We start from the raw sequence: 144,179 nt of genomic DNA on the forward strand, positions 1-144,179 counted from the left end.
AGAAATCCTTACTATGTGGCTGTAATAAAATCTTAAGCATAAAATAAAATCCCTCCATTATTCTCTTAGTGAAACTATAATACAGGAAAGAATTAATTCAAGTTCCAAGTGTTTTACTGCTTCCAATCCCAATTTAAAAAGGCACTTATTGATGTTTTTGCTGGTGCTTGAGAGGATAAGAATACCCATCAGCCAGATTTGTCCGGAGCATGAGAAATGAAGCACAAAGGCATCTATGACTATGGTTGGCACCCAGGAAGTCCTCAATAAATGAATGCTTGCTTTCATTCAAAATCAGGAAAATGGTTACAATTTCTTTATGCACTTGACTAACAATTCCAATGGCAACTCACAGGATAGAGAAATGGAAATTAAGCCATATGATGAAATCTCAGTAAAAAAATTGGCAATAATGCAAAGTCCAATCAAAGGAAACTAATAGAAACAGAATGATGTGAAAATTCACAAAAAGGATGATAGTGAATACAAAATTTACAATTTTAGGTAAGTCAGACTTTGGGAAACTAAATGTAAAAACCAAATTAGATAAGAAATGTCTATGTTCAAGTTGAAATCAGAGCTCAGCAGATGGGAAAGAAACATATGTAAATATTCAGGTAAAGCTTATAGTGAAACTGAGAAAACAGTTTTTGAATATTGTTTATATGTTGCTTTTTATAATAATTTCTGAGTAGAAACAATGTTCCTGCATTTCTGTTATTTATACTAGCTCAGCATATGTTACTAAGTCCATAGAAAGTAGTCACATCTTTTCTGTTCTGGGGCTCTACGGAAATTTTTCATTTTGGCTTCTTTATAATAAAATAAAAAGTAAATATCTATACCAAAATACTATTTTACCTTTGATTATTGAATCTGCTTTCCATTGCGATACAGCCATAAATTGTTCTGTAATTAAGAAATCGGCTCTTTCAGAAGGCTCTTTGAATACTGGGCTGGTTTGGATGTTTTATGTCCCCCCAAACGCCATGTTCTTTAGTGAAATCTTGTGGGGGCATATGTACTAGTGTTGATTAGGTTGGAAACTTTGGATGAGGTTGTCTCCATGGAGATGTGACTCACCCAAGTATGGGTAACGCCTTTGATTAGATTATTTCCATGGAGGTGTGGCCCAACCCATCCAGCCTGGGTCTTGATTTAATCACTGGAGTCCTTTAAAACGCTGGCATAGACCCAGACGCTGGCTGGCTTAGCTCAGAGATGCTTGGAGTATGGATCCCTAACATTGGTTGTGCTTAGAGACATTTTTGAAATTAATTCTTTCCTGTATTATAGTTTCACTAAGAGAGTAATGAAGGGATTTTATTTTATACTTAAGATTTTATTACAGCCACATAGTAAGGATTTCTATGTTGACGAAGACATGGACAAATTATCCCCAATTTACAGTTGAAGACCTGCAGCCCAGAATGATTGAGTGACTTGCTGAAGGTCACACACTACAAAAGGGCAGAGCAGGATTTAAGTCCAGGCAATCTGGCTCTGGATTCCTACCCACTCTACTATATTGCCTCTCATAAATTTAAAAATATTTTGTTGGTTATGATAAAAACATATTATGTTGAAACAGAAGTTATTTTCAATGTAGTTGAAAACCAGCTGCTAAATGTTAACATTTTCCAGCTGCCTAAATGTTTCTTTAAATTTATATCGAGCTATGATTTCTGAATCAAGTAATATGCTAAGGCAAATTTTTGTTTTAGCTCTTGTATAAGATATAAGATACCCACAATTCATGTACTTGACTAAGTAGCTGTGTTAATTTGATATCTTTTCAGCAAATGAACTCCTTAGTGGGACTGTAAACCTTTTTATATCTAAAATATTAATAATCGCAATTTAGTGTTTCTTGTAGATCTGGTTCTGTGCTGCAGTAGATTAAAGATGGTCACAAATTCTCTGCTATTTCTACTACTGAGTGGAGTCTGTTTCTCTTCCTATTGAATCTGGATTGGCTTAGTGATTGGTTTGACCAATACAGTGTGGCAGAAGTGACATTCTGGGACTTCTGAGAGTAGGTCCTAAGCAGCCTTGCAACTTCTGTTCCAGTGTCTCAGAGCCCTGTCTTGGATCCTAGCTTTCACGCTGTCAGGAAGCACAAGAAGCCTCATGGAAAGGCCCATATAGACAGGATCCGAGGCTCTTAGCTTGTGGCCCTGACTGAGCTCCCAGCCAGTGTTGACCTGCCAGCTATGCAGGTATGCTTTGGGGAGTATATCTTCCAGCCCAGCTGATGCCGAGAGGAGTTGGGATGAGCCAGTTCCACTGAGCTGTGCCTGAATGATTGATCTGTGAGCAAACTGAATGACTGCAGTTGTTTAAAGCACAGGGTTTGGGGGTGGTTTGTTATGCAGCAATAGATAATCAGGACACGTGCTAAGCCCTTTACATATATTATCTTAATTTATTCCTCACAATAATCTTATGAGATAGCTATTATTATCCTTATTTTAAGATGGGGAAACTGAAGCTTAGCAAGTTTATGGTGAAGTTTGCATAATCCAGGTCTTCAACATCAATTTGAAGTTGGATATTTCTCCTAATTGATAGTGTTACTTCACTTCATCATCTACCTCATTCACAGGACAACTGTTGAGTCAGACAACATTAAGGTTAAACCTGCCCTTACTGGCTGTATGCCCTTGAGTAAATAGTTCAATAATACTCTGAAGATTCCAAAGATAAATATAAAGGACCTGGCAGATGGCAGGAACTCAACAATTGGTAAATATTCTTGTTATTTGCTTTGAGCATTCTTTCCTGTACTGAAAAAGCAGCTAGTGGTTAAGGGCTTTTGGACATGGTCTTTGATGTCATAAACATGGGATATACAGTCACATTTAGGGGAAAGTATGTGTCACAAAATATCAGGAATGACTTTTTAAGAAAAAATCCTGTAACATCACATAATGGTACACCATGTACTTGTGTGCATATATAACATATAGGGGTATATAATAAATAAAAACAGGTTTCTTTGAAGTAGGGTAAATTCTTGATTAATAAGCTGTCATTTACTTCTTCATTTTTAAAGATCCCTTCTGGCTCTAAAATCCTGTGCATTTTATTTACCTCTTTATACCACCTTGACTGCTGAGTGCCTTAGAATAAAATGCAATCAGCTCTCTTCTGATTCATATCAATATCATCCACATGTATTTTAGAATTTGTATGCTATCCCTGATCAAAAGTTCAGATGTTTCTGAGAAAATAACTCTCTCTCTCTCTGCTGCCTGCTTCTATCAATTTTTAAACAGAGATCGACCTGAGTAAAACAGGTCCCATCCATCAAGTTGCTGACTTTTCCTTTGGAGTTCAGGGGAATGGTGTAAGGGAATGAACAAGCAGCCTGAATGGGTAAACCACCGTGAACAGCTCTGGGACATAGCAGGAACTCAACAGGTATCTAGTGAATTGAAAATATTCCTTCTACCTTTATCTCTTAATGTCTTACTCATTTATTTTCAGCCTAATAGTGGATGATGGTGATAGTGGTAGTAGTAACTAAAACCTCAACAGCTTTTAGAAAGACCCACCTTTGTTCTGTGCTTATGTTGCTCAGTCCTAGTATATGACATGAGCTAAGACAAGGGCTGCTGGACCTAAAGAAACTTTCTGATACAGCTCTTTTTGTTTTTGTTCTCTCCCACACTAATATTGGAGGTCTGAATGATAGACTGTTAAGACAAGACAAAGTATTGTACAGAAGATCTAAATAACATGAGAGAAATCTAACATCTATTAAAAATGCATCCTGAAAAAGTCTACATGTTTCTTAAGTGCTCCTAGAACATTTAAAAATTGAGAAAAGGTCAAAATGGCAGGCTGCCCTGCTGTTACAGCCTCAGGCCAGTGGCTGGATGGTATTCGAAAATGATATTACAATGCTGCAGGGTTCAGTAAACTGGGGTTAATGAGAGACGATACAATAGCTGAGAATGAAGCTGTAGAAGAGGCTGTAAGAAGGCTTCCTGAGAACCTTTATAATGACAGGGTGTTTTGCATTAAGAGAGCATTAGCCCTGAGCATGAGACAGCAGATCTTGCCTAAAGAGCAGTGGACAAAATATGAGGATGATAAATTCTATCTTGAACCATGTATGAAAGAAGTTATTCAGGAAAGAAAAGAGAGAAGAACGGGCAAAGAAATAGTTATGTAATTGAAATGTGGGTGCAACTTCCCCAAAGTATTTTTATGGAGTTGTTAAAATCTAAAGTGTACAATTTAAGAACTATATTTTACTTTAAACAAATACCAATTGTAATCATTGTTGGAGTTTTTGAACTTAAACTTGATAAAAATCTTAACTACTGATTTCACTTATCTGTTATAACTCTTTCCAAACTTCTAAGCTAATGTTTAGTTAGTGTTCAGTTGCTTCCTGGGGCTGAGACAGAACAATTTAATCAGTTCTCACTGGTTGGATGACCTCAGTTTACTAAAGGATATAATGTTATACTAAGTAGAATAGTCACCTTTATATTGCCTTTGTAGGTTAGCAAGATGCTTGGAAGCCAGCCCCATAACGGCCTAACTTGCAGGTATGAAATGGAGTCAGAAGCAAGTGCCAGGACTTGATTTCAACTGAAATAAACAGAGCAACCCGGCAGACTAGCTTTTTTACTTCATGAGTCTTCAGTAGAATGAAAAGAGAAAGGATTCACTTCCTAGTTTGCTAAGATTGGGAACCAACCCCAGTTCAACCCTCTTCAACCACAGGCCTTCCAAATATTTGATTTTGCATCCTACTGAAAAATAAATCATGTACACAGCCCCTATGTGAAGTTGGATAAATCATATGTATGTACTCCTGTGCTAATATGTATATTAGAAAACAAAAAGTACACATTAGAAAAATAAATAAAAATATAAAGACAACTTATACTTTCTCTCCATATTTGAGTGACTTGTCTACTCTCAAAACTATTGTTGTTTTAAAAAAAAAAAAAAAAAACCTGTTGTTATAAAGTATATTGTAAGGACTGACTATGAGTAATAGTTAAAAGTTTTAAAGTTTTAAGTTGATTACCTTGAATATAAACTAGAACTATTCGATAATATCCTTCCCACTCCTAAATTCTGAAGTGCTTTCTTTGGTGAGAATGAAAAGGATGGACGCACAGCAAGCAGGGAAGGAGTTCTGTGGAACCCACAGTGGTCCACAACAAGTCTTGAGATATTACCTTAAGGAACAAAACAGACAAAAACAAGTTTTAGATTATATTTTAAATTCTTAAAGAATCAAAAGTGTGTATGTATATTTAGTGGGGGTGTACATGTGTATGTGTAAAACACCCTCCAAAGATGTGATAACATTCCACATTCATTATCTTTGAGTTACAACATAATCATGAAGGGGGACTTTTAAAATTTTTGCTGAAGTATTAGAAAACCTCATTAAATTCCTTAAGGGCCTCTCTTCTAGTTGATACTCAGATTATTTTCTGAAACACCTCTCCTGAAATCGTTCTTGAAGATTCTGTTACTTGTCAGATCCAAATCTGTCAGATCCTCATTTGACAACGGTTTTGCTCTTGGTAAAAGCAGTTCTACTTTAGCACATAATATAAATAAGATTTGCCATTTCACTTTGCAATCAACTTGCATTATATTTTTGGAACCATATCTGAAATCAGAGAATCTGATAAGGATGTTTATAGATGCTAGTGTTAAGGGATGTTTTAATGAGGGACTATTTGCTTGAGGGTCAGTTGATTAGTAAAATTTTTCTGTCGTGAGTTGTCTGTACTGAATCTCATTGCAGGTCCTAAGATGATAAATTCTTGAACAACCAAGGCCCCCCAATGTTTTAATGCTGGCTAGTCATGCTCCAATTCCATTTCCTGCTCACCCACTTCAAATGAATTTGAATCTCATAACTGTTGATGGGTGTTATGTTCCAAATGTAATTTTGGTAATATGTATTAAGAACCTCAAAATTGTTCTAAATAATTCCAATACCAGCCACCATTTGAGTGATCATTTTGATTCTGTATTTGGCACTTTATGATTTAATCTCACAACAATGCAGTGACATAGGTACCATTACCTCTCCTTCACCAATGACAAAAATAAAAGTTTACAGAATTCAAGCAAAAAAAAAATTGAGGACAGTAACTCTCCAAAGTAGATTTCTTACACTTAACACCTCTGACCTTGATTCATTAAAACAAAAACTAATGAGAATTAGAAAACTACCACCCACACCAAATTTCCCATATCTAAAAAGTTAAAATGCAAAGAAAAGAAAAAAGGAAACAAAATCTTCTTTTATAAATTGCTCACTTGGGTCAAAGAGGAAATCAAAACTGAAATGGCAGCACATCTAGAAAATAGTTGTAACGACAGCTGAAGCAGTGCTCAGAATTAAGTCTGTACCTTAAATCTGATATCAATAATTAACAATAAAAATAAATGAATCAAGTGCTCCACTCAGAGTTAAAGAACAACCTAAACTTAAGGAAAGCCAAAAAGAGGGAATTCATTAAAGTGGTTACTAATCAACTAGAAAGCAGAAAAATTATAGAATAGACACTCAAAGTGTAGTACTTGGGAGGAAACACACACAATTAAAAAAAAATGGCTCAACTGTTATTTATCTTGAGAAAATAAGGAAGCAAGTGTAATACATAAATAACATAAGTCATAGCAAGAGGGAACGTGCCATATATATATAGAAGCAGAAGAGATAACTCCTCAATTCCAAGTGAACAGAAAACTTGGAGAAAATGTATGATTTTTGGTCTTAGGTAAGACACAAATCTACATGGCCCAGTTACCACAGAAGACATGAACAGAGTTGCCAAAGAGCTACCTGCATCCATCAGGCCCAAATAATTTCAATGAAATTTTAAGGAACAGATTAATTCCAATGCTATTTAAACCGTTCCTGAGCAGAGAAAAAGGAGGGAAGTTTCCAGATTCTTTTTTAGGTCACCAGCTTAAAACTGGTAACAAAACTCCTCAAAGATAGCACAAAAAAATAAAACTACAGCCTTTTCTCACTGATGAACAGAAATGCAAATATCCTGAATAAAATATGAAACACAATCTAACAACAAATTAAAAGAATAATACACCATGACCAAGTAGAGTTTATTTCAGGAATGCAAAGATGGTTCAAAATTACAAAATATATTAATATAATTCATATTAAAATATATAAGGAGAAAAACCATATGATCATCTCCATAGATGTTGGAAAGGCATGTAATAAAATTCAACATGCATTTTTGATGAAAAATGTTTAGAAAAATAGGGATCAATGGATATTTCCTTAACATGAATGAATGTATCTATCTGAACCCCGTTCAATATCACCGTTATTTAACATTATTCTAGAACTAGACAATGCAATTAAATAACATAAAAAGATGAATGCAAATTGGAACAAGTTATATTATCATTGTCTACAGTAAACATGATTGTGTGGTTAGAAAATCCAAAGCCAGTAACTGAAATACTATTTCACATGATAAGAACATGGATTCAGGTGGTTCAGTACAAAGTTAACATAAATAAATTAACAGCCTTAATATATACTAAAATCAGGTTAAATTATAAAATACAAGGACTTCATTAATAATGGTCATGAAAAAGATGAAATTCCTAAGAAAAAACTTTTACAAAATATATATCTCCCTGAAGTAAAATTTAAAACACTTCTGAAGGAAACAACAACAAAAGGTGAACAAATGAAGGGCATTATGATTTAGATAAAAAGCTTTGATGGGATAAGTTTCCTAATTATCTATTTTTAGCTGTCAAAAAAAATGGGTATTGTGAAACTCAACAAGTTGATTATAACGTTCAAATGGGAAAATAAGCAAGAATATTTGAAACAGTTTAAAGCTACATTTATTAAAATAGTGTAGAACTAATTTTAAAAAAAAGGCAGATCAGTTGACGAGAACAGAACTAGAAACATACTAAATAATAGAGGAATTTACTATCTGATAGAAGTGCCGTTTCAAATTAGCAGGGAAAGGATGGGTTATTTAATAAATAGCTTTGGGATAACTAGGTGGCCACCTGGGAAAAAGGAAGGTAGAGCCCTAAAATCAGGATAACCAATTATTTAAATGTGAAACTCAAATAACAGAAATACCCTTTACTTTTAATATTTAAAGTCTAATTAGATGCCACTTTTCTCTTTAAAAAAAGTGCAGAAAAGTATGTGTAGTATGCTACAATTTTCACTGCCATATACGGCATTTATAGATATGAATACATTAATGTATGTATATGGTATCTCTGCAGGGATATGCAAGAATCTGGTATTGGTTTTTGTCTCCTTGAAGGGAAATTAGAAAGATGACAGGCAGGGCTAGGAGACAGACTCTTACTTTTAACCAGGAGGATATGAGACGTAATTAAAAAAAAATAACTTAAAGCACACGCAAAAAAAAACAAAACAAACAACTCTATACAGGATAGTACATTATTAGTAGGCTCTAAAAGATTAATTTGGTAGCCTGAATTCTGCCAGTAGAATATTCTACAGGGGTCTGAAATGTATCTTAAACAATAAAAAAGAAAACTAATTGAGCTACTGAATCTTAAAAGATACATCAATTAAGAGACTTTTCTCAAAGGCAAAATAATACTCAGGTCCTCAGAGATTCTTAGGTTTGAGTACTGGTATAAGCTACTGCTTTACATAAGATAATTAAGGAAAAATATCCTTCCCCCCCTTTAATTTTTCTTCTAGATATATGACATTTTATGGATTGAATTTGTATATGCACCAAAATTCAACAAAAACAAAGAGCAACTTGGATTTAAAAAGTACCTCAAGGCAATACAAAAAAAGTCATTTTAATTTTTGATACATACTAAACATTTTAGTCAGTTCTTCCTGACAGCATAACAAATACACAAGACCTCAAACATGCTTTAAAATAACATTCAGCAAAGTATTTAAAATTTAATAAATAGCAATAATCACACAAGTACACTCTTCATAATCATTAAGCTACTAAAACAGACAGCTAAAGAATAAATAGGAATTGACAATTAAAAAATATGCAATTCACTCTACTTAAAAAAGGGGGGGGGGTTGATCTGAATGATTTCTTAATTTGCTCTTCTCCAACAGGTAGTATGATCCCCCCAATGAATAAAATACATTGAAAAAAAATCACTTCTTAAAATAATGCAGTCTTTAAATACAACAAATAAATATGAAACCAGCAAAGCAATTTCAAGTTGTAATACAAATGCACCCCCTTGCCAAAAGAAAAAAAAAAAAGCTATGGAAAAATATAGTCATTGTGGTAGCAAATAATAGTATTTAAAGTGATAGTGCTTATGCACTAAACTCATCTGAAACCTTGACGAGACTGTAGTGCAAATCCCTAGGGTCCAATATAAGCATTACCCTATATCAGGGGAAGACGTTACCAGGTGGAACTTATCTTGTACAGTTTTTGTACATGTTTTATAAAGTTCAAGATTTAATGCATAGAATATTTTCATCCACTTAATCCCACTTAATAGACAGGAAAAAAAGAAATGACAGGATTTTACCATTTGGTTTGTACTACATTAGAGTATTAAAGTCAATATTAGAAAATCTATAAAAGTTTCATTTTTGCCATTAATTTATCTAACTCTATCTAAACTTCACATCACTGCATGTTAAACATAAGAGAAAAACATTTAGAGAAATTATTTTTCTCCCTTTGACATGATCATATTATGAGGAAATCCAGTATTATTTAGACAAATTTTATACAAATAAAAACACAGGCAAATATAAGGATTTTTTTATATATTAACAACCTTAACATCTAGTATATTAAGTTACAAGATGTGTTGGCAAAAGCATAAAGAGATCAATTAAAGTAAGATATTATTTGTACAAATAAACCTAAAACATGGGATAAACTGACAGTTAAATGAGTTTCAGCAGCCATATTTCTACTGTGAACTACAGTACCAGGATAAAAACAATTACAAACAAATGGAAGAACATTACTGAACAAACAATATGATTACATAATGCATTTGTAGCTGCTAAAATAGTAAACTCTGCAAGTTCAGAGTTACAAGAAATATTTAATTTAATCATGCAGGCTGCCACAGAATAAGAAATCACCCTGCATCGTTTTTTTTTTTTTAAACTAAAACTAGTTTTAATTGTAAAGTTACAAAACAATGAATAGATATTGCTCCAACTTGTATACAATCTCTCTTATTTGAGTCGTACCTAACAAAGTAACAAAGCCTCATCATCACTTGTTTCATTTTTCAGTGTTGCGTCTAAGCAAGTGTCCGGTATCTGGGCAGTGTGGACAATACCACAGCGCTCACAGGGGCCATCTCGATTACAGGACCTTACTCCAGGGTTTGTTGTACTATACGGTTGTCTAAACCCTTGTCCTTGATCTGAGGCAAGATCAAGAAGAGGTCTGGAACAGTCACTCCCATCAAAGTCTGAAGTTGCATCAGAAACTGGAATTAGCATTTCAACATCATCGTCTTCTTCTCTTCCATTTACCCCATTATCAAGTTGTCTCAAAGGACTTTGATTCTGATTTACAGAGCTTGATCGCCCTAAAGTAAATCGTACCCAGCGTAGCCCCTGAGTCATACGACTTAGTGCACTTGTGAGCTGGTGCCGCGCTGGACTCACAGCTGGAGGTTCTGCACTTGTCACCTCCCTCCCATTATCTGTACTTCCACCTCGGGTATTCTGAGTTGAGGAACTTCCACATGCTCCTACTGTTGCTTCTACTGCTGTTGTGGGAGGGACTTTTTGGGGCAAAGGAGCTGCAACTCCACCAGAGGCTCCTGCTGGATCTCTTCTCTCATTTTCTGTGTCTGTGTCGTCAGACTCCATGGAAAACACAGTTCTGTGAGCATTTCTTTCAGGTTCTCTGCTGGTATTCTGATTAGGGACAACCTCATCTCCATCTGCTGAGACCAAAGCCAATGAGCCTGAATGACGTGATCTTGCAAAATTAAAAATACGATTCCAAATGTTGCTGGATCTGCCTGCCATAGGAAGCCTGATTGAAGTAAATCCAAGCTGAGATCGTACAGCTAGCCTCAGATTTTCCAAAACTGAAGCCTACGAAATAAGAAAAGATCATAAGATGGCTAAAGGTATTAAGATGGAAAACATCCTTCTATTAAGAACGTGTTGTGACAAAAGTTTTATTACTCATTGTTAGGGTCAAGGGAGGACAAATTAAATTCCCTCATCTATAAAGGTTCATCCCACTATAGAAACTAATTTATAACCTGAATCACTGTGTTTAACATTTTCTTGACACTTCATTTTATATATGTAACTTTAAAATAAAATTTAATGTCAATTATAACAGCTATGTTGTTTTATAACCACACTTAGAACCCTTTTTCTCTAGTAAGCCAAGTCTAAAGAATATCAAAGCTGGAAAATAAAATGATTGATACTTCTACAGCTACAAAAGTAAAAGGATCTCCAGCATAATTCTCTAAACGAAGTGAAAACCAAGTCCTTTATTCTATGTTTTTTTTTAAACACAGAATAAATTAGACTTGATTTATAAGGTTGAAACTATTTCTGAAACTATTCCTAAAACATATGAAAATTATTTCATAGATTTGTTCTCAAGGATTTGTTGAATGCATGTATACTGAGGATTTATTTATATTGTCACAAATAAAGGAATTAATATATTTGTAAATTGGCACAGGAAAAAAGCAACACAGAAAAGCAAAAATATTAAAGAAATGAATTTGTTTTTAGCACTACACAGTGGTATTGGAGACATATGGATTCCTTCTCAATCTTAAAGATTATGTTTTATTTTCTAGAGTTAGTGTTAAGCATAAATTATCTTTGAAAATTGGTGATCTTTAATTAGTATATTCGGGGATAACTACCTTACCCAACTGAAAGAAAAGCTTATTCTCTATTCCTGATGAAATGAATTTTGGGGTTACAATTATCATAACCTACAGCACTTATATAAAACAATCTTCAAGCGCCATCTTGTGGTTATTTAACTAGTGTTAACAGTGTTTGAACAGTATTCGATTCAAACAGTATTTTGTTTTTATCAATCTGACATTCAGCATTTAAAATACAGTCTTTCCAGGAAACAATACTGAATTGATATTATCCATTCCAAAAGACGATCCAGTCTCCCCCTATCAATACTAATGCCTTTCCCTTACAGAAAAAAAAGAAGGGAAGGGAATAAGGAAGATGTGATAGCATGTTCTTCATGCCTCTTCATGATGCCTATAGCATTTATTTGTGATTCCCGTGTAGGCCTTTTGAACATAATCCCCAGAATATAATTCATGGGAAGCTAAGAAACTACATCAGGAATATTTCATAATCTAGCCTTAATAAAGCACAAATTGTCAATAAGAAATTTAGGTATCAGCACACATGGATTTGCTATACAAATGAGTAAGATTATTCACCAATTAAGTAGTACTTAATAATACATATATATTTGTAAGTGGTTCAAATCCCTAGTGAACTTTTCCATAGGTTTCGCCCTCAACATTCAGCATTCAAGTTCTAAGGCTGTGTGCGAGAGCACTATGTTGTTCTATCCAGCAATGAACTAAAGGACCTTCAGATATCCTTGGATGTTATGAAGCCATCACTATCACCAATGCCTTCAGCACACCTGAATGCTGACTTTAACATGATACTCTCATAGCAAGATGAAGTTCTCTATTTAGTTCAAAGTCTGCCTAATTAAAAGATTGCCAATTTAACATTAGAATCTATAAGATCTCATGAATGTTTTAGAAATACTTTTATAAGCTTCTTCAGTGTATGAAGCAAAAAGCATTCCTATTTTGAGTAAGATGGTATATCAGAATATTATATTTTTACATTGATGTAGAAATTTGATACTAAAAACTTCAAACTTGAAAGTTTAATCCATTATCTGAATAAAATCTAATTTACTATTATAAACTTATTTTACTTTAAAACTTTGTTGAAAGAATTCTCTTACAAGAGTAAATAACCCTAGAGAATGGGGTTGCCTCACGGCTTAGGGGTTAGTGGATGGTAGACAGAGTGGACAGATGGAATGGAGTGCAATTAACCATGGTCTGAATTCCTACCTAAAAAGAAATCCCCATGGCAGGGCCAACAATATAAAGAAATTACAATTTAGGTTTTTCCCATTTTGTACACAAAAACCCAACCAGTGGAACTTTTTAATTATTTACTTAGCAAATTACAGCCAGAGAAATATTTTAAAAGCACAAATTCTCACCAAAGAATTTCTAAGAAACTCAAATAAGATGGCAAACTGTAATCAGAAATTTCATTTACCAAAAAGAAAATGATCTTCAATTTTGAACAGAATTAAAATCACTAGCAAAATAATGTTTATCAATTTTTCTTAACTCTAATATGAGAAATAATATCTATAAATGTTTCTGGGTGAATTTACATTTTAACTAGAAATTCTTATGCCTCTAATGAACCGGGGCACATTACAGGCACTGAAAAAGATTTTTTTTAAAAAACAATTGCTAAGAAACTTTAAAAATTCAGAAACATTAATATTCAATCTTAAACCTTCTTCCAAATGTTCAGTTCAAGTTGAAAGTAATGTACCAAACTTTACTTATGAATTTTATCCTGAACAGTAAAGTGCTTAAGAATCAACGCAGAAATAGTAAAGAACGAAAGATGCATTTCTGTATTTTGCAGTATTTTAAAAAATACAGTGAAAAAGTATAATTTCAGGTCTTCTGCAGATTTAATACTTAATTGATTATAGAAATTCTGTCATAAGGGTCCTTGCTTTACCAATATATAGGTAAAAATTTCATTTTAACAGGTAATGACAGACATCATAAATTGCCATATACCTGATTAGGTGAACAGACAGGAAAATCTTCAACTGGTGGAATTAAACCCTGAGCAATCAATTGTCCATAAGAGGGAGGAGCTTCTCTTCTTAACAATTCTGCTTCCACTCTTGACAACTGAGTTTCAAATGACCTTTGAGTAGAAAAGGATTTGATGAAAAGTTTAAAAAGGCAACATTTTAAAAATTAATAATTAAAATGATCTGCATCTTAGTATATTCGGTCATTTTAAAAGCTTATTCAAACAACATGTACTCAATATCTGTATTATCCCTACACTGGGAATACAAAGATGAAGCAATCTGTCCTCATGGGGCCTGGATCACTAAGTTTCAATAAATTGGAAATCCCTGTAAAAAATAAAGGGAGAAATAAAGATATTAGATCTTTAAACCCCTAAGGTCAAAGGGGCACCAGATTTCAGGTGACAGTATTTAAAAGCTCTTAGAAGACACTTTATCCATCCAACCCAACACACTCAATTTTCAGATAAGGAACAGCTGGTTCTGGAGCCCAAGACCTTTGACTCTTCATTGTGCTCTTATGTGCAATGTGGTAAAAGGTTTTCTTGGTCATTTATATTTGCCCAAAGAAGAGATGCAGCACTGATTATTCTAATACTGTCACATTTGTGTGCATCTATATTTTAAATGCCTGGTAAGTAAAGTTCTTTGTTAAATTTATTACTTGTAGCTCTTCTGGGGCTGAAGGTCATTGTCTCTCTAGTAGCCTCCAAGGGCTTCTTCTCCCAGGTCCAATCCACCCTGCACCACAATGAGGGTCAGCCCTGACAGCAGAACGCCATTTCTCAAAACACCCTTTAATAGTTAACCACTTCTTATCGAACGGAGAACTCTAAGCATGGCTCTCATGGTTCCATAACATGACAACAGCCTTGTGTTCCATCTTATCACCTATTAGCTCTCCATGTATATCTTAGGCTCAGACAAACTGAACTATGTATGCTGACTCACCGAGTAATGTTGGGCATTCCTATTTCTATATAGTTGCCCCGGCTATTTTTTCCAACCACAATACCTTTTTCTTACTTACATTCCATAAATTTTCAAGGTACATTTCAAATGGCACCTTTTCAATTAAGCCTTTCCATATCCCTCTCTTTTGTCGTTTACAGAACTTTGTTTTATAGCTCTTACAGTACTTCTATTTTTGTCTGTTATTTTTACCTCATCCCACCCACCAACTCCTTCTCCTAATGGTAAAATCCTTGTGAGATTATACCATATTAATCTTGCACTGTGTTTTGAACATAGTACATTTTCAAATATCTGTGATTATTGAATTAATATTTATAAAAACACAGGTTAAAAACTACAATTGAGAGCTGAAGCTGGCAAAATTCCTTTAAAACAGATTACCTGAAAACAGGAAGTGGTAAATACAGATTGGTTTTTCTCACCTCATAACTCTGTATTTAGTTGTAATGTGTCCTTTGGAGAGTTGGGCTTTTTGCACTAATTTTGTAAATCATAAACAATATTTATCCATTTCTAAACTAATATAGAACATACATAGATTGCTAATCACACTAAAGTACTTGCAAATATTGTGGCCATGTTTGTCCTGTACAGAACATAACCATTGTAGTTCTGTGCTGATACTGACCTTCGTTCAAACATCCGCAGAGAATAAAGTTTACAAGTGCATCCCAACGCAATGACAAGCAGCAGGCCACAGATAAGGCTCCCTATGACAGCTGCAGTTATGACTCTGGTAGGCACAATTACGGGGCAATTCTCCTCATCGCTGCCATCGCCACAGTCATCTTGAGAATCACACACCCAGCTTTCAAATACACAACGATTATTTTTACAATGGAAGTTTCCTGGCTGGCAGAAAAAGCAGTTTTTTTCATCTGAGCCATTTGGGCAATGATTCTGGTAGTTGCAGCGATCAGAACGAGGATAACAAACACCATTTCGAGAACAAGGAAATTCTTCCTTTTGGCACATGGTGCAATTGATTTCATCCCTTCCATTTGGGCAATGCCAATAGCCGTCGCAACGCTGTTGCTCAGTGTAACAACCCCAGTTACCTCCACAGGGTATTTCCCATGGCAAACAGAAGCCATCTACCTGGTAGGTAGCATTAAATCCCCTTGCAGCATTCACTTTATCAGCACAAAAATGTACCCTTATCTGTCCAGAAGAAGAAACAACTGTAAGAGGTGCATGAGAATCAAAAGCAGTTAACACACGTAAAAGCTTGTGTGGATTCTCCTCTAATCCATCATATATTTTGACATAATCACCATAACCAGTACCATCAAGTTTAAAGTCAGTGAAGCGTAAAATAACTTTACGATGATCACCAGTGTCTATTAACCAGGTGCAATTGCTTCCAGGAGGATAAAAGTCTGGGTAATTGGGAGAATTAAAAGTACCATAAAAATATTTTAACCACTGCCCACAAGTTGGCACATCACAGTCTATTTCATCTCCTAGGTCGAGGCAGTCAATGTTTCCATCACATTTTAAAGATTCAGGGAGGCAAGTGTAAACTTTGGAAAACCGAGATAGACACTGGAACTGGTTGTAAGCACAGGGTTGAAAAGAAGCAGCTGTCACAGGATTTGCTTCTTTGGCACAGATCTCTTCATCGGAGCTATCTCCACATTCGTCCATGTTATTACATTTCCAGGCTTCTGGTATACACTTTCCATTACCACAACGAAACTGATCACAAGCACAGTTTGGTTCTTCAGACTTCCCTGGGGAGGAGGCACATAGGGAGGAGGGAGGAAGAAGGAAGGAGAAAAAACATATTCTTTAAAAGATACATAAATACAAGTGATAATTTCATAAAACCAATTTAATCCCAAGTGATAGGGGTTTAAAAATTGTTTTAAAAACAGATTAAGTTCTGATGTCAAATTAGTACTGCTACACCAATTACTCAACAATTCAATTAATTAAACAATTACTCAACAATTCAATTAATTAAACACTTATTTGTTCCATGGAGATCTTTGTATTTTGATCTAAACAGAAAAATGACCAATTCTGTTTTAGCGGAGAGCTATTTTACTATAGGACATGTAATAAAATGATCTAAGATTCATGAGCCAATGGCATATATTGCCTAAGATTTAAAATAACTTATTGTATAAACATCATTAAAACAATTTTGGAAATTTTTAAATGAGGAAAAATCCATTCACAATAATCACTTTATGAAACCATTTTTCCATATTTTCTCCAGTCTTTTTCTATCTCTCTATACATACACGCAGTATTTTCCTGTGTACATTACAGTATATTTTGCAAGCCCATTATTTAAACTCAAACTTTTGCTAAGGTTATCTTAAGATGAACTTTATACTGTTTTATAATGCATCATATAATTATAACACAATATTTGCAGTTTATAGTTTCTACTGTTTTAACATAACTGCAAAATATCACATGAATCTGAGCTAAAAGTACAAGTTTTTTCTTCAAAATAAAAGGGAGAAGAGGAGAGAAAAAAATTGATGTTCTTATAGAATTCTAATTCTCTTGGTATACCATCCTAAAAACATAACAATAATACGGTAGAGATAGAAAACAATGGGTCTGTTTGATTTGACAATATTGGGCTAATACTTCTCCACAATCGATTTATAGGTAAGAACGTGACAGAAAATGTGCTTCAGAAGCTAAATAAATATTACAAAGACTATGTTCTTAAGAAAAAAAGATTAAAAAGCAGCTAATGTTTGCTGAAGGAGAACACCAGATATAAAATAATTTTCAGTAAAAAACATATATAACTCTAGTGCTCTGAATTAGTCACACTTGTATGATCTGGTCACTCATTTTGAATAGTTTAAGAATAGTCAAAGAAGATTTTTATTCTTCTAAGATAATAAGCTATGAAGATGAAATTGGACATGGCTTTTCTTTCAAGGTTTAAAAACAACGATCATTCACACAAAAATATATTCTGAAATCACTTTCAGGATATGGGCAAGCACTTGAGAGAGAAATGATTATTTTAAAAATAAACATATTTAAGATGTTTAAAAAGACAACTGACCTCCATTTATAAAATTAATTATTTAATTAGGATTATACAAAACACCCCTTGAGACCCATATTTAAGGTTTTATCGTCAATCTCAGGTCCCTCAAGGACCTAATTATTTAGAAGACTAACCCAAAGTGATTGAGCAGTAATACTACAGACTTCTGCTCAATATCTTTTCTTCTTATTTAAAAACACACCTGAAAAATATGCCAGCCTGAAACCCTTTCTGGAGATGCTGCCATCCGAATGGAACCTGATCCAGACGTGGTCTTGTGAGGAGATGTATGGTGGTGGAATTGTGGAGCCACAAGCTCTGTAACTTTCAATATTCTTGTATGTTTCTATAGTCAGCCAGTCCAAACTGCATCTTCTGGACCCCTGAATATCAAAATCCTGAAAACTACCAACAAAAAGTCAGAAAGCTACTAAAAAAGGTCATTTTGGGAAAAAAATTCCATAATATAATGTAACTGAAGACAGTATTACAAGTTTCCATACATTCGTTGTTTCTTCTGGGTTTTCCATGCATACAACCATATCATTAGCAAATAATAATACTGCTTCTTTGTTTCTAATATATATATATATAATCTTTCCCAGACTCTGGAACAATACTTCTTTTTCATAATAATACCAGACTCCAAAATAATGCTAAAAAAAAAAAAAAAAAAATGGTGATGGTAGGCATCTTTTTTGTTCTTTTTTGGTGTGTGTTTAGGAAAGACTACAATTAATTCAGAATATCCTAAATTGTTCTATGTTTGAACCAGAAACACCATCTGTAGACTAGATTAGTTCATCTACCTGCTTAATGTAAAGTTTATAAGCTTATATTTTCAGGAGAGCAAATAACACAAATCTGAGCACAGTTAAACTGTAAGAAAAAAGCTGGTAATTTGATTGTTTCTGGTTTTTCACCATTATGAACAATGCTTTGAAGTATCCTTATATGTGTATCTCCATAATAACCACAGTGTAAGTATTACATATCAAAAGCTGTTGGAACACACAGAAAGAGTATTTAGAGAAAAATATATGGCTTTAAATGCATTGATTTAAAAATGATTTCCTCTTTAATGCAGGAGTTATTTAGGAATACGTTTCCAAGCATACGAGGTTTGTTATTTTTTCCCCAGCTTTTTATTTTTGGTTTTTAGTTTAATGGTATTGTGGTCAGAGAACACAGTCTGAATGATGTAGGGTCCTTGAAATGCATGTCAGAATTCCTTTGTGATTTAACGTATAATCAAATTTTTATAAATGTTCCAAAAGTCTTTGGAAAGCGTGTACTCTGTTGAAAACACACATACATAAACAGTACTTCTGCTGGATCAAGCTTGTTAATTTTGTCAAATTCTTCCATATCTTTACTTATTTTTTGTCTCTTTAACCTATTAAATTCTGATTAAAGATGTGTCTAAAATTTCTCACTATGAATGTGGATTAGTCTAACTTGCTTGGTAATTCCCCACTTTTTGCTTTGCATATATTTTAGAATATGTTATTAGGTACACAAAGTTTACCACTATTATTTCTTCCTGGTGGATTATTCCATTTGTTACTTATATTCTATGCCTTAAATTCAATTATTTCTGATGTTAATTTTGGTTTACCAGCTTTCTCTTGATCAATACTTTCAAAGCTTATCTTTTCCTTATTCCCCTTTTTAGACTTTCTGCATTAGTTTTTTTTTTCATTTTTATTCAGATTGTTCAGATACCAAACAATTATCCAAAGTCTGCATTAGTTTTAAGTGTTTTTATTAGCCCTGTAGAGTGGGATCATATAAAACAATCAACAAATAAACCAAATCAGTTAATGTTTTAAAGGATAGATGAATTAATCCATGTGTTTTTTATTTAATAAACTTTCTTTTATTTGGGGTAGAGGGGAATACAATTCTCATTTTTCCTCCTTTCCTGTCTTCTTTTATATTAATAGAGTTAATTTTTTTTCCTTTACTAGATGCTCAAGGTTGTTATTTCTATTTCTTCAGTAGTTATTTTTAGAGGTTTAAATCCGAAAACTGTAACACTTTTTTTAAGAAAACAAAGTCCAAGTAAGGGTTATCATGTTTCTATTCTCTCAAAAAAAAAAAAAAAAACAAAAAAACAAAAAAACAAAAAACATTACAACTTTACTTTCACTAACCTCTCATTGAAATTTTGCATTTCCTTTGATTATGAATAAAAACAAACCATATGAGTATTTAAAGTACCTGTCATTCTGTCACTAATAGAAATCACAGATATTTCCATATTATACTTCAATTGTTACAGATACCTGTAAATACCATTTACACGCATACTTACTTTGAAATTACAGTAGTTATTAGATCCATCACTTGATCTTGTTAATGTGTTAATACATAAGCATATATTACTATATTACAAATATTTAAAAATACCTGATAGCTATATTTCAATGTAATTGGTTCCTTTTGTATTGCTATGTGTTTTAATTCATGAATTTAAAAACATTTTTCGGGGGAAAGGGTTCATAGATTTCACCAGATTACTACCAGTGTTCATGGTATAAAAAAAGGTTAAGAAAGAACCTTTAACACAATAAAATTCAGATTGTGTGGAGTAAATTTGTGTTCCAAATAGCTTTTGTTGGCTATTTTTCTCAGCGTTATTTTTTCATGCATTCTGGGTGGGTTGCAGGATTATTATGGGGATTATTTTTCCCTCTCTCCCTGTATGTTCCCTGTCATGCCTCTGTGGTAGTTGCCTCCACCTAGAAGCAGTCTTTAAACAGTGGTCCAGAGGACTGCAGATCCCGTTAAGAGTCAGCAGGTGGCATAAATTCATATTTGTTAGGGCGCGTCTGCCCATCTCCCTAAGGCCTGTGGTTAGCAGCCTCTTCTTGAGCAGAACAGCCTGATCCCAGTCCTTGGCTTCAAGCAGGGAGCTCTGCTCCAATCCTCTATCTCCTATGGATAAGGTGGCCTTTTGTTGATTTTGGTGGAGTAAAGTAAAATGCTTTTTTTTTTTAACCATCTTTAACTAGTTTTATATGGAGAGCTCTTATTATTGTTTGTTGAGAGTTCATAAATTAAGTTTTGCTCTTTCATACAGATTTTTAAAAACCATATTTCTAATCCCATTTTCCTAAGGAATATTATTTTAAATTCAGGAATGAATGTTGATTTCCTTTTTACCAAAATGCTTTAAAGCATCTACCTAGTCTAGATAACCATGTTCTTCTTCTTTTGACTCGTTAATATGGTAAATTATTTTAAAATTTCCTAATACTTACTCATTTTTGTATGTCTAAATGAATCACTTGATTATAGTATATGATTCTTTTGAATAATTTATTGATTTTAGATCAATATTTGCATATGAATTGTATCTGTCTTTGTGTATGTGTGTGTGTGTTTTTCAAATTCTGATATTATCTTGGTAATGACTTCATTAAAGAACTAGGACAATTACTAAAATCACCTTCTCATCTTTATTAGGCTATGTAAGTCCAAATTCATGAACTCTTTCCAGAATTTAGGAAATCTCTGTAGATACAGGGCTCAGCTATAATTTTGTTCTGCCTTTCTGTACTGCTCTTGGTTTTCAGTGTGAAATTCCAAGGATCCAAGGCATGATCAGAACCAGATGGCAGTACTCCATGTAACAACCTCCTCTGTGCTGACAAGAATTTCCAAGCTTTACATAACTGAGTTGACAAGCTGCAAGTTTAATTTTGGGTTTGGATTTTTTTAGGTTAAAAGATAAAAATCTCCATAAATTCTAGTTTTATGTTAAAAATCTTATTCTTGGAATCTTATAGTAAAAATAATGTTATTTTGTAAGCGCATTTATACTTCGTCATATCACAAGTAACAGAAAACAGGCATATTATTCAGATTTCAACACTGATAGTCTTTCAGAAGGATAACCTTAATGGTGCATCTTACCAATCAACCAGGCAAGAGAATCACACTCTCACAGTGGAGTGGAGTAGCTTCTATATAAGATCAACCCTAGGATTCCAGAAGATGTGGCCTGAGGCAGAGGGCACTAAAAGTATAACAAGCCATATGGCCCCTCTTTATGCCACAGAAAAAAGGGGATAGAGTACAGTTATGTTTCTCAAGAGAGACTGCTTCTCTATTTAGTTAATGAATATAAAAAAGGAAGATGGGAAAAGGTGCAAAGGTAGGCTAAATTAATAAGATTCATTTTTAAAAATGTAAAATGAAGGCATTTGAGTCTGATCTGCAAAATCCCTTCTAAATCTAAAATTCCATGATTCTTACCCATAAAAATGTCACACATGAAAGGATACCAAAGGTGCCTTTATAGTATAGCAGAATGCTTTCTCTGCAATGGGAATGACATTCTTTTTGTGTTATAGTTACAACTGCAGTTCTTTGTTTAGGTACACTATTTGTGTGTGAGCATGCCTTTAGGCAAATGAATATTCTTTTCTAAGGCCTTGATATGATTTCTTTAAGCAAACTATGTAGTTCTGCTGATTTCTTCTTATTCTTAATACCCACTTCTCACACTGTTTTTCTATGCAACCAATTCACTGTTTTTAAAATTAATCTTACTCTTGCTTATTTATATTATATTTATTAAAATCTTAAACTTATGGTCATTTCTCCTAGGAATGCCTTTCACTTTGTCTTCTTAACAAATGTTCTTGTTTGAAAGTTATTTTAAAAAGATTCTTCTAGATTTAGGATCTAACAATTATTAATTCAAGTTTTACACATATAGACATAGACATATGTATATACATATACAAACACATGCATGCACACACACACACACATATATAACTCCAGTAATTTTTAACTCATTTAGGTAGATGGCTCTACTAGCGAGGCCAAGAAAATGGGCTACATCCCCAAGTAGATTAGTGAGTTCTGTTTGTTTGTCTCATGGTCAAAGAGTTACCTAAGGAGCTATTTTGCAAATGTGTACCTTTTGTTGAAAGGTGGTCTAGAGAAAGTGGATAGCTTAATGCAAATCCACTACCACCATTAGGGCAAAACACATGCCCTACTAATAGCAGATGAAAGATGGGCCACTATTCTTACCCTTAAGATGTACTGAGAGTTATCACTTACTGTATTTTCTGAGAAGTTTCTTTTTGTATTTCTGCATGTTGAGTAACAACACATTGAATTTATATTTTAAAATAAAATATTATATAATAACACAGAAAGGTAACAGAATTTACCTTATGGTAATGATTTCCCCTGGGTTTGCCTTTATGAACCAGCTACAGTTGATTTTGGTAGGATATTCAGAAGGCCAGCCTGGGCTCGTGATTATCCCACTTGGTGCTCGAATTTGTTCAGGAGTCTCTCCACAAGCTGGAAGATAGCCAAAGCAATCTTAGTTAATACCTTAAAACACTGCATTAAGTAAATCAGTGTTTTGTTTTTTCAAAAAACAAATAAATACCACAATAAAATATGGTATTATCAACCTTAAAAAGCTTCTATTATTCTAATGAGATATTTTATTTTCCTCCCTTTTAGACAAAGTCTCTTATCCTAATTAAGTACACATTTTGGGCAGGCATGGAAGATTTCAATTTGGATATCTTAATAACAATTTAAAGAGTCAGGATTGCTAGCTTTAGCCATGGAAACTGATCGATCGACTGACCTGTCTAACCACCTATCTATCTATCTTCAAATATCACGTTTTAAATTAATTTTCTGTATTATATTATGAACTACCTAAAGTTCAATATTTACTGAATTAGTGTGTTTAAACCCTTCTGAACACTATGCTGCTCTGAGAACACTCAAAATGGAAGAATATCACATGAATAGTCTTCTGAATAAAATAATTAAGGGAAGGCACATATAAAACATCATAGTAAAATGTTGCACCTCAGAAACCCGTAGGTGGTGCTCTTATACTAAAAACTAAAGTTATATTCTGATAAGGATGCTCAAAAATATATGCTGTGAATATTTTATATTCACACAACTGCCCACAGATAAGACATACCACACACAAATAAGAATGATTAAGATTCAGTGTTTTATATTTCTAATTCAGTAAGTAATCTGGTAATATTATTTTAAAATATGAATTGGCTATGAATACATAGATTTAATTTTGTATATATGCAACATGACCAAATTTGGCATTTTATTCCAGATCCAGCCAATGGCTTTTTGTTTTTGTTTTATTAGAGCAATTACATGTTTACAGAAAAATCACGCAGAAAGTACAGTTCCCATATCCCACCCTCTTACACACAGGTTTCCCAATTTTTAACGTTTCGTATTAGTGTGGTACTTCTGTTACAACTGATGAAACAATATTATCATAATTATGCTATTGACTTTAGAGTTCACTCTTTGTGCTGTACAGTTCTATGGGTTATTGTGTGTGAGTGTGTGTTTGTGGTAACTTATACACAACCTAAAATTTCCCTTTTTATCCCTTTTCAAATAAATAGTTCAGTGGTGTTAATTACATTCACAAAGTTGTGCCTCTATCACCATCATTCACTGCCAAAACTTTACCATCACCCCATACCATTTAAACATTAACTTTCCATTCCCCAACCCTGACCTGTCTCTGGTTACCAGTATTTTAGTTTCTTACTTTATGAATTTGTATATTCTGCTTATTTCATATGAGTGAGATCATACAGTATTTGTCCTTTTGTGTCTGGCTTATTTCACTCAGCATGATGTCTTCTAGGTTGTCGCACACTTATGTCACTCAACAGGTCTATCCGTGTTGCTGTATGCATCGGGACTTCATTCCTTTATATGGCTGAGCAATATTCCATCGTATGTATATACATTTTATTTACCCATTCATTGGTTGATGGATACTTGTTTTGCTTCCATCTTTTGACAACTGTGAATAAGACCTCCATGAATATAGGTGTAGAAATATCTGTTCAAGTCCCAGCTTTCAATTCTTTTGGGTATTTACCTAAGAGTGGGACTGCAGTAGAATATAGTAATTCTATTTGACTTTCTGAGGAACCACCGAACTGTTTTCCACAGCAGCAGCTCCATTTTACATTCCCATAAACAATGAAAGAGTTACCTATTTCTCCTCATCCTCTCTAGATCTTGGTATTTTGGTTTTTTAATAGAAGCCATTCCAGTGGGTGTGAGATGGTATCTCATTGAGTTGATTTGCATTTCCCTTATGGCTAATGATGTCAAGCACCTTTTCATGTGCTTTTTGGCCATTTCTATATATTCTTTGGAGAAATGTCTATTCAAGTCTTTTGATCTTTTTTAATTGGGTTGTTTGTCTTTTTAAAAATTGGGTATTTTATTTTAGATTGGGTTGTTGAGTTGTAGCAGTTCTTTATATATTCTCAATAGTAAACCCTTTTCAGATATGTTTTCTAAATACTATCTTCTGTTTTGTAACTTGTCTTTTTACTTTCTTGATGAGGTCTCTTGATGCACAAACATTTTTATTAAGTCCCATTTATCAATTTTTTTTTCTTTTGTTGCTCATGCATTTTGTTTAAAGTCTAAGAAATCACTGCCTAACACAATGTCCTGAAGATACTTCCTTATGTTTTCTTCTAGGAGTTTTAAGGTTTTAGTTCTTATATTTAGATCTTTGATCAATTTTGAGTTTATTGTTGTATATGGTGTGAGGTAGGGGTCCACCTTCATTCTTTTGCATATGGACATCTAGTTTTCCCAGCACCATTTTTTGAAGAGAATATTCTTTCCTCACTGAGTGGATTTGGCACCCTTGTCAAAGATCATTCAGCCAAAGGTCAGCCAATGGCTTTTTATCAACATATATTTGTGCATACAATACACTGGGCATATAGACAAATATACCTTAGCAAAACCAAACCTTATTTCCGTCTATATGTGAGAAAGAATAAATTCAAATGCTAAAAGAATATGATTAGCATTACAAACCATTAAAAAAAATTCCTTCCCTTTTGGGTTATGAGCTTGCCTACACATACTGGTAGATTTGGAATGAAAAACCTAGATGATGTCTGCTGTGTCTGCCACTTACTGGCTTGGCCATAGTGCAAACAACCAAACCTTTTTGGGACTTGGTTTCTTCATTTGTTAAAAAAAAAGGGGGGGGGTTGCTATGTGAGTATCTCCAAGGTCTGTTTCAGCCCTAAATCATTTACCTCTGCCTCTCATCATCATGTTTAATTTCCAACTATATTTCTGATAAATGATCAAAATGCATTAATCAATTTTTACTTACTTTTCTCACATTGCATTTTCTCTTTGATCCACGGAAATCAAACTTTCAATTTTACCCCAACTCCACAGAAACCACGTTAGCAGGCAAAGACCATCACTGATCTCACTGCCAAATCCAACAGACTTCTCAGTTGCCATGGTACTTGATCTATCTAGAGCCCTTGCCATTGCCTTTCTTTCCTTGATATTGTACTACCTTGACTTTGCTGACACAACCCCTTTTGGTTCTCCTCCTAACTCTGACTTTTCTATGTTAGTTCTCTATTAGCCCCTGATATAGTGGTGGTCATGGTTCAACCCCAAGCCTTTTGAACTTCTCACTCTCACTATCTATGGAAGATGCCATCCACTTTTACATGAGTTTTTAACCCAGAAATTTTGCATTGTCCAATGCACAATGGACATTCCAACCTCAAATTCAATATGATTAGAACTAAACTATTAAGTTTGTTCCTCCAATCCTCTTTATATTCTGAATCTTCACTGTCTTAGATATTTGGTTGAAGGAATAGTCATGTGACCAAATTTAGGTACAAAGGGAATTTAAGAATACCACAGGCAATCTCAAGGACTTTAAAGGACAGAAAAATAAAAAAGTAAAGCCAGTCCTCATAGGAATCAGAACTAGAAATCTGCAAGTCAGAAATTGGGGCTGCCCTCACCACCTCTAGGAGAATCAGGGTCTGTTTTTTATCCTATACATCTGTCACAATGTTCTAATTGGCTTCCTCTGAGTCATCTTTTTCATTATTTTGTGTATTATAATGACTTCCCAATCCCAACTCATCATACTACTTTATCTCAAGCACTACCACCCACTGTAATTTTTTTCCTTAGTATATTTTTACTACTGTTATTCATTACATATTATACCTTTTGACACAAAAGATTTGAAGCAGCTTATTATTATTTGATAATACTTAAGCCTCCTTTTCCTCCCTTGTAAAATGGGGATTAAACCACTACAGAGCTCACAGGGTGTTGGAAAGATTAAATAACATTATTTTGGTAAAGGATTTAGCATACTGTTTGGATTATAGTAAGCTGTCAATAAATTACATCACATTATATGCCAGGATTGGTTGGTAGTTATTGCCTAGAATGCTGAACTGAGATGGCCATGGAGACTGTGTTGAGAAGTGGGGAAGAAGACAATGATCACTGAATATGTGCTGCTCACCATTAGGCTCTGGAAAGAATGAGACATTATGCCATGTTTAACTGGTTATCTGCCGTGGGTAGAAGCTGGGGTAAAAATGGGGTTGGAACACACAATTACAAAACTTTGCTTTAGGAAACAAATCTTCCTGTTTTAAACCAAAACTGGTTTGTATGGTTCTGCTGGTTAGAACCTCACCATTCTATATTTTGATTATACCTGCAATTTAGGACACATCAAACCTAATCTTCCTTTACCTACATTCATTCTACCTGTACCTTCTCTATTATTTATATATAATTATTTTAGGTACCGTCTGTTTTGTTAATTCATCAATGAGAAGTAGCTTATATGTAATCGGCAATAAGAGAAATCTTGTCAGTATAATGTAATTGTGTAAGATTTTATTCCCAGCAGGTTAATCATACGAATCAACCAGAGGTATGAGTTTTCATGGTTTAATAAATAATATAAAAATCCTACAGAAGCACCTTCCTTTATTGAAAGAAGCTGCTGCTTGACTGGCTTAAGGAATACTTGGCTTTCCTCTGTGTTAAGATATCTTGGGAAACTGTATGCACAGATGAAGATATGAAGACATTTCTCTGCTACGAAAAAGGAAAAAACAAAAAAAGAAAACCCCACTTTGATGGACAAAGGATAACTGTGAATTATAGTTTTATGATTAAATTGGTATCTGTGAGAAGCAAATATCTTTAATGAGGAAACATGAACTCCAGAGTATAGAGCTGTGAAGGATGGACTGATTCTAGGACAAATATCAGTGGGTATTTGTCTGTGCTGAGATTCAGACTGATATTTTGTTAGGGCTACACTTACAAAGTTATATAAGTCTTAAGTGATCTGTGCTAAACCTCCTTTTCTCAGAAACCCTAATATTTTGGTGTGTGATTTTGCAGAAAGTAAGGTTTTCCAGAAACACCTATGTAGTGTTACGGAACATATGACCGTCTGCTCATTTTGCTTCTTTAACTATCTTTAAACTACCAGTATCAATTTTTTTTGTTCTTGAAAGAGTGTTTTTCCTTACTAGTACTATTTATATTGTAATACAAACATCTTCAAAAATATATCTATTTAATTTACTTTGGTCAACATCTTTAGATAAATAATCATCCAAGTATTTTGTATGATGATGCATATCTCTACATTTTTATATATTTCCTATGACTCTAGAAATAGAAACCTCCAAATCAAACCTCCTAATGTTCATTCAAGGACAGCAGATTTCAACTTGGCCACTATCTCCTTCAGAGGAGTATATAGTGAGTAGTTACCTGATTAGCCTATTTAATTCATAGTGAATCTACAGTGTAGGACATCTGGAATGAAAAATAACAGACAAGAGTATTATTACAACGGTAGGTAGTTAATCTACACTAAAAGGCTAAACTAAATATACACAGATTTTAATTTATCATGTATGCTATCAATTAAGAAAGGGAGGTTTAACTGAAGAATGAGCAGGCAGAGATTCTCCGATGGAGTTCTTAAAATTTTTAGATTCATTTCCTGGATTCAAATACAAAGATCTCATTGTGTAGTTTAGAAAACAGAGGGCAAAACTGATTTAGAAATACGCAAGATTTCTTCACGTTTATCCTGATACCATTTCAATAATCCCACAGAAAAGCACCAAATTGTGGTTTAAAAACTACATGAGGAGGCGGGGCAAGATGGCGGACTCGTGAGCTGTATGTTTCAGTTACTCCTCCAGGAAAGTAGGTAGAAAGCCAGGAACTGCGTGGACTGGAAACCACAGAGCAATCTGACTTTGGGCATACTTCATACAACACTCATGAAAACGTGCAACTGCTGAGATCAGCGAAATCTGTAAGTTTTTGCAGCCAGGGGACCCACGCCCCTCCCTGCCAGGCTCAGTACCGTGGGAGGAGGGGCTGTCAGCTCCAGGAAGGAGAAGGGAGAACTGCAGTGGCAGCCCTTATCGGAAACTCATTCTACTGATCCAAACTCCAACCATAGATAGACTGAGACCAGACATCAGAGAATCTGAGAGCAGCCAGCCCAGCAGAGAGGAGACAGGCATAGAAAAAAAACAACACGAAAAACTCCAAAATAAAAGCGGAGGATTTTTGGAGTTCTGGTGAACATAGAAAGGGGAAGGGCAGAGCTCAGGCCCTGAGGCTCACATGCAAATCCCAAAGAAAAGCTGATCTCTCTGCCCTGTGGACCTTTCCTTAATGGCCCTAATTGCTTTGTCTCTTAGCATTTCAATAACCCATTAGATCTCTGAGGAGGGCCCTTTGTTTTTTTAATCCTTTTTTCTTTTTCTAAAACAATTACTCTAAGAAGCCCAATACAGAAAGCTTCAAAGACTTGCAATTTGGGCAGGTCAAGACAAGAGCAGAACTAAGAGAGCTCTGAGACAAAAGGCAATAATCCAGTGGCTGAGAAAATTCACTAAACACCACAACTTCCCAAGAAAAGGGGGGTGTCCGCTCACAGCCATCATCCTGGTGGACAGGAAACACCCCTGCCCATCGCCAGCCCCATAGCCCAGAGCTGCCCCAGACAACCCAGTGTGACAGAAGCGCTTCAAATAACAGGCACACACCACAAAACTGGGCGTGGACATTAGCCTTCCCTGCAACCTCAGCTGATTGTCCCAGAATTGGGAAGGTGGAGCAGTGTGAATTAACAAAGCCCCATTCAGCCATCATTTCAGCAGACTGGGAGCCTCCCTACACAGCCCAGCAACCCAGAACTGCCCTGGGGGGACGGCACTCACCTGTGACATAGCACAGTCATCCCTCAACAGAGGACCCGAGGTGCACAGCCTGGAAGAGGGGCCCACTTTCAAGTCTCAGGAGCCATACGCCAATACCAAGGACTTGTGGGTCAGTGGCAGAGACAAACTGTGGCAGGACTGAACTGGAGGATTAGACTATTGCAGCAGCTTTAAAACTCTAGGATCACCAGGGAGATTTGATTGTTAGAGCCACCCCCCCTTCCCTGACTGCCCAGAAACACGCCCCATATAAAGGGCAGGCAACACCAACTACACACGCAAGCTTGGTACACCAATTGGACCCCACAAGACACACTCCCCCACTCACCAAAAAGGCTAAGCAGGGGAGAACTGGCTTGTGGAGAACAGGTGGCTCGTGGACGCCACCTGCTGGTTAGTTAGAGAAAGTGTACTCCACGAAGCTGTAGATCTGATAAATTAGATATAAGGACTTCAATTGGTCTACAAATCCTAAAAGAACCCTATCAAGTTCAGCAAATGCCACGAGGCCAAAAACAACAGAAAATTATAAAGCATATGGAAAAACCAGACGATATGGATAACCCAAGCCCAAGCACCCAAATCAAAAGATCAGAAGAGACACAGCACCTAGAGCAGCTACTCAATGAACTAAAGATGAACAATGAGACCATAGTATGGGATACAAAGGAGATCAAGAAGACCCTAAAAGAGCATAAAGAAGACATTGCAAGACTAAATAAAAAATGGATGATCTTATGGAAATTAAAGAAACTGTTGACCAAATTAAAAAGATTCTGGACACTCATAGTACAAGACTAGAGGAAGTTGAACAACGAATCAGTGACCTCGAAGATGACAGAATGGAAAATGAAAGCATAAAAGAAAGAATGGGGAAAAAAATTGAAAAAATCAAAATGGATCTCAGGGATATGATAGATAATATGAAACGTCCAAATATAAGACTCATTGGGGTTCCAGAAGGGGAAGAAAAGGGTAAAGGTCTAGGAAGAGTATTCAAAGAAATTGTTGGGGAAAACTTCCCAAATCTTCTAAACAACATAAATACACAAATCATAAATGCTCAGCGAACTCCAAATAGAATAAATCCAAATAAACCCACTCCGAGACATATTCTGATCACACTGTCAAACACAGAAGAGAAGGAGCAAGTTCTGAAAGCAGCAAGAGAAAAGCAATTCACCACATACAAAGGAAACAGCATAAGACTAAGTAGTGACTACTCAGCAGCCACCATGGAAGCGAGAAGGCAGTGGCACGATATATTTAAAATTCTGAGTGAGAAAAATTTCCAGCCAAGAATACTTTATCCAGCAAAGCTCTCCTTCAAATTTGAGGGAGAGCTTAAATTTTTCACAGACAAACAAATGCTGAGAGAATTTGCTAACAAGAGACCTGCCCTACTGGAGATACTAAAGGGAGCCCTACAGACAGAGAAACAAAGAAAGGACAGAGAGACTTGGAGAAAGGTTCAGTACTAAAGAGATTCGGTATGGGTACAATAAAGGATATTAATAGACAGAGGGGAAAAATATGACAAACATAAACCAAAGGATAAGATGGCTGATTCAAGAAATGCCTTCACGGTTATAACGTTGAATGTAAATGGATTAAACTCCCCAATTAAAAGATATAGATTCGCAGAATGGATCAAAAAAAATGAACCATCAATATGTTGCATACAAAAGACTCACACACAGGGACACAAAGAAACAGAAAGTGAAAGGATGGAAAAAAATATTTCATGCAAGCTACAGCCAAAAGAAAGCAGGTGTAGCAATATTAATCTCAGATAAAATAGACTTTAAATGCAGGGATGTTTTGAGAGACAAAGAAGGCCACTACATACTAATAAAAGGGGCAATTCAACAAGAAGAAATAACAATCGTAAATGTCTATGCACCCAATCAAGGTGCCACAAAATACATGAGAGAAACACTGGCAAAACTAAAGGAAGCAATTGATGTTTCCACAATAATTGTGGGAGACTTCAACACATCACTCTCTCCTATAGATAGATCAACCAGACAGAAGACCAACAAGGAAACTGAAAACCTAAACAATCTGAAAATGAATTAGATTTAACAGACATATACAGGACATTACATCCCAAATCACCAGGATACACATACTTTTCTAGTGCTCACGGAACTTTCTCCAGAATAGATCATATGCTGGGACATAAAACAAGCCTCAATAAATTTAAAAAGATTGAAATTATTCAAAGCACATTCTCTGACCACAATGGAATACAATTAGAAGTCAATAACCATCAGAGACTTAGAAAATTCACAAATACCTGGAGGTTAAACAACACACTCCTAAACAATCAGTGGGTTAAAGAAGAAATAGCAAGAGAAATTGCTAAATATATAGAGACGAATGAAAATGAGAACACAACATACCAAAACCTATGGGATGCAGCAAAAGCAGTGCTAAGGGGGAAATTTATAGCACTAAACGCATATATTAAAAAGGAAGAAAGAGCCAAAATCAAAGAACTAATGGATCAACTGAAGAAGATAGAAAATGAACAGCAAACCAATCCTAAACCAAGTACAAGAAAAGAAATAACAAGGATTAAAGCAGAAATAAATGACATAGAGAACAAAAAAACAATAGAGAGGATAAATATCACCAAAAGTTGGTTCTTTGAGAAGATCAACAAGATTGACAAGCCCCTAGATAGACTGACAAAAACAAAAAGAGAGAAGATCCATATAAACAAAATAATGAATGAAAAAGGTGACATAACTGCAGATCCTGAAGAAATTAAAAAAATTATAAGAGGATACTATGAACAACTGTATGGCAACAAACTGGATAATGTAGAGGAAATGGACAATTTCCTGGAAACATATGAACAACCTAGACTGACCAGAGAAGAAACAGAAGACCTCAACCAACCCATCAGAAGCAAAGAGATCCAATCAGTCATCAAAAATCTTCCCACAAATAAATGCCCAGGGCCAGATGGCTTCACAGGGGAATTCTACCAAACTTTCCAGAAAGAACTGACACCAATCTTACTCAAACTCTTTCAAAACATTGAAGAAAATGGAACACTACCTAACTCATTTTATGAAGCTAACATCAATCTAATACCAAAACCAGGCAAAGATGCTACAAAAAAGGAAAACTACCGGCCAATCTCCCTAATGAATATAGATGCAAAAATCCTCAACAAAATACTTGCAAATCGAATCCAAAGACACATTAAAAAAATCATACACCATGACCAAGTGGGGTTCATTCTAGGCATGCAAGGATGGTTCAACATAAGAAAATCAATGTATTACAACACATTAACAAGTCAAAAGGGAAAAATCAATTGATCATCTCAATAGATGCTGAAAAAGCATTTGACAAAATCCAACATCCCTTTTTGATAAAAACACTTCAAAAGGTAGGAATTGAAGGAAACTTCCTCAACATGATAAAGAGCATATATGCAAAACCCACAGCCAGCAGAGTACTCAATGGTGAGAGACTGAAAGCCTTCCCTCTAAGATCAGGAACAAGACAAGGATGCCCGCTGTCACCACTGTTATTCAGCATTGTGCTGGAAGTGCTAGCCAGGGCAATCCGGCAAGACAAAGAAATAAAAGGAATCCAAACTGGAAAAGAAGAAGTAAAACTGTCATTGTTTGCAGATGATATGCTCTTATATCTAGAAAACCCTGAGAAATCAACGATACAGCTACTAGAGCTAATAAACAAATTTAGCAAAGTAGCGGGATATAAGATTAATGCACATAAGTCAGTAATGTTTCTATATGCTAGAAATGAACAAACTGAAGAGACACTCAAGAAAAAGATACCATTTTCAATAGCAACTAAAAAAATCAAGTACCTAGGAATAAACTTAACCAAAGATGTAAAAGACCTATACAAAGAAAACTACATAACTCTACTAAAAGAAATAGAAGGGGACCTTAAAAGATGGAAAAATATTCCATGTTCATGGATAGGAAGGCTAAATGTCATTAAGATGTCAATTCTACCCAAACTCATCTACAGATTCAATGCAATCCCAATCAAAATTCCAACAACCTACTTTGCAGACTTGGAAAAGCTAGTTATCAAATTTATTTGGAAAGGGAAGATGCCTCGAATTGCTAAAGACACTCTAAAAAAGAAAAACGAAGTGGGAGGACTTACACTCCCTGACTTTGAAGCTTATTATAAAGCCACAGTTGCCAAAACAGCATGGTACTGGCACAAAGATAGACATATAGATCAACGGAATCGAATTGAGAATTCGGAGATAGACCCTCAGATCTATGGCCGACTGATCTTTGATAAGGCCCCCAAAGTCACTGAACTGAGTCATAATGGTCTTTTCAACAAATGGGGCTGGGAGAGTTGGATATCCATATCCAAAAGAATGAAAGAGGACCCCTACCTCACCCCCTACACAAAAATTAACTCAAAATGGACCAAAGATCTCAATATAAAAGAAAGTACCATAAAACTCCTAGAAGATAATGTAGGAAAACATCTTCAAGACCTTGTATTAGGTGGCCACTTCCTAGACTTTACACCCAAAGCACAAGCAACAAAAGAGAAAATAGATAAATGGGAACTCCTCAAGCATAGAAGTTTCTGCACCTCAAAGGAATTCCTCAAAAAGGTAAAGAGGCAGCCAACTCAATGGGAAAAAATTTTTGGAAACCATGTATCTGACAAAAGACTGATATCTTGCATATATAAAGAAATCCTACAACTCAATGACAATAGTACAGACAGCCCAATTATAAAATGGGCAAAAGATATGAAAAGACAGTTCTCTGAAGAGGAAATACAAATGGCCAAGAAACACATGAAAAAATGTTCAGCTTCACTAGCTATTAGAGAGATGCAAATTAAGACCACAATGAGATACCATCTAACACCGGTTAGAATGGCTGCCATTAAACAAACAGGAAACTACAAATGCTGGAGGGGATGTGGAGAAATTGAAACTCTTATTCATTGTTGGTGGGACTGTATAATGGTTCAGCCACTCTGGAAGTCAGTCTGGCAGTTCCTTAGGAAACTAGATATAGAGTTACCATTCGATCCAGCGAATGCACTTCTCGGTATATACCCGGAAGATCGGAAAGCAGTGACACAAACAGATATCTGCACGCCAATGTTCATAGCAGCATTATTCACAATTGCCAAGAGATGGAAACAACCCAAATGTCCTTCAACAGATGAGTGGATAAATAAAATGTGGCATATACACATGATGGAATACTACACGGCAGTAAGAAGGAACGATCTCGTGAAACATATGACAACATGGATGAACCTTGAAGACATAATGCTGAGCAAAATAAGCCAGGCACAAAAAGACAAATATTATATGCTACCACAATTGTGAACTTTGAAAAATGTAAAACAAATGGTTTATAATGTAGAATGTAGGGGAACTAGCAATAGAGAGCAATTAAGGAAGGGGGAACAATAATCCAAGAAGAACAGATAAGCTATTTAACGTTCTGGGGATGCCCAGGAATGACTATGGTCTGTTAATTTCTGATGGATATAGTAGGAACAAGTTCACAGAAATGTTGCTATATTAGGTAACTTTCTTGGGGTAAAGTAGGAACATGTTGGAAGTTAAGCAGTTATCTTAGGTTAGTTGTCTTTTTCTTACTCCCTTGTTATGGTCTCTTTGAAATGTTCTTTTATTGTATGTTTTTTTTTTAATTTTTTTTTCATACAGTTGATTTAAAAAAGAAAGGAAAGTTAAAAAAAAAAAAAGAAAAACAAGGAAAAAAATATGTAGTGCCCCCTTGAGGAGCCTGTGGAGAATGCAGGGGTATTCGCCTACCCCACCTCCATGGTTGCTAACATGACCACAGACATAGGGGACTGGTGGTTTGATGGGTTGAGCCCTCTACCACAGGTTTTACCCTTGGGAAGACGGTTGCTGCAAAGGAGAGGCTAGGCCTCCCTATGGTTGTGCCTAAGAGCCTCCTCCCGAATGCCTCTTTGTTGCTCAGATGTGGCCCTGTCTCTCTAGCTAAGCCAACTTGAAAGGTGAAATCACTGCCCTCCCCCCTACGTGGGATCAGACACCCAGGGGAGTGAATCTCCCTGGTAACGTGCAATATGACTCCCGGGGAGGAATGTAGACCTGGCATCGTGGGACGGAGAACATCTTCTTGACCAAAAGGGGGATGTGAAAGGAAATGAAATAAGCTTCAGTTGCAGAGAGATTCCAAAAGGAGCCGAGAGGTCACTCTGGTGGGCACTCTTAAGCACACTTTAGACAACCCTTTTTAGGTTCTAAAGAATTGGGGTAGCTGGTAGGGGATACCTGAAACTATCAAACTACAACCCAGAACCCATGAATCTCGAAGACAGTTGTATAAAAATGTAGCTTATGAGGGGTGACAATGGGATTGGGAAAGCCATAAGGGCCACACTCCACTTTGTGTAGTTTATGGATGGATGAGTAGAAAAATAGGGGAAGGAAACAAACAGACAAAGGTACCCAGTGTTCTTTTTTACTTCAATTGCTCTTTTTCACTCTAATTATTATTCTTGTTATTTTTGTGTGTGTGCTAATGAAGGTGTCAGGGATTGATTTGGGTGATGAATGTACCACTATGTAATGGTACTATAAACAATCGAAAGTACGATTTGTTTTGTATGACTGCGTGGTATGTGAATATATCTCAATAAAATGAAGATTAAAACAAAAAACAAAAAACAAAAAAAAAACTAAAGGACAAATGGGATGGGATGGGGAGATGATTTGGGTGTTCTTTTTTCACTTTTATTTTTTATTCTTGTTCTGGTTCTTTCTGATGTAAGGAAAATGTTCAGAGAAAAAAAATACTATGGGTCAATAATGTGGGGTGATAGGTAGTATGGGAGGAATAGGGTTTTCTTTTTTTAATTTTTATTTCTTTTGTAGAGTAATGAAAATTGTCTAAATTTGATCATGGGGCTGTATGCACAACTATTTGATGATAATTGAGACAATGACTGTATACTTTGGATGGTTTCTATGCTGTGTGTATATATCTCAATAAAACTGCATTTAAGAAAAACAAAAACAAAACATCCCATACCCCCCATCCCTCCTTATTATTCATTTACTTTTTGCCCTCGTTTTTCTATTCACCTGTCCATACATTGGATAAAGGGAGTGGGAGCCACAAAGTGTTCACAATCACACGGTCACACAGTGTAAGCTACATAGTTACACAATTGTCTTCAAGAATAAAGGCTTCTGGGTTGCAGTTCAAGTTTCAGGTATTTCCTTCTAGCTATTCCAACACACTAAAAACTAAAAAGGGGTATCTATGTAATGCATAAGAATAACCTCCAGAATGACTTCTTGACTCCATTTGAGATCTCTCAGCCACTGAAACTTGATTTTCATTTCGCTTCCCCCTTTTGGTCCAAAAAGGCCTTTCTCAATCCCACAATGCCAGGGCAAAGCTCATCCCCACAAGTCATGTCCCACATTGCCAGGGAGATTTACACCTCTGGGAGTCATGTCCCACGTAGAGGGGAGGGCAATGAGTTTACTTGCAGAGTTGGCTTAGAGAGAGAGGCCACATCTGAGAAACAAGGTTCTCTGGGGGTGACTCTTAGGCACAATTGTAAGTAGGCTTAGCCTCTCCTTTGCAGTAACAAACTTCATACAGGCAAGCCCTACGATAAGGGCTCGGCCTTCTAAATTGGTAGCCCTCAGTACTTGTGAGAATATCATTAATTCCTCAGGTGGGAAAATTTAATATTTCCACATTTTCCCCCAGTCCCTCAAGGGGGCTTTGCAAACACATTTTTATTCTCTGCCAAATTACTCTGGGATGTACTGGGGCTTCACACTAACCTGTACAAACCAACCAGATTTCACTCCCTATTCAACATTCTGTGTAATTATGTTGTTTGAATAACCAACCATACAAGTTAAATTATATAGTGTGTTACAAAAAATATAGATTTTGCACCTAATACACATCTCTTCCTTTGGTCTCACACTGAAGTTGAAGTTTTAAAAACACAGTCAATATCGGCCTTTACCCTTTAGTCTGATTTACCTTAGTCCTGACCAAGTCCATTTCATTCATATCTCTAATTGAACTCTTATCTCTTTTTTCAGACTCCTTAACATTTGCTGTATGGGGTAATGCTGATATTCATAGCTGCCGGACTTTGGTTTTGAGTCTCAGGTGTCACACAGATACCCAAAGTTCCAGAGACTGATGAGATCATACACAAAGGGCTCAGCATCTCAGAATTTAGAAATAACCATTACAGCTCAAGAATAGATGCAACTGCTGTAAGAGCTTACAATCTAAGTACCTTTACTATAAGCCTTCCTCTGAAAACCTATGCTCTCAAACTCAATTTTCAGAGTTTGCACATTATAGTTAGTACATACTGTGAGGCATTATAACGTTTTTCTTTTCATTTCTGGTTTATTTCACTCAACATACTGTCCTCAATGTCCATTCACCTCTCAACTTCACTCCTTCTTTTAGCAGCTCAATATTCCATTGTATGTATACACCACAGTTCGCCATTCCATTCATCAGTCGCTGTACCATTAGGCCACCTCTATCCACTGCAAATTGTGAATACTGACACCATAAACCCCAATGTGCAAATGTCCATTCATGTCCCTCTTTTCAGTTTTTCCAAGTATGTACCCAATAACTGAGTTGCAGGACCATATGGCAACCCCATGCTCAGCTTCCTGCGGAACCACCACACTGCCCTGCAGAAGGGCTGCACCATTCTACTTCCCCATCTACAGTGATTAGGTACATCCCTTTCTCCACATTTCTCCAGCACTTGTATCCCTCTGTTTATTTTTTAGATGGTTTTATTCACACACCATACATTCCATCATAAGTAAACAATCAATGGTTCCCTGTATAATCACACAGTTATGCATTCGCTGTCATTATCTATATAAGGACATTTCTATTTCTTTCACAAAGAAAGAAGAGGCGGAAAAAAATAAAAAAGGAATGAAAAAAAAGATAATAAGCAATGAAAGAAAAAATATAATTAAATAAAATACAATTAAAAAATCAGACAACAACAAAACCAAGAATACCATACCCCTCCCTTATATTCTCCCCAAGAATCCCATACCCCTCACTTATATTTCCCCTTATAGACATTTAGCTTTGGTATATTGTCTCTGTTACAATTAATGGAAGCATATTACAATGTTACTGTTAACTATAGACTCTAGTTTGCATTGATTGTATTTTTCCCCAATACCACCCCAATTTTAAAACCTTGCAAAGATGACATTCATTTGTTCTCCCTCATGTAAAAGCATATTTGCATATTTAGTCACAATAATTGACCACTCTAGGTTTCACTAAGTTATACAGTCCCAGCCTTTATCTTCTATCTTTCCTTCTGTTGTCCTACATGCCCCTAACCTTCCTCTTTCAACTGTACTCACAGTCATCTTTGCTCAGTGCACTTACATTATTGTGCTACCATCACCCAATACTGTGCTCCAAACCTCTCTCTCCTTTCTTTTCCTATCTGTCTGTAGTGCTTCCTTTAGTACTTCCTGTAGAGCAGGTATCTTGTTCATGAACTCTCTCCGTGTCTGTTTGTCTGAGAATATTTTAAACTCTCCCCCATTATTGTGGGACAGTTTTGCTGGATATAGAATTATTGGTTGGCAGTATGTTTCTCATTCAGTACCTTAAATATATCATACTGCTACCTTCTCGACTCCATGGTTTCTCCTGAGAAATCCACATATAGTCTCATCGAGCTTCTCTTGCATGTGATGGACTGCTTTTCTCTTGCTGCTTTCACAATTCTCTGTGTCTGACATTGGACAATCTGATAACATTAAGTGTCTTAGCATAAGTCTACTAGATCTATTCTGTTTGGGGTATGCTGCGCTTCTTGGATCTGTAATTGTATATCTTTCATGACAGATGGGAAATTTTCATTGATTATTTCCTCCATTATTCTTTCTGCCCTCCTTCCCTTTTCTTCTCCTTCTTGGACACCCATGACACATACATTCATGCGCTTCATATTGTCATTCAATTCCCTGAGACACTGCTCATATTTTCCTATTTTTTTCCCTATCTGTTCTTTTGTGTATAGGATTGCAGATGTCCTCCCCTCCAATTCATGAATCTTTTTTTCTGTCTCTTCAAATCTGCTGTTGTATGTCTTCATGTTTTACATATTTTGTATTGTGCCTTCCATTACCGTAAGTTCTGCCAATTGTTTTTTCAAACTTTCAAGTTCTTCCTTCTTTTCGCCAATGTCTTCTTTACACCCTTCATCTCTTTTGCCATATCTTCCCTCAACTCATTGATTTGATTTTTGAATTGACTTAGGAGATTCGTTTGATTGATAATCAGCTGTTTCAATTCCTGTATCTCAGCTGACACACAAGTTTGTTCTTTTGACTGGGCCATATCTTCATTTTGCCTAATGTGACTCATAATCTGGTTTCCTTGATTACTCCAATCAGATTTTTCGCAGACCAGATGAGCCCAGGTCTCAGGAGGAGGCTGTATTCAGTATTAGGTTTCCCTAAGGGTGAGAACCAGCAAATTGACAGACTTTCCTGTGAGGCCTCTAGCTGTTGTGCTTTTCCTAACCTGCCCAGCAGGAGGCGCTTATCAGCCTGCAGCTCCCCACTGGTGTAAAGAGGTGTGGTCCCTTTAATTTTCAGGGAACCCTGTCCTTGCCAGGGGCCTAGGGTGTCAGAAGCCAAGCTTAAGTTGTTTCTGTTCCCCTCCACCCCCATCCCCAGGCCCTGGGGTCTGAATTCTCTGAGGGAGGGCAGCCACTTAAGCTGGGTCCCGTCCCCCTTTTCTTAGGGAAGATACACCCTTTAAGACATTATCTTCTACACTTCATTTCCTCCTTTGTCTTTCTGACTCTGTTAACTCCACCCTTGCCTGCGTCAGTGTTGACAACTGAAAATGCCCAAGGCTTTCTCTAGTGAGGTACTTAGAATGAGAGATAAAAAAAAAAGGAAAAAGAGAGGAAGTCCCTTTTCAGAGCTACTCCCCAGCCCCCAGTTTCACCAGTTGACTAGTGTTGGTATCTGGTTCTCTGTGTCCCTTTTCTTGGGACACAGCCATTTTCCAGTATTTGAGCACTTCTGTCCAAAAGCCTCTGTTTTTACTTATTTATGCATTTTTTTTTTCTGTCAGGCCCGCCTCCTCTCTGACAGGAGGAAACTCAGGTTCCTTTCCTGCTTGCTCTGGGTTTATCTGTGTTTGTAGTTTGTATTTGATAGTCCAAATTTGTTAATTAAAACTGCAATTGGAATTTGGCTGAGTTACTTTCCCTCGCTCCAGGTAACCTGCTTCTTTTTTCCACAGGGAAGTGTTTCAGCTTAGCCTGCTGTGCCGGTGGGGAAGGCGCCAGTGCCACAGTTTGGAGAGTTTTATTTACAGTTCTACACTGTGATCTCAGCTGTTCCATCCATTCCTATCTGGTGTACAATGTGTGTCCACTCACGGATGTCCCCCAACAGTTGTTTCAGATTATTTACTAGCTGTTCCTGGTTATTTACTAGTTGCTCTAGAGGATTAACTAAATTCCACACCTCTCTATGCTGCCATCTTGTCCCACCTCCTCCTACTCTTTCTGTATGCTTAGTTTTAAAACTTAAAAAACACTGCTTCCTAGATATCTATCTAGAAATTGCAAGCCAGGCACAAATTGCTTCTTAATCTCTTTGGAATTTATATTTAAAAAAAAAAAAAAGATTTTCTAAACAGTATTCTAGAACCTACCTTGACCAGCAAGAAGAATATACTTTTAGTTAATTATCGGTAAAGTATGATTAGGGCATGAAGTAGAATAGTAGCATTAAAAGGATGAAGTGAAGGCTAAGGGAAATCATTTCAAAGGAAAAGGGGATTGGGAAGGGGAAAAACAGAAAAGGCTGGATTACTAATGAAAAATGGTAGTATTCTTAAAGATGGTTAAGATTGGAAGGAAGGTCAGTTTAGAAAGGAAGCATGTTAAGTGTGAAGTATTATGGGCCACTGAGAAAACAGGGCAAGTGATACCTGAGTGTCAAGATCTGCAAGATGAGCGAACTTAAAGAACTAGAATAGCCTGGTGTACAACATGGCTAAGCCCTGAAACGTAAATGGTAAATATATGAACCCCATGGCTAGGAAGAAACTGCTTCAGTTCGAAAGTCTTCTTGTGACTGGTTTACTGCCCAGACCTAATATCTTCATTTCTTTGATGCTTTGTTGCCCAGACTCCTTGAATGGGTTTTTCTGACCACTTGGCATTTGAACTGAGATCTATCATAATGGAAAAGTCAGAACAGTCAACACACTGAAGCCAGGTAGAACTGGGAGGAATCAGAGATTGCAAGGATTGGACATGAGCAGTATTTCCTTAGAGTTACTCCAAATTTCAATGTTTTTTTTTTCTTTTTTAAGTTAGAAAGCTAAATTTCTTGTTTTATGGAAATAATTACTATCACTCTAATAGCAATAATTACTGGTCCAAGATCGGAAAGTTTTAATTATTTAAAAGGTAACAATCATTACAAACAGAAAAATTTCTATTGAACCATCACTTCCTCAGGTCTTTCATTACTGTCAGACATTTACCAGAAATCACCTCCTTATGGCAAGCAAGAAATCCTACATCCAGATGTTTATAATTTACATGAATATTCTTCTGCATTAGCATGTATATTTAAGAAAGAATATAGTAATACATTTATTCCTACTATTCTAAGTGATGTTCGTTAAGGACCATAATAGTTAACTTGATATTAGCTTTAACAAGGCAGGTAATTCCTTGGTTCCTTGAGGGCTACTAATGTACAGAATGAAAAAATAATAATCAAGGGTTACATGGCAGTAAAATAAAAAAAATAGTCAGAAGAGTCACAAAATAAGGATAAACGGATGAAAAGGAAAAATAGACAAAGAAAAAATATATGGTTTTTGCTAATCCCAATAGGGTTATAGACAAAACGAATAAAGGTGGGGAAAACAAAGAAACTGAAACTACCCTTAAAGGTAGACTATCTCACCAGGTTTGCCCTAAAATTTCTAAGTAGTAAGAGGTAATTTTGAGTTTTTCTAGCAAGGTATAAGATGACATGAGAGGAGAACCTCAGATGGCGGCTAGGCGAGACAGGGCAAAAAAACACCTCTGTGAAAAACACTAGATAAAAAACAGAAAATGACCCAGAATACCACTTCCAGCAATGCACCAGCTGGACAAGGTCTGCTCAATCAACAGGGACTGTGCATTTGGTGAAACCGGGAATCTGCATTCTGAAACGAGTGAGTAAGCTGGCTGAAAGTCCCACGGCCGTGCTGCGGTGTGGAGAAACTGTGGGTTGGCGTTTGGACATGGACTAGTTCTTTTAAAAAAAAAAAACAACACACACACAAAAACCCAGGAGTGGCTGCAGATACAGCAGTGAGAACCGTGCAGTGAAGCACTGCAGGAGCGGGCTGTAGCCAACACCTCGGTGTCTGGTGTGGAGGATAGCCCTCCCCACACTTGCTGCTGATTGTCCTGCGGCCAGAGGGACAGAGGGGAGAGCCAAAAGGAGAAAGAAACCACACCCCTTGCAGCTGGCTTCCCGGCATGCTGGCAATACTCCTGCCCGGGGCTGAGCTGAGCGAAAAGGGGGCAGGGGTTGAGACGTCCCATTCAGCCATTTTTGCATCAGGCTGGGAGCACCCCTGCATGGCCCAGCAGCCCAGGGCTTTCCTTGAGGGAAGGCGCGCACTGGTAAGGTAGCACAGCCTTCCCTCAGAAGAGGTCCTGGAAGATCACAGCTATCAAGCAAAGCAAATACCAAGAGGCCAAAAACAACAGAAAATCTTAAAGCATTTGCTAAAACCAGACAATATGGAGAACACAATCCCAAATACCCAAATCAAACGATTGGAGGATTCACAGTACTTGGCGCAATTAATCAAAGGACTACAGTCAAAGAATGAGAGCATGGCACAGGATATAAAGGACATGAAGAAGAACATGGCACAGGATATAAAGGACATAAAGAAGACCCTAGAAGAGCATAAAGAAGAAATTGTAAGAGAAAATAAAAAAACAAAAGATCTTATGGAAATAAAAGAAACTGTTGGCCAAATTAAAAAGACTCTGGATACTCATAATACAAGATTAGAGGAAGTTAAACAACAACTCAGTGTCCTAGAAGACCACAGAACAGAAAATGAAAGAACAAAAGAAAGAATGGAGAAAAAAATCGAAAAAATTGAAATGGATCTCAGGGATATGACAGATAAAATAAAACATCCAAATTTAAGACTAATTGGTGTCCCAGAAGGGGAAGAGAAGGGTAAAAGTCTAGAAAGAGTATTCAAAGAAATTGCTGGGGAAAACTTCCCAAAACTTCTACACAATATAAATACACAAAGCATAAATGCCCAGCAAACTCCAAATAGAATAAATCCAAATAAACCCACTCCAAGACATATTCTGATCAGACTGTCAAATACTGAAGACAAGGAGCAAGTTCTGAAAGCAGCAAGAGAAAAGCAATTCACCACATACAAAGGAAACAACATAAGACTAAGTAGTGACTACTCAGCGGCCACCATGGAGGTGAGAAGGCAGTGGCATGACATATTTAAAATCCTGAGAGAGAAAAATTTCCACCAAGAATACTTTATCCAGCAAAACTCTCCTTCACATTTGAGGGAGAGCTTAAATTCTTCACAGACAAATGCTGAGAGATTTTGTCAATAAAAGACCTGCCCTACTTCAGATACTAAATGGAGCCCTACTGACAGAGAAGCAAAGAAAGGAGAGAGAGATATACAGAATTTTAACAGACATATATAGAACTTTACATCCCAAATCACCAGGACACACATTTTTCTCTAGTGATCACGGATCTTCAGAATAGACCATACACTGGGACATAAAACAAGCCCCAATAAATTAATAAAAAAACACAACTGAATATATTCAAAGCACATTCTCTGACCACAATGGAATACAAATAGGAGTCAATAATTTTTGATTTCTAACTCCACTATTTACTTCCTACAGGATATAAAATACATAAACTCTAATGACAAATCAGTGGTTTTGGACTCAACGTAAAATACGTAATTTTTGACAAGAACTATATAAAGGTGGGGGAATGGAGGAGTATAGTAACATAGTTTACAGGTCCTATTGAAGTTAAGTTGGTATCAAAGAAAACCAAGATTGTTATGGATTTAAGAGGTTAAATTTAAGCCCCACAGTAAACACAAATAAATTATCAGAGAATATGACCAGAGAGATGAAAAGTAGAGTAGGGGTTATGAGAAGTTGGGGAAGGGGCAATGGGGAGTTAAGAAATGAGTGTAGGGTTGCTGTTTGAGGTGAAGGGAAATTTCTAGTAATGGATGGTGGGAAGGTGATAGCATTACAACACTCTAAATGTGATTAATCCCACTAATGGAATGCTAGGGAGGGGGTGGAATGGGAATATTTAGGCTGTATATATGTTTCTACAATTGAAAAAAAAAAAAAAAAAGACAGTCTAAATAGTTGACAATTGAATGCCAAGGATGATCCTGGGTGGGATCTGAGGATGGAGGACAGGAGGCTCGAAGGGACACAGTTGGGACATAAGAGGGAAAAAAAAAACAGGAAATATAGAATGCAAGCTTTGTATCAATGTTGAATTTCTTGAACTTCTTAGCTGCGCTTAACGGGATTGTATAAAAGAATGTTCTTGTTCATGGGAATTGTATATGTGAATTATAGTGTTTGTTCAAGGATGTGTGCAGCTTGCTCTCATATGTTCAGAAGACAGAGCAATAGATGATGGATGATAGATAGGGAGGGAGAGAGGGAAACAAAGAAATGGTGGTGTGACAGCACGTTAAAGTTGATGGATCGGGGTATTGGGGGAGGGGGTCAGGTATGCTGTGTATGGGGTTTGTATTGTTTTTGCAACTGTTCCTGTAACTTTGAATTTATTTCAAAATAAAAATTAAAAAAAAAAGTTTCTTGAAATTCTCATTTTCAGTGGCAGCAGGCTCATTAAAAAAAAAGACAAGAAAAAAAAGATGAAACGAATCAGAAAAATTCACCCGTTTATCATTTGCATAAAGATAAAAGATTTTTTTTTTCTCCCTGTGAGGGCATAAAGCTATTGATAAGGTACCTAAAATTTTCTATCTTTAAGCACTACAGAAGACTAAAATGCCAAAGAAGCCACTACTACTTCCATTTCCTGAATGGGAAAACTTATTAATTTTTGAAGCTTACTGTCATTCCTGCTGGAAGCACAAGAAGAGATAAGGCAGAAATCAGCACCTGAGCCAAAATAAATTGGGTTTGGACCTCATGATTTTCTAAGCAATCTCTATCAGCTTTGACCTGGTTCTTAGTCTACTCACTATTTTCTTCTGAGAGTGTTCCAGTCTCTTCATATCTTTTGTCAAGGGTTAAACTCAAAAATAAACATAATCCTCCAAGTGTGTTATATGAAAAAAAGTAAAGAGCTACCATCTGCTTTGTTCTGGATAGTGTATTTCTATTACTGCAGTTTAAGATCAAATCATCCCCTTAAACTCAGTTTACTCACCTCCTAAGTGACAGACTTGCAAAATAGTTGCAAAGTACATCTAATTTAAATTAATATCTTGGCAAAATCACAAATAATTAACACGCTACCATACTCTCAAGAATTATTCTCAAAGTTACAGAGTAGAAAAGAAACTGTTAAATGTTTAAACAGAACTTGTCTTTATAGCTTTTTTGGAACCAGTCCACTCACTTGAACAGAAGCATACATCCAGCTGAATTTCACTTCTATCACTTAAACATCACATACTTCTATCATACCACAACCTGCTCTGTCGATGGTCCTAGTACACACATGTACTATTTTAATGCTGAGATTACTACTGTTATAAATAATAATATATTAAAAATATAGATGACAATCTTGCTATAAACATATAAATTGTTAAACAAATGTTGATAATATATAAAATGTTATGCTTATATAATACAGAAATGTTCCCTAGTAAATATATTACTGTATAATGGAAACTTATAAATAAGATACAATTATATAGTATATAATATCACATATATAATTATAATATACCATACAAAAATTATAATACCACCATTACTTTCCTTTCTGAAATTTAACAAGAGTGTTCTACTCTAAAAGCTTAAGTGTCTCAAATAAATGTCTTTAAAATTAAAAGTAAAAATGCCTTTAAAAATTAATAGTAATTTATACTAATACAGGTGTTCTTTTTCTAAAATGGATTGTTTCCCCACTCACTTTCTTCATCTGAAGAAGTTTCTTGGGTTCACATTAAATTCTATTTTTATATTCTGAAATCCTAGAAACCCTAATGGATTCATTATTAACTAAAATATTACGAGCTTTCTTTCCTTTTATTCATTTGAAATATGGACAAAAGACACTAAGTAACACTGGTCAAACTAACTGGTAAAATTCTTTTTTAATAAGTTTAAAGAAAGGTCCAGGTATCCGATAGAATAATTGTAAAATAATACTAAAACCACACAAGAAAGGTGCAAAGGACTACTTGTACTGGCTGCTCTCTATTCATGTAACCTTTGTATAGTAAAAAAAAAAAAAAAAAAAAAACAACTGCTATTAAATGATTAAAGTTCAAGCTTTATTTCCTTTCAGATTCTTTATTTGGAAGATCTGAAAATTCTAGGAAAATAAAAGGGTTATCAGACTGTAAGTTCTTCAAGGAAAACTTTTAAACTGTTTCTTATTCCTTAAAAGAATATTTAAAATACCATGTCATATCATAGTACCTAGGCCTAAAACTGTGGTTAAAACAAAAGCCATTTTACTACTACAGTGCTCTATACTAATGTAAAATGTTAACTGATCTATAAGCAAATTAACTGCAATTTAGAAAATATGTCCCAATTAAAAAGGCCAAACCTAAATTATTAGTTTTAAAAGACATATAGGATCAGCAGGATGCTCTGCCTTTGAGTACTACAAAAGGAACTATAAAATGCAAATACACAAAAAGAAATGGTGGAGAGGGGGCAAGATGGTGGCATAGAGAGGTGTGGAATTTAGTTAGCCCTCTCGAGCAACTAATAAACAACCAGGAACAACAAGTAAATAGTCTGGAACAACTGCTAGGGGACAACTGTGACTGCCCACACATCATACACCAGCCTGGAATGAGTGGAATGGCTGAGATCACAGCATAAAAACTGTAAGTAAAAACTGCAGAACTGTGTCAGGAGCTCCCTCCCCCCATAGCAGGCTGAGCTGCAAAACCTCGCCATGGGAGAAAGCAGCATTCCTGGAGCAAGCAAATATAGTTCAACCTAGCTCCAACTGGGGTTTTAATTAACAAATGTGGACTGCTGAATACAAGCTACAAACATAGACAAACCCCTAACAAGCAGCAAAGTATCCTGAGGTTGCTTCCAGTGGAGAGGAAGTGGGGCTGACAGAAAAAAAAAAAAAAAAAAAAAAAAGAGGTTTTAGAGATAGCTGACCTTAGAGTGCCAGAAAATGCCTGTGTCCTGGAAAAGAGAGCCCAGGAGACCAGGTGCTATCTATGGCCAAAGAGCAAAACTGGGGGGGCCATGGATTGGTCCTGAAAAGGGGCTTTCTTTCCCTTTTTCCTCTCTCTCAATTTGAGTGGGTCACCGGAGAAAGCTTCAGCCATTTTCAGTTTGCAGCACTCTGACACAGACAGGGGTAGAGTTAACAGAGGCAGAGAGACAAAGGAGTAATTCAAGTGCAGAATATAACTCCCTAGGAGGTGTATCTTCCCTACGAGGAAGGAGGTAGGTCCCAGCTCTAGTGCCTGCCCTCCTTTCAGAACTCAAATCCCAGGGCTTGGGGGAAAACAGTCAAAACAGAAACAACAAGCTGAGAATTAAAGGGAACACACCTCTTTATACTAGTGGGGGGACGACAGGCTGACAGGAGCCACCTGCTGGGCAGGTTAGGAAAAGCATAGCAGCTAGAGGCCTCACAGGAAAGTCTGTCAATCTTCTAAGACACACCCTCAGGGAAACCTGACACTGAATATAGCCCTATTCTGAGACCTGAGCCCATTCTGGTCTGGGAAAATCTGATTGGGGTAATCAAGGAAACCAGATGCCTAGACAACAGAAAACTACAAATCACACTAGGAGAAATGAATTTATGGCCCAGTCAAAGGAACAAACTTACACTTCAACTGAGATACAGGAATTGAAACAAGTAACGCTAAACCAATTCAATAAGTTTAAGGAAGATATAGCAGAAGAGATGAAGGGTATAAAGAAAACACTGGGTGAACATAAGGAAAAAATCTAAAGTTTGAAAAAACAACTGGCAGAATCTATGGACATGAAACACACAACATAAGAGATGAAAAACACAATGGAGACATACAACAGCAGAGTTCAAGAGGCAGAAGAAAACATTCAGGAACTGGATAACAAAACACCTTAAGTCCTACACATGAAAGAACAGAAAGGGAAAAGAATAGAAAATTATGAGCCACATCTCAGGGAACTGAATGACAACACGAAGCACATATATGTAAATGTCATGGGGGTCCCAGAAGGAAAAGGCAAAATGGGAAGAAGCAATAATGGAGGAAATAATCACTGAAAATTTCCCATCTCTTACGAAAGAGAAAAAATTACAGATCCAATAAGCACAGCATACCCCAAACAGAATAGATCTGAATAGACCTATGCCAAGACACTTAATAATCAGATTATCAAATGTCAAAGACAAAGAGAGAATCCTGAAAGCAGCAAGAGAAAAGCGATCCATCACATACAAGGAAAGCTTGATAAGATTGTGTGGATTTCTCAGCAGAAACCATGGTGGCAAGAAAGCAATGGGGTGATATATTTAAGATTCTGAAAGAGAAAAACCACCAACCAGGAATCCTATATCCAGCAAAACCGTCCTTCAAATATGAGGGAGAGTTTAAAATATTCTCTGACAAACAGATGATGACAGAGTTTGTAAACAAGACGCCTGCTCTACAAGAAGTACTAAAGGGAGCACTACAGACAGATAAGAAAAGACAGGAGTGAAGGGTTTGGAACACAATTTTGGGTGATGGTAGCACAATAATGTAAATACACTGAACAAAGACGTCTGTGAGTAGGGCTGAAAGATGAAGGTCAGGGGCATGTGGGACACCAGAAGGAAAGGGGAAAATAAAGACTGGGACTGTATAACTTAGTGAAACTTAGAATGCTCAACAACCATGATAAAGTGTACAAATACGTTTTTACATGAGGGAGAACAAATGAACGTCAACCTTGCGAAGTGTTAAAAATGGGGTGGTATTAGGAAAAAAATACAATCATTGCAAACTAGAGACTATAGTTAACAGAAACATTGTATAATACTTCCTTAAATATAACAAAGGCAATATACTGAAGCTAAATGCCTATAAGAAGGTGATATAAGGAGGGATATGGGACTCTTGGCATTGGTGATGTCATCTGACTCTTTTATTCTAGTTTACCTTTTCTTTTGTTGGTTTTTAGCTGCCATTTTTTTTTCTTCTTCTTTTGTCTCTCTACCTTCTTTGATTCTTTTTTTTTAATTCATTTTATTGAGATATATTCACATACCATGCAGTCACACAAAACAAAGCATACACTCGCTTGTTCACTGTACCATTACACAGTTGTGCATTCATCACCAAAATCAATCCCTGACACCTTAATTACCACACACACAAAAATAACAAGAATAATAATTAAAGGGAAAAAACAGCAATTAAAGTAAAAAAGAACACTGAGCGCCTTTGTTTGTTTGGTTCCTCCCCCATTTTTCTACTCATCCATTCATAAACTAGACAAAGGGGAGTGTGGTCCATATGGCTTTTCCAATCACATCCTTCTTTGATTCTTTCCCTTTCTTTGTGAAAGAAATGGAAATGTCCTTATATAGATAGTGGTGGTGGTAGTGAATGCATAACTACATGATTATACAGGAACCATCAATTGTTTACTTAGGATGGAATGTATGGTTTGTGAACAAAACCATCTTAAAAAATAAACAGGTTGATGGAGAAACCTTGAGAGCACTATATTGAGTGAAATAAGTCAGACAAAAAAGGACAAATAATGTCTGGTCTCACTGATATGAACTAATTATAGTATGTAAACTCATAGTCATGAAATACAGGTTACCAGGATGTAGAACGAGCCTGAAGAATGGGGAGTGGTTGCTTATTATGAGCAAAATGTTTAACGAGGTTGAACTTAAGTGTTTGGAAATGGACAGAGGTGATGGTAGCACGTTATTGTAAGAATAACTAACAGTGCTGAATGGTATGTGAATGTGGTGGAAACAGGAAGTTTAGAGTCACGTATGTCACCAGAAGGAAAGTTGGAGGTTAAAAGATGGGAATGTATAAAACAGTGAATCTTGTGGGGGACTGTCTGAGGTTAAATATACAAATATTAGAAATCTCTTTCATGAACTAGAACAAATGTATGACACTATAACTAGAAATTAATAGAGGGGTATATAGAGGAAAAATATGCCTACTGCAAATTATGTACTACAGTTAGTAGTATTTTAACATTCTTTCATCAACAGTAACAAACATACTATACAATACTATGAGTCAATAATGGAGGGGGTGTTTGGGGTATGGGAGGATTTGAGTTTTCTTTTTTATTTCTTTTCTGGAGTAATGAAAATGTTTTAAAAATTGAAAAAAAAATAATTGTGGTGATGAATGCAAACTATATAATGGTACTGTCAACAGCTGATTGTACACTTTGGATGACTGTACAGCATGTGAATAATCTCAATAAAATTGAATAAAAAAAAGAAATGGTCATGATTTTGACAAATAAAAATTCTGATGGAATAAAGAAAGAGCAATGCTTGGTGAATTACTTGAAATCTATTTTATATATGCTGTTGATTCAGTTAATAGGAACAAGGGCTGAAAAAAAAAAGGATCTTTCTAAGCAGATATTCTCTTTTCCCTCAGAAATGTCAGCTTTGCCATGTCAAAAGATTTCAAGTCAAATCTAGAGCCAACTCAAGACTAAGCTAACTTCAGATAGAGTTTTCAGCTATTGTCACGAAAGCTATTGTCACAAGGTAGGAATATTTAGAAGCTGTATCACTGGTGAGTTGGGAATAGTTTGTCAATAAACCTCAAATATAAAAACCTTCTACCTGAGAAAATGGCAAGTCCCAAAAGCAACCAGAAAAATCTGTTTTTAAAATTTCAGGCTACTTATGACAAACTACAAAGGAGAATCAATCTCATTTCTTAATCTTTGCAATGTTAAAACTCTAGGCCATGAGTCAAAAAAAAGAAGCAAACAGTTACATCTCTGACAGGTTTGGAGAAAATAAAAGGTTGGAGCTTTAATATAAACATGGCACAAAAAAAGTTAGAAAAAAAATGATCATACCCTGTATAAGTGCTCTCATATACTACAGATAGTTGTATAAACTGGTACAACCCTTTTCGAAAACAATCTGTCAATAGGTTTCTAGAATCATTAAATTATTCATTACCTTTGATGCAGTAATTCCATGTCTAGCAATCTTTGCTAAGAAAATATTCTTATAAATATAAAAGTGTGTGTGTGTGTGTATGTGTGTGTGTGTGTGTACATAAATATTTCCCTTGCAGCCCTATCCAGACTAGGGAATGCCCATTGGAAACAACCCATTGATATATTTAAGAACATTACAATATAGTCATTTGATGGAAATTTCATAGGCATTAAAATAATGGTTATGAAGACTAACAAAAAAATAACATGAATTCTATAAAATTTTAAACAGAAAAGGCAAGAGATAAAATTTAGTTATATTTCAATTGCATATAAAATTATTTTTAAGGTATACATAGAAAAATGACAAATGAAATAATAGTACCACTAAGTACACTAGGAAGGTCTGGTTAATGGGTTATTTTCTTATTTGTTTTGCTTTTTCTCAATTTTTACACATGTTTAATGAAACTTGTATAATGACTTGAATTTGTGAAAACAAGCAGAAATCTTGATTTGGAAACAAGAATTGGAAGGGCATAATCACATTATTTTTAGAATTACCTGACTCAAATCAATATCATTGATTATAGAATAAAATTCAGTTTAAAGTAGATACTTTTAAAAAATCAAATATATTTGTTTAAAATGTATTTGTTTAAAATGTGCAAAAGGCCTTGTTATAAATCAACCTGACCTAAAAAGTATTTCACTGCAGACAGCAGATGAGCACTAATTTAGCCACTTAAAAAATTCAGACATTTAAAAAGAACATTAGACATTTAATTATTTTTTTTCACAAAGAACATTAAAATAGCCCTCCTACTCTCTCATATATATACAGTTAAATTACTTCGCAGTTTCAATTATATAATTTCATAATGATTTTCACATATTATTAGATTTACAAAAATGCCATTTGTCTTTTCCCCTTTCTCTATTTTTATACGAGGCAGATTTAACATTCTAGACCATGACAAGTTCTAAATTAAAGATAAATGTATATAAAATTAGATTTTATCCAATAACGCTTTTCCATTATATAATCACAAGATATATACATATACATATATATATATATATGTTTTAGTTCTTTATGAGGATAAAAATGCTATACTGTTACAGCTTTTTTTAAATTTTTAAATAATTATACTCTTAACTATACTCTATAGTTTAACTTAGGGTTCACTATTTGTGCTGTGCAGTTCCATGGATTTTTCTTTAAATTCTTACTCTACTACAACCAAAATTTTCCCCCTTTAACCAAATTCAAATTCATAATTCAGAGCTGTTAATGGATATATACTTTTTGATAATTTAACTAAGCTTTCTTATAACAGTATCTGTAACACAAGAAAAAGCAAAAGGGCACTTTTCTCCCTTGGCAAGGATTTGAGGAAGAGAAAGATGAAAATGGACAGAATATTAGAAATAGAAACAAATTATCCCAAGCACAAGAACAAAAATACATTACCAGAATATATTAGAAATTAATAATTTCCATAAAAATTTGTATGAGTAAACAAAACTAAGCACTTAATATTATTTCCAATTAAGAAACTAAAATCACTTACTATTCATTAGACATCATACCTAGGCCTTTTATGAATCCATTATTTAATTTTATATACTCACTATCTGCCATAGGATTCACTTGTGCATTGTGCACACGTTTACTTTCCCCATTAAATGTTTAAGTTTATTATTAAGAATATTTTATTTACTCTCACCCTTCTTGACAAAAGATGCATACCAGGTTCTTAATAAATGCTAATGAACTGAATTCGTTACAGATAGGATGACAACACATTCCGCTTTGTTCAAGACATTCCTGCTTTCATCCATGGTGCCAGCTAATTACAAATAGCGTACTCTTTCATTTTTAGTGTCCTGATTTGAACAATAAATTACACAGTAATCCTAACTGTTGGCATGTTAACATTCATTCTAAAATTTTCAGTAAACTTCACAAAATACAAAGAATGACTGGACTAGGGCACTGAGCACTTTCAAATGGAGCAGCAAAAGCGAAAGGAAAAGGTGTGGAGAAGAAACAGGTAGCACTACAGATTCCTGAGGTATCTCAACGTTTCTGCTGCTTGCTGGTCTCAAGAGAAAGCAAGTTCTACCTTAGAGGGTCTTGCAAGGCCAGTTCGCCGTTTAGACCCGCATTGAAGGAAGCCCAAATTTCAAGTAAGGATACAAGAAATTCAGAAGGTTTACACTACATCAAACATTTACATCTCCTCTAGCTCCACAGCGGCCACAGAAAAACTGCAATGAATCTATGTACCCCAAAGCCCCTTTTGAAATAGCATTTATTTATTTCTTATAATGGTATAACTGGAATAGATTTTACATATTATTCTCACTCTACAGAAGAAAGATTTTATAAGACCAACCTTTTAGGAAAAATAATAAGCCATTATTAAGCTTTAACCGGTCTCTGAAATTAAGTATCTTATTGATATATAAACATATTTAATTAAAGCACACAGTTCTAAATGTCTGGAATTCATTTCTTAATTGAAGAAAAAAATCTTTTTTTTTCAAATAGAACTTAAAGAGCAATCAAAAGGCTTAACAAAAGTCTATCAGTCTAATTTTAAGAAAACAGATAAATATAAGAAGAACCTAACCCTGATGAGCTGAAGTGAAATATAGAATTTAATACTGGATCTGTCCAAAGTAACTTCTTGTACTCCATATTAAATTGCATAACTTAATGAACCAATATTTTTTAAATAACCAACACATACACACCTAGCTAAAAAATTCCATTCAAAGTGCAAGAAAAGCCAAATGGGTTTTAATGTAACCGAGTACAAAACGTTTACTGATGTGGTTTCAAATTCCACATTGCTGCTAACTTTTTAAGAAACTAATACTTGTGGAGTTTTAGTGTACCATCAGAGAATATTTACAATGATCTGAAAAGGCTTTAAAATATTCCTCACTTTCCCAAATACGTAACTGTGTGAGGCTGGATAGTATTCATTTACGTCAACCAAAATAAGTTCGTAAAAGACTGAATGCAGAACTAGACATGAGAATCCAGCTATCGTTTTCTAAGCCAAATATTAAAGATTCTGCAAAATTATAAAATAAAACCATTCTTCTTATTAATGTTTTCTTGAAAAATGTATTTTCATAAAATTATGTTATTCATGTTAACATGTGAAAGGTTTATTACGATTTCCAAATGACAATATAATTTCAAGTAATTTCTTGGTTTTAACTTCTAACAGTAAATATCAGTAGATGTAAACCATATAAGCAAAACTTCTTTGACATCCTCAAGAATTCTGAAAGCATAAAAGGGGTCCTGAGATCAAACATTTGAAAGCCATGAATTAGGCAATAACCATTTGGTCACATAAATTAAAATATGTTTGTAAGCTATCTTTTTACTTCATAGTTACAATGTGGAAAAGTAATCATAATTCTCATTATTCAAAATAGAAAGAAAAAGGGAGAAAATTAAGTTCATAACCTTATTTTTATTTGATGTATATATTTGTTATTTGAAAGCATATAAAAATGGTGAAACAAACTGTGAAAAAATTAATGCTGGCTACAGAGTTAGGTACTCGCTTTCCATTTTCAGGAAATTAGGCTTGTCAATGTATTTGACTTAGTGCATATTAACTCTTACACTATGTGTTAAGTCTATCAACTCCCTAAATATAAAGTCAGACACAAAATAAAAGAGCAAACTTTCAGATTTGCATCACCTAAGGAAAAATAACCAAATTATAAGATGACACAAAGAAATCAATCAGTGGACTGTTACTACCAAATACAGTAAGTGCAAAATAAAAATCTTTATTGTGTTAACATATATATAAGAGAACATTTCCCATTTTAACCACCTTCAAGTAAGAACAATTTTTTTAACTACTCAAAACTTACCAAAACTATATTGATTATAGGAAAACAATAAAATAACAGTAAGAAATCCTGTGTCAGTGTACGAAAGAATAAATTTTTTTGTTTTCCTAGTAACTAGTTGATTCAGCAAAAATGGTAACACAACTGTGGAAGTCATATAAGAATCAAAATTTTAATGGTTATGGCTCTTGAAGTAATTATTAAGTTAAAAAGCTTAGATGAGTGGAGAAATGCACTTAAAAGTGTCTGAATTTCACGGACACAAATATGTTAGGTTGCATTTTAATAGCAAATAAATTGTGCACCTAAGTACATCAGTTTCATGTAAAGTAGAACTTTAAGCTAAAAATCAAGCAAAATGCTTAATTTCTGAGGCTCTAATGAATACTAGGAAATAGCACTCAAAATTATAATTCAATAAATTGCATTTCATATAACTTTGTATAGAAGAAAAACACTAATTCAACTAGGGCTGACTTTTCTCTTGGTTCAATGTTTATATGAAAAATAATTATGCAGTCTGTTTGGAAAATTATAATCAATCCAAGGGCATGCATGTATCAATTTTATCTTATGAGAATTTCTCCATGTTCCAGTTGCTTCATTCCTTATTACATGCTGCAAAAAGCAGTAATAATTTTTATAGCCAAATACCACTTCATAAGATACCAGGTGGCTTTCAATATTTACCACATAAGTCATGCATGAAATTTAAACATTACAAAAAATGACTTACCAGTTGACACTCCTGAAATATGCACATTTTCAGAATGTTCTGCAAGAGCACCATTTCCTAAAATTAAACATAATGGATAAACTAATTTCCAGGAGAAAATTTATAAAAATTTTTCAGATCCTCCCTTTAAAAGAGAAACAACTACATAAAACTATGTTTAATAATAAGGAACTAAATTAAAGTCTCTTTCACTACTATTTGAAATAATACTATGAAGCCCCAAATAATTTTTAGAAATCACAACAATGTAGTGCAATATATAAAGGTCAAATACGTAAGTCTGATTAATATCAGAAAGAATTTTCTATCAAGTTTATAATCAAAAGGAAACACAGTACCACTTCTAGAAAAGAGAGAACCATATGCTTTTTTAAAAACAGCATTCCTCTAAAGTCTGTCCAATCAGCCCTGCATGCTTTGTAAGGGCTGCACATTTGCACTTTAAAAAAAAGTCCAGTATTGTCATCTAAACCTTTCAATCTTTTCTCATCAACAACTCAGATATTCTTAAGAGAAGGGACAGAATTATAGCCTACTTTGGTAGCCCCTGATTTTCTTTACCTCTTAGCACAAAGTTGGGCACAAAGAAGCATTCAAATAACTTACAGAAATGTCATCTAATAAAACAAAAGTGCTATCTTTAAAAGACTCATTTAAAATACTGAGGATATTTATTTCCTCAAGTTAATGTGAATAGTCCCATCAGGCATTTATTTTTGCAATACTTCAAAACATATTATTATTGCTGAAGAATAAAATAACAGTGATAAAGCATTTTTAGTAAACTATAGCTATATCCTCCAAAATGAAAAGAAAAGCTGTTACCTTCCATTAAATCAATTAATAACTATTATTTTCTATGCTGTACATCTATAATTAATACGAATTAAGAAAATCCCAGCAATGTAAAATTTTACATATATAAAACTGAACCTGCCAGAAGGCCCCCCACTCGTTACACACAAAAACTTTAAAAATATATAGCATAAACAAAATGACATGAGAAACTGATTCAATAAAGCAACTAAAAAAGTTTGCCAAAGATCAGTATAAATTGTCTAAACCCTTGGTACTCACAACTAGACCAGCAGTTAGACCAGCAGTATTGGCATCATGGTGAACTTATCAGAAATGCAGAATCTCAGTTCCCACCACAGATTAACGAATCAGAATTTGTACTTTAAAAGGATGCTCCCCAAACACCAGTGATTTATATGTACATTAAGGTTTGAGAAGCACTGATTTAAACCTGCTATATCTTTATTATATTCAATTACAAATTACAGCTATGTAATCTGTGATCCTAAGGTTTCTAATATCCTTAAGTATCATATTAAATTATGCTCAGGAGTTTTAATGTTAGAAATATTTTATATATTTAAAAAATTCCAAGTCAATAACTAAAGATAGGCAGAAGGAAAAAGCATAATGTACTATTTTAAGAGTGTAAATTCTGAACTAGATTGCCAGAATTCTAATCCCAGTTCTACTTCTCATTTGCTCCGTGATTTGGGGCAAGTTATATAACCTCTCTGTGACTCAATTTCCTCATCTCTAAAATGGAGATAATAATAGCTATTTCATAGGTTTGACTCCATGAGGATTAAATGAGCTTGGTGGAATTCTTTGTAATAGCAACAACAATAACAAAAAAGACAAGAAAACAAAACCTCTACCTTGACTGACCAATTTTTTGAAAAATTTCCAAGCCCAGTTAAATGTTAACTCAGCTGTAATGTTTTTGGAGATCACCCTAACCAGAAGTGACTGCTTTTAACTCCTATGGCCAGCATTTTGCATCCTTTCATGAATTAATGGACCTAGGTATTGACTATCAATGGCCGCTAACTTCATTAAAAAAGAGATAAAGAGGCATGTGCCCCTTCATGGAATCACACACACAATAAGAAACCCAGATCTGTTCAAGCAGCATTGTCCAACAGAACTTTCTACAAGATGGAAATGTTCAAAAATAGCACTGTCCAATATGGTAGCCATTAGCCACTGGATTCTGACTAAATTAAAGAAAAATTACATAATTCCTGAAGTATGATGATGGCAGGTACTTAGGTTTATTTTTAAAAAATTAGCATCCTTATCTTTCAAGAGATGCATTCTAAAATACTTATGGATGAAATGATATGATGCCTGGGATTTGCTTTAAGATTATAAAGGGGAAGAGGAATTTAATAGGGTTATGAATAGAATTTAATAGGGTTATAAATGGGGCAGGATAGGGCCCTGGATTAACAGTTGTTGGAGCTAAGTATTAGGTATGTTGGGATTCTTCATACTATTCAATCTACTTTGTTAATTGTCAAAATTCCCCATAACAAGAAGTTTAAAAAGAACACACTACATGATACACAAAACGCTCTGTAATAGCCTAAAAACACATAGGCTTCTTCAGATCAGGTTTTAAAATCATATACATCTTTTTATTTCTTCAGCAACCTAACCTAGTATCTTATATATGCATAGTATGCAAAATAAAGCCTTTCCAATAATATATAATAGTTTTAAATTTCTTATTCGGTTTTATATTTTTATAGTAAGACAACATTTTAGCGAACCTTAAAGGTAAACAAGTTAAGCTATGTGAGGAGGTAAGAAGATGAGAGAGAGGCTCCAAACCCAGGTTCTACCTAGAGTCCTCAAATCTGACATCCTATAGCCTGGCCATCATTTTTTATTTGTGAAGAGGTATGTGCAGAGAACAAAGCCAGGCAAACATGTATTTCTTTTTTACTATCAATAAGGCTTTTGACCTCAAACTCTAATACAGTATGCTAGAAAAGTAGGCTTACCAGTGGAGGGCTCATGTTAAGTTCTTAGGTAGGCCTAGAACCAAAGACACAGTGGCCACTTCCTTATTCCTCAAACCCACTATGGAATCTTCGACCTCTATTTCTGAGAATTCTAAAGTGGAGTAAAGGCCAGACCTGGGAAAAGCATACTAAAAAAGAGCAAATTAGCCAGTGCATAGGGCACAATCGGCCAAGTTCCCTCTTTGCAGCTTTCTCAGGGGAGCAGTCCCTAAATGTGAGCAGATAGATTCCCATACTAAAGAATATCAAGAGAGAGAAGAACCATGTTCATAACACTGGGTCCCAGCGAATGGCCTTGACTTTAAGGAATCTATTTCAACACTTTTCTACCTTGGAAAGATGTAGACAATATCTTCAAGTCCACAGAGACACAGTCCAAAAACCTCTCCAAAGCTTAACTTCTCTCTACAACATACCCGCCAAATGGTAACATCTTTTTTTTTTTTTTAAGGTTTATTCATATACCATACAATCATCCAAAGTATATAATCCATTGATCACATTACCATCATATAGTTGTTCATTCATCATCCCCATCTATTTTTTTTGTTTATTTAACATTTTCCTTGTACCAGAAAAAGTGAAAGTAAGAATAACAAGTTAGGAGTAAAAACAGAACACCCAAATTGTACTCCCCCTGCCCTATTTTTCCTTTAGTTTTTTTGCCCCCGTTTTTCTACTCCTCCATCCAAACTCTGGATAAAGGGGAGTGTGATCCACAAGGTTTTCACAATCACACTGTCACCCCTTGTAAGCTCCATTGTTATATAATCGTCTTCAAGATTCAAGGCTACTGGGTTGTAGCTTGACAGTTTCAGGTGTTTACTACTAGCTATTCCAATACATTAAAACCTAAAAAGAGTTCTCTATATTGTGCATAAGAGTGCCCACCAGAGTGACCTCTCGGCTCCTTGTGGAATCTCTCTGCCACTGAAGCTTATTTCATTTCCTGTCACATCCCCTTTTCAGTCAAGAAGATGTTCTCCATCCCACGATGCTGGGTCTATATTCCTCCCCAGGAGTTATATTCCACGTTGCCAGGGAAATTTACTCCCCTGGGTGTCAGATCCCACGTAGCGGGGAGAGCTGTGATTTCACCTGCCAAGTTGCCTTAGCTAGAGAGAAAGGGCCACGTCTGAGCAACAAAGAGGCATTCAGGGATGGTAACGTATCTTGTACTTACTTGTTGAACTGATAGGAAAATCAGTTTTTATAATTCAACCCATTCCATCTTGAATATCTGTTAGAAAATACTTCTGTAGAAAATTCTAAAGGAACTACTAGAAACCATCTCTTCTAGGACTTGGGGACATATTTGAAAGATCATTCCACCATATAGTAATTCTTTGAATATTTTAAGAAAACTATCATTTTCCCCTTCCACTCCACGAAGTTTTGTCTTGTCCAGAATAAACATCCATATTTTCTTCATTCCTCACAAAGTGCTTTTGAAGTTCACTTTGCTATCTTGCTTGTTCCTACAGTTCTGTGCATATTCTTTTGAAAGGTTGGCATCCAGCACTTGTGTGCTATACCCAGGCTGAGGTCTTACAAGCATGGAGTAGAGGAGGTCTATTATCACATATATTTATTTATTTGATGTTTAGCACTTTCCTTAGTGCAGCCTCAAATTGCTGATTACATTGCATTGCTGAATGATGTCAAGCTTATTAGGGACTAAAATTCTTAAGTTTCTTCCATATGTTCTGCTACAAAGCCATGTTTCCTCCATTCTGTCCTTTTCTGAGGGGAAGATGTATGGGGGTGGAAGATGCTTAAGGTTAGGAACTTAAATTTCTGTGTTTTAAAATTGTTTTCACATTATGAGATTTTGCCCATGATTACAGGCTTTTAAGATCTTTTTAGATCCTAATTCTGTCATCTGCCATAGGTGCTACCCTGATTAGGGTCATGCCAATTTCTAACTGAATGAGCCTATCTGTGTCTTTTTCTAATTCACTGACTTTAAAGTACTGACCAGAACCAAGGATGCAGGTCTAGAAACTCTTTTCCAGATTGATACCAACCATTATTAGCTATTAATTTCAATTGTGCTAGAATCCAGGCCAAATTTTTCTAAGTTGTACAAAGGGGACAAGACAACTTGTCAAACCCCTTGCAATAGTTCATATATACATATGTGTCCTATTTCTTTGAGTATCACTCTGTAAAGGAAGTAAGGTTTCGCTGACATTGTTCTTACCATATCTTACAGATTTGTTTCCTCTTCTAGGTGTTCACAGACCACTTCTTTTTTTCTCCATTTTCAATCTTCCCTAGGATCTTTGAAACTAATTGTTGGTTTGTAGCATTCTTGTCACCTCCACCCCCATTTTGGAAAATCAAAATTTCATTTGCCTGTTTCCAGTCATCTGACCTTTCTTTCATCGTCCCATTCCCTAGAAGTATTTTAGTACCGAATTCAGAACTCTTGACATTTAGAATACTTAGAATACCTAGATGAACTCCTATAATCTTTGCATCTACGTCCCTCAAGAACTTTCTCAGAAATGTTTTTTCTCTTTTTTCAGTTTGAAGAGCATATTTGCCAAAGAGGACATAAACGTCTATCTGTGTTATACCATCTGCCCAAGCAATACGACAAAATAATATTCCATTGTATAGATACACCAGGTTTAGTTTATCCATTCATCAGTTAACAGATATTTTAGCTGTTTTCTCTTTTTGTCTATTTCAAATAATGCTACTACAAACATTTGTGTACAAGGTCTTTCATGGATACATGTTTTTAATTCTCTTGGGTATATACCTGGGAATGGAACTGCTGTGTTGCATGGTAACTCTGTTTACCTTTTTGAGGAATTGCCAAACTGTTTTCAACACAATGCATATCACATGTTGCGTGCTCATTAAATGTGGACTGTCAGTGATCAGTGGATGTTTGGCTTTACGGGAGTGGGGAAGGGACTGACTGCAGAGGGACACTAGAGACCTTTTTGGGTGATAGAAATTTCTGTATCTTGATTATAGTGTGGTTGCAGGTCTGTAGCCATTTGTTAGAACTCATCAAATGTACATTCAAAATTGATTCTTATTTGTATGGAAATTACACCATAACTGTACCACTTTACATTCACACCAGCAATGTGGTTGGGTTACAATTTTCCCATATCATTGCCAATATTTGTTATTGTCTGTCTTTTCAGTTCTAGTCATCCTAGTGGGCATGAAGTATCTCACAGTGGTTTTGATATACATTTTGTTAATGATGTTGAATATTTTTTTCATATGCTTATTGGCCATTTGTGTACATTCTTTAGAGAAATGTTATTCAATCCTTTGCCCATTTCTCAATTGAGTTATTTGTCTCTTTATTGCAGAGTTGTAAGAATTCTTTATATATTCTGGGTACAAGTCTTGTATCAGATAAATGGTTTGTAAATATTTTTCTCCCATTTTGTGTGCTGTCTTTTCACTTTCTCGATGGTGTCCTTTAAAGCACAAGTATTTTAAATTCCGATAAGGTCCAATTATCTATTTTTTCTTTGTTGCTTGTGCTTTGGTATCATATCTAAGGGTCTATTTCCTAACCCAATTTCATGAAGATTTACTTCTGTATTTTCTTCTAAAAGTTTGACAGTTTTAGCTCTTACATTTAGGACTCTGATCCATTTTTTTTTTTAATGGTGTGAAGTAGGTGTCAAATTCATTCTCTTGCATGTGGCTGTCCAATTGTGTCAGCACCATGTGTTGAAAAAACTATTCTTTTCCAATTAAATTATCCTGGCACCCTTGTCAAATAAATCAATTGACCATTTATGTGTTTATATCTGGAATTTCAATTCTATTCCATTAATATATATAACTATTCATATGCCAGTAACATTTTCATCATTACTGTAGTTTTGTAGTAAGTTCTGAAATTGGGAACTGTGAGTCCTCCAACTTTTTTCTTATTTTACAAGATTGTTCTGGCTACTCGGAATCCCTTGAATTTTCTTATTTATTTTAGGATCAGCTTACCAATTTCTACAAAGAAGACATAAGGACTGTTTTGAATCTATAATCTGGGGAGTACTGTCATCTTAACATTAACTCTTCTGATCCACAAACATGTGATGTCTTTACACTTACATATATGTATGTGTCATCTTTAATTTCTTTCAATAACATTTTGTAGTTTCAGAGTGTAAGTTTTGCTCTTCTTCTGGTTGAAATTATTTCTAAGTATTTTACTTTTCTGATGCTATTGTAAATGGAATTGTTTTCTTAATTTTCAAACTGTTCATTGCTAGTGTATAGGAATACAATAGGTCTTGTATTCTGCAACCTTGCTGAACTTGTTCATTAGTTCTGACAGTTCCTGTATATGTATGTGTATTCCTCAGGATTTTCCATATACAAGATCATGTCATCTGTGAATAGAGATAGTTTTACTTCTTTTCCAATCTAGACGTCTTTTATTTTTCTTGACTAACTTCTCTGGTTACAACTTCCAAAACAAAGAACTTCCAATACAATACTGAAAGACAGTAGACATCCTTGTCTTACTTCTCATCTTAGAGAGAAAGCTTTTACTATTTCACCATTAAGTATGATACTGGGATGAGTTTTTCATAGATACACTTTATCAGGTTGAGGAAGTTCCCTTCTTCCCTTCTATTTCTAGTGTGTTGAGTGTTTTTTGATTTTTTTTTTTAATCATTAAAGGCTATTGGATTTTGTCAAGGGCTTTTTCTTTGTCTATTAAGATGATCTGGTTATTATTTATTCTATATATGGTTTATTACAATGGCTTATTTTTAAATACTACCCTAATATTCCTCTGACAAATCCCACTTGGTCATAGATTATAATTCCTTTTATTCATTGCCAGATTTGGTTTGAAACATTTTGTTAAGGATTTTTGTGTCTATATTCTTAAGGGATATTAGTCTGCAGTTTACTTTTCCTGTTTTGACACCAGGGCAATAGTGGCCTCACAGAATGGTCAAGAAGAGTTTATTAAGGATGTAGATATATCTTTAATAGCAGCCTCCATGTAAGTGCCTACTACGGGCCAGTCACTAAACTGGGTACTGTTAGAAGCATGTTTTATTCTCATTTAAGGAACTACCAAGTATATTGCTTTTGCATCTAATTTTTCCTCTTGGTTAATTTAAGCTGTTCATTACTGAATGGTAGGTGACTAGTTTGTTGATTATCGAAAATGTTGGAAAATAACTATTGGCCTGATTTCCTAGAATTATGTATCAGCCATAATACCCAAACTGATAAATCTGGTACATGGTCAACTTAGTACTGGAGAAAAGAGTAAGAGACAAAATAAAGTTTGTTTTTTCTTTCTTTCTTTTTTTCCCTCCAACAGGCAAATTTTTTGCTTTCTAGGGTCTGTGATTTGGGGTGGGACTGGAGTTAGGAAGGGAAAATAAGAGAAGCCTGGTGATAAAAATGCTGGGAACCTTTGATGTCAACTATTTTATTAATAGTTGATGAAACTGAAGCAGAGAGCAGGGAAAGGCTGTCACCTTTTTAAAAATCAGGCTTGTTTAGGCATCATTTCCATACAAATATGTATCAATTTTAAGTGTACATTTGATGAGTTCTAACAAATGGCTAGTCTTGCAACCATACTATAAACAAGATATAGAACATTTCTATCACCCAAAAAGCTCTCCTGTGTCCCTTGGCAGCCAATCCCCTCCCCACACCCACAAAGCCAGACACCCATTGCTCACGGACAGTCGACATTTAATAAGCAGTCAACATGCAGTAAGCTGAACCCTTGATACATTAATCTTCCTCTTAAAGTTTAAGAATGGATGCCATTTTCTCCATGTTATGAATAAGGAAACTGACTTGAGTCAAGTAACTTCCCAAAGATTCTTTAGTTAATAAGCTGTAAGGAGGGATTCAAGCTCAGATCTACCTAATTCCAACATTAAAGTTTGAGAGCTTTCAGCTAAAAACACTGAATTTCTTGGCTTGTCTTGAAAAGTTTTAAATATTTGGCTTCAGATATCACATGGACACCTATGGCTGACATGTTTTAGAAAAGGTACACATTTTTTTAGTGTCCAACACCACCACCACCTTCTACTGTCATTCTCACACTGACGCCAGGTCCCCTTCATTCATTTGTGTTATCATTCTGGCCTCTGTCAGCATCTGCGTTTGTGATCCCTGGTCCACTCTTTTTTTTAATTAAGCAAATAAAACAGCCAAGTTAGATATGTAGAAAAAGGTGTGCAAGGATACATATTAAATTCTTAGCACTGTTTTCCCCTGAGGATAGGGAGGAGGAGCTTTTGTGCATGATTCATTTCTAAAAGGTTTGACTTGTTAAGAGTATATATTACTTTTGTAACTTATTTGAGGAGGACAGAATATATGTTCTGGCATGCTACCTTCTGAAAAAAGTTGAAACAACATAAAAATCCATAGCTATGAGTTTCAAGTTTTTCTTGAAAACTGGTACAAGAGCTATCATTTAATATAAACACTAACTTTTTCATTAGTCTCTTCTATAGCAACAGGTCACTTTTAAAAATACCCTTAGAGGATGAGCAAGACGGCGGCACAGAGAGGAGTGGAAGTTAGTCTCCCCAGAGCAACTAATAAACAACCAGGAACAACTAGTAAAAGATCTGGAATAACTACTGGGGGACGACCGTGGCTGTCCATACATCATGCAACAACCTGTACTGGGAGAAATGCCTGAAATCACAGCACAAAATCTGTAAGTAAAAACTGTGGACCCGAGCCGAGAGCCCCTCCCTCATGGCAGCCTGAACTGCAAAGCCTCGCTGTGATAGAGAGCAGCCCTCTCTGAACAAGTGAATATACAGCAGCCCAGCTCCAGCTGGGGTTTTAATTGGCAAACATGGAGTGATCAATGCAAGCTGTAAATACACAACAAGCAGACAGAGGCTTTTAGTGACGACTGACCTTAAAGAGCCAGGGGACCCCAAAGGACCAGGCTATCTCTGGCCAACGAGTGTATCTGGAGACGGTGGACTGACCCTGAAAGGGGGCTTTCTGTCCCCTTTTCTCTCTCTCAACATGGGCAGCTCAGTGGAGACAGCCTCAGCCGTTTTCAGCTCCCAGTGCTCTGCAGTAGAACAAGCCTCAGTCACTTTAAACTAGCAGCACTTTGACCCAGACAAGGGTGAAGACAGCATACGCAGAGAGAGACCACTGAAATGCTAATGACATCTCTCTTTGGGGTGTGTACTGATTTGTATATATTATGTCCCCCAGAAAAAGCCATGTTCTTTGATGTAATCTTGTGGTGGCAGACATGTTAGTGTGGATTAAGCTGGAACATTTGGATTAGGTTGTTTCCATGGAGATGCACCCAACCCAACTGTGGGTGATAACTCTAAATGGATAATTTTCATGGAGGTGTGGCCCCACCCATTCAGGGTGGGCTTGATTAGTTTACTAGAGCATTATATATGCTCAGACAGAAGGAGTGAGCTTGCTACAGCCAAGAGGTACACTTGGAAGTATGCACAATAGCCGAGAGCCGCAGATGAGAGACAGTCTGAAGATGGCTGTTGAAAGCAGACTCTTGTTCTGGAAAAGCTGAGAGGACAAACACCCCAAGAGCAACTAAGCGTGACATTTTTGACAAACTGCAGCCTAGAGAAGAACATCCTGGGAGAAATCCATTTTGAAATCAGAACTTTTGGAGCATATGCCAGCCATGTGCCTTCCCAGCTAACAGAAGTTTTCTGGACACCATTGGCCATCCTCCAGTGAAGGTACCCGATTGTCAATGCATTACCTTGGACACTTTAAGGCCTCAAGACTGTAACTGTATAACCAAATAAACCCCCTTTATAAAAGCCAATCCACTTCTGGTGTTTTGCATTCCAGCAACAATAGCAAACTAGAACAGGGTTTATCTTCCCTAAGAGGAAGAAGGTGGTGCCAAGCTTTACTACCCACCTTCCATTCAGAACCAGACCTCAGACCCTGGGGGAAAACAGCCACGGGCCACATCTCCTTACACCAGTCTGGAGTGATAGGCTGACAGGTGCCACCTGCTGGGCAGAAAAGCACAGGGTGTGTCAATCCTCTACAACACACCATCAGGGAAACTGGATACTGAATATTTCTTCCTTCTGGGACGTGAGCCTGTTCTGGTCTGGGAAAAACTGATGCCTAGACAAGCAAGGAAACCAGATGCCTAGACAACAGAAAACTACAACCTACACTAAGGAAAACAAAGTTATGGCCCAGTCAAAGGAATAAACTTACACTTCAACTGAGATACAGGAATTAAAACAACTAATACTAAATCAATTCAAAAATTTTAGGGAAGATATGGCAAGAGAGATAAAGGCTATAAAGAAAACACTGGGTGTACATAAGGCAGAATCTGAAACTTCCAAAAAACAACTGGCAGAATCTGTGGAAATGAAAGGCACAACACAAGAGACGAAAGACACAATGGAAACGTACAACAGCAGATCTCAAGAGGCAGAAGAAAACACTCAGGAACTGGAGAAAAAGATACTTGAAAGCCTAAACACAAAAGAACAGATAGAGAAAAGAATGGAAAAATATGAGCAATGTCTATGGAATTGAATGACAAAAACGAAATGCAGGAATGTACGTGTCATGGGTGTTCAGAAGAAAAGGGAAAAGGGGCAGAAGCAATAATAGAGGAAACAATCAATGAAAATTTCCCATCTCTTATGAAAGACATAAAATTACAGATCCAAGAAGCGCAGCGTACCCCAAACAGAATGGATCTGAATAGGCCTATGCCAAGACACTTAACAATCAGATTATCAAACATTAAAGACAAAGAGAGAACCCTGAAAGCAGCAAGAGAAAAGCGATCCTTCACATACAAAGGAAGCTTAATAACACTATGTGCAGATTTCTCAGCAGAAACCATGGAGGCAAGAAGGCAGTGATGTGATTATATTAAGACACTGAAAGAGAAAAACTGCCAACCAAGAATCCTATATCCAGCAAAACTGTCCTTCAAATATGAGGGAGAGTTTAAAATATTCTCTGACAAACAAACAATGACAGAGTTTGTGAACAAGATACCTGCTCTACAGGAAATACTAAAGGGAGCACTATAGACAGATAGGAAAAGACAGGAGTGAGATGTCTGGAACACATTTTGGGTGATGGTAGCACAGCAATGTAAGTACACTGAACAAAGATAACTATGAATATGGTTGAAAGAGGAAGGTTAGGAGCATGTGGGACACCAGATGGAAAAAGGAAAGATAAAGACTGGGACTGTATAACTCAGTGAAACTTAGAGTGTTCAACAATTGTGATAAAATATACAAATATGTTTTTTCATGAGGGAGAACACATGAATGTCAACTTTGCAAGGTGTTAAAAATAAGGAGATATTGGGGGAAAAATACCATCAATGTAAACCAGAGACTATAATTAACAGAAATATGGTATTATGCTTCCTTTAATGCAACAAAGTCAATAATACCAAGGCTAAATGCATATAAGAGGGGGGCATAAGGGAGGGGTATGGGACTCTTGGCATTGGTAATGTTGTCTGACTATTTATTGTACTTTAGTTTAATGTTATTTTTCCTTTTGCTGCTTCCTAGCTGTCATGTTTTTTTTGTTTTGTTTTTTTCTCTTTTTTCTTTTTCTTTCGCCTCGCTACCTTCTTTGACTCTTCCTCCTGCTTTGTGGAAGAAACGGAGATGTCCTTATGTAGACAGTGGTGAGGATGGTGAATACATAAATATGTGACTATACAGGGAACCATCGATTGTTACTTAGGATGGAATGTATGGTGTGTGAACAAAACCATCTTTAAAAAATGGGTTGATGAAGAAACCCTGAGGGCAATATACTGAGTGAAATAAGTCAGACACATAAGGACAACTATTGCAGGGTCTCACTGATGCAAATTAATTATAATATGTAAACTCATAGACATGAAATATAAGTTAACAGGATATCAAATGAGGCTAAAGAATGGGGAGTGGTTGCTATTTATGAGCAGAATGTTCAACTAGATTGAACGTAAATGTTTGGAAATGAACAGAGATGACAGTAGCACATTGTGAGAATAACTAACAGTGCTGAATGGTGTGTGAATGTGGTGGAAAGGGGAAGCTCAAAGTCACGTATGTCACCAGAAGGAAAGTTGGAGGTTAAAAGATGGGAATATATAAAACAGCGAACCTTGTGGTGGACAATGTCTGTGATTAATGGTACAAATACAAGAAATCTTTTTCATGAACCAGAACAAATGTATGACACTACAACTAGAAGTTCGTAATAGAGGGGCATATAGGAAAAAATATACCTATAGCAAACTATACACTCCAGTTAGTAGTATTTTAACATTCTTTCATAAACAGTAGCAAATGTAATATACTAATACTATGAGTCAACAATGGAGGGGAGGTGGTTAGGGATATGGGAGGATTTGAGTTTCCATGTTTTGTCTTTATTTATTTTCTGGAGTAATGAAAATGTCCTAAAAATTGAAAAAAAATTAACTGTGGCGATGGATGCACAGCTGTATGATGGTTCCGGGGACAGTTGGTTGTACACTTTGGATCTTTGGATGATTATATGGTATGTGAACAATCTCAATTTCAAAAAAACTGTAATTAAAAAAATGTCCTTATACAGGAAATTCAATAATGAGAAGACAAGAGTTTACTAATGTGTGGCTGCAAATTTCCTATACTTGCTGACATCACTATTAGCACCATGTTTACACACAGACTAAAGCAAATAAAGGAACAGTGTTGCCTTTGTAATAACAACAAAGATAAACTATTTTTAATATAATTGGTTGCAAGAAAATGGTCTTTTAAAGGTAGAATTACAAGAGAATTTAGAAATCAGTAACCTTCTAAATTTTTAAAGTATGCTTTTAACATTTTAAAGAAATAGCTAAATTGTTAAAATCATAATTGATAAGATTTGTAGATCTAAGATTTCCTGGACATTAACCTTGTGTTTTCTCTCTCTCTCTCTTTTTTCTTTTGGCATCCAATGTCTATACTGCTGGTTTTTTTCTACCTTTATTATTTATGAAAAATCAGAGCATAAGTGGCTTGTTTCTACTTCTAACACTATTTATGTCCAGTAAGTATTTCCTTGAGAAAGAAGAATGTTCTCAAGTTCATAACAGGCTCTATCAGTGGAACCAAGGCCATAGTAAACCTCTGGATCCTTTGCCATTCATTGCCACTCTCTTTCCTCTTTTCTGGTTCCTTTGTCTCCTCTTAAAAATATATTCATGGTAGGACACCAGAAGGAAAGATAAAAGATAAAGACTGGGACTGTATAACTTAGTGAAATCTAGAGTAGTCAATGATTGTAATCAAAGGTACAAATAAAAGAATGTTTTTACATGAGGGAGAACAAACTAATGTCAACTTTGCAAGGCGTTAAAAATGGGGTGGTATTGGGGGAAAAAATACAACCGACACCAACTAGAGTCTATAGTTAACATTAACATTGTAATATGCTTCCACTACTTGTAACAAAGGCAATATACCAAAGCTAAATGTCTATAAGAGGGGGATATAAGGGAGGGTATGGGATTCTTGTATTGGTGTTGTTGTCTGACTTTTTTATTGTTTTATCTTAATTTTATTTTTTCTTTTGTTGCTTTTTAGTTGTCATTTTTTTTATTTCTTTTTTTTTGCTTCTTCCTCTTTCTTTGTGGAAGAAATGGAAATGTCCTTCCTCACAGAGATAATGGTGAATGCGTAACTGTGATTATACAGGGAAGAACTGATTGTTTACTTAGGATGAAATGTATAGTGTGTGAATAAAACCATCTAAAAAATTAACAGAGGGACACGAGTGCTGGAGAAAATGTGACGAAAGGGATGTACTTAATCACTGTTGGCGGGGTGGTAGAATGATGTAGTCCATCTGGAGGGCAGTGTGGAGGTTCAACAGGAAGCTAAGCATGGGGCTGCATACAAACTTGGAAGAACTGAAAAGAGGGACATGAACGGACATTTGCACAGGGGGGTTTATAGCGTCAGTATTCACTATTTGCAGTGAACGGAGGTGGCCTAAGGGTACATCAACTGATGAACGTATACATACAATGGAATACTGAGCTGCTACAAGGAGTGAAGTTGAGAGGTGAATGGACATTGAGGACAGTATGTTGAGTGAAATAAACCACAAATGAAAAGAAAAACATTAAATTGCCTCTACTAATATGGACTAACTATAATGTGCAAACTCTGAAAATTGAGTCTGAAAGCACAGGTCACCATGGGAAGCTTATTGTAAAGGTTCCTAGATTGTACACTCTTACAGCAGTTACATCTACTCCTGAGTTGTAATGGCTGTTTCTAAATTCTGAGATGTTGAGCTCTTTGTGTATAACCTGGTCAGTCCCTGGAACTTTGGGTATCTGTGTGACACCTGAGACTCAGAACAGAGTCCGGCAGCTATGAATGTCAGCATTACCCCATACAGCAAAGGTTAAGAAGTCTGAAACAAGAGATCAGACTTCAATTAGAGATATGAACGAAAAGGACTTGGTCAGGACTACGGTAAATCAGACTAAAGGGTAAAGGAAGATATTGACGGTGTTTTTAAAACTTCAACTTCAGCGTGAGACCAAAGGAAGAGATGTGTATTAGGTGCAAAATCTATATTTTTTGTAACACACTATATAATTTAACTTGTATGGTCAATTTATTCAAACAACAAAATTACATGGAACATTGAATAGGGAGTAAAATCTGGTTGGTTTGTACGGGTTAGTGTGAAGCCCCAATACATCCCAGAGTAATTTGAGCAGAGAATAAAAATGTATTTGTGAAGCCCCCTTCAGGGACTGGAGAAAATGTGGAAACATTAAGTTTCCCCACATGGGGTATTAATGATATTCTCACAAGCACTGGGGGTTACCAATTCAGAAAGCCGAGCCCTCGATCTTGGGGCTTGCCCTTATGAAGTCTGTTACTGAAAAGGAGAGGCTAAGCCTACTTATAATTGTGCCTAAGAGTCACCTCCAGAGAACCTCTTTTGTTGCTCAGATGTGGCCTCTCTCTCTAAGCCAACTCAGCAGGTAAACTCACTGCCCCACCCCCCATGTGGGACATGACTCCCAGGGGTGTAAATCTCCCTGGCAACATGGGACATGACACGCAGAGATGAGTTTGGCCCTGGCACTGTGGGATTGAGAAAACCTTCTTAGACCAAAAGGGGGAAGAGAAATGAAACAAAATCACGTTTCGGTGGCTGAGACATCTCAAATAGAGTCAAGAGGTCATTCTGGAGGTTATTCTTACGCATTATATAGATATCCCTTTTTAGTTTTAGAGTATTGGAATAGCTAGAAGGAAATACTTGAAACTGTTGAACTGCAACCCAGTAGCCTTGATTCTTGAAGACGAATGAAAAACTACATAGCTTACAGTGCGTGACAATGTGATTGTGAAAACTTTGTGGCTCCCACTCCCTTTATCCAGTGTATGGACAGATAAATAGAAAAACGAGGACAAAAAATAAATGAATAATAGGAAGGGATGAGGGTATGTGATGTTTTGGGTGTTCTTTTTTACTTTAACTTTTATTCTTATTCTTTTGTGTGTGTGGTAATGAAGATGTTAAAAAATTGATTGTAGTGCTGAATGTACAACTATATAATGGTACTGTGAACAAGTGATTGTACCCTATGGATGACTGTATGGTATGTGAATATAGCTCAATAAAACTGAATTTAATATATATATATATTTTCATGTCTTTCCCAACCATAAAACAAAACTTCTTGGCAGTGCACCTCCCTCTTTCCACTTTCCTGTCTTGCTGTTTCCTTTTCTCAGCTAAACTTTTTGAAAAAGAAATCTGCACTTACTAATGGAACTTCCTTACCAATCACTTCCCTCAGAACCTTCTTCAGTCTAGCTTATACTCCTAGTGTGCTTCCGAAATGCAGGTAGCAAAGGTTACCCACCTATGAAGACATTATTCTCAAAACATGAACTCTGAATCTGGTTTTCTAATGGTAGTTGAGAAAATTATATATAACTATGAGGAACAGTGTCACTATAAATTCAGTTTCAACTCTGCTGGATTACAATCTTTTAATAAAGCCTTACTCAGTTATCTTTTCAATTCTCTTGAAAAATATTAAGTCCTTCATTATTCTCTTCAAGCTTTCAACCAACTTCCTCACAAAATACTTGTAGTAAATTATCTCCCTTGCCAACCATTCAGGGATCTTTGGTTTATCATCGTCTCCCTTTCTAGAAACTCTTCTCAGCACATACGTTGTTCTTACACATTATATAGATACCCCTCAAGTCCTCCATGTTGAAAGCTCTCAAATTTCTACCTCTAATCGAAAACTTCTTTTTCTGAGGATTGACACCATTCCTGCTCAAACTCTTTCAAAAAATTGAAAAAAAAAGGAACACTACCTAACTCATTTTATGAAATTAATGTCACTCTGATACCAAAACCAGATAAAGATACTACCCAAAAGGAAAACAATAGGCCAATCAACCTAATGAATATAGATGCAAAAATTCTCAACAAAATACTTACAAATCAAATTCAAAGACACATTAAAAAAATTACACACCACGACCAATGAGGTTCATTCCTGGCATGCAAGGGTGGTTCAACTTAAGAAAATCAATTAATGTAATACAACACATTAACAAATTGAAAGGGAAAAAAATCAAATGATCATCTTGAAAGATGCTGAAAAAGCATTTGACAAAATTCAACATCCTTTTTTTTTTTTTTATAAAAACACTTCAAAAGATAGGAATTGAGGGAACCTTCCTCAATATGATAAAGAGCATATATGCAAAACCCACAGCCAGCATATTACTCATTGGTGAGAGGCTGAAAACCTTCCCCCTAAGATGTGGAACGAGACAAGGATGCCCACTGTCACCTCTATTATTCAATATTGTGCTAAAAGTTCCAGCCAGAACAATTCACCAAGACAAAGAAATAAAAGGTATCCAGATTAGAAAAGAAGAAGTAAAACTGTCATTATTTGCAGAAGATATGATCTTATATTTGGAAAATCCTAAGCATTAGACGACAAAGCTACTTGAGCTAATAAAAAAATTCAGCAGAGTGCCAGGATACAAGATTAATGCACATAAGTCAGTAATGTTCCTATCCAGTAGTAATGACCTAACCAAAGAGACAATTAAAAAAAAAAAATTCAATTCACAATAGCAACTAAAAAAATCAAGTACCTAGGAATAAACTTAAACAAGGACATAAACGACCTCTAGACAGAAAATTACAAAACTTCACTAAAATAAAAAAGGACCTAAATAGGTGGAAAAATATTCCATTCTCATGGACAAGAAGACTAAACACTGTTAAGATGTCAATTCTACCCAAGCTGATCTACAGATTCAACGAAATCCCAATCAAAATTCCAACAATGTACTTCGCAGACTTGGAAAAGTTAGCTATAAAATATATTTGGAAAGGAAAGGGAACTCGAATAGCCAAAAACATCCTAAAAAAGAAGAACGAAGAGGGAGACTTACATTTCCAGACTCTGATGCCGACTATAAAGCCACAATGGTCAAAACAGCACAGTACTGGCACAAAGACAGACATATTGATCAGTGGAATCAAATTGAGAGTTCGGAAATAGACCCCAGATATACAGTTGACTGATTTTTGATAAGGTCCAAAATCCAATGAACAGGGACAACAGTCTCTTCAACAAATGGGGCTGGGAGAACTTGATATCCATAACCACAAGAATGAAAGAGGACCCCTTACCTCATACCCTATACAAAAATAAACTCAAACGGGATCAAAGACCTCAATATGAAAGACAGCACAATAAAACTCTTAGAAGACAATATAGGGAAACATTTTCAGGACCTAGTAATAGGTGGTAGCTTCTTAGACCTTACACTCAAAGCACAAGCAACAAAAGGAAATAAAAAGTTTCTGTGTCTCAAAAAACTTTGTCAAAAGGTGACAAACTCAATGGGAGAAAATATTTGGAAACCACATATCTGATAAGAGACTGATATCCTGCATATATAAAGAAATCCTACAACTCAACAATAGTATAAACAGCTCAATTATAAAATGGGCAAAAGATATGAAAAGGTATTTTTCCAAAGAGGAAATACAAATGGCTAAAAAACACAAGAAAAAATATTCACCTCCACTAGCTATTAGGGAAATGCAAATCAAAACCACAATGAGATACCATGTCACACCAGTAAGAATGGCTGCCATTAAACAAACAGGAAACAATAAATGTTGGAGAGGATGTAGAGAAATTGAACTCTTATTCATTGCTGGTGGGAATGTATAATGATACAGTCGCTGTAGAAGACAATCTGGCGGTTTCTCAGAAAACTATATATCAAATTACCCTCTGATCCAGCAATTCTACTTCTCGGTATACACAAAGAAGACCTGAAAGCAGTGACACAAACAAACATTTGTACACTGATGTTCATAGCGGCATTGTTCACAATTGCCAAGAGATGGAAACAATCCAAACGTCCTTCAACAGATGAGTGGATACACAAAATATGGTATATACATACTATGGAATACTGGGATGGTTAGGTTCATGTGTCAACTTGGCCAGGTGACGGTGTCCAGGTGTCTGGTCAAATAAGCACTGGCCTAACCATTACTGCAAGGAGATTTATGGCCGGTTAATAAACCAGAAGGCTGGTTTATTAAATCTTCAGTCAACTGGCTGCAGCTGTGACTGATCATGAGAGAACTCAATCAGCTGGATTTAACCCAATCAGTTGAAGACTAAAGCAAGACAGAGAGAGGACCTTCACTACTTCTTTGGCTAGCCAGCGAAGTGTTTCCTGAGGAGTTCATCAAACACATGCATTGGAGTTGCCAGTTCGCTGCCTGAGGAGTTCATCGGACACCTTTATTGGAGTTGCCAGTTTGCTGCCTGCCCCACAGAATTTGGACTCATGCATCCCCACAGCTGTGTGAAATACTTGTATGAAACCTTATATTTAGATACCTCTTGTTGATTCTGTTTCCGTAGAGAACCCTAACTAGCACAAATACTATGCAGCAGTAAGAAGGAACAGGGTCCTGAAATGTATGGCAACATGGATGAACCTTCAAGATACAATGCTGAGTAAAATAAGTCAAACACAAAAGGAGAGATGTTGTATGTTACCACTTCTATGAACTCCCTGAATAATGTAAAATCAGTATCTTATAATGTAGAATACTGGGAACCTAGTGATAGACAGAAGCTATTGGAGGGGAAATGATAATCTAATATGTTCAGATATGTTAATGATGGTAAATTCAATGGTATGGGAATGGATAGGGATGATGACTGTTTGTTAATGGGATTAAAAATATCAGAGTTGAATTGAAGGTGAATAGGATTGAAAGGGGTTGTTTAAAGACATGTATTCCACAAGACATGTATTCCACAGATCAGCATTACAAATATAGATAGGTGCTTGCATGATATACTTCTAAGGTATGACACTAGTACAGAGAGTGGACAACAGAATGGTATATGGGAAAAATCTACCTATTTCATACTAAGGACTAAAATTAATAGGAATACCTTACTAATACCACACAAATACTAGGGACAAATAATTAAGGACTGAAAAGAGCTACGAGGTGTTTTGGGTCATGAGAATTGGTTAAAACGGAGAGCGAAGAAGATTGTACAACTAAGTGATGATAATGTGAAATATGGATGGATTATTGTAGACGTAATACATGCTATGTGAATTTAGGAACCCCCTACTTTGTAAGTCAAGTCCTCGATCTTGAGGCTTGCTCTTGTGAAACTTACGGTTGTAAAGGGGAAGCTAAGCCCACCTATAATTATGCCTGGGAGTCACCTCTAGAGAACCTCTTTTGTGGCTCAAATATGGACTTTCTCTCTCTAAGCCTAACTGTGCAAATAAATTAATCACCCTCCCCAGGTGTGGGACAGGACCCCCCAGATGAAGGAGTCTCCCAGGCAACATGGGACACAGATTCCAGGAATGAGTCTGACCCTGGAATCAAGGGGTTGGGAATGCCTTTTTGACCAAGGTTGGTGGGGGGGAGTGGAGAAAGGTAGCAAAATGAAGTATCAGTGGTTTGGAGAGTTCAGCTAGAGATGATAGGCTGTCCTGGAGATTACTCTTATGCAAGCTTCAGCTGAATATGTCAAATGGCTACAGCACGATAAGCCCAAGTCAACAGTAGTCGTGAAAACCCCTATCTGAGACTCTAAAAATTTCACTCACTAAATTTTTTCTTCAGAACTTAAATCCTCCAGAGAACTCCTATGCCAGCTAAGTCCCAAAACCCAAAGGCAACAGCCTCTTCAAGAACATCAACCAGATGTATTCCTTTTTCCCACAGTGTCAACACCTCTTTTCAACATGAACAAGTTAGGGTGGTCACTGCCTAGACATTCCTGAAGATCAAGAAAGTGATTAAACTAGACGAAGAGGTAGCAACAGACAAGATGGAATTTAACAAAGGATTATGAATACTGAATCTCTATACAAGTTTCTTCTTCTTAATTACTTGAGTATTAGAGTAGCTAGAAGGAAAGAACTAAAATGGTGGAACTGTAACCCATAGCATCCTTCATAATTTGTTCTATAGCTACTTGTTAGGTTGTAATTTGAAGGTTATCACCTTCTTGTATATATGTTATATTTCACAATACGGAAATAACTGAAACTATGATACTGTAACTCATAACATTTTCGGAAATTTCTTATATAACCACTTGTTGAATCACACGTTGAGGGATGTTCCAGTTTGCTAATGCTGCTGGAATGCAGAACATCAGAAATGGATTGGCTTTTATAAAAGGGGGTTTATTTGGCTCCAAAGTTACAGTCTTAAGGCCATAAAGTGCCCAAGGTAAGTCATCAACAAAGGGTACCTTCACTGAAGGATGGCTGACAGCATCCGAAAACCTCTGTTAGCTGGGAAGGCACGTGGCTGGCATCTGCTGATCCTGGACTGTGTTCCAGCTTCTTTCTCAGCTCCTGTGCAGTCTTCAAACTGTCCCTCTTGGCTGTAGCTAGCTCACTCCTTCTGTCTGAGCTTATATTGTGCTCTAGTAAACTAATCAAGGCCCACACTGAATGGGTGGGGCCATGCCTCCATGGAAATTATTCAATCAGAGTTATCACCCACAGTTGGGTGGGGTGCATCTCCATGGAAACAACCTAAACCAAACATTCCAACTTAATCAACACTAATACGTCTGCCCCTACAAGACGGCATCAAAGAACATGGCTTTTTCTGGGGAACATAATACATACAAAAACACAAAACTATAGCAGTGAACAGATGAGCAGTTACCAGAAATTAGAGGTGGGGGAAGTGTGTGACTATAAAAGTATAGCATGAAAGAGCTTTCTTGGGTGTTGGAACTGTTCTGTATCCTGAATTTTGGTGGCAGCTACGTGAATCCATGCATATGCTGACATTCACAGAACTGGACAGCAAAAGAAAAACATAAACTTTGCTATAAGATAATTTTAAAAATAAAATTAAAAATGATAAACTAAATAGTCACCTGAAATGCTAGAAAAACAACAAAATAAGTCAAAAAAGAAATAAATTAAAAGAAGAAATCAATAAAATAGAAAACAAGGAAACCAGTAGATCATGAAACCAAGAACTGGTTCTCCAAGAACACCTGAAATAGTAAAACCTGTGATGAGTCTGCTCAAGAAAAAGAGAAAAACAGACAGACAAGGATTAGGGATGACAATGGTGATATAATCGCAGATGTAGAAAATATTTTTGAAGTCATTACTTGTAACTTTAAAGCAAACTTGGAAATACAGATGAAACAACAATGTTCTATGAAAATTTTAGTTAATGTTGGCACAACTGATTCAAAGAGGTAGAAAACCTGAATAGACAATAATCGTAAGAGAAATTGAAAAGATAATTAAAGAATTATTCCCCCAAAGGCATCATACCCATGTAGTTTTAGGGTCAAGTTCTAACAAACCTTTAAGAAATGCAATTTGTATTATTTTAAATTTAATTTTAGCTAGCCCCCTTCTTACATCAGGAATATAAGAAAACATAAATAAAATAACAATAAAATAAATCAAAAGAATAAAAGGCAGGGATAAATCATGAATCTTAATACTAATTCTCTCTAACCCATGTGCACAGGTCAACCAAATCACACACTCAGGCCCTTACTGCAGTGTGATGTAGAAAAGAATTAATGTGAAGCTGAATCTTATTTAAAATTAAATTAAATTATGCAATTTTATCCATACTCACTCATATTTCTCATATTGCACCTAAACACAACCAAGCATTTTATCTGGTGCTCAAAGCAACTTCTGTACCAATGCTGGAGAGAAAACTGGATGTTTTATACTTAGTGAAAGTATGCTATTTAGCACTGTATATACAAAACATGTATATTGTACTTGAAGTTGATTTAAGGGATTTTTTTAAAAAACAGTATGTCATTCTAGCCTTACTTATTGACTTTAAAACCTAAACTAGTACTGCTAATAGTAGGTTCCTTCTTAATCCCCTATCCTTTGTACCAGGGCAAATACTCTTACGTACAAGTAATCACGTTAGTATACCATTTTGTCATGACTTAGACAGCACTGGGGCCACACTTTTGGTTAAGTCTATAGCTGCTATCTTTGAACAAGTAAGTTTGGTCTTAAAGTGTCATACCCAACACACTGGATTGTTTGAATACAACAGTACTACCTTTTGACTCCAGTTCAGTCCTCATTTAGCATCTCCCATTTTGCCCACCACAGTGCCAGTTTTCAGGCTGAGTTCCACTTCCCATGAGACCATTTCATCTTCACCAAGGTATGTGTCTTACTGGTTTAGTTAGTCCTAAAACACATTCATAAGAACAATCTATTTCTTGTAGACTTATTTCTATCTTGCTTACTGAAACAAAGTTTAACACACTAAGAATGAAAATATTTCTCCAGTCAGCACTTACCAGTACAAACCTGTTACATTTGCTTTCCTAACATACTGTCTACAGTTCCTAAACAAATACTTGCTCTCCTTTCTTAATCTTAAAAGGCAAAATAAGCACAACTGGAACACTAAAATCTTCTATACTGTTCTTGATTACTGAAGTGATCAGAAAAAGATTAAGCACATCCACAAGACCTGAATAACAGATATGAAAGTCAGGCCGGAGGTGAGGCAAGGACAGGCTACAGAAGGGAGAAACACAGAGAAAGGGGTGGATTGAGGAAGGGAGAAAACTAGGACTGACTACAGACTGATGTCATAAATATAAACACAAAGTCTAAAGAAAAAAATTAGTAAATGGATTGTAACAGGTAAAAAGATAATATATCATTACCAAATTGGTACAGTCTATTCCATCAATGCAAAAGTGGTTCAACATTTGGAATCACATGAATGTAATCTAATTCCATTCATGGATAACTGAATTCATTTATTCAAAAAGTATTGTCTGGCATATACTAGGTATGCTTCACATACTAGGTATGGATAAATTCCTTATGATCATTTTGGAAATGAAAAAACTTACCTGATAAAATTTAAAACGTCTTCTCAAAACCTTATGAAAATAGCACACCAAATAATTTAAATTGTACAGTCAGTTCATTCAAACACCATAACTACACGGAACTTTGAATAGGAAGTGAAATCTGGTAGGTTTGTACAGGTTAGTGTGAAATCCCAATACATCCCAAAGTAATTTGGACAGGGAATAAAAATGTATTTGCAGGGCCCCCTGAGGAACTGGGGGAAAATGCAGAAATGTGGGACTTCCCCTTCTGGGTTATTACTGATATTCTCACAAACACTGAGGACTACCAATTTAGTAGGTCGAGCCCTCGATCTTGCGACTTCCCTTAGAAGCCTGTTACTGCAAAGGAGAGGCTAAGCCTACTTAAAATTGTGCCTAACAGTCTCCCCCAGAGAACCTCTTTTGTTGCTCAGATGTGACTCTCTCTCTAAGCTCACTCGACAGGTAAACTCACTGCCCTCCCCCCTACGTGGGACATGACTCCCAAGGGTGTAAATCTCCCTGGTAATGCAGGATATGACTCCCAGGGACGAGCCCAGACTGGCATTATGGGATTAAGAAAATCTTCTTGATCAAAAGGGGGAAGCAAAATGAAACAAAATAAAGTTTCAGTGGCTTAAATATTTCAAATGGAGTCAAAAGGTCACTCTGGAGGGCATTCTTATGTGCTATATAGATATCTCTTTTTAGTTTTTAATATACTGGAATAGTTAGAAGGATATATCTGAAACTGTCAACTACAACCCAATAGCCTTGATTCCTGAAGATGATTGTATAACTATGTAGCTTACACAGTGTGACCATGTGATTGTGAAAACCTTGTCACTCACACTCCCTTTATCTAGTGTATGGACAGATGAGTAGACAAAAATTAAATGAAAAATAGGGTGGGATGGGGAGGACGGAATGCTTTAAGTGTTCTTTCTTACTTTTATTCTGATATTTATTTATTTATTTATTTATTTTTGGAGTAAGGAAAATGTGCAAAAATTGATTGTGGTGATGAATGCACAACTATATGATGGTACTGTGAACAATCGATTGTACACTGCAGACAACTGTATGGTATGTGAATATACCTCAATAAAACTGAATTTAAAAACTTATGAAAGTAAGAATTTAAGGAATAATTCTGACTTGACTAAGAATATCAGAAGCATATAGCAAATAACACCACATTTAAGAAAGAAAGAAAGGAAGGAAGGAAGGAAGGAAGGGAGAGAGAGAGGGAGGTAGGGAGGAAGAAAAAGAGAAGGGAGCAGCATTAAATTAAAAAAAACTTTAACATATCGCAAGATACAGAACTTACTTGGATCCTGATCCAAACAAACTCTAAAATCTCATTTTTATAAGACAATCATGGCAAGTGAACACTGGCTGGACATTTCATGATAATTAAGGATTTTTTTTTTTTGAGTATGAGAATGATATTGGGCCTAAATTTTTAAAGTCCTCACATTTTGGAGACACACTCTAAAATATTAAAAAAATATAATAGATTAAATGTCTATGGTTTGCTTCATAATTATTTGAGTTTAGGGAGCAGGTGGAGTGGTGGTATAGATAAAACAAGGCTAGCCATATAATGATCATTGTTGAAACCGAGCATTAGGTATATCAGATTAATTAGATCAGTTTGTCTACCTTGAATATGTTTGAAATTCTCCAAAGTACAAAGTTTTAAAAAGGTTTTTAATTATAGGACACAAAGAAAAAAAATAAAACAAAAAACAAGAACAAACACAAAAAGAAAAAGCCAAACACTCCAGTCTAAATTATCAGAAGCCTTCTACAGATACTATTTTTCAACACTGTTCCATTTCAAAATAATTATTACTTAGTATTTGATTGAAAGATAAATAAAAAATGCACAAACTAAAAGCTCACAGTTCCAGGAGTGTTTCTCTCTTTCTCTCTCTGTCTGTCTCTCTCTCTCTCTCACGCACACACACATACACACATAAACTCACACACATCTGTGTAAACCACCACTTAGATCAAGAAGAATACTACCAGCCAAAAGCCACTCTGGTACCCCATCTCAATCACTGTTCCCTCCCAGTGGTAGCTACTATCCTGACTTCTAACTCCCAGAACAGATTATAATCATACAGTACCTATAATTTTGTATCTGACTTCTTTTCCTCAACACGTAAAATTAATCCATGCTACATGTAGCAGTAGTTTGTTCTTTTGCATTACTGTATCGCAAGCGATTCTTTAAGTGTATGTATGAGCACTTGGAATCCCCAGAGCCATTTTAACAAATCTAAAAGTTCACTGATAGGGTTCCAGATTCCATGTTGCAAACACCACAATTGCATGGAACTTTGAATAGGAAGTGAGATACGGTAGGTTAGTATAGGCTGGAGTGAAATAGTGACACATCCTAGAGTAATTTGGGCAGATAATAAAAAATATATTTACAGCCTCCCCCTCCCCAGCCCCGAGGATCTGGGGGAAGGTGCGGATGTGTTGGACATCCTCACCTGGACTGGTGTTGATGTTGTCACAAACACTGGGACTGGAGGTTTGATGTGCTGAGCCCTCGAGCATGGGACTTGCCCTTATGAAGCTCATTACCACAAAGGAGAGTCTAAACTTGCATGTAATGGTGCCTAAGAGTCTCCCCCTGAGTACCTTTTTGTTGCTCAGATGTGGCCCTCTCTCTCTCTAACTGAGCCATCTCGACAGGTGAACTTGCTGCCCTCCCCCCTACGTGGGACCCGACTCCAAGGGGTGTAAATCCCCCTGGCAACGCAGAGTATGACTCCCAGGGATGAATGCGGACCCGGCATCGTGGGACTGAGAGTATCTTCTTGACCAAAAGAGGGATGCAAAATGAGCCGAAATAGTTTCAGCGGCTGAGAGATTCCAAATGGAGTCGAGAGGTCACTCTGGTGGACATTCTTATGCACTATATAGATAACACCTCCTAGGTTTTAATAGCTAGAAGTTTAATAGCTACAGCTTTAGGTTTAATAGCTAGAAGTAAATACCTGAAACTACCAAACTCCAACCCAGCAGTCTGGACTCCTGAAGGCAATTATATAATAATGTAGATTACAAGGGGTGACAGTGTGATTGTGAAGACCTTGTGGATCACACCCCCTTTATCTAGTGTATGGATGAGTGGAGGAATGGGGATAAACACTAAAGGACAAATGGGGTGGGATGGGGGGATGATTTGGGTGTTCTTTTTTCACTTTTATTTTTTATTCTTGTTCTGGTTCTTTCTGATGTAAGGAAAATGTTCAGAGATAGATTGTGGTGATGAACGCATAACTATGTTACCATACTGTGGACAGTGGATTGTATATCATGGATGATTGTATGGTGTGTAAATGTATTTCAATAAAACTGAATTTAATTAAAAAAAAAAAAAAAAGAAACTACCACTTAGTTGAGTTCTTGTGTACTATCAAAGAACATTTAGCTGAAAAGGTAATAAAATACTTTTCTCTTTACAATGACATATCTATGTGAAGCTGAATTTTCTTCCCATACTTCAATAAAAACAAGACATCACAAAAGACTGCAGAAGCAGACATGCAAAATCAGCTGTCTTCTATTAAGTCAAATATTATAGTAATTTGCAAAAGTGTAAGGTAATGCACTCATACTAAGTTTTTCTTGTTTTGGAAAATAGCTATTTGTCATTTTTTTTACATATTTTTATTTAACATACTATTCATGGTAACATGTAATGGGTTTCTTACTGTCCTTTTAAGTGAATTAATAAATATTTTTAACAATTTCTCAATTTTAATTCCTAGTATTGTTTCAAGACATACATATCTCCCATATAAAAATTGCTCTTTGTATTTGTCAATAACTGTGGGGTCCTGAGACCCAAAAGCTTGGGAATTGCTGCTGTATAATATTCCCTTATGTTAATATACCATAATTTACTCATCTGTTCCATTGCTGATGGACATGTGGGTTGTTCCTAGTCTGGGACTATAACAAATAAAGATACTATGAATATTCTTGTACATGGCTTTTGGCACATATTACACATCCATTTCTGTTGAGTTTACTTAGTACTAGAATTGCTGGGCCACGGGGCATATGTAGGTTCAGCTTTAATAGACAATGAGTTTTCCAAAATAGTTATTGAGCATTTGAAATGTGGTTAGTCTGAGTTGAGATGTACTTTAAGTATAAAATTTATACTGGATTTTGAAGACTTAATATGAAAAGAAAAATGCAGACTATCTCAACCATCATTTTCTACTGATTACCTGTTGAAATGATATTTTAAATATATTGAGTTAAATATATTATTAAAATTAATTTCACCTGTTTCTTTTTCCTTTTAAATGTGGTTACTGGAAAATTTAAAACTACATATATGGCTTATATTTGGACAGTGCTGCTCTAGGAGTAAAACAAGCCATTACCAATGCTGCATTTAAGAACTGAGATGCTCACGAGAAGAGGATCTAGTTTTGAGGAAGCAGTAAAGATTTCCCAGAGGAAGTAGCATCTAAAGGGAAGATGAAGGACAAACAGGAGTTGGTCTTGTGAAGAAAGTGGGGTAGGAAGAAAGATAATAAAGCCAGGCAGAGGGAACAGTGTCTGCAAAGGCCAGGGGACAAGAGAAACAAGTTCAGAATGGTAGGAATAAAGTGATGGAAGAAGAGGGTTGGGAAGAGGGTGACAAAAGAGATGAGGCTAGAATGGTAAAACCTGGCCAGATCATGAAATGCCTAGTGAGCTGTTTATATCTGAATGAGAACAGGGAACTACTGTAGAGTTTTGAGCAAGAAAGCTACATAATCATATTTGCACTTGAGAAAAGTAACTGTTCTGTGAATATCAGATTGGATCAGGACAAGACTAGAGCTGAGACTGGTTGGTGGTTATTATAACAATGTAGACAAAAAAATGATGAGCCTCTATGCAGAGAGACCTGAACATTAGGCAAATCACTATTCTTGGAGCTTCAGTTTATTCCAATAATATCTACCTCACAGTGTTACTTTGAGGACTAAAACAAGGCATTTTTTGTTAAAGGTGTCTGATAGTCTGTGATATAGGATTTAGTATACTAGAACAGGCAATAATAATTTCAAGAAACTGGATTCTATTTCAGAACATAACAGATACAAATACTCATATTTTCTCCAACTTACTAACTTAAAGCCTAAAAGATGCTATGAGCATTCATGAAATCAAGTCACATAATAAAAGGCTTACTTTCCTCATTATATGTGAAAAGCTAAATTCCAACTACTAAATATCCTACATTTAATTAATAAATGAATTAAAGGTAGATATCAATACCATTGATGGGTATAAAACAATTTCACTTCCCCAAACTAATACTTGCAGGACAGTGAGCTATAAAATATTTGAGAGGAAAACTAGAAAATTTGTCTGTCAGCTTCATTTACTTTGATGTTTCAAAATGTACTAAAGTTATATCTCCCAGAAATAAACTACATAATCCAGGAAAAAAAAAAAGATATACAGTAGGTCACTTTCTTTTTGCAAATTATGTTCTGAAATTCACAAATTTACCAATACATTCTTGACTCTTACAAAGACATAAAACAATCTTTATTGATCACTTAATATAAAGTACTTGGACAAAAAGTTACTTGAAATCGAGCCTCTGTCCCATCCTTTGTTTCTTGCCTGAAACACCCTTAAGGCACAGTAGAAAGTTACACTTTGTACCTATTTCACGGACAAAAATAACTACCCTTAGAGCTGAGTTCTCTACACAATCCTTCTTAAAAGTCTCCCCTTATAACTTAAGCCTTCACCCCCTCTTGTCATTTGTTATACAAGTATTCACCAAAATATCCTTACTTGCATTGAGTGTTCTTAACCCCCTCTTCAATATTAAATGGCAGCAACTTAACTTCATAAGGATCCAAATTGTTCTGCTGAATTGTAGGAAGAGAATTCACCCTCAGCCTTTCATCCTCCCCTTCACTCTCACCTCTTAGTACTTGGAGAAAATAGAAACAATCAAATATAATCGCTACCTTCCCACCATAAAACTTACAGACCTAAGCACACGTGCATCAATATTTTCCTCCTTCCTTCCTGTGACAAACAGGGAAGAATCCCTCTTCTCCTATCAAAAGAGCAATCCATACTCTTCTATCCATCCCTGCTACCGCTACCTTGGTCCAAGCTCCTGTGACTCTCACCTTGATTACAGCCCAAACCTCCTACCTGGTCGCCCCAGCTCTATGCTTGCCAACTTCACACTTCTCCACACAGTAGCAAAAGTGACTGTTTCAAAACATAAATCACGTTATGGCGCTTAAACCACTTCAATAGTTATACTTAAAACCCAAACTCTATCATGGCTTACAAAGCCCTGTGTCCCTGCCTATCATTCTAACCACCCCTTGCCACTCTCCCACATGACCACCATGCGCCAGCTACAATGATCTTAGTCATTTACCTACAACACATCAGCTCTTTCCTCATTCTGGGCCTGCCCACGTTGTTACTCCAACCGTAACACAGTTAGCTACACTTTTAGTCCTGTAAATGCCCGCTTATCAAAGACACCTTCCTCTAAGTACTCGGTATTTGTTATTCACTATCTCTGCCCTTTGTTTGTTTCCTTTATAGCACTTATTACAACTTATTCACTAGACTGTAAGCAACAGGAGGGTAGAATCTATGTCTAACAGGTTGTTGAGCCTAATACAGTGCCAGATATAAGGAAGTGCTCAATAAATATTTATTCAATATTTATTAAATGTATGAGTAAGTGGAGAGTCAAACAGGAGTAGGTTGAGATCGTGGCTCTACTCCTCTCTAGCTGTTTGACCTTAGGTAAGTTACAACTTCTCTGAACTTCAATGTTCTCTTCTATTAAAAAGGGGATAAATACCTTACAGGATTGCTAAATGAGACCTAAAGAAGATTAACTAGCAATGAACAAAGATCAAGTACTATACCTGCAATTTAATAAATATTAGTTTCCTTCCCTCCTTTCTATAGCTTAGAACATGAGAATTCCCAAAATTTCAGTATTGAAACAACAAAAAAAATAATTTATTGAAGGTTGCATTGACTTTAAAAAAAGACCCTGATGACATGCATCTGAACAGACAAGACTGTTAACCTGTAATTGCAGGATCTAATCCTGTACCTTAGAAAATAAAAATAACTAGTGCACATTACCCAAAAAAGGTTGGGGAGGTGGGGGTGGAGGGCAGGAAAGGAGGTGAAACAGGAGGGAAGGTAACCGTGGGATTATAGATAATCGATTGAACTTCAATTCCTAAATTTAGGACAACCTTCATCTACCTACCAAGACTGGCAGCAAGAACAGGATTAATACTCATCCCCCAGATTCTGAAATCACAAGCTGTTTTATTTGCTTAAATCTTTATGTCTCACTTATATTCAATACATTTACCTCCTTTTCGTCTAACCTTCATTCTGTAAATTGCAATATAACTAATAAAATCTTTAAAAACACCACCACCTCAGATTAGAGACATAAGAAGTTTTCACTGCCCCCTTAATTTCTTAAAGCTTTACATTTTCTAACCACGTAAGCAAGTTTCTTCAGTCCAAACAATTTCTTTACCTGTTGCTCACTGTTCAGCCTAACATTACTTTTATGCTTTCTTCAAAGGAAAGTTTACTTTCTAGGACCCCTCTAAGTCATTTGCCATACACACATCATTCACATCTCCTCCATATTCTTCCTGGAATAAAGCTAGTCTTCTAAAAGTGGCCATTTAATACTTTCTACCTGATAACCACCTAGAATTTTATGGAATGTGCTGCCTACCTTCATATTCTCCCTAAGATATGGATATAATTTAGATTCCAAATTCAAGAAAAGAGCTTATGTTAAGCAATTACTTCAACTTTATTCAATATAGTTTATGTAATCAAGTGTGTCTTTTTTAGAAGTAATTAGAATCTGGTTTCGTTTTTTTGTTTTCCTCATGTTCCAGCTATTTCTACAACCTTTCTAAAATTGGAACTTCTAGTCTATCCTTAAGCTGGAAATTTATAAAATGCTACAGTGTTCCATAAAATTCATGGGAAAAGATCCATCCACATAAAATGCAAAAGTAAAAAGAATCTTTTATATGACCACAACATCTAGTACTGTGCTGTGCAGAGCAAAGACCTTTGAGTGTAATAAGCTAAACACCAGTTTGAATTATATCACATTTCAGCATATGCCAGGAAGAGTTCTTACCGCTACCAAATACTCTTGACAGCAAGTAACCAAAAACTAACCATCCATATGTAACTCTTAAAGGATATTGTAAAACGATATACAAACACAGCAAACATTCTAAATTACATTTAAAGATTTCATCTAGGGCAGTTTTTTTCAAACTAAGGACTACAATTCATTAATGCATCCACAATTAATTTAAAGGGTCCAGATGAACAAAGGAAGAAAGGAAAGGTGGGAGGTAAGGGAGGAGGCAGAATAAATAGAATAGAAAATATCAGGGTGCATCACAGGAAGTAAGGGTCTTATTTCATGAGCTCTGTTTTGTTCTGCAAGACACAGGGAGCTATGTAAAACGTATTTTAAAATAAGTTAGAAACCACTGATCTGAGACAAGCAGAAGAGAAACGGTCATAAAGCAACGGCACTGATACAATTACCAAATCATGGTTTTGGGAGGTGAGCAAGACTAACACCTTCTACTGACTAGGAGATGGAGGTTTTGGAAACCTCCTACAAGAGATAAAGGAGGACCTTCTCTTACAGTAAGCCTAAGACAATGTTTAGCAAATCTCACTGTAGCCCATACTAATGTTCTTATCTCTTCAAACTTCCAAAAGAGGCAGAAATTATCCTTTACTTAGTCCTCCTAAATCTTAGGCACATCCAATGTAGTTAACATACAGGAGTTCCTGAAAAATAATTATTGGTCTTTGAACAACTACTTTTAGAAAACATTAACTGTATTATAATTCACAACTAAGTTTCAAATAAGACTTCGTAATTTAGAAAAATAACTTGTCCACCTAAAATGGTCATGTGAAAAGAATAAACACTAAGATAAACACAGATTTTTAAAAAAGGTATATGGAATGTTTCAAAGATGAGGCATAACTTGGAACCATTTAATACTGCAGTTAACAGCTAAGAAAGAGTCGTGTGGAGTTAGTACAGGAATTGCATAAATACTGGCTAATCTACCTGCTTTTCTTCACTAGGTTTATATTAAGAGTTACTCTAAATATTTAGTTGTTTTAACAGAGCTCTCTATTTGAAGCCAATTTAAAAAAAATATTTCTTAACTGTAAAACAGACAGTTTCATAAATTGCAGCTAAAGTCTGTTCTACGAGACTCAAGGTGATGGCTATTTCCCACAACTAATGCATATTCCAATTACACCAATCCCACTATTTGTCATGGAAGCACTCCCTGCCTCCCCACTACACATTATAGCTTTTTTCTCTAATATGAACCCAAATATGGTTGGAGAAATTGAAGAGAAAGGAGAAAAAGTGTAACTATAAAGAGAATTTCCCTAGTTGCAGGGAGGCAGGTTCCCTTAATCTCTGCTCATGTAGTTCACCATCTCCTTTTTTCTTATACTTTAAAAACTTGGCTCTGGCTTGAGAAATCAGCCTTTGGAATAATCACTTGCTAGTCTTATAATTTGGTTTTACACTGTTGGAAAAAAAGTTTCAGTCTCTGCCTACTAACAATTCCTCACTGAACACAAATTCCAAAAAGACAAACCCACCAGAAAGTCATTCTGTGTACAAGTACAAAAAAAATGTGCGGACACTAATTACCAGGTTCACAGTCTCTCATCCCTACAGGCAAAAGTCTTTTAGTTCAAACACTAATGACATAGGTTTTAATGAAAGAAGAGCTAAAGGAACTCATTTGTTTATCCATTCTGATCATACATCACAAGGATCCAATTCTGTGAGCATAGGACAAAGCTGGACACACTCCTAATCACCTCAGGTTAAAGATGCCTCCCACTTTCTTCTCTCTCCTGGGCCCTTAGATCAAACCTAGATCTGAACTACACCCACCTTCAGGCTAGAAGAAACAACATAACAGTTCATTGATCTCTGGTGTAGACCCAAACCACATGTCATCAGACAAGAAGAGATCAGTGCCACTCTATGCAAACTAACAATCAAAAGTCATGCACTGGGTTTTCTGGTCACAAACAAGCACTTTATTGGCAATTTCCACATCAAATGTGAACCCAAATAAAACCAAAATGAAACATCCAAACAAACAAACAAAAACCAAATTCATCAGATAAGGGAACAATACATCCCAAACTAAACAAAAAAAAAAATATTTCTTGACTGTTTAGGAAATGCCAATTTAAGTTCATTAAATCCTTCATTTAGTTTCATATCTGAGGCTTAAGAAGTTACCATCACATTGTTTCATATATATATATGCTTTCAAGAGATATCTGCTCATGAATTACATGACTGAACCCCTCCCTCACCATTAAATGAGTCAAATTAGTGTCTTTGGCAAATGACAGATTTTTGTAAGTAAATTTTACCAAAGAATAATAACTTCTAATTATTTTATCCTGGAGAAATCAAAACACCACTCAAAAAAGTAAAGAATAACTGTATTCTTTGAAAACACCTATTAATGTGCTTAACTGATTAATAATGAAGTCAGAAATGGATCTCCAGTCTCTCAGGCAATGTTCTTTCCAATTAATTCGATTTAGTTCTAGTTCTGATCCCAATATAATATAAAACTTGGTCCTACACATAGTCTTCAGTCTTCTCTTAACCTCAGATAACATATCTAACCCATTCCATAGACTGGAAAAGACACAACAGGGGTCAAACGACAATTTAATTAGGAGTCAGGGCAGACATCCATTGAACTAGGAGTCAGGTCAGACATCTACGCCCTAAGAGGGAGAGACCGAGGTGGGGCTGGAAACTATTTTCTGGCCTTCTACCGCTTGCTGCCTCTGGGGAATGAACAGGACCCTGCACGCCCGGGATTAACAGAACCTCTGCCCCCGAGGATGAGGGGAGGGAAGAAAGCAGCGGAATCCTTTTTCAGGGAGTGGGAAAGAAGATAGGTAATTTCACTGGGGAAAGAACTTCCTGAATCCGGAAGGGGGTGGGGGTGGCAGGGCGGTCCTGGCAGCGGCAGGGGCGACCGCCCCCTCTTTCTCCCACATGCACACATTTTCGTGTGTGTGGACTGCGCAAGGGGCCACCAATGGGGAGCCGGCGGCTGGGACCCTAGAGCCCGGGTCGGGAAGTCCGCCCGCCTCCCCCTCGCTCCACCGGGGCTCCCCCCGCTCGGGACCCCAACCTTTTCTCTTAACACCCCTATGATCTGGAAGTAGGCGAGTAGACGAAAGCATCTTCAAGAAGGGACACCTCCCACCCGTACGCCGCATCCACCCCTCACCGGGTCTTTGTCCCACCGGCGGCCGGGGTCTCTCCTCAGGTTCCCCGGGGAACCCTTGTCCTGGAGGCCTCGGTGCCCGGGGTCACCCCAGCTTTGTGCGGTCAGCGGCGAGCGGGCACGCGCACACTTACCGTACACTCCAGCGAGAAAAAGCAAGATCAATGCAGACCTCCACCGCGGAGACTCTTTTGTGCTCCAGCGACGGGCCATAACCACGGCAGACGGAGGGAGCGAGGAGGAGGAGATAGAGGAGGAGCTGGGACCAGACGCCGCCGCCGCCGCCGCCGCCGCCGAGCCCCCGGCAGCTCCCTGCGCGCTCCGCGGCGGCGGGAGGGGGAGGGAAGGGGCTGTCGCCGCCCGAGCGCGCTCCCCACCTCTCTCCAGCCCTCCCTTTGCCGCTCGCCCGCTCTCACCCCCGGCGGCGCTAGAGCCCCACACGGGGCGACCCTGCTGGGGTCACGGGCAGACGGGCGCGCGTCCGCGCGAAACAAGGGGGTGATGAACGCGGGACTCCGGTCTCGCGCGGCACAGGCTAGCCGGCGTTGCCACTCGCCAGACGGAGCGCGAGCCGAGACCGGCGCTCATCCGTGCGATCGGCAATCCCCTGGCCCGCCTGCTTTGGTTCCCGCCCCTTGCTCAATTCAACTTTCTAAGACTCGGGCCGGTTTTTCCCCGACCGTAGCCTGAGAAGCAAGGCAGTGCCAATAGATGAGCGAGCGCGCGAACGTTGGCCGCTGGATTTCGCTGGGCTGGGAGTGGGGGCGGGTTGCGGAGCTCCGCCGCATTCCCGGGCCTCCGCACTGGCTACGTGGGTGGGGCGGGGGCGAATTGGGTGGCTGCGTGGAGGGGAAGAATGGGTGGTCGGAGGCTGGGAACTTGGGAGTTCCTCCCGCCGTCCTCCCACTTGCCTCCGCTTAACATCGGCACGGGCTCCGGGATGGGGGTGGGCACCGGTTAGTGCGGATTGTTGTGGTCGCGGGCTGGGGAGCCAGGTCTGGACACCCACGTTCATAGTGCACTAGAAGGACGGCAAGCTTAGAGGGCGGAGCTCTGGCAGTCTAGCGTGGAAACCGTGGGTGTCCGTTTGACATCACGCCGTGGGTAGAAGCTGGCCGGGAAGCTCGGTAGGAGCAGACTTTAATGTGCGAGAAGTGGGAGGGGGATTCACGAAACTCTCCTAATTTCTCTTGTCTCTTCCCACGCTCCCAACAAGTGTGACCCCCTCCTTCCCTTAGATCCCCGTAGCACTTAACAAATACATCTGTGGTAGCACAGGCACGTCAGACCTTCCACCTTGTATCTTTGAAGTATTTGACAACACATCTTATCTCGCGTACTAGGTTTGTCGTTGGCCTTTACACGCGCTCTCTTAGCTATCCGTTGAAGACCTACAATGCACGGTGCTGTTGGTGTTATGCTGTGTTGACATAGGTTATCTCTTTTAATCTCTGACAACTTAGTAGGATAAATATTATTAGCCACATTTTAAAGATAAGAAAATGAGATTTAGAGAGGTTAAATTACCCAAAATGATAATCGCAAGTAAATGGTAGAGCCTGGATTGAAACAGTTTTTCATTCCACGTTTAGCACAGTTTCCCCTTTCCCACAGCATACTCTAACGTAATGCTTATAGGGCATAGTAGGTGATCAGTAAATGTTAAATTCTAAGACATTTGTGGGGGGTGAGGGCAGGATACATTTCAGGCTTTCCCCATATCCAATACCAATTGGTCCCCTTCAAGATTTTTTTTCCAGGAAATGATATTCCAAAAGATAAAGAAAAAACGGTTAATAAACTTTACAAAATCCAGTAATTAACAAGCCTTGTAACATGTGGCAAAATATTACCAGAACTCCAAAAATGTTTTCTATGCTCAGCGGAGGAAAAGAAGCAACCTGCAGATTTGTCTTTCAGTTTTAGGATTCTAGATACCGCTTACTTGCTACTTGAGATCTTACTATAAATTGCACTGCCATGAGCAGCTGTGCTTAGGACAGGCCACAAGCGAAATGGAGAAGTAGAAAAACTGTGGACTGCATCCTCCCCTGGCCACTCTTAACAGCTTTCAATAAACCCTATCACCAAGTCAAGGTATACCATACCCTCATCATCCCCTTGACTACGTGTGCACCCGACGGCCACCTCCCACCCTTATACTTGGTCATCCACCCAGACCTGTCTTCTCAGACTGATCAGACTTTCATTTTTCAAATGAGGAACCTGAAACACAAAGAGGTTCAGTAATTTTCCCAAGGTCACTTAGATGGTAAATGGTCAGCATTCAAACTTGGGCAGTCTGACTCTCAATGTAGACAATTACTCCACCATGTTGTATATAAAGTACTTAACAATGTCAGGCACATAGTAGCTACTCAATAAACAGCAGCTACTGTCACTAAATGCATAAATCGCATAAGCAAATCAGTCCTTGTTCTTTAACACCATTTAAAGTAAAAAATATAGAGAGTTTTCTGTTTTCTTTCCTGTAAGTTGATCATCAAAAACACAGATTAATTAACCATATTTGAGGGTACCACCATGCATTCTGTTTAAGTTAAAGATACTTAGCCTCTTGACATGTTTTCTTTTTGAAAGGAAAGGTCATTTTTAAAAGTTTTTATTTCTGTGAATTTTGGAAAACATCAATAGAGTATCAGATGAAGAATAAGTCTGACTTTTTGTTGCTTGTACTTTTGTGTGTGTGTGTGTGACCCTGGAGTCATTATTTTTAGTTTCCTTTGAAGATCAGAGAATATTAGGTTGCTCATTGCCCTAATCTTCAGAAAAGATCTATGACGGATTTTTCTGATCCCAATGAATATATAAAATTATATGAAATGGCTCAGTTATCAAGCCATGAAAACAGAGGTCATTTCTACTAAAGAATAGATTACGCCAGCTTCATCATGAAAAAAAAAATTCTCCTTGGAAATTCCCAGGTGGGTTTGCATTTTGAATGCAGACCAGCTGTGATGGAAAAGAACAGTATTATTCTTTCGATTCCCATAGTCCAGAGTCTGACTTACACAGCAAGGATGTGAAAGAAATTGTGTCAAAAAGCATTTCAATATAAAAATGTCATTCTCATACTCAATATGGATTAAGTAATTGAAAAAAAGGAGTTAAGACTTCAGGACATTATGTTGGCTAGTTCTAGTCACCAGGGAACTTATTAACTCTATGCATCTCAACTTTTTTTCCACGTTATTACTAGCTCTGCCTAGGTACAGACACTCTTGAGATGGTAACTCCAAGTTACAAATACTCATGCCTACAAAATTTCATAAAATATGTTTAGTCATTTAAATGCATGATTTAAAGGCTATTGATGACAATTAGCTGGTAGAGAACTGACTAGAAGGGTAGGTTAGTCTACACTGGAGGTTACTTCAGCTGGCCGGTGAATGGGGAAAAAAGGACACAGTCTCAAAGGAGCCGTGCTGACTGTGCTCCTTCTGGATTAGCTTGCTAGCAGATCTAACCTTCAGTACCCCAGGGACCAACATATATTGGAATTAGGTTCCTTAGGACATTTTGCCCTTTTGTCCATTGCTTTACACAGGCAGAAGCAGAAGAGCCAGGCTGCCTCCCATGTACACTTATTCTTCCCCATTCCTTTCCCTTCTTCCTAGTCACTGGATGTCTTGCAAGTGTTGTCCACCCTCACTAGAACAGTTAACTGATTCTCATAAGAGCCTCCTTCTAAAACAGGCTCAGACATGTTCTGACAAGCTTCTCTATGGACATCCCTTACTAACTAAAAAAAAAAAAAATGTGTAATTATGTGAAACATGGGCCTCTTTCTGAAGATGGGAGAACTACCTTGAAGGCACAAATCCCATCTATGGTCTCTGGAATGGTGCATTTGCTGAGCTGCAAGATAGTATCAGAATATTCTGATTCTCCCACCTTCATTGAGGGAGAGTGAGAAAGAAAGAAGGAGAGAAAGCTCCAGTTTTTTTTTTTTTTATATCTGTTTTGTTCCCTGCTTCTAGCACCTACAAGAGGGCCCGTCGCTGAGCTGATCTCAGTAAACATTTGTTGAGTGGATGAATGAAGGGGTTCAAGAATGGAATAGATCCTTGCAGGAAATGAGAGGTAAAACTCTGTCAGGGGTAATACAGAGTGGAGAGAGGACAGATGCTTGCCTTCATCTAAGTGACTTGAGTGCCCAGGTGGCTGACAGTGAAGGCTGCTTGCTTTGGAGCCCAGGCACAAATGGAGTAAACCTTGTCTTTTAGGAAGAGCCAATAAACTTCACTGCAGGAAGTCACATATTCTTGTGTGCCAATTTTCAAGATATTGCCTTATCAGGTGTTTTTTTTTAATTATCCTATTATTGAAGTTAGATTTTTATATAATTTTATTCCTAATGTTCAGTATTTCCACTATATTATAGCTTTTTATGGCCTTGACTGGCCTTATAGAATCTATAAATTGGGCACTACTTATTTTTGTTGACTGTTGAGATAAACAGGACCTTTGTTTCCAAACTCAACAGAAACCCTTAGAAAAGAAGGCTTTTCAAAATTTTTTCTGCAGAACCAACACCTTGCCTGAGATTCTGATTCTACTGTATTAAGTTAAGCTCTTCCATAGCATGACTTGAAGAGATGCAAACTGATGGATGTCCAGTGTGAAGTCAGGATCAGAGGGCAGAGAGGGGAACCCAGATGTCCAGACCTCTGCAGTGTGAATTCAAGATTTTGTTCAATGAATTATGAATTTCTGAGTTATTAGTCTCTCCCATATTAAAATATAAGTATAAATAGCCCTTTCCAACTCCATATGTAAATTATTTTTATTATTCAGCATTTGCTATTATCAATATACCTTCTCTCCATCAATGTGTATTTGCTAAAGATTATTGTTCAGCAAAATACAATCAATTCACTAAATCATTAACTAGAATATTGTTGGGATTTTAATAATAATTCACTTTATAGTTTTGAATATAAACATGCCAGACACTGTAGACAATGTAGAGGTTCACATTATCTGACTCAGTCATTTAACTCTGGAGGTTCTATCTACTCTGTCAGGCTAGTAATTGCAGATAGAAAAAGAGCTTATAATCTAGTGGAGAAAACCAGGTTTGCCAACAAATGTAAGAAACAAATATTTACTGAGCACCTACTCTGTGCCCGCCGTTGACCCAGGTGCTGCAGATGCTTATTAAACACACCTGGTAACTATCATAGCTTAAGCTACACCAGAACCACAGGAGAGAAGCACAGAAGAAAAGCACTTGATTTGAGAAACAAAGGATGAATAGGAGATTGCCAATAAAGAAGGAGGTATGCAAGAGGTAATAGGAAAGCATTCCAGGCAGCAGAACAACAAGCAGAGATAGGAGAGGAAAATAGGATGTGTCCTGGGAAGGTAAAGTAGTTTGATATTGCTGATTCCAAAGTGTGTGTGTGTGTGTGTGTGTGTGTGTGTGTGTGTGTGTGTGTGTATGTGTGTGTGTGTGTGTTGGGGGATAGGCAGGAAATCAGGAATATAATCAAAATATACATCATATAGGGTCTTAATAACATGCAACCGAGTTTAGATTTTTCCGGTAAAATACAGGATATGGTAAGCCTTGAAAGAATTTTGAGCAGAGTCGTCATGCTTCATCTGTGGTGGTGGCTGGAATGGGTGTTTGGGGGAAATTTGGAGGATGTTACAGTATTGAGGAAATGAGAGAGACTGATGAATGTCTAGTGGCTGCAGGAATGAAGACTAAATACCAAAATCAAAAGTTGTTTAGAAAATAAAATCTGTGGCTCCCATTTTTCTAGCCTGAGCAACTGGATGGTAGAACTATTCCCTATGATAGGGAATTGGGAGAGGGAAAGAGATGGGCAGAAGAGGACAGAGAGAATGAGGAGTGTAACTTTGAGCTAGCAGATTCAGATAGAGAAGTCCAGTAAGCAGTTGTATTGGAGGGGAAATGTCTCATGTCTTGGAGGAGAAAAATGGGCTTAAGATAGAAAGCTATCTATATGGATACAACTCATTTTGGAGGGGATGAATTTTCCATCAGATAATATGAAAAGAAGGGAATGGAGCCAAAGATAGCATGAGTATTTCAGGGGATAGAAATTTCCAGTGGGCAGGAAGAGGTGAAGAAAAGCCTGGTATCAGAAACCACGTGAAAAAAATTTTAACAAGAAAAGACAGGTAAAGAGCGTCAGCGCCAAAGAGATCAAGTAATAAAAGGTAATGGTGAGGCGGGGCAAGATGGCAGACTGGTGAGCTGTATGTTTTAGTTATTCCTCCAGGAAAGTAGGTAGAAAGCCAGGAACTGCGTGGACTGGACACCACAGAGCAATCTGTCTTTGGGCATACTTCATACAACACTCATGAAAATGTCGAACTGCTGAGATCAGCGAAATCTGTAAGTTTTTGCGGCCAGGGGACCCGCGCCCCTCCCTGCCAGGCTCAGTCCCGTGGGAGGAGGGGCTGTCAGCTCCGGGAAGGAGAAGGGAGAACTGCAGTGGCTGCTCTTATCGGAAACTCATTCTACTGATCCAGACTCCAACCATAGATAGACAGAGACCAGACACCAGAGAATCTGTGAGCAGCCAGCCCAGCAGAGAGGAGACAGGCATAGAAAAAAAAAAAAAAAAACAACACGAAAAACTCCAAAATAAAAGCAGAGGATTTTTAGAGTTCTGGTGAACACAGAAAGGGGAAGGGCGGAGCTCAGGCCCTCAGGCGCATATGCAAATCCCGAAGAGAAGCCGATCTCTCTGCCCTGTAGACCTTTCCTTAATGGCCCTGGTTGCTTTGTCTCTTAGCATTTCAATAACCCATTAGATCTCTGAGGAGGACCCTTTTTTTTTTTTTTTTTTTAATTCTTTTTTCTTTTTCTAAAACAATTACTCTAAGAAGCCCAATACAGAAAGCTTCAAAGAATTGCAATTTGGGCACGTCAAGTCAAGAGCAGAACTAAGAGAGCTCTGAGACAAAAGGCAATAATTCAGTGGCTGAGAAAATTCACTAAACACCACAACTTCCCAAGAAAACGGGGGTGTCCGCTCACAGCCACCATCCTGGTGGACAGGAAACACTCCTGCCCATCGCCAGCCCCATAGCCCAGAGCTGCCCCAGACAACCCAGTGTGACGGAAGTGCTTCAAATAACAGGCACACACCACAAAACTGGGCGTGGACATTAGCCTTCCCTGCAACCTCAGCTGATTGTCCCAGAGTTGGGAAGGTGGAGCAGTGTGAATTAACAAAGCCCCATTCAGCCATCATTTCAGCAGACTGGGAGCCTCCCTACACAGCCCAGCAGCCCAGAACTGCCCTGAGGGGACGGCACTCACCTGTGACATAGCACAGTCATCCCTCAACAGAGGACCCGGGGTGCACAGCCTGGAAGAGGGGCCCACTTGCAAGTCTCAGGAGCCATACGCCAATGCCAAGGACTTGTGGGTCAGTGGCAGAGACAAACTGTGGCAGGACTGAACTGAAGGATTAGACTATTGTAGCAGCTTTAAAACTCTAGGATCACCAGGGAGATTTGATTGTTAGGGCCACCCCCCCTCCCCGACTGCCCAGAAACACGCCCCACATACAGGGCAGGCAACACCAACTACACACTCAAGCTTGGTACACCAATTGGGTCCCACAAGACTCACTCCCCCACTCACCAAAAAGGCTAAGCAGTGAAGAACTGGCTTGTGGAGAACAGGTGGCTCGTGGACGCCACCTGCTGGTTAGTCAGAGAAAGTGTACTCCACGAAGCTGTAGATCTGATAAATTAGAGATAAGGACTTCAATAGGTCTACAAACCCTAAAAGAACCCTATCAAGTTCAGCAAATGCCACGAGGCCAAAAAGAACAGAAAATTATAAAGCATATGAAAAAACCACATGATATGGATAACCCAAGCCCAAGCACCCAAATCAAAAGACCAGAAGAGACACAGCACCTAGAGCAGCTACTCAAAGAACTAAAGATGAACAATGAGACCATAGTACGGGATATGAAGGAAATCAAGAAGACTCTAGAAGAGCATAAAGAAGACATTGCAAGACTAAATAAAAAAATGGATGATCTTATGGAAATTAAAGAAACTGTTGACCAAATTAAAAAGATTCTGGACACTCATAGTACAAGACTAGAGGAAGCTGAACAACGAATCAGTGACCTGGAAGATGACAGAATGGAAAATGAAAGCATAAAAGAAAGAATGGGGAAAAAAATTGAAAAAATCGAAATGGACCTCAGGGATATGATAGATAATATGAAACGTCCAAATATAAGACTCATTGGTGTCCCAGAAGGGGAAGAAAAGGGTAAAGGTCTAGGAAGAGTATTCAAAGAAATTGTTGGGGAAAACTTCCCAAATCTTCTAAACAACATAAATACACAAATCATAAATGCTCAGCGAACTCCAAATAGAATAAATCCAAATAAACCCACTCCAAGATATATATTGATCACACTGTCAAACACAGAAGAGAAGGAGCAAGTTCTGAAAGCAGCAAGAGAAAAGCAATTCACCACATACAAAGGAAACCGCATAAGACTAAGTAGTGACTACTCAGCAGCCACCATGGAGGTGAGAAGGCAGTGGCACGATATATTTAAAATTCTGAGTGAGAAAAATTTCCAGCCAAGAATACTTTATCCAGCAAAGCTCTCCTTCAAATTTGAGGGAGAGCTTAAATTTTTCACAGACAAACAAATGCTGAGAGAATTTGCTAACAAGAGACCTGCCCTACTGGAGATACTAAAGGGAGCCCTACAGACAGAGAAACAAAGACAGGACAGAGAGACTTGGAGAAAGGTTCAGTACTAAAGAGATTCGGTATGGGTACAGTAAAGGATATTAATAGAGAGAGGGGAAAAATATGGCAAACATAAACCAAAGGATAAGATGGCTGATTCAAGAAATGCCTTCACAGTTATAACGTTGAATGTAAATGGATTAAACTCCCCAATTAAAAGATATAGATTCGCAGAATGGATCAAAAAAAATGAACCATCAATATGTTGCATACAAGAGACTAATCTTATACATAGGGACACAAAGAAACTGAAAGTGAAAGGATGGAAAAAAATATTTCATGCAAGCTACAGCCAAAAGAAAGCAGGTGTAGCAATATTAATCTCAGATAAAATAGACTTCAAATGCAGGGATGTTTTGAGAGACAAAGAAGGCCACTACATACTAATAAAAGGGGCAATTCAGCAAGAAGAAATAACAATCGTAAATGTCTATGCACCCAATCAAGGTGCCACAAAATACATCAGAGAAACACTGGCAAAACTAAAGGAAGCAATTGATGTTTCCACAATAATTGTGGGAGACTTCAACACATCACTCTCTCCTATAGATAGATCAACCAGACAGAAGACCAATAAGGAAATTGAAAACCTAAACAATCTGATAAATGAATTAGATTTAACAGACATCTACAGGACATTACATCCCAAATCACCAGGATACACATACTTTTCTAGTGCTCATGGAACTTTCTCCGGAATAGATCATATGCTGGGACATAAAACAAGCCTCAATAAATTTAAAAAGATTGAAATTATTCAAAGCACATTCTCTGACCACAATGGAATACAATTAGAAGTCAATAACCATCAGAGACTTAGAAAATTCACAAATACCTGGAGGTTAAACAACACACTCCTAAACAATCAGTGGGTTAAAGAAGAAATAGCAAGAGAAATTGCTAAATATATAGAGACGAATGAAAATGAGAACACAACATACCAAAACCTATGGGATGCAGCAAAAGCAGTGCTAAGGGGGAAATTTATAGCACTAAACGCATATATTAAAAAGGAAGAAAGAGCCAAAATCAAAGAACTAATGGATCAACTGAAGAAGCTAGAAAATGAACAGCAAACCAATACTAAACCAAGTACAAGAAAAGAAATAACAAGGATTAAAGCAGAAATAAATGACATAGAGAACAAAAAAACAATAGAGAGGATAAATATCACCAAAAGTTGGTTCTTTGAGAAGATCAACAAGATTGACAAGCCCCTAGCTAGACTGACAAAATCAAAAAGAGAGAAGACCCATATAAACAAAATAATGAATGAAAAAGGTGACATAACTGCAGATCCTGAAGAAATTAAAAAAATTATAAGAGGATATTATGAACAACTGTATGGCAATAAACTGGACAATGTAGAAGAAATGGACAATTTCCTGGAAACATATGAACAACCTAGACTGACCAGAGAAGAAATAGAAGAACTCAACCAACCCATCACAAGCAAAGAGATCCAATCGGTCATCAAAAATCTTCCCACAAATAAATGCCGAGGGCCAGATGGCTTCACAGGGGAATTCTACCAAGCTTTCCAGAAAGAACTGACACCAATCTTACTCAAACTCTTTCAAAACATTGAAGAAAATGGAACACTACCTAACTCATTTTATGAAGCTAACATCAATCTAATACCAAAACCAGGCAAAGATGCTACAAAAAAGGAAAACTACCGGCCAATCTCCCTAATGAATATAGATGCAAAAATCCTCAACAAAATACTTGCAATTCGAATCCAAAGACACATTAAAAAAATCATACACCATGACCAAGTGGGGTTCATTCCAGACATGCAAGGATGGTTCAACATAAGAAAAACAATCAATGTATTACAACACATTAACAAGTCAAAAGGGAAAAATCAATTGATCATCTCAATAGATGCTGAAAAAGCATTTGACAAAATCCAACATCCTTTTTTGATAAAAACACTTCAAAAGGTAGGAATTGAAGGAAACTTCCTCAACATGATAAAGAGCATATATGAAAAACCCACAGCCAGCATAGTACTCAATGGTGAGAGACTGAAAGCCTTCCGTCTAAGATCAGGAACAAGACAAGGATGCCCGCTGTCACCACTGTTATTCAACATTGTGCTGGAAGTGCTAGCCAGGGCAATCCGGCAAGACAAAGAAATAAAAGGCATCCAAATTGGAAAAGAAGAAGTAAAACTGTCATTGTTTGCAGATGATATGATCTTATATCTAGAAAACCCTGAGAAATCGACGATACAGCTACTAGAGCTAATAAACAAATTTAGCAAAGTAGCGGGATACAAGATTAATGCACATAAGTCAGTAATGTTTCTATATGCTAGAAATGAACAAACTGAAGAGACACTCAAGAAAAAGATACCATTTTCAATAGCAACTAAAAAAATCAAGTACCTAGGAATAAACTTAACAAAAGATGTAAAAGACCTATACAAAGAAAACTACATAACTCTACTAAAAGAAATAGAAGGGGACCTTAAAAGATGGAAAAATATTCCATGTTCATGGATAGGAAGGCTAAATGTCATTAAGATGTCAATTCTACCCAAACTCATCTACAGATTCAATGCAATCCCAACCAAAATTCCAACAACCTACTTTGCAGACTTGGAAAAGCTAGTTATCAAATTTATTTGGAAAGGGAAGATGCCTCGAATTGCTAAAGACACTCTAAAAAAGAAAAATGAAGTGGGAGGACTTACACTCCCTGACTTTGAAGCTTATTATAAAGCCACAGTTGCCAAAACAGCATGGTACTGGCACAAAGATAGACATATAGATCAATGGAATTGAATTGAGAATTCAGAGATAGACCCTCAGATCTATGGCCGACTGATCTTTGATAAGGCCCCCAAAGTCACTGAACTGAACCATAATGGTCTTTTCAACAAATGGGGCTGGGAGAGTTGGATATCCATATCCAAAAGAATGAAAGAGGACCCCTACCTCACCCCCTACACAAAAATTAACTCAAAATGGACCAAAGATCTCAATATAAAAGAAAGTACCATAAAACTCCTAGAAGATAATGTAGGAAAACATCTTCAAGACCTTGTATTAGGCGGCCACTTCCTAGACTTTACACCAAAAGCACAAGCAACAAAAGAGAAAATAGATAAATGGGAATTCCTCAAGCTTAGAAGTTTCTGCACCTCAAAGGAATTTCTCAAAAAGGTAAAGAGGCAGCCAACTCAATGGGAAAAAATTTTTGGAAACCATGTATCTGACAAAAGACTGATATCTTGCATATACAAAGAAATCCTACAACTCAATGACAATAGTACAGACAGCCCAATTATAAAATGGGCAAAAGATATGAAAAGACAGTTCTCTGAAGAGGAAATACAAATGGCCAAGAAACACATGAAAAAATGTTCAGCTTCACTAGCTATTAGAGAGATGCAAATTAAAACCATAATGAGATACCATCTAACACCGGTAAGAATGGCTGCTATTAAACAAACAGGAAACTACAAATGCTGGAGGGGATGTGGAGAAATTGGAACTCTTATTCACTGTTGGTGGGACTGTATAATGGTTCAGCCACTCTGGAAGTCAGTCTGGCAGTTCCTTAGAAAACTAGATATAGAGCTACCATTCGATCCAGCGATTGCACTTCTCGGTATATACCCGGAAGATCGGAAAGCAGTGACACAAACAGATATCTGCATGCCAATGTTCATAGCAGCATTATTCACAATTGCCAAGAGATGGAAACAACCCAAATGTCCTTCAACAGATGAGTGGATAAATAAAATGTGGTATATACACACGATGGAATACTACGCAGCAGTAAAAAGGAACGATCTCGTGAAACATATGACAACATGGATGAACCTTGAAGACATAATGGTGAGTGAAATAAGCCAGGCACAAAAAGAGAAATATTATATGCTACCACTAATGTGAACTTTCAAAAATGTAAAACAAATGGTTTATAATGTAGAATGTCGGGGAACTAGCAGTAGAGAGTAATTAAGGAAGGGGGAGCAATAATCCAAGAAGAACAGATAAGCTTTTTAACGTTCTGGGGATGCCCAGAAATGACTATGGTCTGTTAATTTCTGATGGGTTTAGTAGGAACAAGTTCACAGAAAGGTTGCTATATTATGTAACTTTCTTGGGGTAAAGTAGGAACATGTTGGAAGTTAAGCAGTTATCTTAGGTTAGTTGTCTTTTTCTTACTCCCTTGTTATGGTCTCTTTGAAATGTTCTTTTATTGTATGTTTGTTTTCTTTTTAACTTTTTTTTTCATACAGTTGATTTAAAAAAGAAGGGAAAGTTAAAAAAAAAAAAAAGAAAGAAAGAAAAACAAGGAAAAAAAAATGATGTAGTGCCCCCTTGAGGAGCCTGTGGAGAATGCAGGGGTATTCGCCTACCACACCTCGATGGTTGCTAACATGACCACAGACATAGGGGACTGGTGGTTTGATGGGTTGAGCCCTCTACCATAAGTTTTACCCTTGGGAAGACGGTTGCTGCAAAGGAGAGGCTAGGCCTCCCTATATTTGTGCCTAAGAGTCTCCTCCTGAATGCCTCTTTGTTGCTCAGATGTGGCCCTCTCTCTCTGGCTAAGCCAACTCGAAAGGTGAAATCACTGCCCTCCCCCCTACGTGGGATCAGACACCCAGGGGAGTGAATCTCCCTGGCAACATGGAATATGACTCCCGGGGAGGAATGTAGACCCAGCATCGTGGGACGGAGAACATCTTCTTGACCAAAAGGGGGATGTGAAAGGAAATGAAATAAGCTTTAGTGGCAGAGAGATTCCAAAAGGAGCCGAGAGGTCACTCTGGTGGGCACTCTTACGCACACTTTAGACAACCCTTTTTAGGTTCTAAAGAATTGGGGTAGCTGGTGGTGGATACCTGAAACTATCAAACTACAACCCAGAACCCATGAATCTCGAAGACAGATGTATAAAAATGTAGCTTATGAGGGGTGACAATGGGATTGGGAAAGCCATAAGGACCACACTCCACTTTGTCTAGTTTATGGATGGATGAGTAGAAAAATAGGGGAAGGAAACAAACAGACAAAGGTACCCAGTGTTCTTTTTTACTTCAATTGCTCTTTTTCACTCTAATTATTATTCTTGTTATTTTTGTGTGTGTGCTAATGAAGGTGTCAGGGATTGATTTAGGTGATGAATGTACAACTATGTAATGGTACTGTAAACAATCGAAAGTACGATTTGTTTTGTATGACTGCGTGGTATGTGAATATATCTCAATAAAATGATTAAAAAAAAAAGGTAATGGTGTGAAGAGGAACTAAAAGAACTGGCTACAAGAAAATCTGATATACTTATGTGAAGGCTTCTACAAAAATCTGTTTGGTCTTTAGTTTAGATCAAAGCTGAATTCTTGACATTCTATGTAATCTTTTATTTCATTAGGCCTTTTACCATCTTTTTTTCTCAACCTGTCATGCCACAGCACTGTCCACTTCAAATTTAAACTTAAGAATTTCTAAGTTCAGCATGTACCCTAGACAACATTGAAGTTCATAGGGTTTAATTTCTGCACCCAATAATTCCTTTTTTATTTTCCTTCTCCCTACCCCTAGCGTTGATTACATTCTCTTCTTCTGACTTCTGACCTTATAAATGAATACACCTTGAAGCTTAAAATGGCTTCTCTCCTAGGAATATTTATAATTTAACAGGGGGAAAGATGTTAAATATCCTAAGCGGATGTTTCAGCGTGGAATTTCAGCATGTGGGATAGATATTTTGGGTCGGGAAGTCTTTCCCAATGCCCCCTAAGTACCTCTACCATAAGACAATCTCTGACTGGGGTAACGGTTTAGGGGTACAAGAATGCCTAATTTCTCTCCTAGAACTATATTAAACCTTTAGAAGATTTAAAGGTCACAAACATTTATTATGTCGGTAATGTTCTTTCTGGAAATTATATTTTTGGCTGATAGTATTTCAGGGTACTTAGTTGCTAACATAATAGCCAAAGAACATGTATCCTTTATCTTGTTTAATGCCAATTATTCTGTCACTATTTTGCTTGGAGCTATTGGAATAACTTCAAGTGTGGTTTGGGACAGGCAAATTCGACTCTACAGGGGCCATATATATCTGTGTCCACAGAATCAGCTGTTTCCTGCTGAATATTTTTAAGCAATATTAATGACTGACTTCTTTATAGCCAAGTAGCTTGATCATGCTTTTAATTTAACTCAGTTGTGTAGGAAAGGGAAACGAGCTCATTAATCATTTTTTAAAATTCAGTTTTATGTGTGTGTATAGATACTATGTTTCCTAAAACAGTCTCTCTGAAGTTCTCTGGCTGTGGGAAAACAACTCAAGTGAGTGAAAAATTTTCCATTGTCTTGAATTTCATTTCTAAAAGTAAAGGTAAATGACAAGAGGATTTGTGCATTTTGATATGCAATGGAAAACTATATTAACTTTTGTTCACTGTATCATTTAAAATGTGTTATGCTTTCATGGATATGTTTGTGTCCCATGTAAATTAGTTATGCTCTTAATCCTCTATTTACATTTGCGCCTCAGAGAACAAGCTTCCTAATAAATGCATTGTGTAAAAATATTCTTTTATAAAAAGAGAGGAAGTAGTGGATACACCCAAAAATATCCTGAGCAGCAAATGCCCAATACTGGAGGCATGTTTAGGTCCTGGCCAGAAAGCTCAGTGACAAGCCACAGTCAGCAGAGGGGCAGGAAGCAGTAGATGAGTGATGCTTTCTGTGTAAGTTCAATTTGTGCTGTACAAGGAATGCAGAAGGGAGATCTTTAGCACATTCTTTAATGATCTGACTAGAATATAGTGGATGAACTTGTAATGACTACAGTATTTAAGGAAAAGTACTCTCTAAGAAATACAAGCAGGAATGATGAAAAAATTAACCACCAGAAAGGAAAACTGGCATAAAAATGTAGGAATAGAAAGAATCTATTTGGAAGCTGGTATGATTTTATTTTCTCTGAAGTGCTGTGAAGGACCATTAAATAGAAGGAACATAAATAGAAGAATCATAAGACTGTCAGAGTTGAAAGGGTCATCTCTAGTCCAATCTCCTAATTTTACAGATGAGAAAACCCAGACCTGTTTATAGAGGAGTAATAATACTCTGTGAATTCAGGTGAATTCTGCTGGGGGACAGGCATTCTGAGAGGATTGGGGACCTAGAGCTAGACCTACACACTTCAGTAGAGATGGGGGAGGAAAGGGGAACTGGCTTCCAGAAAGGACACCCAAGCCCATTGGAAAAACATGGTATATGAAGAACATAGCAAAAGAGAAAAGGTAGTAGACTGAAGAAGCAGCCTCAGCTGGAAGGGCTGAGGTAGCGGGATTATCACAATATATGGAGAGCACATAGCTGTTTCCTGGAAGGCCAGCCAGTTAGGACTTGGAAATCTACACAGGTATTAGGCCCTGAAGCAGATAGGTGGGTCATTAGTTACTCATTTTCAATCAGAGGCAGGAGGTAAGTCCCTGGAAAGAAGGGAAGTCTAACAAGAGCAAGACAGGGCTTCAATCTCAGAAATACTGAGATACCAGATGGGTGGAAAATATGTAATCAGCATGGAATTAGACTGGATGTTCAAGATGGGTATTGCAGCCCTAGAACAAGAGAAAGATTCCTAACACGAGGGAACAGGTCAGAGGTAATAGAAGCAAAGAAGACGTATGGTGTGTTTCAAGATGCTAGGCTAGAACTCCCTAAATTCCTCTTAACGGAAGGATTGTTCTAAAAAACTCTAGAATATAGAGATTCAGTGATTCCAGCTATGGGAGGAAAGGGCTTTAGTCACTTCTAACATCCCAGACCCAGTTTTTTTTAAAAACACTTTTGTCAATTATCAGGCTACTTTTCACATTTGATGGATGAACCAAATCTTGGGATTTTACCTGACCAATTCTCAAATATAACTTCTATTAGCAACATGGGGATGAGAAGTAGAAGAAAATTCACCATTTTCTTGCTCAGTAATACTGATTGTGCTCATGCATGAATTTAATAATAGAACTTTCTAGCAAAGAAAGAAAAGCAAAGAACAATGAAACTGTAATTGGAATATCATACAGAATTTCAGATGAGTGGGATTATCTGCACTGGTTGGGAAATAATACTATTCAGTTCAGCATTTACTAAGACCCTACCATGTGAAGGAGCTTTGAATGGAAGGTTAACGTGGCCTGTTCTCACACTGAGAATCAATTAAATGCAGAAAAATCTTTCTTCAATATCTCAAGCGGCTTGGACTGGTCAGGTCAGTAGCATTTGGATGATTTTTAAATTGTTACCAGGAAAACAACATATCTCAATACATTGTACTTCAGTTTCCCATGCCAAGACTTGATTTGTCCAAATTTGAGCCACAATAAATCTTGCATTTGCTGAATCTCTGCCATTTTTCCTTTCAGGAGCTACTGAAGCCAAGTTTTAGTGGGGACATGAAAATATCAGCAAGATCATGGCAAATACTTAAATATGAGAATTTGAAGGGCACTTTGACAAACAGCTTAGATAATGATGAATTAACAGTTGCCAAGCATTCATAGGAAAAAAATAGTGCCAGGTCGAGCAATTGATTTATTGTTCGTGTTCAATAACAAAATATTTAATTAAACCAGAAATTAAAAAAAGAAATCCTTTTCACTCGTCTTATTGTGACTTTTAGAACACTGAACACAACTGAAAAGGACTCTAATCTAGATTACTGATTTTCCAAATGAGGCACAGGAAAGTTAAATGACTTTGAATAGTGGTTTATTTTCAACTAGCAGCCAGAGTGGATTTTTTTTTTTTAACATATATCATGTCACACCTAAAAAAAATAAAAAATAAAAAATCCAAATGCTCCCCAACTCACTTTGAGAAAAAGTTCAAGTACTTTCAAATTACACAAGGTCCTACTTGATCTGCATCTTCCTCCTATGCTCTATGATTGCCATTGTCTTTCTGGATAACTCTACTCCAACCACACACACTGCCTACCTTGATGTTTCTTGAACAGACGAATAACTCTCTCACTTCAAGGGTCCAATAACTGTCCCTCCCCAGGAGAGATACGAGTGCTGTTAACAAAATATGCTGAGTCCAGGATAATGTAGAAGAATTCATTCAAGCAGAAGAGGGGCATGTAATTGGTATAATCTAGAAGGCAGGCAATTAAGTAGTTGAGGTGGCAGGAGCATGTTCAGAATCAGGGAAGTCTATCAACAGATTTTGAAGACCCCACTTTGTAGGAAAACTGAGCAAGGAAATCTTAATTCCTCCATCATAAGGAAAGTGGAGAACAAAGCTTGGTAGGACCATTCATTCAGCACCTACAATGTATCAATTGTTTCAGGCTCTGAGGATAAAGCAATGGACAAAGAGGACACAAATCCTTGTTCTTATGGAACATAGATTTTCGTAGAAGACACACAATAAAACCAATAAGTAAATATTGTATGTGAGTTCATGGTAAATGCTATGAGGAAGAAAAAATTAGGAGAGACAGGAGGAAAGAAGGAATAGGAAAGCTGGGAAGAGGTTCAATTTTATCTAGTCAAGACTCTACTGAGAAGGTGACATTTAAGTCGACTGAAAATAGGTGAGAGTGAGCCATACAGATATCTGAGGCAAGAGGGAAGAGAGCTGTAGTTACAAATTTCTGAGTCATGACACTGAATGAAATCACTAAGGAAGTGAAAGTAGGTAAGGAAGAGAGGAGCCCTGGGCTGTGGGGCTCTTATTTTGAAGAAAAGGAAGAATCCATAAAAGAAAATCAGAAGGAGCAGCCAATGTGAGAAAACCAGGACAGCACTGGTATCCTGAATAACAATGGAAGAAAGTGTCACCTGTGCTGCTAAAAAGCTGAGTAAAATAAGAATTGAGTATTTACCGTTAGGTTTACAACATGGAGGCCCTTGGTGATCTTGACAGGATTAGATTCAATGGAGTGGTAGGGGTGAAAACTGTAAGGGAGTAGACTCAAAAAGAATAGAAGGAAAAGAATTGGAGACAGTGAATAGAGAGAACTCTTTTGGGGAGCTTTGCCATAAAGAGCAACAAAGAATTGGGACATTAGCTGAATTAGGAAATGTTTTTTAAAATATGGAATTAAGAAAGGTTTAAAAAAAATTTTTTTTGATGAGAGAATAACAGTGTATTTATAGACTGATTCCAATGAGCTAGAAGAGAGGGGAGAACTTGATGAGATAAGTGAGAAGGGAGGAACTGAAAAAGGTAAGCAGAGATGTGTTCGTTTCCTAGCTGATATGACAAATACCACACAGTGGGTTGACTTGACAACAGGAATTTATCGGCTCATGGTTTCAGAGGCTAGAAGGCTTGTTTTCTCCCAGGGTTGGTTTTGTTCTGGCTGGCTGGCAATCCTTGGGTTCTCTGGCTTTCCCATCTCATGGTGATATTCTCTCCTTTTTCATCCAGGTTCCATTGACTTCCAGCTCCTCCCTGTAGTTTTCTCTCACTACTTCTGAATTTCTTCTGCTTCTAAAGGACTCCAGTAATTCAGATTAACCCCACCTCATTTAGTTGGGCAACTAAAAATAACACATTCAGGAGATTCTATTTACAATGGGTTCACACCCAAGGAATGTGGATTAAGACCAGGAACATGTCTAAATTTAGGGTACATAAGTCAAGCCACCATGGTTTGCCTTCTGGACCCCCAAAAGACATGTTCTTCCCACATGTAAAATACATTTGTTCTATCATAACATTCCCAAAGCCTTAAGCCATTTCAGTAACAATTCTAAATCTAAAGTCTCATCAAATCAATTATGGGTGCAGTCCATCCTGGGGAAAAATTCTTCTCTGTCTGTGGACCTGTGAAACCTAGAAAACAAGTTATCTGTTTCCAAAATACAATGGTGGGATAGGCATTGAATAGACACCCCCATTTCTGAAGAGAGAAACTGAAAGGAAGCAGTGGTCACAGGTACCAAACAAGTTCAAAATCCAACAAGGCAAACTCCCTTCAATCTCAAGGTCCAGAGCCATGTGTGGCTTGATGATTGCTAGTCCTCCAGGCCTGCTGGAGCAGCAGCCCCACCCTTTAAAGCGTTTGCGCAGTGGCCACGCTTTCCCCAAAGCTGGGGACTAAACCCCAGCTTCTCCTAGCACCGGCAATAGCAGTCTCTCTCCGGCTGAAAATTGGCTGTAGACTCCACCCTCTGCAAGCATTGGGGTGGCAGCTGAACTCTCCCTAGCACCTGGGCATAGACCCCACCCTCACTGAGCATTGGGTTGAAGGTGGTCTCATCTTCCCGCTGGGGTGGAAACCCCGCCCCCTCCCCCGGCCTAGGCAGAAGGCGCGCCTTGCCCATGTGCTGGTCAGAGCTGCCCTTTGCACCTTCCGGGACCCGCTCCTGGCCCGAGGAAATCTTTTCCGTCCAGGTCTCTGTTTCCATGGTTCCGCCCTTGAAGTCATTCTTCCGTCAAAGAAAAAAACGCACTGGGCAATTTTAAACAGGTAAGGACGATTTTATTCAGAAACTATCACAGCGGGTGGGAGAGAGTAGAACTCAACTTGGTCAAAGTTTAGCTTTTTAAGGGTTGCGGGTGGGTTGTAGGATAAGTGCTGGAAGATGGTAAGGGGGGTTGACCGCTGGGATGGATGAGTGATTTACTGAGGGTGCAGTTAGGAAGGTTTGGTTCCACGGAGATGGGTGAGAGATTTATTGAGGTTTCAGTTAGGACCACTTGGTTTGGAATGTTTTCGTTTGTGGTAATGAGGTCACCTGGAGCCTGTAAGAGCTGGGAGAGAGGAGGAGGGGGAGAAGGAATTGCCTAGTGAGGAGACTTTCAGGTGCCTGAGTGGCATAACGGCTGCAGTGACAGGGAAAGGGGGGAGGGCGGTCAGGGGTGAGATTGATATTTAGAATACTTAGGATCTGAAGTTGTCTTTCTTTCTTTTTTACACCCTGCTGTCCAAGTTGTTTTCTCTGCAGTCCTACAGCTGCAAAATTGATTTCAAGGTAGCCAGCATGGGGGAGGAAGTCAGGAGGGGCAGTCAGTTGTGTGTGGGTGGTGGTGGTGGTGGGGGTATGAGAGGAGTAAGGTAGGTAGTTTGGTCAGGAGGAAGAAAAAAAAGCATTTATCACTTCCTTCCATTCATCCTTCGCCTGTCCCTTTCAGTCCAGGATGGCTGTACTTCTGTTCATAAAAATTTCTCAAAACCCTTGTCAGCTTTGCATGTAGCTCAGGGGGCTCCAAATTATCAGACAAAAGGACTTTCCACAGACCGCCCGCCCCCCCGCCCCGCCCCCAGGATAAGTGCATTTCCAATCCTGACATCCTCTGAGATGTCTGACTGGATCCATATTTAGCCACACCCTCTTCAGCAAGGGTTGTTCAGTTAAAGCCCTTCATGGAGCCCTGATCCTGAGGACTCACTTCCCAGATGCTTAAGGAGGTCCCTGAAAGAGCCTCTTCTGGCCCTAGTCCCAGAGCACACTATTTGGATAAGCTGAGAATTTTTCAAATCATCAGTTTATGTTTCCTTTGTGCTTAAAAGTTTAATTCTCAGTTTAGCCTGTTCCTCTCTCCATCTCCTCCCAACTGTGATGACTTGAGGTATGTACCCCAAATTCAGACATGTTTCTTGGTCTTAATACACATTCCTGTGGGTGTGATCCCATTGTAAATAGTACCTTTTGAAGATATTTTTAGTTAACTGTGGCCAACTGAATCAGGATGGGTCTTGATCCTGTTACTGGAGGCCTTACAGAGAAAGCCACAGGGCAGAATGTGGAGCCGAAACCTGGAAGTTGAAAGTCAAGGGAACCCAGGAGAGAAAAGAGAGGACCTTGCTATGGGATGGGAAAGCCAGGAAATCCAAGGATTGCCAGCCAGCCAGAATGCTACTGGGGGAAAGCAAGCCTTCTGACCTCTGAAACCATGAGCCAATTAATGCCTGTTGGTATTTGTCATAGCAGCTGGGAGACTAAGACAGGTTAGGACCTGAAGAAGTGGAGGGGCTGACCTTAGATAGGAGTACACTAGGAGGAAGGCAGATAGGTGCACATATTGCAGAGGTAGAAGCTTGGGGAAGATCACTTCTGGTTTCTTCTATTTTACTGGTGAAATAGGAAGCAAATCATCAGCTGAGAGAGGGTGGGGAAAGTTTGAGTAGAGCAGTAATTTTCAAGCTTTTTGGTTTCAGGACTTCCAAAACTCTTAAAAAATATTGAGGACCCGAAAGAGCTTTTATGTGGGTTATATCTATCAATATTTAGTGTATTAGAAATTGTCATTAATAAATTTATAAAATATTTATTACTTTATTTAAAATAATAAAGTCATGGTATGTTAACAAAAATATTTTCAATGGAAAGTAACTATAAAAAATTAGTGAGAAGAATGACATTGTTTCATATTTTTGTAAATGTCTCCCATGTCTGGCTTAATATAAGATAGTCGAATTTGTATATCTGCTTCTGCTTTCAACCCATGTAATGCATTGTTTTTGTTGAAGTACATGGAGAAAATCTAGCTTTATATATATATGAGTTGGAAAAGGGTGACATATTTTAATAGCATTTTTCCCCCAGACAGAATTATTTTTAATTAAAAACACAATATCTCAACTGTATGTTAATTGAGGTGTAAGTTTATTCCTTTGACTGGGCCATATCTTCATTTTTCCCAGTGTAATTTGTAGTTTTCTGTTGTCTAGGCATCTGGTTTCCTTGGTTACCTCAGTCAGATTTTCCCAGACCAGAACAGGCTCAGATCTCAGAATGGGGTTATATTCAGTTTCAAGTTTCCTTGAGGGTGTGTCTTAGAAGATTGACAGACTTTCTTGTGAGGCCTCTAGCTGCTGTGCTTTTCCTAACCTGCCCAGCAGGTGGCACCTGTCAGCCTGTTGCTACCAACTGGTGTAAGGAGGTGTGGCCCCTTTAGTTCTCAGCTTAGGTTGTTTCTGTTTTGACTGTTTTTTCCCAGGCCCTGGGGTCTGAGTTCCGAAGGAAAGGCCAGCACTAGAGCTGGTCCCCTCTTAAGGAAGATACACCCCTAGGGAGTTATCTTCTGCATTTGAATTGCTCCTTTGTCTCTCTGGCTCTGTTAACTCCACCCCTGTCTGGGTCAGAGTGCTGAGAGCTGAAAATGGCTGAGGCTCTCTCCACTGAGCCACTCATATTGAGAGAGAGAAAAAGGGAAAGAAAGCCCCCTTTCAGAGCCAGTCCACAGCCCCCCAGTTTCACTCATTGCTCAGAGAGAGCACCTGGTCTTCTGGGCTCCCTTTCCTGGGGCACAGATGTTTTCTGGCTCTTTAAGTTCAGTCATTTCTAAAAGCCTCTGCATTTTTCCTTCTTTTTTGTAATTAATTTTTTTTTCCATCAGCCCCACCTCCTCTGTACTGGGAGTGACCTCAGGGTACTTTGATGGTTGTTAGGGGTTTGTCTATGTTTGTAGCTAGTATTTAGCAGTCCACATTTGTTAATTGAATCCCCAGTTGGAGCTGGGCTGAGCTATATTTGCTTGCTCTGGGAATGCTGCTTTCTCTTACAGCAAGGTCTGGCAGCTCTGCCTGCTATGGGGGGAGGGGGCTCCCAGCACGGTTCCACAGTTTTTACTAACAGATTTTATGCTGAGATCTCAGCTGTTCCACCCAATCCAGGTTGGTGCACGATGTGTGGACAGTCACGGTTGCCCCCAGCTCTTGTTCCAGATTATTTACTAGTTGTTCCTGGTTGTTTATTAGTTACTCCAGGGAACTAACTAAATTCCACACCTCTCTATGCTGCTATCTTGCCCTTCCCCTCAGTAATGTCCTTTTGAACTTTTTCTCCTTCATTCTTAGATCTTATCCAGTATCATGTATTGCATTTAATTATTACCTCTTTAGTTTATCTTTCTTTTATTTAAATTGTGGGAACATATATAGAACATAAATCATCCTGTCCTAAACCCTAATGAGCATACTATTCAGTGGGATTAATTATATTCACAGTGTTGCAGTACCCTCACCATCATCTGTTACTACCAATTTCCCTTCAACCCAAACAGAAACCCTACACTAATTTTGCATAAACTTCCCATTGCCCCCATCCCCTCATCCCTGGTAACCTGTACTCTACGTTCTGTCTCTATGAGCTTGCATACTCTCTGATATTTACTTTGTGGTTACCAAGGGGCTTAAATTTAACACCTATAGTCTATAACAGCTTCATTTGCTTTGATATCAACTTAACTTCAATAGCATATGTAAACTATGTTTCTCTACTTCTCTGTCCCCCCACCTTTATGTATTTCTTATTACAAATTACATGTTTATACATTATGAGTTCAAAACCATTGATTTCTGTTTCAGTTTGCTAAAGCTGCCAAAATGCAATATACCAGAAATGGGTTGGCTTTTACAATGGGGATTTATTAATTTACAAATTTACAGTTCTAAGGCCCTGAAAATGTCTAAATTAAAGCATCAACAGGATGATATCTGGACTCTGAAGACAGGCCGCAGGCATCTGGGACCCTCTGCCACATGGGAAGGCACATGGCCAGTGTCTGCTGGTCCTTCATTCCCAGCTGTCATTACTTTCGTCTTCTGGTTCCAGTGGTCTCCTCTCTGAGCTTCTGTGGATCCTCTCTTAGCATCTCTGGGGCTTTTTCTCAGAACTCTATCTGTGTTTCTCTCTCTAAGCTCTCTGGCTTTTTTCTGTCCTTTATCCTGTCATAAAGGACGCCAGTAAATATTAAGACCTACCTTGAATTTGTTGGGTCATATCTCAATTGAAACAGTGTAATAAAAAAGTCCCACTCATAATAGGTCCACACACACAGGAATGGATCAAAAGAATATGGCCTTTTCTGGGATACATAACTGCTTCACACCAGCACATTACATTTTATGTATTTGCCTTTTAGATCTGTAAGAAGTAAAAAATGGAGTTACAAAATAAATGCTACAGTTATTTGTATTAACCCATGTCATTATTTACTGGAGATCTTTGTTTCTTTATTTGGTTTCTGCCGATTGTCTGTTGTCCTTTCCACCTGTAGAACACTCCTTAGCATTTCATAGAGTTCCAGTCTAGAGTTGATGAAGTCCCTCAGTTTTTGTTAATCTTGGAATGTCTTAATCCCTCCCTCATTTTTGAAAGACAATTTTGTTGGATTTGGCACATTTTTGCTTTCAACACTTTAAATGTGTCTTCCCACTGCCTTCTTGCCTCCATGGCTTTCAATGAGAAATTGGCACTTAATCTTATCGAGGCTCCCTTGTATGTGACATGTTGCTTCTCTCTTGAGGCTTTCAGAATTTGCTTTATCTTTGATATTTGACAGTTTGAGTCTAATATTTTGTGATGTGAGTCTGTTTGGGTTTGTCATGTTTGGAGTTTGTTGAGCATTTTGGATGTGTATATGCATATCTTTCATTAAATTTGGGAAGTTTTCAGCCATTGTTTCTTTGAATATTCTCTCTGACCCTTCCTTCCTTCCTTCCTTCCTTCCTTCCTTCCTGCCTGCCTGCCTGCCTGCCTTCCCTCCCTCCCCTCTGGGACTCCAAATATGCACAAATTGTTATACTTGATGGTGTCCCACAGGATCCTCAGGCTCTATTCATTTTTCCTCATTCTTTCCAATTTCTGCTTCTCAAACTATATATTTCAACTGTCTCATCTTCAAGTTCACTGTTTCTTTTTGCCAGCTCCAATCTGCTGTTGAAACACTGGAGGGAACTTTTAGTTTCTGTTACTTGGTGTGCTAGTTTGGATGTGTTATGTTCCCCCAAAATGCCATGTTCTTTAATGCAATCTTGTGGAGGCAGATGTATTAGTGTTGATTAGGTTGGAATCTTTGGATTAGGTTGTATCCATGGAGATGTGACCCACCCCACTGTGGGTAATACCTTTGATTAGATTATTTCCATGGAGATGTGATGCTGCCCATTCAGCATGGGTCTTGACTTAATCATTGGAGTCCTATATAAGAGCTCAGACAGAAGGAGCTCACTGCTGCAGCTGTGACAGACATTTTGAAGTCAGCTGTTGAAAAGAGTTTTGCTGATGCTTTGGAGATACAAGCCCAGAGTTTGTTCCAGAGAAGCTAAGAGAGCACAAAACATCCCAAGAGTAACATTTTGAAGAATGCACAGGAGCTGAGAGAGGAGCTAGAACATAACTGGGATCAGAAGGTGCCAGCCACATGCCTTCCCAGCTAACAGAGGTTTTCCAGATGCCATCGGCCATCCTTCAGAGAAGGTACCCTATTGTTGATGCCTTACCTTGGACACTTTTTGGCCTTAAGACTGTAACTTTGTAGACAAATAAACCCCTTTATCAAAGCCAATCCATTTCTGGTGTTTTGCATAATGGCAGCATTATCAAACCAGAACACTTGGTTTTCAGTTGTGTTTGGTTTATGGTTTCTAATGTTTTAATTTTCTCCTTTGCCTGGGCTTTCACTTCCTATTTCTTTGTATGTTTTGCAATCTTTTGTTGAAACCTGGACATTTTGATATTTTAACATGTTATCACTGGAATTTAGACTCTGAGGCATCTGTTCCTTAAGCTTGTATCCAGTTACAGTTGTGATAGAGCTTTCCTTCAATGCCAGAAGATAACAATTTAAAAAAAAAAAAAAAGGGAGAAAAAAGAATACACCCTTCCCAGTTTTTGCAGATTTACCTGAAAATACCTTCAGGCCAAAGCATAGCAGCCCCCTTGTTCCTTTCTTCTCAGACCCCTTGTCTTGGGCAAACTGTGTTTGGCCCTAGGAATTCCCCCTTTTACATGGATATAAATGTCCCTTCTTTCTTGGGAAACAGTTTCTTCGTGGACATAGTCACTGCACTGTGTGTCCTACAGCCCACTATCTCTTGCCCCAGTAGGAGAGCTCTGTAAGCCAGCTTCTACATGCAGGGTAAGTTCAGTGGCAGTGAATCCCTCAGGCCACCACCAGAGAGATTGGGCCAGAGTTGTATGTTCCCATTATGTTCATGAGTGTTACTCTACTCCTTTTGGAACCAGGACTAGGGATCCTTACTGGGGAAGTAGGCTGGCCCAGTGAGAAGCCATGAGGGATGGGGAGGGGCCAGACAGTGCACCATGAGATCTTACCAATTTTGAGTAGTGTTTTTCTTGATTGGCATTCACCCTGTTACTGTAGTCTTGAAGTGTTTTGTGATGCTTTGAAAAATTTGTTTCTGCTAGTTCTTGCTGGTTGTTCAAAGCTTCTTTGGAGGGTGGAGCATTGAAGATTCTCTCTTCATTATTTGTTGATCGGGGCATGAACCTAGCCATCTTTTTTTTTATTCCCTTTGTGCCAGTTTGATGTATTGTGTCCCCCAAAATACCATTATCTTTGATGCAATCTTGTGTGGGCAGACATATTAGTGTTGATTAGATTTTGGAATCCTTTTGGTGTTTCCATGGAGATGTGATTCAATCAACTGTGGACAAGACATTTGGTTGGATAATTTCCATGGAGGTATTGCCCCACCCATTTAGGGGGGTCTGAATTAAATTACTGGAACACTAGATAAGCTCAAACAGAAGGAGCAAGCTTGCTACAGCAAAGAGGGATATTTTTGGAGGACACTGGAGCTGAGAGACGAGCTTCAGCTTGCAGAAACATTTTGGAGACAGTCTTTGAAAGCAGACTTTTGCTCCGGAGAAGCTAAGAGAGGACAAATGCCCCAAGAGCAACTTAGAGTGACATTTTTGAGGAGCTGAAGCCTAGAGAGGAACATCCTGGGAGGAAGCCACTTTGAAACCAGAACTTGGAGCAGATGCTGACCATGTGCCTTCCCAGCTAACAGAGGTTTTCCGGACACCATTGGCCATCCTCCAGTGAAGGCACCTGATTGTTGATGCATTACCTTGGACACTTTATGGCCTTAAGACTGTAACTGTGTAACCAAATAAACCTCCTTTTATAGAAGCCAATCCATTTCTGGTGTGTTGCGTTCCGGCAGCATTAGCAAACTAGAACACCCTCTTTTTTTAATTAGAGAAGTTGTAGCTTTACAGAAAAATCATATGAAATTAGAGAGTTCCCTTGTATTCCCCCTCACAAACAAGTTTTCTCTGTTATTAACACTTTGCTTTAGTGTGGTACCTTTGTTAAATTGATGAAACAATAATATTTTAACCATAGTATTCACTACAGACCGTAGTTTATATTAGGTTCATGTTTGTGTTATACATTACTGTGGTTGTTTTTCTTTTTCTTAATTTTAATTCTAGTAACATATATATAACCTAAAATTTCCCTTTTTAACCATATAATACATAAGTTAGTGCTGTTAATTGCATTCACAATGTTGTGCAATCATCATCACCACAGTTATGAAAACCTATTCTTCACCCCAAACAGAAACTACCAATTAAGCATTAACTCCCTGTTCCCTATTCCCATCCTGGTCCTTGGTAACCTGTATTCTAGTTTCTGACTCTGTGAATTTTCTTATTCTAACTATTTTGTATCAGTGAGATCATACAATAATTGTTCTTTTGCATTTGGCTTATTTCACTCCATATAATGTCTTCAAGGTTCATCAGTATTGTCATATATATCAGAACTTCATTCCTTTTTATGGCTGACAAATATTTCATTGTATGTATGCATACATTTAGTTTATTCATTTATCTGTTGATGGGCACTTGAGTTGCTTCCATTTTGTGGCAATTATAAATAATGCCACTATGAAAATCATTGTGCAAATATCTGCTTGTCCATGCTTTCATTTCTTTTGAGTATATACCTAGAAGTGGGATTTCTGTGTCAAATGGTAATGCTATACTTAAATTTCAGAGGAAACACCAAACTATTTTCCACAGTGGCTGCCAATTTTATATTCCCCAAAACAATGACTGAATGTTCCTATATCTCCACATCCTCTCTAACATTTGTTGTTTTCTTTTTCTTTCTTTCTTTTTTTTCATTTTCTTATTTTGAAATATAACATATATTCATAAAAGTGAGAACTTTCAAAGTGCAATTAACAAGTAGAGATCAAATTGCAAAGAATGTTATGGGCTACAGTTCCACAGTTTCAGTTATTTCCTTATTGTGAAATATAACATATATGCAGAAAGGTGATAATTTTCAAAGTATGATTTAACAAGTTGTTTGTAGGAGATTTCAAAGAATGTTATGGATTAAGGTTCCATCATTTCAGTTATTTCCTTCTAGTTATTCTAATACCCTAGCAACTAAGAAAAAAATTATATAAAGATTCAGTATTCATAATCCTTTGTTAAATTTGTTCTTGTCTGTTGCTACCTCTTCCTTTAGTTTAATCACTTTCCCAATCTTCAGGGATGTCTAGGCAGTGACCACCCAAATTTGTTTATGTTGAAAAGGGATGTTGATGTTATGGGAAAGGGGGGCATATCTGGTTGATGTTTTGAAGAGAAGCAAGCTTGCTAGAGAGGAACGTCCTGGGAGAAAGCCGTTTTGAGGCCGGAGCTTTGGAGCAGATGCCAGCTGCCTTCCTAGCTAACAGGTTTTCCGGAGGCCATTGGCCATCCTCCAGTGAGGGTACCCGATTGTTGATGTGTTACCTTGGACACTTTGTGGCCTTAAGACTGTAATTGTATAGTGAAATAAACCCCCGTTTTATAAAAAGCCTATCCATCTCTGGTGTTTTGCATTCTGCAGCATTAGCAAACTAAGACACCACATTAAAGGACAGGGGAGGAAAAGGATCTGGAAAATAATCCAAGAATGGGTGGCAAGATTAGTAGCATGGGACTCAGGAGAATTATTTCCTGTTAACCAAAGGAAAAATTGTTCCAAGCAGAGAGATGTCAGTATGATCAGGTAAAGCAGGGAGCTCAAGATTATGAAAAAGAGACCAGTGGGTTAGGATGTTAAAGCTGACTTTTGCCAGAGCAGTGTGAGGGGAGTAGTAAGAGCAGAATCTTGACTGTAGTTCGCTGCAGACCCAGTAAAGGAAGAAGATTATTCTTTGGAGGAGCTTGCTAAGATGAGGCAGAGATAGTTAGAGGGGACTTAAGAGCCAAGGAGCCTGTATTTTGACACAGAATGGACTTGAGCTTGTGTATCCTTCTGAGAAGGAGCCCACAGAGAGAGCAAGATGTTAAAATACAGGAGAAAGAGGAAATAATCTTTGCAGCAGTGTACCAGACAATCTGGGAAGAAATGGAGTCAGGAACCCAAATGGTGAGGTTAGCACAAAGACAGGAGGACATATCTTTCTTTGAGACTTGGAGGAAGTTGGTGAGGTTACAAGCACAGTTCTTTGGAGTATACTTCATAAAAACATTCTATTCCACATTTTCCTTATTGCGTTATTAGGATATACTGAATCATTTGAATATTTTCTCGGCTTTTTATTCTTCCTCTGATATTTAATCAAACAGTGTTGCTTGTTTATTAGTTATGTTTTCATGTTTTTCATTTTTTTTGAGGATGCCATCTTTTGGGCACAAACATTTGCAAAATATGGGTTATTAAATCCACAGAAGCTGAAAAACCCTGATTGCTTGGCTTAATTACCAGTTTTAATTCTCAGTTGTGTGAGTGGTGTTGTCACAAGGCAAATCCCAAATGTCTGCTTATAGAAGTTCTTCTGTTGTAATGTTTATGAACTACAAAAACTGAAGATACTTTCCTTATGTTTGCTCTGAATATGCTCTGAAGTTTCCCTGAAAATCAAACCCTATGTATTAGGGTTTGATTTGAGTTGTATGATCATTCTGTTGAACATATAGGCATACCTTGGATATATTTCCCTCCCTCCCTCCCTCCCCTCCTTGCTTCCAGAGGTATTTTATTGGGCACACCATATGCCAGGCCCTGTGATTGTGCTGGGAACACAATAATGGAAAATCAGACATGGTTCCTGTCCTTGTGACACTTACATTCTAATAGAGAAGATGAAGAATAAAGAAGTAAACGGAAAAACAAAGGAATAAAATAATGATAATTTGTGTTATAAAATGCCATAAAAGAAATAAAGTTGGTTCTGTAATAGACAATGGGGTGTGTGTGAGGGGGAGGGCTTCTTTAGATAAGGTGGCTAGGGAATATCTCTTTAAGGAAGTGACATTTACTAACAGAAAATGAGGAAGCAGCCATCCAAAGAATTAAGGAGTTTTCCTAGAAGAGGGAACAGAGCTTGACATGGTCTAGGAATTAAAGAAGGGCAACTGTGGTTGCAGCCCAGGGAGCAGGGACTGGATGGGTTTAATGAAGAGGTTGGGGTCAGGTTATGCGGGACCTTGCAGTTTGGGTTTTATTCTAAATGGCCTAGGAAGTAACAAGTTTTATGTAGGAAGTTACATGATTCCATATATATTTGTTAAAGCATACTTGGCTTGAAGAATGGATTGGAGCGGAATATTTTAGAAGCAGAGAGATCAGTCAGAAGTAGAACAAAATTAGTCCAGGTGAGAGATGAAGGTGGCTTAGACTAGGGGCTGGAGGCAATATAGATAGATAAGGAGAAGTAGAGTGTATTGCAAGTATACTTTGGAGGTAGAGCTGACTGATGGATTGAATACAGAAGGGGTGTGGATGTAGGTAAGGAAAGGATTAAGGTTGATTCATACATCCCTGGCTTGAGTGACCGAGTGTTCCTCATTTTGATGGAGGAACACTGGAGAAAGAACATGTTTGGGAAGTGGGGATGGAGGAGAAACAAAAGCTCTGTTTTGAACTTGTTAAATCTGAGATGCCTATGAGATATTCAAAGGGAAATACTAAGTAAGCAGTTGAATATATGTCTGGTACCCAAATCTGTTAGCTGTACATTTTGATGCCATAAAAAATTAGACGGTATTTAAAGGCATAGGAATGACTTGGGGAAGAGTGTAAAAGAGAAGAGGAGCTCTGAAATTGACTTCTGAAGAGGTCAAATATGGAAGGAGCCAGCAAAGGTGACTGAAAAGAAGTAGCCAGAGAGATAGGACAAAACAAAGCCAAAGTCATGAAAGAAAATGTGTCAAGAAAGAGAAAGTACTTATCTGTGTGCAAAGCAGACAGAGGTTGCATAAGGTAAGAACAGAAAAGTACCTATTGATTTTCTAACACAAAGATTGTTGGTGACCCTGACAAAAATAGTTTCCATGGAGTAGTGGCAATGGAAGCCAACTGAGCATGGGCTTTTGGAAAAATGGTATTGCTTGACACAGGGTTGCCATAAACCTTAAATTTTAAAAAAAAAAAAAAAAGCAATATCTGTGAAGTACAATAAAGTACAATAAAAGGATGTATGCCTGTATCAATTAGAATAAAAATTTTCACATGAATGGTAGCAGAATGAAAAATCAGTGTGGCCAAATTCAGAGGAAAATAATTGTGGTGGATTGAATTGTGTATCCCAGCTTGGACATGTTCTTGGTCTTGGGCCACATTCTGGTGGGTGTGGACCCATTATGAATAAGATCCCTTCAAGATGTTACTTCAGTTAAGGTATGGCCCAACTAAATCAGGTTGGGCTTTAATCTGGTCCTTTATAAGCAGAGTGAAAGGCAGAGAGAAGGCACAAAAGCAGCCAGAAACTGGAAGTCAACGGAACATGGAAGAGAAAGGAGAGGCCACTGCCTGTGCATTGCCATGTGGCAGAAAAGCCACAGACCAAGGATCACCAGCAGCCAGCCCCAGAACACCACAGTCTTCTGGGAAGAGGCATTGTCTTGCTGACACCTCAATTTTGGACTTCTCCTAGCCTCAAAACTGTGAGCCAATACATTCCTGTTGTTTACACCAGTCCATTGTATGGTATTTGTTTTAGTAGCTAGGAAACTAAAACAATATCAAAATCCATATCTCTAGCCCTTATCTTACTCTTGAGCATTAGGCACATACTTCCACTTAGACCTGCTAGAATGACCCAGGATCAACTCAAATTCCACATAGTCTAACTTGGAAAGCTGACTGTCTTACTCCTCTAACCTGCAGTTCTCATCTCATATTGTTGTTGCAGGAATTGCCAGTTGTTATTTCAAAGTAATGAAATAGGGTTGAGGGAGGGATTCCTGCAGTTTCTACTTTGCCTTACTGTCAGGGTAAAATTTGCTGACCCCATCTGAAGGAAGTCATTATCTCAGGGTTTTATTGTAGTGTTCACCTGTTTACTTCCCTTGCTATAGCTGAGCTTCTTAATGTCAGGGTTAGTGCTTTATTAATTTTCATATTTCTAGCACTTAGCTAATAGAAGACACACAATAGATGTAGAATGAATAACATTTAACTGCATAAATAAGGATTAGCTTTTTTCATGCATGGCAAGAGGAAGAAAAGGAGACATCAAGTAGATCAACTAATTCTAATAAGTAGTGTTGTATAGTTATGTGTTGAAAGATATAGCAAGATGTTGTGTAGGATGTAGAAGTGAGTGGTTTCTCCCAGTAGTCACAGTTCACTACCGACTGAATTTTATTGAAATACACATGTGCTTTATTTAGGTGGGGCTCATGAGTCAAGTACAGCTCAGCAAATTTGGAGCCTTGAAGAAAAGCCCTGTAAAAGGCTCTGGGTCTGTTCAGCTTACTATGAGAACTGTCCTTTTAATCATATATTTTAAAGTCTTCTAAAACAGATATCACCTAGCATGTGTGTGTGGCGGGGGGTGAGGCAATGCTAACAATTTTGTTCTTTAAAAGGAAATTGACTAAATTCTTGGACTTGGTTGTTTTTCAGTTGACAAAATGAAAAATTACTTTACACAGTGTAGACACCAAATAGACTAAAAAGTGAGTCTTTTTGAGTTATTTTTTTATTTTGAGTTATTCTTTAACAATAGTAATAATAGCTATTTTCTACGATCACTTATCCTGGATCTGTCACTATAATTTCTGTTTGAAGAAAACTGTATAATAAATATGTTTTAAAAGGTTATACAATTGTTTTTAAGCAATATTTACAAAATTATTGAGTTAAAAACGCAAAAAAAGTAGCATGGAAAGGGGGTGGTAGGGATGAGATAACCCAGGTTTGAAAATCAAATTTTAAAATGTGCAATACTGCTACAATAAGGGACACAATACATAGACCAGAAACAGACATCATTATTCATGAGAATTTAATACATAATAAAAGAGGCATTACAAAGCAGTGGAGAAAAATCGATTATTCAATACACTGTTGCAACAATTGACATTGTTGCATTGTGAAAACAACCAATTTAGTCCTTCACCTTGCACCATACACAAAAGTAAATTTCAGGCAGATAAAAGAGTTAAATACAAAGCCATAGATAATCTAAAAAAATATAGAATTTATTTTTTATTGACTTCTAGAAGAGGGAGGGCTTGCTAAGCTTAGCAGCAAAAGAAAAAAGCACCAAGTAAAAGATCAACAGCTTTTTGTTAAAGATAAAATTCTGCACAGCCCATTTAAAAAACAAAAGCTTAAATCTAACCTAAATAAACTGTCAAACAATAGAGTAAGATAAGGTATTTGTAGCAAATTTAAAAAACAAAAGTTTAACATCTAAAAAAAAAAAACACTTCACACACATACAAAAGAACTAAAGCCTATAAACAAATATGGCAAAATGTTTATCCTCATTAGCAACCAAAGAAATGTAAATGAAATAAGATGGAAATATTGTTTTTGCATATCAAAATGCCTACAGTAAAATTAATGAAAATAATGATGAAGAAGGTATAATGTTTAGACATTCTCTTACATTATTGGTATTTGTGTAAGATTGTTATTTGAAATCAATTTAGTTATCTTCATCAAGCCTAAAAATGTTCATAAATTTTGACCCAGAAATCCACCTCTAGTATTCTAGCCACATGAATTAATGCTAAAAGCAAAACCAAAAATGATCCTCATGAAAAAGATGTCTATCAGTGCTTGCATTAGTTTTCTGTAGCTGCTGTAGCAAATCACCGCAAACTTGGTGGCTTAAAACAACAGAAATGTATTGTCTCACAGTTCTGGAGGCCAGAGGTCCAAAATCAGAGTCTCTGGATCAAAGTCAGGTGTCAGTAGGGCTGTGCTCCCTGCAGGGGCTTTATGGGAGAATCCGTTCCTTGACTCTTTGGGCTCTGATGGCTGCTGCATTCTGTGACTTGTGGCTGCATCACTCCAGTCTTTATATCAGTGGTCACATTGCCTTCTCCTGTCTGTGGTTAAATCTTCCTCTGCCTCACTCTTTTATATATATAGTGATGCAGAATATATAGTGATGATTTACCTATATATCAGTACATCCCCAAATACTCTAGACTAATTGCCTCTAAATTACGCTTTGTGCCTCACTATTGTAAGGACCCTTGTATTTTGAGTCCACCTGGGTAATCCAAGATAAGCTCCCCATCTCAGGAGCCTTAACTTAATCACACCCGCAGAATTTATTTTGCCAAATAATTAACAGGGTTCCAGGGATTAGGTTTTGGATATCTTTGGGGAGCATGTTTCAACCTACCACAGTGTTGGTGCATTAATCCCCACACAAATTTGTGCCAGAAGTGTACTGGGTACTGGAGATGCAACAGTTCCTGCCCTTAAGGAGCTTATACTTTGGGTGGCAAAGACAGATCATAAATCAGCAATTGCAGTTCACAGTGAGGAAAAACCAAGGGAACTATGGGGGGCTGGTTTTGAGGGTGTCAGGGAAAGGAGGCAGTAACAAGTAATTTGCAACTTGAAAGATAAGTGGGAGTTGGCTGAGGAGTAGCATGGGAAGGAAGGCAGAAAACCACACTCAACTTCTGTTTGTCCTTGTACAAAATGCCATCTCTTATTTTTGGATTTTTGTTTATCCTTGGGCCTTACATTTGCTGTTACCGCTTCAAGGAACACCCAGCTAACTCCTCATTCTTCTGGTTTTAGCCTGAGGAGAGATGCCACTCTCCACTGGAAAGCTTCTCCCAAGTCCCTTCTGCTCCCAAGGCACTCTCTTACTTTCCCTAGCACAACATGTATACCCGATTCTAGCTGCCTGTTTACTTGTACACAGTCTCCACGAATTTGTTAGTTGTCTGAGATCACGGTTTATGTCTGTCTTGGTCACTATTGCAGCACTAGCTTTGAGAACCTGGAGCATGGTTGATGCCAAAAAATATGTGTTGCGTGAGTAAGTGAATGAGTGAATGGATTCAGCTGGTGGGGAACTTCCAACTAAGCAACATTCACTTACCAACTCCTTCCTTTTGCATTGAACTTCTTTGAAATATGCAGCTTATCAAAGTAGACTAAGCACTAGATTTGCCATCAGACAGATAGTTGCAAATTTTGCTTTTCCATTCTCAGTTGTGCGGCTGTGTGTCACCCAACATCCCTTGGTTTCATTACTTTTTGTTTTTGTTTTTTTGTCTATAAAATTCAAGGGGTGGATTAACGCATCTGTAAGATCTCTTTCTGTCCTGCAATGCTATGATTCGTGACATATCCCAGTAAAATTAATTCCTTGTTAATGAGTCTCTCTGTTAAGAATGCCTTCCTTCCTCTTGTCTCCCTTGGAAAACTCCTAACAACCCCTTAAGGCACGGCTCAAATATCATCCCCCAAAGATGATAGGACTCTTCACTCCTATCTTCCTAGAACACTGCAAACATCACTATTATAGTATATGCTGCATTGTATCAAAGATGTTTATGTGCTTCCTGTCCTACTCCCCCCCCCCCCCAATTGGAATGGCTATTCCCTGGTTTGATGATTTAAATCTCTTTGGCTCCCCACCCAACTGCAGTTCCAGCATCAATTAACAGTGGATGAAATTGAATTTAGTTCTCTTTGCTTTTCTCCCATGTTACATATGAGCATTTTCGAATATGGAGTAGGAAGAAGGGAAGAGTGGTGTTGGTATCATGGCACTAACTGAGTGGCAACTGAGTCCCAGCAGTGCACTACAAATCTTACAATTTATAGCTTTGTTCTGCTGTGCATAAGTTCAGTCCAAATGGTTACTCTGTTTAAATGTAATTTTCAACATATTATAAGCAATAGGTGGACTTGGCTGGGTTTGCAGAGATGGAAAGGGAGGCATATCTTGCCTCTTAGCAGGAAGTAACAGGTATTAACTTTTCTGAGCTACCTGGATCCATTTAGTAATTTACTTTCATTAAATTGCTTAAATAGAACCTTAGTGGCCTAGAAAGTTAGCACATCTGCCTAAAAGTAAGCAATTTACTCTCCTCTCACTTATAGGATTAGTCCTTAATGGCCTCTTTAAATCTTAATGACTTCCTCAGAATGTGGAATGGTGTAGGCTTTTATGGTGTTCAAACTAAGCATTTCAAATCAAATCAGTATATATTTATTGAACTCTGTGCAAAGCATGGTGTTTAGCTGTGGGACATACAAAGATGAATAAGCCACAGTTGCTGTTATCAAGGAAGCTACCATCAAATTGGGGACACAAGACAGTTGTATCATAATTAAATAATAATATGTGATTTAAATAACAATATGAGAGACTAGTTGAAAATATTTCACGAGGCAGTGAGTGATTAATTGGCAGATTAATTATTCAGTCTACATATAGTAGGCATTCCAGAGATGGGGATAGAATCCTTTAGTTATATCAGGCTTTATGAAAAAGTATGTATTTGAGTTAGGTCTTCAAGAATGTTTGGAAAGGGAGAAGGAATTTGCTTTTTCTGGGACATGAGTGGGATTGACCTGTTACCTGGGGGGACAGGGTACACTAGTAGGAAGTACTAAGTGCCAGACACAGGACCAGATACAGGGGAACTATGGGAGGGAATTCAGCCTGTGACACAACATCTAGAGGAAAACTAACAGCCAACAACATGTGACATGGTCTGGGCAAGAAGTCAATATCAACAGATCCATCAAAAAGGAGAGTGAGGTCAAAACATTTGACAGCACCTGAGCAATGGGATAAAGTCAGCAATGGTGACAAACAACAATGGTGGTAGCAGTAATTGATAGGCACTTTTTTGTTTCATTTCATGTATTAATTCTTTTAATATTAACCAATTTCTAGATTAGGTACTAATATAATTTCCGTTTTACTGATGAGGATATTGAGACATTAAACCACAAGTCAATAATACCTAGTAGTCAGATGGCAGAAGGAAGTTTTGTCTAGAAATAGTGCCAGAATTTGGGCAGAAACTGTTGGCAAACTTCCATTTCTGCAAAGATCTGAAAATTAGACGGATTGTTAGTAGAAGGGTTAATACACTAAGGCCTTTAAGTAGGTCTGAATTACCCATTCCCCATGTACCCACCAGCCCATCAACTTTAGGTGGAACCACCCCAGCTGTTTGTGCCATCTGGCCTGGAATTGCCCAGTACTTTCTTACTTGGACTCCATTTCTGCCTGCTCTGTCCTTCTAGCTCTGGGACCTCTGCCTGGATTCTATCCTGAAGCTTCTACATTGATCTTTGGACTTGCTCTCCTCAGCCTTAAAACTTGGGGTTCTCCAATGGACTTTGACTTGCCTATTGTCTTGATTTTTGGCCTGCTGGTCTATGTCAAGCAGGAAACTCTAGATTCTACTCCAGTCCCAGAACCCAGTCTTGTGGGATCCAACCCTGCCCTCACCCAGTATCCCACATAAGCCAACCCTAGGACTCCTCCCTCACTATTCTTCTAAGTGGGGAGAGTGTGGTGCGTGGGTTACACATGAAGTCAACTTGATCCATGTTTGGAGTCAGTAAGTTTGACTGGAGCAGACGGTTCTTCCACAGAACAAGGGAAGACAAATCCGGCATCATCCATTGTAGTCAAGATAGGGAGGGCCTTTATTCTTGGAATACTTAAAACATCTAGAAATGATATTTATTGTGAAAATAATTATAAAACCAATACATCAGTGTATCTTAAATGCTCCAACTCTAGGCTGTGTTTGCAAAGTTAAAGTCATACATGAGATCTATATTAGGTAGATTCTTTCCAGTTTCAAGTAATATATATAACCTCAGGATGTCTTAGATGAGTATTTCTTAAGGGGTGATTCATTGGAATGTCAGGCTCAGATCTATAAAATGAGGAATCCTGGGTCATTTCCCAGATCAACTCACTCAGAAACTCTTTTTGGGTTGTAAGTAGTAGATTTTTAATTCACATTTAATGTGATTGTTACATGTATCAAATTTTTAATGCAAGGAAGACTGGTAAACACTATGGCGACACAACCAGGTCTCAGAGAAAACTATATGAACTCTTGTGATTCAGCGTCATTCTAGTGATATTTTTTGTCTCTTAAGCGATACTGTTATTTATCTTATTATCCCACCATTATAATGACTCAGCTTTTCTATTCTCAGCCACAATCTCTTTGTCTCTTACAACTACCATTAATTTTTCTCAACTCTCCTGTTTGCTGATTTTGGTTGCATGTGGTTTCTACTATCTTATAGATTTTACTGTTTCATGGTTTATGCTTCCTGCTTTTCCTCTAGATTTGTCTGCTTCTGTCCTTCCCCCTACTGATGACTTTGTCATTGTCCAGGCAGCAGGTGGTACAAAAGGATGTTAGAGTATTAGTAGAGCTTTGCATAAAATAATACTCAAAGTTCTTATTTGTTTTTGTTTTGTATACTCATGAATAACTTTATTTACAGGATTATAGAATAAATAAAATTGTGGCTTATATTTCTGAAGTTACATAGTTAAAACCACACATTCTGTCAAGTTCCATCATGTTTTTCTCATGTTTCCAAATGTTAAAAGGCCATTTTCCCCCATGTTTCCCTAATGTTACAAATGCTCTGCATTTAAATTCCCCAAGAGAGAAAACCTGATTTGTTCAGCTGGTCACTTTTCCAAGTAGAATATCCCTGGGGACAGAGGACTCATGCCACTTCACAGGCCACTGGCTAGCTTTAAGTCAGGCACCCATCCCTGGTCTGATTACCTGTGGCCGGTGTACTGGGGTCACATGGTCAACTCTCCTCTAAAAGGAAGCTATGAACCAGGCAAAAACTTAAAGTGTAAAATATTCCCCATTAGTGTTTGATTATTTGAGACTTTGGGGAAAACTGTTGTGAACATATAGACTAATTCAGCATTGCCTGCCTCAAGTGTTTGTTTCCATTTGGGGATGGCTCTGAACATACCAGGAGCTCACAGTCTGTTACTCATTGGGTTTGTGTCCCAATGGCCTTATAACAGAAATGCAAAGATAGGGCTGAGTATACTCTGAGGGTCACACACTCTAATTGTCTCTTCCAGAGAGGCTGGATGCACAATAAAAGTTCATGAACCTTTATTTCAAGTACTAGCATAAAACAAGACAATAAAACTGGTTAAGGGATTCCATAAATATATAAAAAAAATCACAGGCCTATAGCTCCTTCAGACCAGACAATCAATTACATGCTGGGTTCCTTGAGAAACTATGCATTATTATTTATAACAAGCATTTCAATTGATTATTATGGACTATACTTAAAAAAACAAAAAAAAAACAAAAAACAAGAAACCTTGATTCACAGGCACCTGTTTTCTCACAGCAGCTATGAAATGTTGATGCTTGCAGTATTTGTAAGACAGGAAAGTTTATTCAACATGATGATCACATTATAGGAAAATCTAGATGGATAATTCTTTTTCTGAATAGTAGCTGTTAAATATATTACAGGGATCGTGAAACTGCTATTAAAAAGTATTGCTCCTTGCCAAGAGATTCAAAGGTTATATTCTGCAAAGTCCTCTCTACTGGCATTATTGTGAATATTTACTTTAGATAGGCAGTTCCTAACTATTCACTCAACAAATATTTATTGGGAATCGCTTATGTTCCAGACATTGTTCTAGTCATGGGCAAGACAAAGTCCCTGTGCTCAAGGAGCTTACCTTCCAGTGGGGAGAGCAGAAACAAATAAGATGATTTCAGATAGTGGGAAGTGCCTTGAAAAAACAAAACAGAGTAATTGGCTAAAGAATAAAAGAATGGATAGGGGTGAGATACTTTAATTAGATGGCTGCTTTAACTCAGATGGCCAGTAAAAGATGCTCAAAGGAAATAAAATTTGAGCTGAGAACTGAATGAAGGGGTGGGGGGAGGGAATAATAAAACAATCCGAGGAAAGACTATTCCAAGTAGGAGGAGTGCGGGGACTGAGCTTGTACCTCGGCTTGCCAGGCCTGGGCCAGGGGACCTGATCACCCCCTGGGGAGGGTAGTAGGTACGGGCGTGAGTGCCCTCTGCAGCCCCCCCGAGCCTGAGGAGCGAGGTCAAGGCAGCTCCCTTTTCCTCACCCAAAATGCCACTGGCAGGGGAGGCTTGCCGGAGGAAACCGCCTTTCTCCCAACTGCCCTTTCCCCACTTCCTTATCTTACCCACTCACTCCCTGGTGCCAAGGCCACTCCTGCCACCGCCAGTGCGCATGCACCGTGGCCAGAACAACCCCCGCCCGTTGCAACGGCTCCTGCGTCCTCTCAGAACCAATCCTAGCCCCTCTCCCTTCAGTATTGCCATTTTAGGCTACTTCACCTCCTTTCCAGCCCTGCCCCTCTTACCAGCCTATATAACCTGTAATCACCCCTGAATAAATCTCTTTGGCGCATACTCCTACTGGATGAAGAGTGTTTTTGTCCTTATCGCCGCCCTCCACACCTTGCACGCCTCTCGCCGAGGACCCTGGCCACGTCCTCCGCCTCGCCCTCGCCTCCGGGAAAGAGCCCCCGCCGCCGGTACCCTTTAAGCAGCCCCGAGAGCTGAGGGCTCGGCTACCGGCCGCCACTCCCCCTAGAAGCAGTAACCCCGACCGCAGAGGAGTAGTGAGTGCAACAGTGCAGCTGCAGAACAGTAACTGAAGGTGAGAGTGTCAGCAGATTTATACTTTAAGGCCCAGTTTATACATTATATCGGACTAGATCCTGGGGATGGTCACATTTCCTTCCTTTTCCCTACCTGGCTACTGTGGAATTTCCTGAGATTACTGCTTCTCTTTTCCTCACTCTGCAATCAAGTCTGCTCTGTTCTAGGGCTTTGGGTGCTGTCAGAGGTGTGGCCAAACTCCAACTGCAGCTCCTGTATTATCAGTAGAGCTTGAGTCTGTGTCTGGTCTTAAAATACAGGAATTCTTGCAAAGGTTCTTCATGTACCCAAACACAAACAATAGTGTCCACATACACTTAGGTCTTTGCTATGGGGCTATGTGTAAAAAGAGAAATATAGGGCAGGGGTTTGAGTGGGAGGAACCACTTTTAATCTGTTCCTCATTGTTGCAAATAGCAAATCCTTCTCTGTCCCCACGCTAATAATCCCTATCTTCATCCCCGAACAAAAACTTCAAGAAAATTTATATTTTAAGACTCTTTTGTTTGCAAGAGGCAGAAAATCCAACTAAAGTGGCATAAACAGTGAGTAAATAAATAAGTAGATGCTTAACTACTCATTGAGTTGAAGGTCCAAGCACAGCTTGATCCACGCCTTCAAATTATGTCACCAGGACTTAGTCTCCCTCCATCTTTTATTTTTCATCCCCTCTATGTTGGCCTAATTATCAGGCTCCCCTGGAGGTAATATCACTGTCAGTAACTCCAAGTATGTATCAAGTACTGTAGGAAAGAGAGAATGCATTCCCAGGAACCTTCCCAAGACCTGAAATCTGCTCTGAGTTGACCCCATTGGATCATGTGTCCTTCCCCAAACCATCACTGTAGCTAATGGGATAGAATTGCACTGATTGCTCAGGTAAGAGTTGCATGCACTATTTCTGGAACTGGATGGATTCTCACCTGAAATAAATGGGCCGTGAGTGGTTTAACAAAGGAAATGTATAGTAGTATTACCAATAGGAAGGAGAATTAATTATGAGTGGTCAAAAACTAACAAATATACATCACAGGACTCTGTTTAGGAAGTGGAATGTAAACACCTGTTACGATTCTGCAATCACTTCTGCTATGGATCAGAGGACAGAAATCATCATTGGAAATGTACATCAAGCTTATTATTAGTTAAAGAGTCTTTTGAGGGCTTCCATGGGAAATTCCCATCATTAAAACATTGTTTCTATGGGAAAATTCATTATGAATTCCAAACAATCAATTTATAACTTAATATTTAAAGCATAAACCATCATAAGTAAAATTATAATGAACAATATAGCTGTATATAAAGAGAAAAATGCATCAAGATCAGGTTGGGTTTATCCCAGGAAAGTAAGATTGGTTTTTCCTTAGAAAAGCAGCCAATACTGTTTGTCACATTATCAGATTAAGGAGGAAAACGATATGGTCGAAGTACAAAAATGTTGGATAAAAGTCAACGTCCATTCATGATTTTTAAAGTTCTAAACAGTTAGGAATGGAAGAGAACTAATCTTATAAAGGTTTTCCAAAACAAACATCTTACTTACCAGTCAAATGGTGAAAACTTTCCCTTTGATATCAGGACCAAGACAAGGATTTTTACTTCACTACTTCTATTCCACATTGTACTGGAGGTCTTAACTAGGGCAGTAAGTCAAGGAAAATAAGTGGAAAGGCATAGTATTGGAAACAAAGAAATAAGTGTTTTTATACAAACAATTTGTTTGTGAAGGAAGAAAATACCAAAGAATCCACAGATAAATTGGAAAATAATAAATATCTGGCAAATTTGCTGGATGAAAGGTCAAGACACAAAAATTGATTATATTTCTATGTACCAGCAAAAATACTTAGAAAGTGAAAAAAAATTTAAAAATATATTATTTGATAGTATAAAAAATATTAAATATCCAGAAATAAATCTAATTTATGTGCAGAAAAGTATAAAATTATAGAGATAAATTAAAGTCCTAAATCAATGGAGCATATATCAATTCACAACTTGGAAGACTTACTATTGTAAAGTTTTCAATTATTTCCAAATTAATCTGTAATGTAATGCAATACTAAAAAATAATCCCAACATGTTTATTTTCACCCCATGCAACATGACAAGCTGATTCTGAAATTTCTATGGAAATGAAAATGGCAAAGAATAGGAAGGAAAATATTGTAAGGAAGAACAAAGAGGGTGGACTTGCACTCCTGAATACCAAGACTTCTTATAATGCTACGATAATTAAAACATTGGCTCTTGGTGCAGGTTTAGACAAACAGACCAATAGAATAGAACAGAGAGCCCGGAAACATGCCCATGCACACTTGATTCATCACAAAAGGGGTATTGCAATGGAAGTAATCTTTTCAGTAAATGATGTTGGACAATTTGATATTTATTTTTAAAAAATTAAAACAATGAACCTGTTCTTTAATTCACACCAAACACACAAATCATTTCCAGATGGATAACTCTAAAAGTGAAAAGCAAAAGCTTAAATGTCTAAGAAGTTGACATAGGAAATTATTTTTATGATCTAAATGTATAGAAAATATTATTAAATAGTACAAAAAGTACTATGACAAAGGAAAATATTCCTAAATTGGACTACCTTAAAATTAAGAATTTTTGTTTATTAAAAGATGTATTAAAAGCATGTAAAGGCATGCCACACAGAGGAAGAGGATACTTAGTATACATAGAACTTACAATAGACTCATTACAAATCAATAAATAAAGACAGATCATACATTAGAAAAATAAGTAAGAGACTTGAACATGCACTTGAAAAAAAGAGCATATATAATTGGCCAGTAAACATATGAAAAGGTGCTTAGCATCATTAATACAAATTAAAGCCACAGTGAAATACTACTACACACTACCCAGAAAAACCAAAATTCAAAAGACTGATAATAAGAAGTATTATAGAGGAAGTGCAGCAATGGGAACAAGTAATTAATGCTGGTGAGAGTGTGCATTAATACAACACTGGTATAATCTACTGAAAGCTGACATATAAGCCCTATGACCCAGGAGCTCATCTCCCAGGTGTATAGACAACAGAAGTGCTAGCATGTGTGTGCCAAGAATGATGTACAAGCTTTTTCTGTCTTCTTATCTAATTAATAATGATGTTCACATTTCTGCTAACATTGCAGTGCTCAAGTCTCAGGGTGTGCATTTGGGATGTGTTGTACAGCATTCCTGACTGCTGTTGATTTACTGAAAATTTTATGATGCAAACACAGTATTTCACAAGGTTTCTTAATTTCATAGTCACAAAGTGTGAGCAATCCAAATATCCGTCAACAATAGGCTGCATAAATAATTCATACAATGAAATACTTTACAGCAATGAAAATGAATGAATTACCTCTACTTACTCAGATTGAATGAATCTCACGAACACAATGTTAAGTTGAAAGAAGCCAAACACAAAAGAATACATGGGGTATAATTCCATTTATGCAAACTTCAAAACAGGAGGCAAAGCTAAATTCTAGGGTTTAGTGCAGGTAAGCCTAGGTGATGAATCGAAAGACAAGCAGGGAGATGATCACTAAATAAGACAGAATACTAGTCACTTCTGGAGGCAAGGAGGTTATAGGGCTTGTAAGGCGACAGTGGGGAGGCTTCTGGGGTGCATATAGTATCTGTTGACCTGCAGAATAATCTACCTATCCTGACTTGGTCTGTTGACTTGAGTGGTACTTAGATGGGCATTCCCTTTGTGATAATTCATTGAACTCTGCCTTGTTCTTTTGTGCATATAACTATTTGTTATAGTTCACAAAAAATTCATAAAATTGCAGCCTGTGCGTAATTTGAGTACTACTTGTACATAGAAGGAAAACAAAACCAAAGCTCACTCTTCAAAATAAATAAAATAAAGAAAAATACACAGTAAAGAAATTTTTTAAATGAGATTTTATGTTGTGTTTATAATGTTTAAATTATTAAATACAAATGATTTTTATCTGCAATACTTCATTGCTGTTTACCTAAGAAATGCTTATGAGTGAATTTGTCTTACCTTAATCTGTATCTGAAGGCATTCTGGCTATTAGATTAGCAAAAGGAATGGAAAGTAGTATTTTATATAATACCCTTTATACCAAGAGTGCCTGAAGGCACTTTACAGAGTAAACATTGGTAGTGAGATAATTTTGAGCAAATTTTGTAGTTGTTATGCATTTATAACTCAATGCAAATCAAATAAGGAAATGTTGGCCAGAATGCAAGACTTTTGTTTTTATTATTAATATTTATTTCCAAGCTTACTAGGAATGCATATATAACAAAACACCCTGCTAAAATAATAAAGGTCAACAATCATAAAAAAGGTTTGCCTGTTGACTTATCTACTTGGTAATGATGATCACATTTGTGCTAACACCACAATGCTTGATTCTTAACGTGGGGAGTTGGAATGTGTTGTACAATGTTGCTGACAACTGTTGATTTGCTGAAGAACTTAATGCTCCAGTCAGCTATTAGGCATGGAACTGCCAGAGTGCACACCAATCTAATCACAAAAGAAAACCTCACGTATTTTTTAACATGTTCTGCTATAAAATCTGTTATCTTTTTTTCCTAAATGTGTGTTTGTGTGTGTGCATGTGCATTCATTTGTTCACAAAAATGCACTATATCTATTAACTAGAGTTACCGAATCAATTACCAGCCCTCAGTCATGCTTGGTCTCTTCGTGCACATCAAACAACTCAGTAAGTGTTCCAAACCTTCAGCTGCTTGAAGCCTAAATATTATTCCCCCAGCAGTTCTTCTGGCCCTATTCTCTACCTCTTACAAAACAAAATCAGCAAGGACAGGAAAAAGGATAGTGTATATGTGTGATCCTTTAAGGGATTTTCTTCATTTATGTAAAACCATTTTGCATGTTGCCTGGTCAGGCCAGCTCTGCCATTACCTAAAACTGGCCATCCCGGCTGTTTAGTGGAAAAACTCGGTCTTGGTGTTAATTAATTCTGGGTTCCAATTCTAACCCTATTACATTGCTAGCCATATGATCTTGAGAAAATTATGTAACATCTCTGAACATCTGTTCTCCATATATTTAAAGACACACACCCACACACTACTTACCTTTCAAGTTCTTGTAAAGATTAAATGAGATAATGGATTTCAAGAACCTAGCAGTGTTTGCAGAGTGGGTGCTCAGTAATATTAGTTTCTTTTTCCTTCCCGTTTCCTTATGAAATCATTCCATTTTCTGGCACCTCCAATTCCTCACTCCTGCTGAACTTATTTTTCATTCTCATCTTGACAACTAATCCCTTGAGCACTCCTAATTTTACAATCTTGTACGTCTTCCAAACTAACTAGATTCTAGGTTTCCTGTTGTCCTTACCCAGACTGATAGCCAGCATCTCGAACTCCATTACCTTCATGATTTTCCATTGCATCTTCCTTGCAAATTTAACTCTGGATCAACAAAGCATCCAACTTTCTTTGCTCATGGCCTCAGGGTAAAAGGTAAGGCTGCTGATTATTGTAGAACCATGTTGCTTTCCAGAACAAACTTAATTTCCCACTTCAGATAATTCTTTGATAATTCCTGGCAGCCTTTTTTTGAATTAAATTCAGTTTTATCGAGATATATTCATATACCATACAATCATCCATGGTGTACAATCAACTGTTCATAGTACCATCATATAGTTATGCATTCATCACCCCAATCTATTTTTTGAACATTTTCCTTGTACCAGAAAAAGTGAAAATAAGAATAAAAAATAAAAGTAAAGAATACCCCAAACACTCCCCCCACCCTATTTTTCATTTAGTTTTGTCCCCGTTTTTCTACTCATCCATCCATGCACTGGATAAAGGGAGTGTGTCCATAAGGCTTTCACAATCACACTGTCACCTCTTGTAAGCTACGTTGCTATAAAATAGTCTTCAAGAGTCAAGGATACTGGGTTGCAGTTTGATAGTTTCAGTGCAATGCATTTTAGACTATCCCTCCCTATGGAAGCACGGATAGGTTCTTAGGAATCCAAACTGTGCATGCTTCCCAAACCGCAAGCCTCAGACCTCAAAGGTTGTAAAGTTTTGCGACAGGCCCATGGATATGGATGCATATCAAGCACAGTCTATAGAATGACCCAATAAAGATAGGAGTTTCTATCATGGTAAATTTATCATGCTAAATTTATTTGTTATATTAAAAAGGGTAAGCAGCAGTCAAGGTTATGGGCCAAGGCTTCAGAGAATATATGGCATCATCTCTGTAAGAAGAAAAGTGAAAAATGAAGTGACTTACTTAAGATCCCTTGGCCCAAAGGTCAAACCTTCAGCCTTGTCTTGGTTAGTGTGAAGCTCTCACAGTCAGTAGCTGCTGGAGGAAGGACCAAGCTCAGGCTACTCTAAGGAAGTCATTCTTCTTAAAATGTTGAAAGAAGCGCTAATATAAGGAGTCACGACCAAAATAATGAATGTAATACATTTGCAGGTGTCTAATAACTCCAATTCCTTGTCCCATCTTTTTTTTTATTCAGTTTCATTGAGATATATTTACATACCATACAGTCATCCATGGTTTACAATCAGCTGTTCACAGTACTATACTATAGTTGTGCATTCATCACCCCAATCTACTTTTGAACATTTTCCTTACACCAGAAAGAATAAGAATAAGAATAAAAAATAAAAGTAAAAAAGAACACCCAAATCACCCCCCCATCCCACCCTATTTTTCATTTAGTTTTTGTCCCCATTTTTCTACTCATCCATCCATACACTGGATAAAGGGAGTGTGATCCACAGGGTTTTTACAATCACACAGTCACCCTTCGTAAGCTATGTTATTATACAATCGTCTTCAAGAGTAAACGCTACTGGATTGGAGTTTGATGGTTTCAGGTATTTACTTCCAGCTATTCCAATACATTAAAACCTAAAAAGGGTTATCTATATAGTGCATATGAATGTGCACAAGAGTGACCTCTTGACTCCATTTGAAATCTCTCAGCCACTGAAACTTTATTTCATTTCATCTTGCATCCCCCTTTTGGTCAAGAAGATGTTCTCAATCCCACAATGCTGGGTCCAGATTCATCCCTGGGAGTCATATCCTGCATTGCCAGGGAGATTTACACCCCTGGGAGTCAGGTCCCACATAGAGGAGAGGGTAGTGAGTTCACCTGCCAAGGTGGCTTAGTTAGAGAGAGAGAGGGCCACATCGGAGCAACAAAGAAGTACTCAGGGGGAGACTCTTAGGTACAATTATAAGCAGGTTTAGCCTCTCCTTTGCAGTAACAAGCCTCATAAGGGCAAATCCCGTGATAGAGGGCTTGGTGTACCAAACCCCCGGCAGTCTTTTTATGCATCCTTAGTGAGTCTCTTTCCCCTCACTAGCTGTTCCAAACATTACTTCTCTTCTCAAGCTCCTAACCCCACTCTCTCTACTGTTACACTTGGTAGAAGACCTCCTCCTAGTTCACAAGAAAATATAGAACATCAGGAATAAACTTTTTCAAACTTCTTCTCTAAAACCACTGAATATCCCTCTCTCTTGCCTAGCCTTGCCTGTTCTCTTACTTCTTTTATCAGTTAAGAAGCATCCTTGCTCCCTGTAAATATTGCTAGTACTCACCAATGTCCAGTTCTGTTTTCCTTCTTGTGCTTATGGGCAATTACTCCTCACAGCCCTCTTGCCAGATGACTACTTTTTTAAAATTTTAAACTTTTTATTGTAGTAACAAATATACAGCTCAAAATTTCCCATTTTAACCACATTCAAGTGAATAATTCAATAGTTAATTATATTCACAATATTGTGCTGCTGTCACTGATAACCATTACCTCTACTTTTTTATCACCTTGAACAGAAAATACTCCCCTGTTAAGCAACAACTCCCTCTTCCCACTCCTCACTCACCACCCCCCGGTCCCTGGTAACATATAAACTGCCATCTACACGTGACTATTTTTTGTCATTGTTGTTTGTGGCAAGTTTTAAAATTTCAAGCTCAATTTGATACCCTCGGATACAGTTCTTAAGGAAGATAAGAGTAATTACAAATAGCTGCATTACTTTCAAACGACAGAAAAAAAATTACATTTTCGTAAAATCAGATGAAATATTTATTTGTGAGCTCACAATCCTTTCACCACCAGGTGGAATTACTCCGACTCATGCAATAAATGACTGTCACATTTTAAAAAATTGCCCTAATTTTTCTAGTTGAGGCTTAATGCCTATTTTAAATTATGGCATCAATACGTTCCTGAGCTCACCTCACCCTCCCCTGGGAAGAAGCAATACACTTATGGTTTCTCTGAGACTCAAGTGGACCCCTGTTTACTGAGGTATTATCTCCTTCCATTCATGTCAGTGCACATGTTCTTGGGAAATGTTCAGTTCTGGAAGAAGTGGCCCAATAGGTATAGGCAACTGTCACAGATTACACAGGACTCCAATAGTGACCTAAAAGAGGTGGTTAGGAAAGACGTTTTGACTTATCTTGACATAAAATTGGCAGAAATCAGCATCACCAAGTTCTTATAACTGGAAGTTGTGAGGGTAAAACAGAAGAGGCTTGTCTATGACAGGGATGCCCCTCCCAGGAGACCTTGTGAATGTCTTATAGAACCACATGAGAATGAGTCTATCAACATTTTACATATTTTACAAATTCTTAAAACTTATAATGGAACATTAATCTTCTAATAAAGTTAGCCTTAAATATAAGGAATCTGAGTTTCAATATCTTATGCTATTCTAAATAAATATCTTTGATCTATTCATGGTGATATGATGCAGACTAGTCAAATATTATTATAAGTGAAAATAAAATTTCAATTTAAAAATAAACAAGCCTAAAACCACACTAAACGCAAATGATAGAAAAAAACATTAAATACACAGTAATTAAATATCTAGCATTACGATAACTGACAGTATGCTCAGCAGTTGACTTGCAGTTTATACAAAGCCCTTTAAAATTCATTTAATCTAGATAAATAAGCAGAAACACAAAGGGAGATACTGTCCCAGCCAGTAACAACTAGAAAGTAATTTCTCCCTTTTTCTTTCAAATGATCCTAACAGAAAAAAGTGAAATAATCACTAGTGGAAAAACTATAAATCATGAGTTTTTTAAAAAAATTTGCTTATGACTTAAAAATTCAAAGCAGGGCTTCTTAAATATTAGACCACTATACCTTAGATGAGGATATGCCACCTTACTGACAGATTTAAACCAAAAATCAGACATTTACTTATTTAAGATATGATTGAATTTTCACTTAATGATGCCATAATAGGTCTGAATCAAGCCCATGATGTGAATGCACATTGAAACATCAGATGCATGATCTGCTAATACTGAAATATATATGGTGATTTAATTTTGCTTGCCAAAGTATTGGCTTATTGTACACAAGAGAGAACAGAGTTAAAACATCTACAGTAGGAACTATATCCTATTTATTGTTATATTCTAGTTCTAGTATTAATAATACATGCTCAATAAATGTTTGCTGAATTGAGCTGAGTCCAGCATTCATCATATTTCAGGAAGCACTGAATCCATGATGAACTTGGGTGCCTGAGACTAGTGACAACTCATTAATGCTACCTCTAGGCCCGGATTTCTGGTGAGTTAATTGCCAGAGATCTGTCACAGTTTCTCATTTGAGGGCCAAGATTTCTAAAATTCATCTATTCCAAAATTAAGCCATCTTAAAAGACTTGTGCCTACAAATCTACAATAGTCAAGTTAAAAGAATAGAAATAAATCTTTGTTATTCCATGTTGGATATTTGCTTATGCTAGCACCCTGTAACACACACACACACACACACACACACACACACAGAGGCACATTTCAGAAATGAAGAACAGAATCTGGAA

The 144,179-nt window shown here is 37.3% G+C and overlaps 1 protein-coding gene and 1 pseudogene across 2 annotated transcripts; one reads left to right on the forward strand and one right to left on the reverse strand.

The window, feature by feature from the left end:
- The first annotated feature begins 3,467 nt into the window (after window positions 1-3,467).
- On the forward strand, window positions 3,468-4,180 carry LOC119508860 (annotated as a pseudogene).
- A 1,844-nt stretch (window positions 4,181-6,024) lies between these two features.
- LRP12 (LDL receptor related protein 12) lies at window positions 6,025-93,053 on the reverse strand. Of its 2 annotated transcripts, XM_037802893.1 has the most exons (7): window positions 92,975-93,053; window positions 57,133-57,189; window positions 23,082-23,217; window positions 18,089-18,291; window positions 15,490-16,594; window positions 13,864-13,996; window positions 6,025-11,095 (listed from the first exon to the last, which is right to left on the reverse strand). In XM_037802893.1, the coding sequence occupies exons 1-7, from the start codon at window positions 93,051-93,053 to the stop codon at window positions 10,232-10,234; spliced, it is 2,577 nt and encodes an 858-aa protein (XP_037658821.1). In that variant the 3' UTR covers window positions 6,025-10,231. The 2 variants fall into 2 exon arrangements, with proteins under 2 accessions (XP_037658821.1, XP_037658820.1); XM_037802892.1 differs by lacking the exon at window positions 57,133-57,189.
- Between the last annotated feature and the right edge of the window lie 51,126 nt (window positions 93,054-144,179).

This window comes from Choloepus didactylus, chromosome 14, assembly GCF_015220235.1.
Source record: "Choloepus didactylus isolate mChoDid1 chromosome 14, mChoDid1.pri, whole genome shotgun sequence".
In the NCBI taxonomy this organism is placed as follows: domain Eukaryota; kingdom Metazoa; phylum Chordata; class Mammalia; order Pilosa; family Megalonychidae; genus Choloepus; species Choloepus didactylus.

What these genes read in the sequence shown, in the direction of transcription:
- LRP12 (XM_037802893.1), bottom strand. Translation starts at nt 93,053, where the DNA reads ATGGCCCGTCGCTGGAGCACAAAAGAGTCTCCGCGGTGGAGGTCTGCA. An exon ending in TATTTCAGGAGTGTCAACTG is followed by an intron (nt 23,218 to 57,132) that starts GTAAGTCATTTT and finishes GCTATCTTCCAG; the next exon opens with CTTGTGGAGAGACTCCTGAA. An exon ending in CTGTCTGTTCACCTAATCAG is followed by an intron (nt 11,096 to 13,863) that starts GTATATGGCAAT and finishes CTTATTTCGTAG; the next exon opens with GCTTCAGTTTTGGAAAATCT.